Below are 144,179 nucleotides of genomic sequence, written 5' to 3' on the forward strand. Positions count from 1 at the left end.
GTTGAGCCATTGGGATCTGTGTTGGTACTTGTAGTTGATTAATTCGTCGCAACAGATCAAATGGTAACAAAGTTCCTCCTTCGGGGAATAATTGCCTTCTCGGTCATAGTACTTGACTGAAAGCCAATGCCCCAACAAATCGATGTAAAGGTGCTAAATCAGAGACCTCCTCTAGAATTTCATCAAGGTCCTTGGTGCCTCCTGATGGTGTACGAACCAGGTTGTCAGGGGTGGGTATTTCCTCTTCCTCCTGATCTTCACCTGTGTCTTCTTCTTCAGCGGCTTCCCTGACCTGAGTATTTTGTCTTCGCGAACGTGTCCAATACGAATATTCTGGGGGTGTTGGACTGCTTTCTTTACTAGTCATCCATCAATTGCTTCTTAACACTTTTTCAGTCGCCTGATAACAATCTTATCCCGAATCTCATGATATTCTTTCACCAACTGTGGGTCTAAATAACTCCAGCGTAATGGAATTCTGCAGCCTCCAAAAGGTACCAGAAACTCAAGATAACGCTGAACTTTCAAACGAATAACCTGCTGCAATTCTGTCGGCAGTTTCCTGTAATATTCCTGCAGGAAGACATTGTTGTACTCCTCCTGTTCCTCCTCTGACGTCCGCCAATTTCGAAACTGATGCAGCAAGTCGCCCTGTTCGCTCTCTGACATGCCTCAGTGTCCCATTTGCGCACCACGAACAAGGTTTAACCGGCGCTTCTTGCATAAACATTGTTTGGGTACAATGCTTCAATGCAAGGTTTTGCAGGATCGCCAAGTGTTATAGGGGTTATCTAAAAGCATTGCAATTACATTCTTCACCCACAACATCCATGAAACATGAAGATAACCTCCATAACAATGTTCAAAACGCTTTCAAACTCATTCAGAATGTAAACAGAATTACAGGTAACACACATGAAACATTCAGGGCATTAACCAACATCCTGCTTCATCTTCATCATCATTCCCGTGTTACAGAACAACATTTCGCCCCAACAAGGCGTCCAAAAATGAGGGTAGTTACAAGCCAAAAGTCGCATCCCTTAAAACATGCCTTTTAAAGTTTCAGACATCAATCAGAACTCTGATTAGTCCATCAGTTCCCTGAATGCATCCTGATCACTACCTGATAGTTTATTGATTGCCCATTACATAAATATCCTTCTTTACTAACTTAACTAGGTAACTTGTGGTCAAGGTCCCCCCTTTTACAAACTTGATAGCCTCTATTGTGTCATTTATCTTGGGGTAAGATGCATTGTTCTCTATAAGATGAACTCCATTGATAATGCTTTCCCAATCCCCAATACATTGGGGGTGCCCTAGAGACAAAGATAAAGACTATTGTCTTCTTTTCTTACAAGAAACATTTCATCTTTCAATCTTCACCACTTTTTCAAATCAAGCGATTGACTACATGTCATCTTTTTCAATCTTCACCACTTTTTCAAATCTAATGACTCTTTTTATCAAGTTGTATGTATCTCTATTGAAGTAGAAATATGCACGTGATACATGCAAAAATTGATTAACAATAGCTCTTTGACCATTTGAACTACCATCATAGCTATGAGCACTTTGAAAATCACTTACAAGGTGTTTATCATTACTTAAATCGTCACTTGAATCCTTGCTAGAATAGGACATGGACATATCCCTTGTATCCTCTCCAAATAAACAATCCATTTCTTCGATAATCTTAGTAGAAGAGAGTTTAGTGTGACCTCAAGAGAATATCAAAACCAAGACCTCCATTGTTGTGATGGTCATTACTGCCATGGAGGATAATGAATGTGAACGGAAAAAGAAGAGAACTTGCTTTTTGGTTGTAAAAAGTAATCTCAAGATCTCGAGACGAGCCTCGTTTAGTGAGCTTAAATGAAAATTGGAAGCCATTTACTCCATGGCAACAGTTCCATTCCTCAACTTTGGTCCAAGAAATCTCCACCTTTTCTTGTCTCCACCTAGGCTTCGAACGATACAGCTAAAAATGCCAAAAAAAATCACATGATGCCCTCATGCCGGCAACTGTCGCCAATTTCAAGCTTCAATACCTTGCCAGTCCGAGCTCCAATTGACGAGCTGTAAATTCCTATGGCCTTCACACATCACATACTTCACATGCAAACCCTAGCAAGGATGTAAAAACATCAGTTGGCACATCAACCAAGGCGCCGATGAAAATTAAATTGGCAGTATCTTGGCAACCAGAACTCCGATTGCCAACCTGAAAAGATCGACACGCTCCACAAGACGAATACTTTAGGTTCATGCACTTAATTCCTCCCTTGTCCTTCATTTTCAATTGCCCAATCGAGTAAAGATTTGCAAACTGCTAAAACTTCAAACTGTCATAACTTCCTCTCCGTAGCTCCAATCGACGAGCCGTAAAACGTGCCTGTAGAGCACTTTGAGTACTATAATTCTAGTCTAAAAACTCCCATCTATTATCAAGTCAAGCATACTATCTTTTAGCATTAATCAAGACAACTTTTGGCCCTTTAAAGCTGCATGTGTCATACATTTAGCATAAAATTAGCTTGTTCTCAAGCCATGACCACTGGTCAACAATCATGTAGACTTCAATCAAGCACAATGTGTATCCTTTTGATCTTTTTCCCATCATGGAAGCTGTGCTGCATGAAATCCACCCCTTTCAACCTGCACAGCCTCCCGTCTATGCCAACTACACTAATCAGCATTATCAAAAGCATCATCAGACACATCATCCAATGCATACATATCATTGTCCTCTAGAGCTTGATCTAAATTGAGATCTTCAAGAACAATCTCACCTTCTCGCTTCTCGAACAACTTGATCCTTTTCCCTGCAATAGGCACCTTGAGCATAGTGCCATCAATCTCACATAACTTATATGTCGCATTATCATAAGCATGAAGCACCACATATGGTCCAAACCATTGTTTAACCATCTTTCACATAGCAGTATATTGGTTCTACAGGCTACTGTCATAAACAAGTACCTAGTCGCCGTCTTTGATAGCATGACGTTGTAGTCTGTGCTTTCCATTGAATGCTACTTTATTCTTCAACCTTGCCTCCTTGAGCTTTACTTTAGCTTTCTCAATATCTTCTTGACGCCTCTCAAGTTGGCGAATGCGTAAAGCAAGCAAATCTTCTATAGTCATTCCTTCTTCCCATGGAATTATAGTCCAAGACATAACCGCCTCCTCTGTAGGCATAATGGGTGTTGGAATTAGGGTTGCAGAGAAACACACACAGAGAGTGTATTACTTAGTGTGCAATGGAAAGATTGTATTACTTAATAGAGAGTGTATTACTTAGTGTGCAATGGAAAGATTGATAGCCCTAGAGTGATGGGCGTATATACAATGCACGGGGGAAAAAACCTCCTAAAGAGGGAAAAAATGCCCCGGTGGTCCTAGTGTGTTCACACACATCACTACCACATGTATATGGTAACAAATCCCCCCTGGAGTGATGCGGTGAACGAGAGCTGGCACATGAGTAACGGGAAGTGCCATGCCCTGAGGACAGGATCAGTCCACAAAGGGGAGTAAGCCCAAAGCTTTGCGGAAAGCTTCAAGCTTCTCACGAGACAATGCCTTTGTGAAAAGATCTGCAAGGTTGTCCTGTGTTGGCACATAAGCCAAGCTGATCTCTCCTGCTGAGAGCCTCTCCCTGACATAGTGGTAATGCACCTCAATGTGCTTTTTGCGAGCATAAAAAACTGGGTTCCTCGCAACTGCCAATGCGCTCTGACTGTCAGTGTAGATAGTGTTGGCAGTGTCCTGTCCAACACCCAAATCAGCCATAAAACGTCTGAGCCATACACACTCAACCGTAGCTGTGAAGACTGCCCTGTACTCAGCCTCACAACTCGAAGTGGCAACAGTAGGTTGCTTCTTGCTCAACCATGATATACATGAACTGCAAAGCATGAAACAAAAACCACTTTTGGACACTCTCATGTCAAAACAACCAGCCCAATCTGAGTCCGAAAAAGCATGTAAGTCTGGCGGCAATGATGTCCCCTTGGGATAAAACAAGCCAAGATGTAAAGTGCCACTAAGGTGGCGGATAATCCTCTTGACAGCCTGCCAATGCTTAGACCCTGGGCTATGCATAAATCTGTTGACCTGTGAGACTGCAAACTGAATATCCGGCCTCATGTTGCATACATAAATGAGGCAGCCAACAGCAGTTTGGTAAAGAGTGACATCAGCAGGATCGCCAGCATCATGTAGACTCAACTTCAAACCTGTTTCCATGGGAGTGGCAATAGGTTTACACTCCTCAAGTCCAAACTTACATAGCAATGTCTCTATGTAACTTTTCTGACACAAGGAAATACCACCATCACACTGCTTAAACTGTATACCCAAGTAATGATGCAACAGCCCCAAATCTTTCATCTTGAAAGTAGCATTCAAATCAGCCTTAAATTCAGCAATATGTCTCTCATTTGGTCCAGTGATCAGTAAATCATCAACATAAAGAACCACAATGAGAAGTACATCACCCTCACGCTTTACATACAATGTGCGTTCTGTTGGACTGTTACGAAAGCCTCGTTTAACCAAATGAGTGTTTGTTTTCTCATACCAAGCACAAGGAGATTGCTTCAACCCATACAAAGCCTTGTTACATCTGCATACTTTGTCCTCTTGTCCTTTTATGACAAAACCGCGAGGCTGCGTTACATAAACTTCCTCAAATATGTCACCATTCAAGAAAGCAGTAACAATGTCTGATTGATGTACATCCCAACCAAAGTGAGCCAATGCACATAGAAAACGCACAGTAGTCATACGACAAGTGGGAGCAAAAGTCTCTTCATAATCAATGCCTTTTTGCTGTGCATAACCCTTTGCAACAAGTCGAGCCTTATGGCGATCGATCTCACCATCCGGCTTGCGTTTCAACTTGTACACCCACTTTGTACCAATGGCCTTTTTGCCAGGAGGCAAATCACATAAAGTCCATGTGTCATTTTCTATAAGTGCATCATATTCTGATTGCATTGCAGCCATCCAATTTTCTGAATTTTGTGCTTCATCAAAAGACAGAGGCTCCTCAACATCATGTAAACTAGACACAGCCAAAGCATAATAATCTGATGCATAAGATGCATGGCGAGAGCCTGAACGAGTACGACTAGACAAAGGTGCATCCAATTTACTGTCACGCAAAGTGTGCACCAGCCATTTTGGCATACCTCTAGCCTGCTCATTTTCAGCCCTTTCCTCATCAAGTACATCATGTACATCTGCATCAGTAATAGGGTGATCTAAAACATTTTCAGAAACCCCCATAGGCTGTACATTTGCCCCATTGGAACTTACATTCGTATTTCCACCACTGAAAAGAGGCAACAAAGTGTCATAAATGTCCTGTGAGCTTACATTACTATCTCTAGTGCATGACAGCAAGGGCTGAACAGAATCTTCCACAAACACTACATCCCAAGAAACCAGAATACGTTTTGTTTGCGGATGATACAACCTGTAACCTTTGCTTTCAGCACTATAACCAACAAAAATACATTTGACAGCCTTATCATCCAATTTTCTGCCCTGCACTTGTGGCACCAAAGCATATGCCAAACAGCCAAAAACACGCATGTGCTCAATAGAAGGCTTTTTATCATGCCATGCTTCATATGGAGTAATAGACTGCAAAGCTTTCGTAGGACACCTGTTAAGTACATAAGTGGCACACATGATGGCCTCAAGCCAAAAAGAATGCGGTAAAGCTTGACTTTTGACCATACATCGTGCCATTTCCGTCAGTGACCTGTTTTTCCTCTCAGCAACACCATTTTGTTGAGGCGTATAAGGCACTGTACATTGGTGTTTTATCCCACGACTAGCAAAAAATGCATTAAAGTCATGAGACATATACTCCCCCCCTCGATCGGAACGGAGGGTGTCCATAGTACATTTCGAGACATTTTCAGCCATAGCCAGAAATTGTTTGAAGCACATAAAAACTTCGGACTTCGCTTTAAACGGAAATACCCATGCATGCCTGGAGTAATCATCAATGAAAGTCACGAAGTATAGGTAATTGCCCAAGGACGGAGTTTGCATGGGCCCACAAACATCACTATGCACAAGCTGCAACCTGCATGTGGCCCGAACTGAACCATCCTTTGGAAATTTAGAACGCTGCATCTTACCCAAAATACAGCCTTCACAAACATGTTTGACAGGTGCTTCAAGAGGTGGCAAAGAAGCAACCATGTCAGATTTCTGCAAACGCAACAAACTGGCAAAATTCAAATGACCAAAACGTGCATGCCAAAGTTTTGCACCTGAAATAGCCCTTGAATCTGCAACAGCATTTGCAGAATTTTGTCCACACTTGTCATACAAAGTGAGCTTATACATCTCACAGCACAAAAGTCCAGATGCAACAATTTCATCACCAAAACTGAGATCATGAACTGTACATTTGTCATCCACAAATTTGACTACAAGTCCAAGTCTAGCAAGTGCGGATACAGACAAGAGATTCTTCTTGATCCCAGGTACATAAAGTGCATCAACAAGTGTGAAGGAACAATCTTTCCAACTCCCTGAACTGGATAAGAGGCGTTGTTGGCACAAGTGACTGAATTCCCATGAGGGACAGATTCGAGAGAGGTAAACAATTCACGATGTGAGGTAATGTGCTTTGTAGCACCACTGTCGAAATACCACACATGTGAATCTGCAGCAACAATTGACAAGCATGCATCATGGACAGCAGGATTGTAAGTGCACTCTGTGCTAAAAGCCCATTCTGCATCAACATCAGCAACACAGTCTCCTTTCACAAAAGACTCAACAATGGCTGCATTTGTAGTGGAACCAGCATTTGCAGTGGAACCACCCTCTTTCTTCTTAGCCTATTTGGCCTTCAACTTAGGACACGACTTGATCAAGTGATCATTGGCTTTACAATAATGGCAACGCATCTTCTTTTTGCCCTTATCACCAGAATTTCCAGACGAATTACTGCCAATAGAAGCATTAGGAACAGAATTTTTGCCACTCACAGCAAAACCATAAGAAGTGGCTGCATTGCTGTTACCACCCTTTCTTTGAGAAGCAATAAAAGCCTGTTCAACTGCACGCTGTCTAGTCCTGTTTTTTCAGGAAAGTGACTCTTGCAACAGCAATGTGCATAATGCATCAAACTTGACAACTTCTGGATTTCCTTGGGTCGTAAGTCTCCAAGCACTAGCAAAAGTCTGGTAAGAATATGGTAAGGCATCAAGAACAGTCTGCATAAGGGAACTGTCTGAAATAACTTCACCTGCAGAAATAAGTTGCTCATTGATATCCTTGACACTAGCAAGGAAAGTGTCCATATCATCTTCCTCATGCATAATCTTCGACTCCAGCTCTTTACGCAGCAAAGCAATTTTAGCCTCATTGCTGCTTGCATAAAGACCTGCTAGAATATCCCAAGCCTGTTTTGCAGATTTTGCTGAACGGATGTGAGGAACAATGGTGCGCTTCACAGACAACGCAATCAATGCATGAGCCTGCGCATCCTTAACATCCCAACGAGCTTGTTCTGCCGTAGGCAAAACAACTCTAACAGCTACAATCCTTGCAGCAAGACCTGCAACATCCTCAACATCGCCTACATCCTCAGAACCAGGACGTACATCAATGCCCTCCACAATGTTCCAGACACCCTGTGACACAAGAACATGTTGCATTATATAAGCCCACATAGGGTAGTTATCCCCATCCAACCTGTCCTCAACAGCAAACATCTTGAACACATCTGTGTTGTTGTTGTCAGCCATGGTAAATGCTGCACCTGATGTGAAAACTGCCCGAAAATAGGAGAAACAAAGCGGGAACAACCTATGCTATATAGCACAAACCGTAGAAGACTATAAGGCACCTGTTATGCAGAAAATGGCACTAATAGAAATTCTGCACAAAATGACGAAATAGCCTGTGCAGTACTGCCTGTAGTGGAAACGGAGTCCGAAATGAGCCCAAATCAAAATTCTGAGCAAACCGAGCTCTTCAAGCCTACCCAAAATATTTTTCAACCTACGAACGCTTGCCAAAGCACACTGAAATCAGAGAAAGTGAGTAGGCGTGTGTTGGATCAGCTGGCGACTAAGCCCGGGAGGACGTGACCTGCTCTGATACCAATTGTTGGAATTAGGGTTGCAGAGAAACACACACAGCTTGGAGAAGACGAAGGAAGCTCAAGGCACACAATAGAGAGTGTATTACTTAGTGTGCAATGGAAAGATAGATAGCCCTAGAGTGATGGGCGTATATACAATGCACGGGGGGAAAAACCTCCTAAAGAGGGAAAAAATGCACCGGTGGTCCTAGTGTGTTCACACACATCACTACCACATGTATATGGTAACAGTGGGTTTTTGCCCATACATCAACTCAAACGGCATAAAACCTATAACAGAATTGTGTGTAGTACAATCAACCCACAAAGCAAATGGTAAGAGTTTAGGCCAATCACCAATATATCATTGACATGCCTTTGCTAAAGCTTTAACAATAGGCGGATGCCCTCTTTCACTTTTTTCATTCTCCTCTAGATTGTATGTTGTAATAAGAGCCAATTTAATGTCAAACGAGCAAAGAAATATGAGCTTCATCTGAATCCAGCTCTCCTCTATCAGCAGTAATTTTGGCAACACATCCATACCTAGAAATAACATCTTCAAGCAAGAACTTGCATATTGAATTGGTAGCTTTGGTACGCAAAGCTCTTCCTTCAACCTGATTAGTAAGATCTTCTCTGGCAAGAACAATGTATCTCGTTTGCCAAACACCTACTAGCATTGTAATCAGGTCCACCACCCACTTGTAGTGCATAGCCAGTGGATAGGTGGGATGCAATCCATCTCGATGTCGCACATTAGAATATTGTTGGAATACTAAGCAGGTCTCCACAATTTGAGCCACATCTTTATACATACCTTTCCACCAATATCGGTACTTGATCTTGACAAAGGTTGCACACACTCCTCTGTGTCCAGTCCATAAGCTCTCATGAAACTCTTTTATGACCTGTTGTTGAGTCACTTTGTCACAAACAACCCACTGCGGTACCCCTCCTAAATGCTTTGGCTGCTTCCATAGATGACCATCCTTTAGGACATAGCCGTAGGCTTTCTTCCTTATCCTTTTATAATCTTGGTCAGTCCATCCTTCTTGCCTGGTTAGAGTGCTTAGGTAGCGGCCAATCAAAAGCCACTCTCCCTCATAGAATTCTTCAAAAAATACTTTAAAAACGTGAGCAATCTTACCATAATTTGCATGTAGATAAGAAGATGTATAGAACTTCAAGCCAACATCATCACTCGTGGTAAGCATCTCTTATTCATCTTCAAACCTACCCCTTGATAACATATCTGCAACAGGATTATCTCTACCTACAATATGACAAAATTTAGGGTTAAGAGACTTAGTATAGGCTATCCATTGTAGCATGGCAATGTCCGGAGTAGAGCAGTTTGCAATTGTCCCTATCAGTGGCAAGCAATCTGTTTCTATCATGACTGAAGCTCCAATAAAATATTTTTTATCAGACCTTAGAGCAGTAGCAACACCCCAAAGTTCTCTTTTAACCTGTGGGTAACCTCGTTGACGAGTATTGAGCACCTTTGCTCCAATTCAAACTACATACATGTGTCCTTCTGCATCATCTTGACCTATAGCCCACCACCCAATACCTGTCGTGCTAGTGTCAATTGTTAAGATTATTGGCCTTTCGCATTTGTAATCAACCTTCCTGAAGGTAGGAGCCTCGAGAAGCATCTGCTTTAGCTTCTTGATAGCCTTCGTGTGAACTTCTTTCCAAACAAACCTCTTTTCTTTCCTTATTAGCAATTGATAAAGCACCTCTGCAACATGAGCAAAATGTGGCAACTAAATAAGGTAGAATACACACACACCCAGAAACCGACGAACTTCAGTAACTGAAGAGCATGTTTTCTTCATCTTTTGGATAGCTTCAACTTCAGCTGGACTTGGCCTTCTTCCCTACTGGACTACACATATGCCCCACAATTAACCTCTTTAGCACCAAAAGTTGATTTTTTCCATGAAAGCATTAACTTCTTCAAGACTGCTGGATAAAATAACATCACAATTAGCAATATGTTGAGCAACAAATTGTCGACACCCCCTCCGATCTTTTACCTCATCTTTGGACCCTTCTTCACATCCTTTAATTTGTAGATCATCAATGAAAGGCATAGTCATGTGAGGGATAAAGTCCCTTAATACCTTATTCATGCCGTTCATCATATGAGCTATTGAATTAATTGCACCCTGTGGCAGAGCGCACATCCTTACCAAATCGAGAGGAGTGCGCATCGTAGTAAGATCCCTACTCTCCAAAGCTAACTGAAATTGATCGTATCAGCCAGAGTAAAGATCACCCATGGAGTAAATAGATCTACCTACAAAGGCCTCAACAAATTCATCCAGAATTGGACCAGTACCCACATTGCGTATTGTTACCTTGTTAACCGACTGCATGTCCTAAATGAACCTTAAAGTACCATTTTTCTTCAGAACAGTGAACCATCGATTGGAGTATGGCGAACATGATGGCTCCAAAATTCCCATTTGTATCTTTGCATTAAACAAATCGATAAGCTTTGGCAAGTGAACTTTAGGAATTGGAATGGGATGTAAGCTCCATGGCATGTGAGGAATAGTGAATATAACCATAGGTGAAATAACACTTGGATCCACACACCCCATCTCACCTGGCTCAAAAGCAAAAGCTTTACCGTGTTTTTTGAGCATACCTTGAAAGTATTTGATCTCCTCTTCATTGAGGAAACCATCTTCTCCAATCTTCAGCTACTGCAATGTCTCCTTAGTGAATTTATGCCCAATGTTCTTTGGATTCTTGAGCATAGGCTATCGAGAAGCTTCTTTGATCACCCATCACTTCCTTCTGGTAGGTGTGTAGCCACTGGTCTCACTTTTTTTGCAATAGTTTTGTACTTCGTCTCTACCTGCACTTCAACTGTTTTACCCAAGTCATCCTCAATATGCATAAGTGCCTAGTATATGTCCAACTCTTCATACATGTCCATTGAGTGCACTTCAACAACTTCAGTTCCACTTTGTAACCTCTATTGCCTGATATCCTCAAGCTGTAACATAGTGTCAACATAAGAAATCTCTTCGAAGATCCCTGACATCACATCATCTGGTTCAAGCACATCACATCCCTGTAATTCAGTTTGAATACTTGAAACATATTGTTTCTCCCACTTAGGTAAATCATTAAATTTTATGTAAGATACTAAACCCTCAGATGTCAATCCAAAAATCCTGAAGAGTAGGCTTCTCTTTGCAAGAACTTCTCCTCACTTGTACCACTATAGTCCTGCTTTATAGTGGCACCCTGAGAAAATCCTCTACAAACCTGTGTTCTTTAAACTCTTTGTGTATCTTTGGCATTGGACGATCACGTAAATTGTCCTTGTTCCGGGCATGGTCAACACATACATTCAAAAGTTGAACCGCTTTCTTACCATCTTGGCTCCAAATCCTGGCATAGACTGAGCCATCATCTAGCACCTTGGTCTCCATTCGCATAGCCGTAATGTAGGGCTATCCCAAAATCAGTGGGTAGGAGGAATGCTCCTGTATAAAGAAGTTTTTCTAATCTTCGACATCTCCAATAGTTACCTTGACATTTGCACATGCACCATAAAGATCTCCTGGAAGCATTTTTGCAGCTCGTATCCGCCAACCGTGGTCCACATCAATATGCCACTTCCCCTTCTGGTGCAAGATTTTTGCCATAAGATTGAAGTATGAACCATGGTCTATAACTACTAAGACCGGCTCCTCAATGTCGCCAAGATTTACCACAGTTTCAGTTGTCGCCCTTGCCCAATGAGTCCTTGAAAAATGACTCCTCGGTATAATTTCACTATCTCCCTCATCATTGAAATGCACATTTCTTACCTCAGGTACAATCGGGTTTAAAACCACCACAGACCTTGCCTCTTCATCTTCAAGCTCTTCAAATTTCTTAACAATCATCTAGAATTGCTTGAATATGTCAAATCATCTGGCTCTTAACTGATTCTGGCTCCTACTCACTTGGTATCTACCGCTTCAACTTGATAATATTGATGATCTCCTCATGAAACTTGCTCTTGGAAATTCCTTGAATATCACCCAATGTCAGCTCCACTTTAAATGCATATACTAAGAGGGAATCCACTGGATCAATCCACCTTGTGGTTTCCGAATAGAACTACCTACTTGCCGTTAGTTTCCCATAAGTTACCTTGCCTGCTTCTGCTGTCTTCAAAGCATAAGGCCACAGTTCGCCCTTTGCACTTGCACCATCATCATCTCCCTTTTAGTAACCTGCAAGCCATATGTAGTGCTTCCACAAATACAACATTATGTTGTATTTATTCTACTAGCATTTTCATGCCACCCCTACCAAAGTTCAAGCGGAGCATCTCACTTGTTGTCTTGAGGTGAATATTCTTGTCCTTTCAAAAAACCACATTTCTTTTGTAAGCTTCATCAAACTCATCACACTCCTTAACATATCTATGGTCTTCACTACCGCACCACATGCATTGATCTCAACCTTTGCATGGAGGTTGCTGCATAGGCTCAGAAGTAGACCCATTTGCAGCGAACCCTTCAAATTTTACAGTTTTGAAATTCAAATTTAACTCTTGAATACCTTTCATCAGCTCGTCGAGAACCGTCTCCTCCACTTTGGGTATTGTTGAGGATAATTTCTCCTTAGTTTCCTCTTCCACAACATCCATGACATTGGCCACAATCAGCTTGCCAGCCCTCATCTACCGTTTCACGATCATATTCACCGCTTCAGTGACTATCTTCCAATCAGACATTAAGCCCAATTCACCTATTGAATCTTCCAGCAATTGTACCAAACTCTTTTGAATCCGCGAATCAGCAACTTAAATGAACAATTTATCTGATCCTTCATTGAACGCTGCTCTGCCGAGGATAACTTGTCAAATTTCTTCTCAAATTCCCATATCAGCTCTCGTGCGGACAAGTTTTTGTTCTTCTTCTGCACCCACTTCATGAAGCTTTGTCTGGTTACCCTCAGAAGCTTTGAGAAAATATTCCTCTTGCAGTACCTTCTTGAACTCTTGCCAATCCGGTACATGGGCCGCTTGAATGTCTTTAATCTGAGCCCCAATTCAAGCACTGCAATAATCTGAAACCCTTCAACTGCATTTCGATTGCCGATCCCATTATTCTCCATTTCCTGCTCATAGATTTGCAAAATTTGCTAATATCCTGGCCTTCAAACCGTTGTAGTTTATTTGTGATTGTCTATTGAGCTTTGTGAACCTGCTTTTGCAGATTATGTTGTTGTTGGGCAGCCTATTGTTGTTGCATGGCTGCCTCTTGCGGTGTAGACATCTTCCTCAACAGAAATTTTGCACAAGGCTCGATTTTGTGTCGGGTTCACCAAGTTGTCGGGGGATATTGGGTTTGAAAGGCGAGCCGGGAAGGCATAGGGCCTCTGGCTGTAAGAAAAAGGTGAGAGAGAAGATGCACAACACTACACGATAGACTGGAACCTCTTTGCAATGAAAATGAAGCACGAAACGATTGAAATTGGAACCACGTACAAAAATCGACACTTGTTTACCCAAGCGATGCAGTTAACGACACCAAAAATTGGATTGATGTCTGATTAAGGATTTTATGCTCCTTTACAAAGGGTTTAAATCCAATTAGAGTAATAATCATTGATTAAGTGTGTCCGCTAATGGAATTGAATTCCCGATGCTGGTGATGAAGCTCCTCTCCTCTTCTGTCATAAAGGAGAGCCTCCTCTTCTCCAATTGCCAAAACACAAGAGCTCTCTCCACTTTCTCTTCTCTGTCGTCATTCTTCTTACTTCAAATCATGACAAGAGCTCTCCCCCCAAAGCTCTCTCTATGTTGGTTCTTCCCCCCAAAAAAGAATTTGAACTGCCTTACTTTCCAAAAAATTTGCCCTACTGGACATGTGTTTTTTCCCCTCCTCCTTGCATGCGAGCACCCTTTCTATTTTTGGCTTGCTTTTTTTTTTTTGTGTGACACCTGGCTTTCTATGTTTGGCTTTCTTGGGCGTCCACGGAATCACGAGAGACCCCCCCCCCCCCTTTGCTAAGCAAGCAGTAGCGTCAGTGCTACTGGTGGGACCCCCCCCCCCCTTCCCCCCCTTTCTTTGGCTTCAAAAGAATGGGCGTGCGGGAACAACCCCGTAGGCAACTGCCACGTGAGCAGACGGCCACCACAGTACACGGCATCACCCACCGACCTCCAAGAAACTCCACGCAGCACCCACGCGAGGACGTCAACAGAACCGCCCATAGCTCAACAAGCTCCAAGCCTCTCACTTGATGCTCTTAATGAATGCACGCCTAACATAGAGACCGCAAGGTGCGTGCCAGAAACCCTATGTGGGTTAATTCCCCCCCCCCCCCCCCCCCCCCCCCCCCCCCCCCCCCCCCCTTCTGCCATGTGGCAGCCCCAGCTCATGCTTCCCTTTTTGGGCTTCCAACTTCCTCAAAAATTTCACAATTATAACAAAAAATTTCCCCTGCTTTAGTATGCTATAACTTAATGCTCGGTGATCCTCCACTTTGGTCTGGGCAATCTGCACTGTTTCTTGTCTTCGCCTAGGCTTCAAACGATACATCTAAAAATGCCAAAAAAAATCACATGATGCCCTCATGCCAGCAACTGTCACCAATTTCAAGCTTCAATACCTTGTCGGTCCGAGCTCCAATTGACAAGCCATAAATTCATATGGCCTGCACACATCACATACTTCGCATGCAAACCCTGGCAAGGTTGCAAAACATTCAGTTGGCACAGTAACTGAGGCGACCAATCTGGTATAGAAATGGCCCCCGATGAAAATTGAATTGGCAGTAACTTGGCAACCAAAACTCCGATTGCCAATCTGAAAAGACCAATGCGCTCTGTAAGACGAGTACTTCAAGTCCATGCACTTACTTCCTCCATGATCCTTCATCTGCAGCTACCCAATCCGGTATAGATCTGCAAACTGCTCAAACTTCAAACTGTCATAACTTCCTCTCCGTAGCTCCAATCAACGAGCCGTAAAGACAAGCCTGCAAAGCACTTAGAGTACTGTAATTCTAGTATGAAAACTCCCATTTGTGATCACGGTCAAGCATACTCTCTTTTAGAAATAATCAAGAAAACTTTTGGCCCTTTAAATTTGCATCTGGCATACATTTAGCATAAAATTAGCTTGTTATCAAGCCACGACCACTGATCAACAATCATGTAGACTTCAATCAAGCACAATGTGCATCCTTTTGATCTTTTTCCCATCATGGAAGCGGAGCTACACGACAACGGCTCTATGCCTTGATTCTACTCAGGAATGGTGACTAAATGGAGGGCCCATATTGCCAGTCCCTTGACGCCAGACCTTGACGAATATGTCTCCCAGTCGAGTTGTAATTGTTGTCGCCGAACGTACCGTATTGTTATGTTAATAATTATACCCCCACATACTTACATCTTTTCCCTGTGGCTTTTGTCCACCCTTGTTTGTAGTGATCAGTGCTGCCATACATTCTATTTAAAAATTCCTCCAATGCATTGTTGCAATTCCCACTTCTTGCGCCTATTAATACCAGGTTCCCCGTTCGCTTCCACCCTCAGTTTAACTCTGCTAAGGATGAGTTCGAGCAATGGGGCATCTTCCTCTTCAACCCAGATTTGGAGCAGATCTTGCAACAACAACTGCATGGTGTCCTACATAACCAATGTTTCACCTTCAATGGTTATATCATCACCCTGAGCAATAACATAAACGGTTGGCCAACATGGTACATAAGCTAATGTGATTGCAAATCAAATTGAGTGTCAGAGGACAAAGTTCGAGTGAGTCGATGGAGGGATGCTGTAGTCACCACCTTGGCGTTGAAGAGCTTCATCACATACATCAGCTGGAAGAGCTGACATCCCTAGTCCCTTAGTCCCCCTCTCATCCCTAGCCCCTAGTCTCTGGGCTCACTGCTCGGTTGGTTGAGCATTCGAGCGCCATGACCTAGGTCATGGGTTCGATTATTGCTGAGTGATGCCCAAAGGCCACCTTTGTATCTGATCGGGTGGGAATAATGGAACTGCTTAAAACAAGGTGAGGAGGCATGAAGGCCTGCTAAGTAAAGGGGAGGATGAGATTTATGGAAGTAAGTTTAACTAAGTGCCTACAATGACATGGAATTTTTATTCTATTTTAATATAAAATTATATTCTCTATTATACATATATAATCACAAATGGTTTATATATTAGAAAAGGCTCCACTTAAATAATAAGGTGAAAGGTACACATTGCCAATTAACATTTGAAAACAAAATAAAATAAAAGCATAAATTATATTATTCATTATACATACATAATCACAAATGGTGTATATATTAGGAAAGGCTTCACTTAAATAATAAGGTGAAAGGTGCACATTACACGTTATTATTTGAAAACAAAACAAAACAAAATAAAAATAATAAAATATAAAGATACATTGTAAAACTAAAACAAAAGCAGGGGGGCAATCATCATTGTTGGGAAACAGATGAACTCTGTTGAGTGGAGCAGGGCCTTGGGCGTCCAAATGGTGGACTTGCTTGGATAAAGGGTGGGCTCTTCCCTGTTTTAGTGGTGGCTTCCCTAACAATCGTTGTATTTAGACCTTTTATAGCTATCATGGCTCATCACAAGCATGACAAAAAACTGTAATTTTTTTGGTTATGTTAATATGATCCACTCACAATTCAGACTTTTGCAAAAAAAGATAGGCATAATTTTAATGATTTCATAAAAAGATAAATTCAATAAACATAGAAAATAATGATGATGATTGAATGCCTCCTCTTTGATTTGTAATTCATCCCTACTATTTGGTCCCGAAGTCAACAAAACTTGCAACTCCTCAAGCTCTCTACCTTGTGGATCCCTCTAGAATGTGTTTTGTTGGTGTCAATCTTCGAGCTTTCACTAAGGAACTTGATAAGTCATCACTCATAGTTTCCCTTCCTAGAATTTACATACAAGTCACCCGCTTTGCGTGCTAGCACAACTAGGTTTTTTTCTGCTTACTAAATGGCCTAAATGATGTCAACATTGTCTTGCACCTGAAGGTATGTTAGTATTATCCAATGCTAACATTTAAGAAGTTGACATGAATGAAAGAATTCATGATGAAATTCATATCAAGGGCTCTTGGAGAAGCCCAAAGAACACATTATGGTTGAAAACGCTTTACTCAACATGTACACTAAGTGTGATCATGAACTGAAAAACGCACAACAAGCTCTCAATGATATTAATGTTTGTAGTTTAGGATGCCGCATATGTCTGGAAGGAGAAGGGTGAGGGTAAGGAAGCTGTGAGTAGTTTTCACATGAGGCAAAGTGAGGGCACGTGTCCGGATACGATTTTGTATCCTTATATCTCAAAGGCATGTGGCATCATATAAGTATTTGGCATAAGCAAACTAAAATGGCTATTGAGGGGCTTTTTATAAAAACCATTCTACTTCAAAATGTTTTGGCCAACATGTACACCATATTTAAATGTAGCCTTTTGGAATGCACTTTATGTGGCCCTTGGCACCCCCATTCTTAGGGGTTCTTACTCTTTAGGTTCACTTTCAAGGAGGCAAATTTACTATATTTACATTAAACGTAGATTTTTCTTCGAGAACTCAGGTACACAATGTTTTTTTTCAAAAAATTGAAAAACCTACCAATGAAAATTTTAGAGGCAAATTCATTGTATTTGATGGTTTTTACACTAAATTTGTCTAAACTTTGTAGGAGTTCTTACCTTCAAATCTAGAATTTAGAGGTAAATCTCAAAATTTGTAGGCTAGATCACAATAAACATAGGTTTTTTTCGAGCATTCAGATACATAATACTTTCTCCCAAAAACTTGGAAAACCTACGTATGAGAAATTTTAGAGGTAGGTTTTATTTTGCAGGTGGGATCACACTAAAGCTAGATTTTTTCTTTAGCACTCATATACACAATATTTTTTCCCAAAAAACTTAGAAAATCTACATATGATTACAGTAAGCGTACACTCAAATACGTTTCTAGGTGTGATTGCACTAAACGTAGCGCTTTTTCCAGCATTGGAATACACAAAATCAATGTTACAAGAGACAAAAACTTTGAGACTTTTAGTAGGGAGGGAAAGGTGTCGAAGTGCCTTACACATATTTTTTGAAGATGCCATTGATCCAACATCTATAATGATGATGGTGAAGAGGCAAATTCTCCCTCATCTAGACCTTGCATGATGGCTAACACATTAATGGTTTCTAGAACTATTGGTTTTCTTGAATGTGGAATGGGTATGGAGATGATCCTTTGAAGGCTAGCGGCCCAAAAACATGCTTCAATGTTTATAAACTATTCTTCATCTCTTCCTACATCAAGTTAGGGGTCAATCGCATGGACTCAATAATGTCGAGTCTGATGTATAAGTCATCCAATGAGCAAACATGAGCTATGCTTCTTTTCACCTCTTCTAAAGGCTTGGAATCATCCATTTTTAGCATACGAGCTCGATGAGAGCAACCAAGTGGCGATGGTACTCCTCACAAGATGGCTCATTGAGTGGCAATGACACTACACATCTTCTGCACTCCATGGCCAATTGCATCTCTCAGGTGTGGTACACATAGGCATGATTGTCTTCCATGTTGGCCAAAGATGTGCAAGAGCTCCTTGGAGAAGCTATTTAAGGTTAAATTTTCGTTCATCATGGAGTTGGAAGGCCCTATGAAGCTCTCTTTTTTCTCATATAATTAAATTGTGTGTGTCTGTGTGTGTGTGCGTGAAATGTGCAACAAACACCATAAACATTGGAGACTTCATGACTTGGGAGCAAAGCTTGAGAAAAAAGTGTAATGTCACCTACAAATTTTGAAACATTACCTCTAAATTATGAATTAGAGGGTAAGAAAACCCACAAAATATGAAGGTATTTAGTATTTAAAGTTTTTTTTTGGGCGTTCCTACGTAACATGTGAAAACCTACTAAGCTTGGTATTAAAAGAATTTTTTCTACCTCTTGCATGTATAAATTGTTTTGAGAATCCATAGAGAGATGTTACATGAATCAATTTTTTGAAACGCAAAAGAGCGTATACATGTAGAAAAATAAAATCTATATAATTTTCCACATTTGTAGTTGTAAGAATAGAAGACGTGCATTTTCTAGCCGCGGCAATGCGCGGGTCACATACTAGTATATACAGAATTTACTAGAATTATGCACGGTGAAGCTTCACTTTAGCATTCTAAAACAATAGAATGCAAGAAAATTCAAGGCATGTCAGGATGTGAAATGAAAGGTGAACTAAAAAAACTATTAAATATTTTAAAATCAAAATAACATTTAAGGTAAGTCTCAATCATCACTGAAAACGTTGAAAGCATGCCTAACTCAACTCTCCTCTAAGGCCGGTTTTAGAAAGCCAAAAAATTAACTAGTGCATCTATAGGAATTTGATTCCCTGAATCTTTGACTCAATGAAATTTCTTTTAATATTTTTATTTGTGAAAGAGTGCTTTCATTTAAGGACCTCATAAAGATCTATTGCATTAAATTATTTTATTACTTTCTATTCTTGTAGACCTACCTTTTCTTATGTACTTAATTAAATGTTCTTTTGTTTTAGTTTATTAATGGGTCCTTTTATTTTGTTGTTTTTATTTGATTTCCTTTTCATTATATTTTGTTTAATTACAATGCCAATGTGCATATTTCTTGTTGTTTAAGTGGGACCCTTTCTAACATATAAGAAATTTGTGATTATGTGCATAAAATGGACAATATGATTTTGTATGAAAACACAACAAAGATGACATGTGACTGTATGCATTGATTTTAATATAGTCTCCATAAATCTCTTCTCCTCTTAACTTCAGCAGCCTTAGTGACTCTTGTCACCTTGTTATTTCACCCTTCATTTCACAACTTGATATGGCATGACCTTTCTTGCACTCCATTATTTTAGAATGCCAAAGTGAAGCTTCACCTTGCTTTTCTCAATTTGCTACAATGCTTCCAAGTGGTTTTTAAGACATTATTTTTTTATGTTTTTACAATATATTATAGTCTAAATAATTTATTGCTATACTTTTTATAAGTAACATAATATTTTATTATGATAACAAATGTTTTAAAAAATAAGTGTCACTTTCTTGTGTTATCTCACAAAAAAACCTTTTCTTGGCTGTCTAAAAGAAGCCTTAATGAAGAGTTGGGTTAGACATACTTTCAATGTTTTCAACGATGATTGAGACTTACCTTAAATGTTATTTCAATTTTAAAATAGTAAATGGATCTTTTTATTTCACTTTCATTTCACATTTGACATGTCTTTACTTTTCTTGCATTCTATTGTTTTAGAATGTTAAAGTGAAGCTTCATATGTGTGTGTATCCATAGAATTTACTTATTTATTTATATTTACACACACACATATATATAGTAATGAGTTCTTTTTATTTCACATTTCATTCAGAGCCTCACATGGCTTTACTTTTCTTGCATTCTATAACTTATATCTAGTCAATATTAAAAAAAGTCTCTTTTATTAAGCGGCCTTGGCTGAATTTTCTCCCCACAAAGAAGCAATCCGGAAATACTAGCATAAATGTAAAATTTGCAGGATTTTTGAACTATTTTCTCACATATTTAACAAGTTTTTCTTCCCTTTACCACCAACTACTCTCGATTTTCAACCGGCTCAAGGCTAAATTGAGGCAATCCTTTCTGAAACACTTTCTAATTGTTTTAGAAAGTCAGGGTGACTCTTTCACTTGTTATTAAATTCTTCTCATAGCCTTATGTAGGCCAGTGTGAGCTTTCACCTTGTCTATACTTCAGCAAGAGTAATTGAGAGATTGTTACTAAATAGGGAGCCCAATAAGAGCATTAGCCAAGAAGTACCGTCACTAAGGAAGTAGTCTTGCTTGGTGGGCCTTGCTATATAACATCTATAGAATACACTAGGACATATGCAAATTGACATTAAGTATCTAGCATTGAAGGAAACAAGAGCATGACTAATTTGGCAAGGGCAACACTGCATGAAAGGGATATACATTTGAAATAATGTTTATGGGAGTAGACACGGTTAAGTGCATCAATTATTCGAGATTATAAGAATAATTACAGTTGATATTATATCCAAGTGAGGTTGTCTACTGATGAATGTTCTTTTCTAGTATACGTGCCACATGTAAATTCTTGCAAACGGAAAGTATTTCAAAAAGAAAATTTTCATCGAATGGTTGGTAGCATAGAAGGTGGATGTTGACTGTGTTTTGCCTTTCTTCTTTTGTAGTTATTATGAGTACAATGAATGAGGACAGCGATACATGTAACCTCACCTTCTTTGTTTTGTGCTATGGCATCGACAACGCATGCTGCACCGTTTGCCACACTGATTGTCAAGTCAGTGTTTTTAGTGATCATGCAACACATGCCAATTGAGATCAAATCTAGCTCGTTGAACTTAGGCTCTAGGAGCCACTATTGAAGGACATTTATGTTACCCCCCTTCGTCTTTATTTCACTTTTTGTAATGTCATTTTGATTTGTACAACTTATTCAAGGCCCGATTTTGATGGTATTGGAAGTCTCGTCCGTGAGTACAAATTATCGGAGTAGAGTTGTTGATGTAGTCATCCATATGTGCTTCATCTATAATACATGTACCCAAGGTACAATTGATCTCATCTATAGTTGGTTTTCTTTCACGAATAATGGTCAAGAACTGAAGCAATTCAAGGTTTGTTGCATGTCTTACAGAGCATGACATCCTATAGAGAGTTGCATGTAGAAAGTGGACCAAGCTTGTGATATGGAATGTGTTACAAAGCTCCCGTGCGTGACTACAAACTGGGGGTAGTTGGGCAAGATCACCGAGAAAGAGAACACATTTGTTGCTAAAGGGATCTGCCAATGTATTCCTATTACATTATCATTTTGTCTTACGGTAAGGTAAAATGTTGTTTGGATTAACATGGATAGCTCCTCTATAATTATAATATACGTCTTTTTTCAATGCAAAAAATTCTAAAACAAGCAAATAGATAAAGCATAAATGACCTGCAACAATAAATGAGGTGCTTTACTAACCTGCAATGTTGTACTGCTGCTTTTTGATTGTCCAATCTACAAGCCGATTTTTGAGTCGAGCTACAAAAAAGCAATGTGAATAGTTAAACATATCATCTTGCAATGAAATGTCATAGATTGAAAGCGCAAAGTATATAGTGCACGACATACAAAGGTGCCATACAAAAGTATGGTGGAGAGTTGGCACTGTGGTCTCTCTAAAAAATTATAAGAAACGAAAGCCATGCCCTGCCCTGTAGCATTTATGTGTTGTGCCAAGCAAATGCATGTGCGTGGAAAATTGGATGTAGATAACGAACCTTGTAGTGTTGTCAAGCTGGAGTCGCGCTTGTTATGTGTGGTTTCTACCTCAATCGCCTGTTGCACAAAAGACCTTTGAGAAGATGTGAATAGAATATCACTGCCCCAAGGAAAAATGAGGGTTTGTGTTGCTACAATACCAAACTGATGTCTGTCATCTGCAACCATCTGAACTTGATCCGATAGCTGTTGCGTACATGGACCTTTGCTCATAGAATCCGCCACCGAATCATGGTTATTAGCAAGGGAAGCTCTTTACATGCTGCAATATTGGCCATATTGTCTATAGAGTTTCTACTATCCCACCGAGTTGTTGAATGGACAGCAGTGAGCTGCTCCTAGAGGCTAATAGGTACTGACATATTGGTATGCTTGTCTCTAAAAATGCAATTACTCCGCAATCCATGCTCGTCAACTTCTCCAACATCAAATCTCTTTGTAAGGAAAAAACTATTAACTTCTGCTTCTGCTCTTTGACTATTCTTTTGATCCTGATCATCAACGTAGGCACCTTCATGATTTACTACTTGACTTCCACTGCAATGTTGTTGCATCTCCTTGGAGCTACACATTAACCAACTCCCGCGGACACCATATTCTGCGTTGAATTGGTCATGAGAGATGTTTCTGTTTGTCTGTAGATTGTTCCAAAATGCTTGCCTCATCAAAGTTTCAGATAGGCTATCAACAGAGTTGGATGAGGAGTGCGACTGAAGCCAACGGCTCATCACACCATGACTTGCACTAGTGGAAATATTCCCCAATTCCTTTCCCTCGACACTGAGTTGTCTGCCACTAATCCCCTCACACAGTCTGCTAAAAGCGCAAGCAGCTAGCACTGAAGCCACTCGCTTATAATTACTTGAGGATAACCATCAGAAGCTTTGGTGTGATCGATCCTGCTATGCGTTTCTGATCTCATGTCCACTTTGACGTTTACCCGTTCCATTTCTTCTGCCTTTGCTGTCTGCATCATCAACAACCTGATAGCATCAGCAAAAAAATGTGATGAACGGGCTTGGGAAGGAAATAAGTGTTGGTGATTCGACTCCAGATTAGGCCAACTGATCATTTATTAATAATCTGATATCTTCTGTTTCAATAGCACTAGAACAGAGACTTGTGCCATGCGGCGCCTTAGCCAGGGGCTACATATTGAGGCGCATGGGCGGCTCCTACAGTGTTGGGCGCCTCCTTCTTGTGGCCGCCCATATGCAGCTTGTCGCCGATCTTCTCCATCATGTTGGCCATGCTTCTCCCCCTAAGAGCTGCTAATCTGTAGACTTGTCGTTGGGAGTACTCATCACGTTGGCAAGCATCCGACGTACCCTTCAGCTTGATGATCTGCGTGACTGCAACGCATCTACAATGCATAGTGCGCTTTTTATTTTATTCACATGGTAGCTTTTCATGGCAGCGATGTTTTTTTTTAAAATTTAAATCTAATGCCACATGGTGGCTGCTGCACGTTCATATATCGGAAAAAGAGCCTTGGGCTCACCAAGTAAATACTGCACACTGGCGACTGCTGTTGCTGCGATTCTCTAAGCTTCCACACCACAATGCTGTCGCTGTGATTTATTCGCAACCAAGGAGCGTTTCCCTCCTCTGACTATTCTTTTGGTGCGTTCTCTCTCTCTCTCTCGCAAAGAAAGTCCATGCGTCTCTTCTGTTTTGTTGCTATTGGTGATTCTTTTAGCATCCTACTCTTTGCTTGTGTTACTATAAAGAGAGCCCAACAAGAGCATCAGTCACGAAGTACCACCACTAAGGCACACTGGCGATTGCTGTTGCTGCGATTCTCTAAGCTTCCACACCACAATGCTGTCGCTGTGATTTGTTCGCAACCAAGGAGCGTTTCCCTCCTCCGGCTATCCTTTTGGTGCGTGCTCTCTCTCTCTCTCTCTATCTCTCTCTCTCTCTCTCTCTTGCAAAGAAAGAAAGTCCATGCGTCTCTTCTGTTCTACTGCTATTGGTGATTCTTTTAGCATCCTACTCTTTGATTGTGTTACTATATAGGGAGCCCAACAAGAGCATCAGTCAGGAAGTACCGCCACTAAGGCACACTGGCGACTCTAAGCTTCCACACCACAATGCTGTCACTGTGATTTGTTCGCAACCAAGCAGCGTTTCCCTCCTCCGGCTATCCTTTTGGTGTGTGCTCTCTCTCTCTCTCTCTCTCTCTCTCTCTCTCTCTCTTTCGCAAAGAAAGTTCATGCGTCTCTTCTGTTCTGCTACTATTGGTGATTCTTTTAGCATCCTACCCTTTGCTTGTGTTACTATATAGGGAGCCCAACAAGAGCATCAGTCAAGAAGTACCGCCACTAAGGTACACTGGCGACTGCTGTTGCTGTGATTCTCCAAGCTTCCACACCACAATGCTATCGCTGTGATTTGTTCGCAACCAAAGAGCATTTCCCTCCTTCGACTATCCTCTTGGTGCTCTCTCTCTCTCTCTCTCTCTCAAAGAAAGTCCATGCGTCTCTTTTGTTCTGCTGCTATTGCTGATTCTTTTAGCATCCTACTCTTCGCTTGTGTTACTATATAGGGAGCCCAACAAGAGGGAAGTACTCATATAGTAAGCCCAACAAGAGCATCAGTCAGGAAGTACCGCCACTAAGGCACACCGGCGACTGCTGTTCTAAGCTTCCACATCACAAGGCTGTCGCTGTGATTTGTTCGCAACCAAGGAGCGTTTCCCTGCTCCGGCTATCCTTTTGGTGCTCTCTCTCTCTCTCTCTCTCTCTCTCAAAGAAAGTTCATGCGTCTCTTTTGTTCTGCTGCTATTGGTGATTTTTTTAGCATCCTACTCTTTGCTTGTGTTAGGTGAAACTGCTGAGGGCAGCTAAGATCCACCAAGGACAAGAACAAGAGAACAGAGGTGCAAGCTTTCCAGGAGAGTGCAGGTAATCTCTCTCCCTCTCTTTATCTTTATGACTCAGCAATTTGACCTGTTCTTTGTCTCTGCGGTTTGTCTGACTTTCAATACATGAAATTCTTGCAACTTTGATCAAGCGTCTCAAGGGTCTTTATTGATGCGGACTTACTCTACCATTGATAGATAGCTATGTGAAAGGATGGGGGGAGAGAATTTCGGTGCATAAAGACTCTCGTAGGTCCTGGAACTAGCAAGGAGTGCTTCGAAGGGCTAGAAAATTCAAAGCATTCTATGACGTATTGAGCTAGATGGGAGGAATGTTGAGCGGTTGGGCAAAGAGAGAGGGAGAGAGGGAAATGGAAATAGAAATAGAAATATTGTATTAACGTGTGCGATAGGTCATGTTGGCCTATAAAATAATCGAGTACATGTGATGGTTACAATCCACTTTGGATATGTTGCCGTAAGAGACATATAGAAATGAGAGAGAGAGAGAGAGAGAGAGAGAGAGAGAGAGAGAGAGAGAGAGAGAGAGAGGTCCCTCTGACAGTGGAGACCTATCACTCTCATGTCTTCCATGTAAAAGATCTTTGCTCGCATGATCAGTATGTGCTTGAAACTCTTTATGCTTTATCTCATCCATGCTTCATATAGAGATTTGTGCAAGATTGATGTATATTAGATAACATCTTCACTTTCTATGAGGCAATCGAGTATGAGGCAATCTAGTGGGCTTGTAAGATAGACCAACATATCGCATTCATGCTTCTTGATTTTGAGAAGGCTTATGATAGAGTAGATTGAGGTTTCTTTGAGGGCACTATTCAGAGGATGGGTTTCCGAATAAAGAATTAATAATGCTAGTGAAGCATTAATAATAAAGAAATACAGAATGCTAGTCTTTGGGGCCAATCTTTCTGTGCGCAAAAATTCATTGTGTCGAGTTGTCCCTCTCTCAGTTTTGTTCAGTTCTTTTAGTTTTCATTGTGGTCGATTCTTGCCTTGGGGTGTCCCAGTCTATTACAGTGGTATTAGAGCTCAGCTGATTCTTCTCCTACGAAAGATCCTATCCCTTTACTCACAACATGCATGGATTTAGTCGACGAATCCTGTCAAGAGGAAACTGTGACGCCCGACCAACTCGGCCCGAGCGAGAACAATGAAGATTTGAATGGACATCGTCCATCTTTTGAAGATTCAAAGCAATACGGGCCATCTCCTACTGAGTGGATGCAGCAGCAACAACAGGTTGACGCTTGTGCCCAACAGATGATTCGGTAGTCCCAAGGGTCCACAATATGCGAAATTTTTGGCCAAGTACCTGCTTGATGAGATGCATTCCCTATGGCGTTCCATCATCAAATCACCTCCGAAGTCGGCAATGAAGAAATCGACTACACCTAGGTCACCTGCCCAGAAGGTGTATCTAGAGGATGAGTTTGAAGAAGCAGTAAAACGACGAGTCAGCAAACTCTTAAGACCAAGAAGTTGCCCAGAAGGCAAAGTCAAGCAACAGACCATCCAGGCTACTTGGGTCGGAAATCTACTTTTTGAAAATGCCAAGAAGGCAAAGAAACGAGTTCGATTTAACAATGATTTCAATACGTCCCCATCTTCTTCTGATAGCTCTGACAGTTTTTCGACCTCCAAGTCCAGTGACGAGGGAAGAAAGGGCAAGAAGAGGAGAAAGATCCAGAGACACAGCAAAGGGAAGAAGAAGGCAAAGAAGATTCGATCTTATAGAAGGTCTCGAAAGTATTTTGACGGTTCAGACGAGGATTCCACTTCCTCGGACAGTTCAGAGTCTGATGAGCTGACGTTTGCAAGAGGAAGATATTTTACAAAGCCAACCAATATGATTTTCTCGAGGATAGGAAGAAGAAACCCAAAGATTTTAAGGAGGGTGGGCATACAATAAAGTTTGACACTTTTTCTGGCTTCAAGGATACCCATCAAGCCCTCGCTTTCATTCAACAACTTGACATTGCTTGCTTTGGAGGATGCTATTCAGTGCACTCCAAAGTCCGGAGAGCGGCATCCTACCTCAAGGGGAACGCACAGACGTGGTGGTCTACCTTGTTTCTACGGAGGGAGGCACCAACAAAGCAGTGTAACAGGGAACAAACAAATGTGGCCTAACCGTTTCGAAACAATGTTTCGGATAGGTCCGACTCCCAATATGGGGCCGGGAACGGAACGTCGTTCCGGAACGGGGTGTAACCGGAACGGTGAGGACCGGGGCGGAACGTGATATGGAACGACAGAACGGGCAAATGGGAATGTTTGGGGCTGTTTGAGGGCAGGTTTCCGGGCAGATTTGGAGACCGTTTTGGGGTTGTTTGGGAGCAGATTTGGGGTTGAGCTGAAGGGAGGCAATTCAAGTGTTTCTTTAGTATGCCGTTCCGGCCCCGTTCTCCCCTCCTCCCTCCCTCCTCTTCCCTCGGTCCCGTCCCTTCCCTGATCCTCCTGTGCCCGTTCCGGGTAACATTGCAACAAAGTGGCTTGAGTTCAAAAGAATATTCACTTCCTCATGGCTTACTCAAGAATATGAATGTGATGTGATTATTGCTTGGAATCATCTGAGGATGACCAAGGAAGATACCTTGGATACTTATTGTCAGGGATTTTGGGACACTTCTCTTCTTTCAAGAAAATTACGTTCAAGCAATAGATAGAGCGGTTTTGCTGTACAGTAACAGAAGGTAGGGAAAACAATAGAAGAAGAGATCTTCAGGCCCTCGATTATAGGCAGAACGACCAGCCGAATACTTCAAGGAGGGTAAATGTTACGGTTGTGGCGAACAAGGATAGACCTTAAGAGTAGGTACTATCAGATTTGTATCACGCCAGAGGATGTGCACAAGAATGCGCTAGGGCGACATTTGGTCTGTATGAGTTTTAACTTTTTAGTGATGCCGTTCGGTCTTACAAATGCTCTTGCTACGTTCAATAGGATGATGGATCGGATTTTCCGCCCACATCAAAAGTTGGTCGGCACATTCTTTGACGACATGATAGTCTACTCAAAGAATGAAGAGAAGCATAGGCGTCACTTGACCATTGTTTTAGAAGAGCTACGCAGTCACAGGTTGCTTGTTAATCCTAAGAAAAGGGAGTTTTTCTTGGAAGAGATTCAGTTTCTTGGCCACATAGTGTCAAAAGGATGGTGTCCTAATGGATCTTGCCAAGGTCGAAGCAATAGGAGCCAGATTTGAAGACTGTGCACAATGTCCGTAGCTTCTTGGGCTAATGCTCTTACTACAAAAGGTTATTAGAAACTTTACCGAGATTGCTTCACCCCTACATACTTTGCAAAAGGAAGAGGTCAGGTTCAAGTGGACACAAAAAGAGATTTCAGCTTTTAATCTCTTAAAGGAAAAGGTGATTTCAGATCCAGTAATTGTTTTACCAGATCTCAGGAAGTCATTTGTGGTCGAGTATGATGCGTGTGGTAATAGTATTGGGGCAGTGTTAATGCAAGATGGTCGGGTAGTAGCTTACGAGAGCAGAATCTTACAAGGGCTAGAAAAGACGATGCAAATCTCTATGAGAGAGAACTACTGGCCGTGATTCATGTGCTTTCTAGTTGGAAGCACTACTTGTTAGGTGCTGATTTTGTTGTCCAGACAGAGCATCAGATCTTGCGATACTTCTTGACGCAGTCGAAGTTATTTGAAAAGCACATGCGATGGGCAAACATTCTCTCTATGTTCCACTTTCAGATTTTGCACGTGGAAGGAAAGAAGAATGTTGTGGCTGATGCGTTATCTAGAAAGCCACAAATTTCAGTTGTGTTAGTTCAGCATGATGAGCTTGATGACATGAAGGAACAATATGCTGTTGATGAAGATTTTGCAAGGATCTTTGAACATTTGCAAGATGGGCAATGCCACGAGCACTACATCCTCAAGGATGGTTTTATGATGATGCATGGCAGCTTATGTGTCACTAGGCCATTGCGACATAAGGTTATGGTAGAAAGCCATGTCCCACTGCATGCAGGGCATCGTGGTATACATGCGATAGTAAAAGCGATTGAGACATTTTTTTATTGGCTTACTTTCAGGAGAGATGTGGATGCCTATGTGCAAGCATGCATCATTTGCCAAAAGGTCAAGTTTGACAGGCAAAAGGCACAGTCACTGCCTATTCCAGATAAGTTATGGGAAAGCATTGCTATGGATTTTATCTTTGCTTCACCCCTACATACTTTGCAAAAGGAAGAGGTCAGGTTCAAGTGGACACAAAAAGAGATTTCAGCTTTTAATCTCTTAAAGGAAAAGGTGATTTCAGATCCAGTAATTGTTTTACCAGATCTCAGGAAGTCATTTGTGGTCGAGTATGATGCGTGTGGTAATAGTATTGGGGCAGTGTTAATGCAAGATGGTCGGGTAGTAGCTTACGAGAGCAGAATCTTACAAGGGCTAGAAAAGACGATGCAAATCTCTATGAGAGAGAACTACTGGCCGTGATTCATGTGCTTTCTAGTTGGAAGCACTACTTGTTAGGTGCTGATTTTGTTGTCCAGACAGAGCATCAGATCTTGCGATACTTCTTGACGCAGTCGAAGTTATTTGAAAAGCACATGCGATGGGCAAACATTCTCTCTATGTTCCACTTTCAGATTTTGCACGTGGAAGGAAAGAAGAATGTTGTGGCTGATGCGTTATCTAGAAAGCCACAAATTTCAGTTGTGTTAGTTCAGCATGATGAGCTTGATGACATGAAGGAACAATATGCTGTTGATGAAGATTTTGCAAGGATCTTTGAACATTTGCAAGATGGGCAATGCCACGAGCACTACATCCTCAAGGATGGTTTTATGATGATGCATGGCAGCTTATGTGTCACTAGGCCATTGCGACATAAGGTTATGGTAGAAAGCCATGTCCCACTGCATGCAGGGCATCGTGGTATACATGCGATAGTAAAAGCGATTGAGACATTTTTTTATTGGCTTACTTTCAGGAGAGATGTGGATGCCTATGTGCAAGCATGCATCATTTGCCAAAAGGTCAAGTTTGACAGGCAAAAGGAACAGTCACTGCCTATTCCAGATAAGTTATGGGAAAGCATTGCTATGGATTTTATCTTTGATCTTCCAAGAACGCCGACAGGGAATAATGGCATATGGACCATTATTTGCAGGTGCAGCAAGCATGCCCATTTTATTCTTGTCAGGAAGAAGATAAAATCTGACCAGATGGCACGGTTGTTTGTTTATGTACAATGTTTTCAAGTACCATGGTATGCCACAGTCTATTGTCAGCGATCGTGATCCTCGTATGACGAGCCTGTTTTGGAGAGGCTTGTTTGAAAACATGGGCACCACGCTCAAGTTTTCATCCTCATTTCATCCACAAACTGATGGGCAGTTAGAAGAGGTTAATTTTACTGTCTTAGTTCTGTTGAAATGCTAGATGTCAGATAATAATGGCAAGTGTGAACAATGTCTACCCATGCTTGAGTATGCGTACAACAATACGGTGCGTCAACAAGCAAGGCACCTTTTGAGATTGTTGAGGGTGGCAAAAAGGTTCCTCCCATTTTGCACACAAAGGACAAATTTTTCGAGGCAGATTCGATATGTGAAAAACATGGATGAAATGTATAAGAAGATCAAGCTTGCCTTGGAGAAGACTTAGGCAAAGCAAAAAAGGGCTACTGATCGTCACCGTCGTGAGTTGTTGTTTTCACCCGGTGATTGGATACTTTTACGGTTTGAAAAGCAAGGTTACAGAAAATGAAGGGCAAGGAAAGGTTGTTTCCGAAGCTCAACATGCGTTATTATGGGCCTTTAGAAGTACTTGATAAGATCAGCGATGTTGCGTATAGGTTGAAATTGCCTGACATTTGGAAGATTCATAATGTGTTTTAGGTGCTTTTCATCTGTATGTACAATTGTGTGGGTTCATGTGCGATTGCCGAGGCAAGAGCCTCTTGCACAGGTACTAGATTAACTAACTGCGAATCCCCCGCAAGTACATGCGAATTCGGAGAGATTTGACACGAGAAATCTCGTCCGATCCAAAGGACAAGTAGCCCTACAGGTGCGGGAGCTCAAGCTCTTGCTATGGGAGCTTCGGGGCAGCTAGGGAATCACCGAACAAGTGTTTTGTTGCCAATTGGAGGCCAAAAACAGAGATTTCAGCGTGCTGTAATTTCTTGCCAGGTTTTGTAAAGTGCTTGAAAGTACGTGGAAAGTCACTGTTTACTTGGGATTTTGTCCGTGGAGACTTCTACTGTGGTTATGTTACTGAGATTGGGCAAGAGTAGGGGAATTTCAGCCCGATAAAAGTGGGACAGCTTGTAGAAAGTTATAGGTTTTTCTCAAGTGTAATAAGAGTAAAAAGATACCGAAATGGGTGCCAGTCTTTGGGGCCAACAGGGTGTCGTTGTCTGCTTGGAAGTGCTTGTTAGGATTTAAACCTACTTCCATCGTATGCCTATGTGAACTATTCCTAAAGGTGCTACTCTCACGCATGCTAGTGGGAAGCAACTCTACACTTTGCATGACTACCAATGTGCCACACTACCTCTTATCTAAGAGTGCCACATTCTATGCCATTTATTAGAACATGTGGCCCAACATGTGGCTTTATGCTACACTCCTGAGTGCTATATAAGAACACAACTCATTGTACGAATTAACATACGCATATTATCAATCTAGCTATTTTGTATTTTGATTGCTTACGTCAATTTTAGATTAGCGCATTAACGTATTGTCCTAATTATGAATGCGAGTAATTATTTTCCGCCCTAATCGAGCCTTACAACGCTCTAGCTGCCAAGCCGTGTTTTGTTTGAAGTGTAATTTCTAGTCACAAGTTTATTCGTGAAGTTCCTTTGTGTCATAAAGTTAAAAGTAATGATCGGGTGAAAGCTAAAGTCTACTGCCCGATGGTCCGGTTTCAGACAATTTGTAGTTCACTGTCTGCTTGGAAGGACTCTAGCTGCCAAGCCATGGTTTGTTTGAAGTGTTAAATTCTAGTCACAGGCTTATTTGTGAAGTTCCTTTGTGTCGTAAAGTTTAATAGTTTAAAGATCGTGTGAAAGTTAAAGTCTACCGCCTTACGGGCCGTTTTCATGGTTGCGTTGCTGGGATAGAATTACTTTTTCCTCAAGAAGAAGTGAGCCTTGGTTGGTTTTTGCCGAAGACACAAAGCACATGAACTTGGGAATTACACTATGGCTGACAGGACGAATGACACCAAGGAAGAGGGTTCCTCTTCGCAGTACAGACAGGTTGTGCCTCCAATATTCGAGGTTGGCGAGGGTTCATGGCCACTATTGTCTGTACCTTTGGTTGATTTGAATTCTCCACAAGTTCAAGGGTTTATGGCTGGGCAACTAGACGGGATGCGTTCAGGACACAATTGGTTGTTGTTGTGAATGTGTTTTCTCGGTTGAAGCAGAATGCTAGGTTTTATGGAATTTCTGCAACCACCACCAGTGTCATAGTAGGCAAGGCAACTTTCTCATGCAGAAGAGCCCATTGAGGCTCAGGCCCAGGTTCCTAATGCGTCTCAGTAGGGAAGGAGCACTTGCATGTTGCGCAGTCAGTTGGGGCTCCAAGATAAATTCCTTTTGTCCACGAACATGTGGTTAGGATGCCGATTCCACAGGCTTTACTAGTTCAGCCAACCACCTTTTTGAGTCCAAATGTTGCATTAAATGTTTAGGGAACCAACAGGCTATGCATAGGGTTTTTGAAACCGGCCTGTTCAATCCAAAAAGGGCGGTAGACTTTACTTCAAACCTTGATTTAGCTTTCACCCATTATTAGTCGTCTATTTTACCTGTACTTTCAAGACACAACAAAGGGGAGAGGGATACAGGCTGCTAGATTGCACCTGTATGAGTAGACGGACACCAGATTGGCCCCTAACTTAGGCGCCCCTTTCGGTATTTCTTTATTGTTCAAAAGAGGGAATAAACGCTGTGGTTCCCTACAAGCTGCCCCGCACAAACTCGGCTGAATTTCCACTGTTCCAACCCGATTTCGGCAGCATAACTGTACTAGAACCCTTCACAGTCAGTATTCCCACGCATTGAATGACTTTCCCGACGCATACGGGCACTTTGCAAAACCTGGCGAGAATCTGCAGCACGCTGAATTCTCTGTTTTCAGCCCTGAAAATGCGCCAGATCACCTGTACAGCGGTCCCCTTGCGTCCCCGAACCTCCTGGGGGTATTAGGGTCCGTTTAGGGCCAAAACCCTCAACCTGCAAAAATACACAGCAGGCTGTAATTCACTGTTTCGGGCTCCGTTTCGCGTGCCGGTCGCATCCGTAGCAAGTCCTCGAGCTCCCGCACCTGTAGGGCTACTTGCCCTTTGAATCGGACGAGATTTCTGGCGTGAAACCTCTCCGAATTCACCTGTACTTGCGGGGGGATTAGCAGCTAGCTAATCTAGTACTTGTGCAAGAGGCTCTTGCCTCGGCAATCGCGCATGAACCCACACAACTGTACATTGGTCAAATGAAGAGCCCACTAGAGGGGCATAACATACTGCCAAAGGGGAGAGAGAGGGCAGTGCGTAGCGTGCAGGGCATCACTCCTGGCACCGCACTGTGCATAAGAGGGAAAGCAAGCACTCCATAGCTCTTAACCTGTGACAGAGACTTGCAAAATGAGCCTCCCAGCTATAAATCACGTTTTTGCCTTCTCTATAAGTAGTAAACTGGCCTCAGAGTGCCAAGTGTCACTCATTTGTGCATTTTGCCGCTTTAGACCCTCGGGTCTAAAAATATCTCACCTGCAGCCTCTGTTGACTTGGCCACAGAGTAACAAAATGATCCCCATGTCAAACTGCACGTAATGACGCGAAGACATTTTCAGGTCCCAAAATAGCAGTTCCCTAAATTTTAGGAGATGCTGCCATTGTATCTTTCTAGGTCATCCGACCCTCTTTGTACACTGCGGCCACATCCAGAACTGAAATGTAGCCTCTGTAGCAAAGGATTCCACTTTGGCTAGTCAATGACCCCACTTTGGCTAACCATAGTCTTTGTCCAACCTTAGTGCTCTCTTGCCCTCAGGCCTGGACTCCCTCTGGACAGTTCCACACTAGCTATGCAATGTAGGGCAGTTAGATTTCCCGAGGGGTGTTTCCAAAAAGTGAAAGTAAATAGATAATAAGAAAGAAATCAACAAAAAGGATAGATAGTAGTCACATGTTGGTGACAGTTTTTCCCATAGTCACATGGGGACGGGGACGGGTCTCGGGGACGTGGCGGGTCCCGAGGATGGGGACGTGGCAAAATAGGGGACGGGGGACGCAACAGGGGACGCACTTTAAAAAACACTAATTCTTTGCAAATTTAATACTGAGACAATAGTGAACACTTAGAGCACAAGATTGCAAAGAAAAAGTGGTTTTTGCATTCATATTACATAACCAAAATATAACAAAGGGCGTGCGGCGTACGCGACACAGTACACCATTGGTGTGGTGATCACCTGCAGCCTCTGTTGACTTGGCCACAGAGTAACAAAATGATCCCCATGTCAAACTGCACGTAATGACGCGAAGACATTTTCAGGTCCCAAAATAGCAGTTCCCTAAATTTTAGGAGATGTTGCCATTGTATCTTTCTAGGTCATCCGACCCTCTTTGTACACTGCGGCCACATCCAGAACTGAAATGTAGCCTCTGTAGCAAAGGATTCCACTTTGGTAGTCAATGACCCCACTTTGGCTAACCATAGTCTTTGTCCAACCTTAGTGCTCTCTTGCCCTCAGGCCTGGACTCCCTCTGGACAGTTCCACACTAGCTATGCAATGTAGGGCAGTTAGATTTCCCGAGGGGTGTTTCCAAAAAGTGAAAGTAAATAGATAATAAGAAAGAAATCAACAAAAAGGATAGATAGTAGTCACACGCTGGTGACATACCCCCCTCTTGAAATCTCAAACGTCCTCGTTTGCATCTATGTCGTACATGCTTACTGTCAACACTGATGTATTCAACACCTGTCGACACATATACGACACATACATGCTCATTGTCAACCCTAGTGTATTCAACACCTCGTCGACTCATGTATTGCCTGCGTGTGAACCCTGTCCCAATGACATAGTGGTAGCTTCGCACTCTGCCATTGCTTTGAGTCAGTAACTTTCCAATGACAAAATGGTAGCTGCACATTTTGCCACTGTCTTATAGTACACGTTGGATCCCGTAACACTTTCGAGCATACCCAAACCGACAGTTTAAGAATGCAGTTACACATGTACTCTTGAATAGAAGCAATCATTGTATCCTTGACAAACTGACAAGAAATACTCACTTCTATAGCACTAACCAAACTTTTGGACCTTCCATAAGAGCAATTGCCAAACTGACAATCTGTAGAGCTCTAACATTCATGTAACAGGTATTTCATTTGAGCTCACTTTAAATACCATGTACATCATTTGTTTCAGAAGCTATTGTCACACTGACAATCCATGTAGCTTTGAAACTCAAGGGGTCAAGGTAGGTTGCAAATCGAAGGCTTCCAGGTAAAGTGATAACACAGTTGGTGACTCTGCAAGTTCACCTTCTTCCATCCACTTCGCATCCATTGGTGGATAGTTTCTGAACTTTACCAAGTAACGCCTAGCAACCTTGCCTTTCACTTTCCTTTCTTGGTTGCCAAAATTTGTTCAGGGACCAAGATCTCGTCAAGTTCCTCGACTTTCGGCTGATCTTCAGCTGGCATATCTTCTGGCACATCACCCACATAGGGTCTGAGAAGACTCACATGAAACGCATTGTGAATCTTCCAACTGTCAGGCAATTTCAGCCTATATGCAACATCACTGATTATGTCGCATACTTGAAAAGGCCCATAGTAACGCATGCTGAGCTTTGGAAACAGTCTTTCCTTGCCCTTCATCTTCTTTAACCTTGCCTTTTCAAAGCGTAAAAGCACCCAATCACCAAGTGAATATACCACTTCACGACGGTGACGATCAGCTGCTTTCTTTTGCTTTGCCTGAGTCCTTTCTAAGGCCACTTTGACCTTCTTGTACATTTCATCCATGTCCTGAACATACTTATCTGCTTCAAATATCTTGTCCTTTGTATGCAGTATGGGAGGAACTTTCTTGCCACCTTCAACTATCTCAAAGGGTGCCTTGCCAGTTGATGAATGCACTGTATTATTGTATGCATACTCCACCAATGGCAAATACTGCTCCCACTTTCCTTTATGCTCTGACACATAACACTTCATCAGATCTAGGACAGTAGAATTTGCCTCTTCTGATTGCCCATCTGTTTGAGGATGAAATGAAGAAGAGAATTTGAGCGTGGTGCCCATATTCTCAAACAAGCCTCTCCAGAACAAACTTGTCATGCGTGGATCACGGTCGCTAACAATCGACTGTGGCATGCCATGATACTTGAAAATATTGCTCATAAACAAGCGTGCCATCTGATCTGGCTTTATCTTCTTCCTGACAGGAATAAAATGAGCCTGTTTGCTGAATCTGCAAATAATGGTCCAAATACCATCGTTTCCTGTCTGCGTTCTCGGAAGATCAAAGATAAAATCCATAGCAATACTTTCCCATGGTTTATGTGGAATAGGTAGTGGTTGCAATAGCCCTGGTGCCTTTTGCCTGTCAAACTTGACCTTTTGGCATATTAGGCATTCTCGCACAAAGGCATCCACATCCCTTCTCAATGTAGGCTAGTAGAAGAATGTCTCAACCGCTTTAACTGGAGCATCGATACCACGATGCCCTGCATACGGTGGGACATGACTCTCTTCCATAACTTTGCGTCGCAATGGCTTTGTCACACACAATCTGCCATGCATCATCATGAACCCGTCTCTAAGAAGATAGTGCTCATGACGTTGTCCTTGCATTAGTTGCTCGAAGACCCTTGCAAAATCTTCATCATTTGCATACTGTTCTCTCATATCATCAAGTTCATGATGATAAGGAATTGACACAGCTGAAATTTGTGGCTTCCTTGACAAGGCATCAGCCACAACGTTCTTCTTGCCTTCCACATGCACAATCTGAAAATGGAACATGGACAAGATATTTGCCCATCGCATATGCTTCTCAGATAACTTTGTCTGTGTCAAGAAGTATCGCAAGGTCTGATGGTCTGTTTGGACAACAAAGTCTGCACCTAGCAGGTAGTGTTTCCAACTTAAGAGCGCATGAATCACAGCCAGTAACTCTTTCTCATAGACCTGCATGGTCATCTCTGGCCCTTGCAAAATTCTGCTCTCATAGGCTACTACCTTGCCATCTTGCATTAGCACTGCACCAATGCTACTACCGCAGGCATCACACTGGACCACAAATGACTTCCTAAGATCTGGCAACACAATGACTTGATCTGAAGTCACCTTTTCCTTTAAGAGATTAAAAGCTGAAATCTCTTTCTGTGTCCATCTGAAGGTGGCTGCCTTCTTTTGAAGAGCATGTAAAGGTGAAGCAATCTCAACGAAATTTCAGATAAACCTTCTGTAATAGGAGCATAGTCCCAAAAAGCTTCGGACATCATGCACCGTCTTCAAATTTGGCCATGACTTGATCGCTTCAACTTTTGCAAGATCCATTCTGACACCATCCTTTGAGACAATGTGTCCCAGAAAGTGAATCTCTTCCAGAAAAAACTCACTTTTCTTTGCATTGATGAGCAACCTATGACTGCGTAGCTCTTTGAACACAATGGCCTAGTGATGCCTATGCTCCTCTTCATTCTTTGAGTAGACTATCATGTCATCAAAGAATGTACCAACAAACTGCTCGTGTGGACGGAAAATTCTGTCCATCATCCTATTGAACGTAACAGGAGCATTTGTGAGACCAAAGGGCATCACTAAAAATTCGTAAAGGCCAAACGTTGTTCTAAAAGCAGTCTTGTGCACATCCTCTGATCTAATGCGGATCTGATGGTACCCACTCTTTAGATCTATCCTGCTAAACATAGCTGCTCCTTCTAATTTGTCCATAATATCATCAATTCTAGGTATAGGGAACCTATTCTTGATGGTATTCTTGTTCAGTGCACGGTAGTCGATGCACATACGCCATGAGCCATCCTTTTTCTGCACCAACAACACTGGAGAACAGAATGGAGATGAACTGGGCTGAATCAGCCCCTTTTCAAACAGCTCCTGAACTTGGCCCATTATCTCTTTCTGCTGAGCCGCACTAACCCTGTACGGAGGCTTATTTGGTGGGCTACTGCCTGGCACCAAATCTATCGCATGGTCCTCGGGTCTCTCTGGCGGTAATTGAGACGGTAATGAATCGGAAAAACAGTCACTATATTGTTGTAAAAACATTGACCTTTCTTTATCTAGCACAGATAAATTTGATTCATCACAATCTGACACTTCACGTGCAAAAACCAAGTACGCAGAAAGATGCTTTTTCATTACAGAAGTAATAGCAGAAGCTGATACAGTAGGAATAGACTCTCCTTTAAGCTTTACATCCAGAATGTGAGTCTTTCCCCTGCTCTGTACAATGATCTTTTTGTTGTAGGCATCCATGATTCCCTGTACACGAAATAACCAAGGAATACCTAACAACACATCACATCCGTCCAGTGGCATGATGTAGAATTCTTCAGCATCTACATAGGACTGGATATGTAGACGCAACTTTCCAATGATGGGTGTCACAGCCTCTGTATGGCCAGGACATGCCAAACCTGCCTCTACTGTATACCCCATCTCTTCAGGTCTGATTCCCAACTTCGAAGCCAATTCTGGGGAAATAAAGTTGGCTTTGGCACATGGATCAAAGAAGATAAGCACTGTTTGATCCCTGACCTTTCCCCATGCTTTGCAAAGCTCACTTGCATCTGAATTTGGCTTGTCGTCCACCATATCTGGCACTAGACCAGCCATGGGCTTCTTTCCTTTCCTTTCTTCCTTGTCATCAGAATCAGCTGGCCTTTTCTTTGTAGGACAATTGTAAGCAATGTGGCCAGGCTGCTCACATATAAAGCATTTGTTCTCTGTCCTAAGGACCTTCTTTTGCTCTTCTGACTTGCGAGGAAAACGTCTTTTCCATTTCTTTGCTGGTCCCTTTTCTGATTCAGCCGTAGCTTTGTCTTTCCCTGCGTTGGCTGACTCCTGAGTCCCTTTAGGAGCCTCATTGGGAACGTGCTTCTTGGCTGAATTTTTCTTGCCTGATCCTGCCTTGACGCCAGTGTTAAATTCACAATCTTCTCCCTTGAGCAAACCATTGCCAGTGTTTGCTACCTCGATGAGCTGCGTCAAAGTAGTGACTTTTGTCTTCGTGCAGTATTTTCTCAATCCTTTGGGTAGGCCACAACAGTATTTTTCAATCTGTTCTGTCAATGGCACAAACCTATAGGAAGTTACTGGAAGTAGAGCTTTCCAAAACTTCCGATTGTAATCATCCAGATTTCTGCAAGTGGCAGCATTTAGTTGGTGCCATTCTGTCATGACATCTGCTTCAAAGTCATCAGATAACCATGCTGCTGCAAAAATCTGCTTGAAGTAAATCCATGTGGACGGAGCTTGCCCTTGAAGCAATAAAGTTGTCCACCATTGTCCCACATTCCCTGTCAAGAAAGTGGCTGCCTTGCGGACCTTTGAAGCCTCTGTAAAGTTTCCCCCTGCATAGGCCTTGTCAAACTGCTGGAGGAATGAGAGAGCCTTCTTCCTGTCATCAAACCCTGTAAAGGTTGTGAAAGACACACCTTTGCCACCTTCTTTGTACGGAGTTGGCCTCTCCAGCGGCGTTAAATTGTCATATGGAAGTGACTGAAACATGGGAACACTATTAGGGTTCAGCTGTGTTCCTTGGCCGCTATTAACTTGACCTGGAAATGCCATATTTGGCTGCTGATTTGTAATTCCAGCCATACCAAAATTTGCCTGTGGCATCCCAAATTGGCCCTGAGTGCTCTGAAACCTTGGTTGCATACCCATGACACTGTACATGGGGTTAGGCATCATCGTTTGAGCACCCCCGAACACTGTTCCTGGCGTATAAAACTGATTTCCAGGTGCATGACCAGCCATGCTCTGGAATACCGATCCACCTCCAAAATAGCTAGGGTGTACTGAAGGTGGTGGGAAGACCTGTTGCATAGCTTGTAAGTTGCTTCCCTGCCCATTAGAACCAGCTACAGGCTGCTGAAAGGTGGCGGGCTGAACTGGTACAGCTTGAAAGACTGGCATCTCAGCCACCTGTTCTTGCACCTTAGGCATAGGTTGTGGAGACTGCATGTTCTCCGTCAAGTGTACAGGTGTTTCCATTGACTGTGCGGTATGAATCACCTGTGCTCGAGCCTTAACAGGCTTTTGAATATGATCCAGTGACCCAACTTGCTGAGACGGAACAGGAGGTTGCAGAAAGGCTAAAAACCTCGGGTTCTGCATTACTTGTGTGAACATAGCCACAGCAGTAGCCAACTGGGTCCTGAATATATCGTCATCTGTCTGTGGTGGTCTTGAGGACTCACCCACTTCATGTGTCTGTTGACCCTGTGAAGAGGAAACCTCTTCAGTCACATCATCTGGTCTGTCAGCCATAATTGCAATTCCTTGTGTCTGGTCTATGATCCCCTGTGTCTTCAAGCCCAAAAATGACCAAGGCTCACTTCTATGGGAAAAAGTGATTTAATCCCGTCGATGGAACCATGAAACCGGCCTGCTCAATCCAAAAAGGGCGGTAGACTTTACTTCAAACCTTGATTTAGCTTTCACCCATTATTAGTCGTCTATTTTACCTGTACTTTCAAGACACAACAAAGGGGAGAGGGATACAGGCTGCTAGATTGCACCTGTATGAGTAGACGGACACCAGATTGGCCCCTAACTTAGGCGCCCCTTTCGGTATTTCTTTATTGTTCAAAAGAGGGAATAAACGCTGTGGTTCCCTACAAGCTGCCCCGCACAAACTCGGCTGAATTTCCACTGTTCCAGCCCGATTTCGGCAGCATAACTGTACTAGAACCCTTCACAGTCAGTATTCCCACGCATTGAATGACTTTCCCGACGCATACGGGCACTTTGCAAAACCTGGCGAGAATCTGCAGCACGCTGAATTCTCTGTTTTCAGCCTTGAAAATGCGCCAGATCACCTGTACAGCGGTCCCCTTGCGTCCCCGAACCTCCTGGGGGTATTAGGGTCCGTTTAGGGCCAAAACCCTCAACCTGCAAAAATACACAGCAGGCTGTAATTCACTGTTTCGGGCTCCGTTTCACGTGCCGGTCGCATCCGTAGCAAGTCCTCGAGCTCCCGCACCTGTAGAGCTACTTGCCCTTTGAATCGGACGAGATTTCTGGCGTGAAACCTCTCCGAATTCACCTGTACCTGCGGGGGGATTAGCCGCTAGCTAATCTAGTACTTGTGCAAGAGGCTCTTGCCTCGGCAATCGCGCATGAACCCACACAACTGTACATTGGTCAAATGAAGAGCCCACTAGAGGGGCATAACATACTGCCAAAGGGGAGAGAGAGGGCAGTGCGTAGCGTGCAGGGCATCACTCCTGGCACCGCACTGTGCATAAGAGGGAAAGCAAGCACTCCATAGCTCTTAACCTGTGACAGAGACTTGCAAAATGAGCCTCCCAGCTATAAATCACGTTTTTGCCTTCTCTATAAGTAGTAAACTGGCCTCAGAGTGCCAAGTGTCACTCATTTGTGCATTTTGCCGCTTTAGACCCTCGGGTCTAAAAATATCTCACCTGCAGCCTCTGTTGACTTGGCCACAGAGTAACAAAATGATCCCCATGTCAAACTGCACGTAATGACGCGAAGACATTTTCAGGTCCCAAAATAGCAGTTCCCTAAATTTTAGGAGATGCTGCCATTGTATCTTTCTAGGTCATCCGACCCTCTTTGTACACTGCGGCCACATCCAGAACTGAAATGTAGCCTCTGTAGCAAAGGATTCCACTTTGGCTAGTCAATGACCCCACTTTGGCTAACCATAGTCTTTGTCCAACCTTAGTGCTCTCTTGCCCTCAGTCCTGGACTCCCTCTGGACAGTTCCACACTAGCTATGCAATGTAGGGCAGTTAGATTTCCCGAGGGGTGTTTCCAAAAAGTGAAAGTAAATAGATAATAAGAAAGAAATCAACAAAAAGGATAGATAGTAGTCACACGTTGGTGACAGTTTTTCCCATAGTCACATGGGGACGGGGACGGGTCTCGGGGACGTGGCGGGTCCCGAGGATGGGGACGTGGCAAAATAGGGGACGGGGGACGCGACAGGGGACGCACTTTAAAAAACACTAATTCTTTGCAAATTTAATACTGAGACAATAGTGAACACTTAGAGCACAAGATTGCAAAGAAAAAGTGGTTTTTGCATTCATATTACATAACCAAAATATAACAAAGGGCGTGCGGCGTACGCGACACAGTACACCATTGGTGTGGTGATCAAGCATCAATCATCCTCGCCAAGGGGCAAAACATAATGATATACAAGTGAAGAGTGGATAAGTACAGTTTAGCATACAGAGGAGGGCTTAGAGACGCTTGGGATCCATCTTGAGATGCCATTGATGATAGATATTAGAGAAGGGTTGAAGAGAAGGAAAGAGGAGTAGGAGAAAGCTTGATGAGAGAGAGAGAGAGAGAGAGAGAGAGAGAGAGAGGAACTTCAATGGGAACTTCAAGTCTTCAAGGAAGTGGCCTTGAGCCTTGAGGCTTGGGTATGATAGTAGATACTATGAGGCTATGAGCCTTGAGGCTTGGAAGTGGGTGCTCTTAAGTAGAAAGAGCTCCCTCCAAAATGGGGGTTTGAACTTTGAATTTGAAATTTGAAAGGCCCCCCAAAAGTGGGATTTTGAAATTTGAAATTCCCCCCAAAAGGGTGCTTTTCAATTTGAACCCCCCCTCCTCAAAAAGTGGGCACTTCAAAACTTTTTTGAAATTTGAATGGCTGCAGCCCGGTCCCCTGTCCGCATCCCATCCGAGTTGGTCACCGGGGACCCGCGTCCCGGGACTCGTCCCGTGCCCCGTCCCCTGTGAGGGACGTCCCCGCGTCCCAAAAACGGGTCCTCGTCTGCGTCCCGGCGTCCCCCGTCCCGTCCCCGCATAAAAGGGCCGCGTCCCCCCGTCCCCTGTTTCTATGGTTTTTCCACCGCCCACGGTACATTTTAGGTATTTTGGGAGTGGATCTGTGTTTCAAAGCATGGCTGGTTATGTGCTTGGAAACCAGAAGTACAATCTAGGAATAGTCTTTGGGGGTATGAGGGCATGATCCCAAACCCCATGTATGGTAACATTGGCCTCCAGCAAGGGTTTCAGTGCAATCAAGGCCAGTTTGGGCTGCAATTTTGGCATGGTTGGTTTTTTCGACGTGCAAGCAAATATGGCACCCGTGACTCAAAATGTCAATGGCCAAGGGGCACCGATGATCCCTATCACAGTGCCCATGTTGCAGACACTTCCCTATGATAATTTGGGATCATTGAAAAAGCCAAAACCATACGAGGAAGGTGGTGCAGGTGTGAAGTTTGATACCTTCAGTGGATTTGAGGACAAGACGAAGGCTCTTACTTTCCTCCAACAATTTGATATTGCTTATGCAGGGGTGAATTTTGATAGGCACCCGCCACGTGAGCATACTTCAAGCAAATGTTTGCATCTGCGTGGCCGTCGAACGAATTTGAAGCCAATGTCATGACGGATTGGCACCAACTCACTGCGGCTACTTGCAAGAGCCTAGAGGAGTATAATCGGAGGTTCTGTAAAGTGTTGCTCTCGATAACCTCCTACAGGTTTGTGCCACTGACAGAGCAATTTGAGAAGTATTGTTATGGGATGCCTAGAGGGCTTCGAGACTACTGTACAAAGAACAAAGTGGCTACCCTTACTCAGCTTATGGAAGTTGCCAACATTGGTCATGCCTTGTTGAAGGGAGAAGACCGTGGGTTTCAGGGCAACGTGAAAGGGGGCAAGACCAGCAAAGAGGTCCTTTGCAAAAGCAGCTCTTGAAGCTTCCCAGGAGTCAAAAAGAGCAGAGAAAGCTGAAGACTCAGCCGAGTCTTCTTGAGGACATGCCAACAGAAAGAAAGGTTAAAGGAAAAGCTGCACGATGGTATGTGGTGAAGCTCAAGAACTATGCACCTATGGATGCGAAGCGGATGGAAGAAAGTGAACCGGTAGAGTCACCAAATGTATTGCAGTTTTACCTTGAAGCTTTTGGTGTAATTTTCCAACTCAGATCACTTTAGTAGAGCAAGGGTCAAAGGGCTTGACACGTGCTCAAAAGAGGGGTGATGGTGGAGCTAGCACTTCATATGTACACAAGGATCTAGTGCAATAGAGGTGTACATTGTTTGACAAAAGTATGAAGGTTTGATTAAGTCATTTGTACACATGTTTGACAGTCTTTGTTGCGGATACATGCGATGATAAAAGGGAGCTTACTACACTAAATCATCTATGGCATGCAATCGAGGGCGTTTGCGATTTTAAGAGGGGGGTATGTCACGAGATCGTGTCAACCACTCTATATATTTGTTGGTTTCTTTCGCTTGATTTTTATTTAATTTTTGGGACCCTCTTGTTAAAATCACAAATGCATGGACATTGCATGGCCAGTGTGAAACGGCCGTTGGTCGAGAGTTTCAACCGCAGGGATGCGAGGCAGTGCACGAGATGGTTGGGCCGATCGATACCGGGAATCCGATTAGTAAAGAAGTAGCTAGGCTTAGTTAAAGTCATTTAGGCCCCTCGGTAGGACTTTATAGGTTGGTGGGTTGTAAGGTGCAATGGAAATGAGTGTTGTTCTTTCACAAGATGAGTGATCCGATCGTGCTCAAGGTTCCTTTTACTTACGGAATGGAGAGCCTTCCGTTCCTTTAATGAGAGAGAGCAAGTGATCACAAACAAGGTGAATAGACACTGTGCGTGAAGGTGATGAGACTGAGAGATAAAGAGAGAAGAATACGACACCAACAAGTTGTCAAACCCTCCTCCGAAGGCCTTTCTCTCGGTGGCGAGAGAAGTCTATGCTATTGATTGCACAAAAACTGGTACAAGATGCTGATGCAAGGTATGTCTAGGTTGGAGTCGACGACGAGAATGGCGATGACGACGGATCTGCTGAAAAACACTGGTTTTGCTGTTGTTTTACTGCTGAAGAAAACGCTGGTTTGCTGTTGGTTTTACTGCTGAAGAAAACACTGTTCTGCTGCCTTGTAAAACGCTGAGTTGCTGGTCTTCTTAGGCCAAAAAAAACGCTGAAGTCTGTGGCTGGGAATCGCTGATCTTAGGCTGAAAAACGCTGGAGTGTGGGCTGAAAAACGTTGGGCTTTAGGTGCTGAAAAACGCCAGGTTGAAAGGGGGGGGGGGGGGGGGTGGTTCTTGCTTGAGAGGGGGAGAGAGAAGCCTGCTGCAAGTGAATTGCCTGGTGCACTTTCTCCTCTACTGCCAGATTGTGCTAGCGCTAGGTTGCTTATATATTATCTTTGCAAAATTGCCCTATCTAGTTCCCAACAAAAGTCACTTAAAATAATAAGTGAAAAATGTCAAAAATAGGAAAAATAGGTTCTGTTCATTGGAAAATGCCCCTGATGGATTCTGATGGTAATGCTGATGATGATACTGTGTGCAACCAGAGGATATGCATCTACTCTGTGCTTAGGCATGCACGGTCTGCGAACAGACTCACAAAAGTGTCAGAACACTTCCTAAGCTAGACTGACTGGACTGACTGAACCCTTGTCATGAAGTAGCTTGTCCACGTACACATAGGGTTGGATGTGTCACATGACATCCCCTTCTTTTTAAAGTGAGGTACTGGTACCGATCTGCATGGCTTCCTTGTAGGTGGCCAACATCTTGGGATAGTCGTTGAAAAACTCTTCATCTACCCACATTGCTTCGTGGGTTCCTCGATCTTTGAACTTCAAAAAGTATTGTCGTACTAGTTTCTTTGAACCATGGCAAAACCGATGCAACAACACTTTGCTTTGGCTCCATGACTTCAGCTTCATCGATGATCTCCGGTTCTTCTTCTTTTGAAATGTCCTTTGGAGATGTTCCCTGAAACACTTTCAACCAAGAAACATGGAAAACGTTGTGCATTGACTATGAGTTAGGCAATTGCAATTTCATTGAAACCTCATTTATCTTTTCAATGACAGGAAATGGACCATACATTCGAAAAGACAACTTTGGACACTTGTTTCCAACTTGCTTAAGACGTTGCTTCATGATTCTTAAATACACCCAATTCCCTCCTTGATCGAAACATCCTGACGATGCTTATTAGCCTGCCGTGAATAAGATTCCTGAGCCTTGCTTAGCCGAAGTTTCATACTCTCATAAATCTCATCCAATGACCGACTTTCAACATTGGCATCAGGCATTTGATTGACCGAGCGAGTCAAAAGTGACTGGAACGGACGGCCAAAAGCTGCCTCATATGGAGTTCGACCAATGGCAGAGGAAAAAGAGTCATTCAAAATAGCCTGAACCAATGGGAGATAGAGCTCCCAGTGAGATTGCTGATCATGCACATATGACCTTAACGCTAGGGTTGTGTGAGCGCGACCCACTTTGGTGGCTATAAGCAACTTTTTTGTAAATTCTTGTTCTCATGGACCTCATCAAACCCTTTCAAGGATTTGTTCTCAAGACATGTGGGGAGTTGAAAAAAATAGAAAAAAATATTTTTATATGAAATTATTATTTTTAAGAGCCATCTTTTAGGTACAATAAAAAAAAAATCACTAAAAAGTTTTGATACCCCATGTAGACCCCATAAAAACCTTCAAAGCACATTGAAACTTTTCTAAAAAATACATGGATATGTATAGAATGAGAATATATGCATACACTATTACTAAGAAAAACATTTCCGACTTGATTTAGGCCACAAATATGTGTATGCTGTTAAATTTAAAAGCCAGTTTTGTGGCTTCTTACTATTTTTAGAAAATTAAAAATTTTAATTTTATATTTTTTGATGTATGACTATTGCGGATTCTTTGCAGCAGGCCATTGTGGGCAGAGGGATTATTGTGCCAGGCAGGGCTCAATGGATTACTATGTAGGTTCAGGGTTGCTTAGTGGGCTTCCTGAACATCTATGCGCCCAATGTGGCGAGTGCTCGAGCAGAGTTTTGGTCACAGATAGTTGAGTCTCTGCCGCAGGCAGAACACTCGTGCACAGGAGGGGACTTCAACATGTTGGAGGACCCTTCTGACAGGATTGGTGGTAGCCATGCTACTGTGCATGGAGTTGAGCTGGCAGCTTGGGAGAGGTTTTGTATGACTCTGAGGGTCTCGGATGTTTGGCAGGACTCTAGTTTTGTGAGGCCCCCAGACAACCTTGCCTTCTCGCGTTCGGACCGTAGAGTGGGAGGAGTGAATCTATCGCGGATAGATCGCTTCTACGCTAGTGACCATTTTAGTGACTTGGGAGGGACAATTCGCATTTTTCTGGCAGGGACCTCCTTCTCGGACATGCAGAGGAGAGGGAGCACGATGCTTCGCATCCCAGAGAGGGTCTTGTTGGACTCTGCGCTCAGAGAGCGAGTAGAGGCTCTCTGGACAGAGAGCTTGGACAGGCAGGATTCTCCTGTTGAGAGAGTGGCCTCAGGACTAGCTCAGATTAGCCGTTTCTTTCTCGAGGAGTCTTTGGCTCGCCGGGCTGCAGCAAGAGAGGAGGAGCAGCGTCTCAGACGGGGCATTGCTTCGTTACAGAGGATGCAGGAGCAGCATCCAGACAGTCCTTGGTTGGAGGAGCAGCTACAGCAGGCTCGACAGGAGCTTGTTAGCACAGAGGAGAGGCGACATGAGTTTGCTTTCCACCGACAGGCATCTCAGTGGACACAGGTGGGCGATAGAGTGACTGGTGCTTTCTTTGAGGCAGTGGGACCTCGGCATTCGCATGCCAAGGTCAGTCAGTTTAGGAGGCCCGACGGGTCAGTTGCTTTTGAGCCCGAGGATATGCGTGCAGTTGCTACTGACTTTTACCGTGAGCTACTGTGTGCAAAGCCCCAGTCAGAGCGTCAAGATGCATGCAGGGAGTAGGTTTGGGCACAAATGCCTTGTCTTGTGACTGAGGAGATGCGTAAGAGGCTTGAGTTGCCACTTCAGCTTGAGGAGCTGCACACGGCTCTTAGGGCCCTCTCCCGTGGTAGCTGTCAAGGTGAGGATGGGCTGACTCCCAGTTTTTTCTTGGAGTACTAGGACTTGCTTGGCCCAGATCTTTGCAGTGCTTTTCAATACATTTTGCACACAGGAGTGATGCCTGACAGCATGAGTGAGAGCTTGATCTACCTCATTCCCAAGGAGGGTGGCTCCTTGGATGAGATTCGTCAGTGGCGCCCCATCACCATCCTCTACAAAATTCTTGCCAAGGTTCTGAGTTTGATGATTCAACCACTTCTAGAGAGTCTTATACATGGGACTCAGAAAGGTTTTGTCAAGGAACGCAGTATCCTTGACAACATCTTTACCTTTTGGGAGGCTTCTGTCCTAGCACGGCTCCATGGTGAGGACCTAGTGATTCTTCTTCTCGATTTTGAGAAGGCATACTACAGAGTTGACTGGGACTTTCTAGAGGGCACTCTACGCAGGATGGGCTTCTCAGATGCTTGGATCAGAGGGGTGTCAGCTTTGTACAAACAGGCTCACAGTCAGGTACTTTTGACAGGAGGTAGAGGTGATCGCTTCATGCTCACACGTTCGGTCAGACACGGCTGTCCTCTTGCCCCCTTCCTCTTTCTGTTAAATGCGGAGGCGATGAGCAGGTTTTTGGTGTCGCAGCAGGTTGATCTACGAGGCTTAGCACTCCCTATTTGGGGAGATGAGCTACTGGACGCTGAGTTTGCCGACTCCTCAGCCTTGTACTTAGATGGCCAGGAGGCCAACCTTCACAGGTGTGAGCAGGCTCTGGAGACCTTCTGTTGTGCATCGGGCGCACTGATCAACTGGAGAAAGACAATGGCTTTCTCGGTTGGTAGTGCTCTTGTGCCCGATTGGATACCAGGAGAGGATTTTAGGTGGATTCCCCAAGGGACTGCAGTTCGGTACTTGGGATGTCAGGTTGGTTTGGACTTGTCTCTCGAGCAGCAAATTGCTCCCCTCCTCTTGTCTATAGGAGGAAGTTGTTACATTGGAGCTCAGCATGACTTTCTTTGGCTGGTAGAGTAGTAGTGGCCAACCAGGTGGTGTTGGCGACTATGTGGTACATCACTTCTTGCCGGATCTTCTCGAGTTCTTGTATCAGCCAGGTAGAGAGGCTGATCAGGAACTTCCTTTGGTCAGGACGTGACACTCTGATAGCCCGAGCCAAAGTGGCTTGGCAGGTCATCACTCTTCCTTGTTTACAGGGAGGGCTAGGGATCATTGACCCAGCACAGCAGAGCAGAGCCCTTCTTGGAAAGTTCATAGTCAGAGGACTTCTTCCAGGTGAGGAGTCCTGGAAGGAGTTCTTGCTACAGTGGCTTCGTGCTAGGGTGTCTCAGGCTGGAGGCCTTTGGCGACCTTCGAGCAGCTGGATCTTCACAGAGATGCGCAGAGTTGGTTTGAGCAGGAGACTGGAGGATCGCTTCGTTGTGAGCTTGCTTCGATCTTGGGAGCTCTTGCGGCGAGGCTTGGAGCAGAGACGGCCTACTTGCACGAAGGAGCGCCTACGGCAGCCCCTTGTGTGGAACCCCATGGTTAGCACTCAGATGGTTGGTAGTTGGCCTCATGTTTCCTGGGGTCCCATGGCAGCGGGTCCAGCGCGCTCTTTAGGTGACTGGTTAGAGTTCACAAGCTTGTCAGAGGAGGTGCAGAGTTTCCAGCTACAGGACATGAGAGGGGTGCAGAGCATGTGCAAGGACATCTCAGAGGCAGTTCCAGTTGAGTGGCTCATGCCTCTCGAGCCAGTAGTACCTAGGTGGATGGGAGCCTTCACACGACTGGAGGTTCTCATCTCAGTCAGGGCCTGCTCAGAGACTGTTCCATCCCTTTTCTTCGAGCTTCAGGGTGGGGGACGCTTACAGCGAGTTGCAGTAGAGGCCCCGCATGTGGCAGAGTGTTGTTTTCAGAGGATCCGAGTAGTGGGCATCTGTGGGAGGACTTGTGTCATCGATCTTGACCCAGCAGCTCTTGAGACTGGACACTGGAGGCTGTGGGCTTGGGAGTGCTGTCCACTGGCACGAGTACAGTGGGATCTTGGTGAGTGGCTCTGGAGGGACCCTTTCTCTTCTGTAGACCACCCAGGTGTCCCGTTCTTTCAGTACACTGTTCGACTGGGACGTCATATACTAGCAACACAGAGAGAGGCCCGCTCCGCTGCAGCACCTCATTTGCAGGAGGAGGGTCTATGTCACGTGACACATCCCAACCCTATGTGTCCGTGGACAAGCTACACCACAACAGGGTTCAGTCAGTCCAATCAAGTCTAGACTAGCAGTGATCTGGCACTTTTGTGAGTCTATTCGTAGACTGTGCATGCCCAGTCACTGAGTGTAGATGCATATCCTCCGGTTGCACACAGCATGATCATCAGTATTCCCTTAAGAATCCATAAGATTCAGTCAAGGGAATTTTCCAGTGCATTTAGGCAATTTTTCCTATTTTTGGTTATTTTCACTTATTATGTTTAAGTGACTTTCCAACAAAAGCAGGTAGGGCAATTTTGCTAAGTTAATATATAAGCAAACCCAAGTTAGCACTTTCTGGCAGAAGAGGCAGCAGGAGCTTCCCGCTCAACAAGCAACTTCTCAGCAGTACCCCCCCCTCATGACCCCCTAGCGCCAACCATCTCCCCATCCTTGGAGTGTTTCCCCACGACCAACTCACCTCAGCCTTAGCGTTTTTGACCATCAGCAGCAGCCCCAGTATTTGCGTTTTGGGATCACAGAAAACCTCAGCAGATCAGCGTTTTTGACATCAGCCTATTAGCGTTTTTGTTCCCAGCAAGACAGCGTTAGTGCTTTTGTAGCCCAACCGCATCAGAATGCACAGCGTTTTCAGCCTATGACATAGAAGCAGATCAGCCCCAGATCGGTTGCAGATGTTCCCCCATTTTCAGCCATAAAAACGCAGCCGAAACAGTCATTTTTAGCCACCGAAACAGTCCCGAAAATCAGCGATTAGAAGATCACAGATTTCAGCCGTCAAGTCATCGTCGTCAGCACCGTTGTCGTCATCGGCATAGTCCCATTGCATCAGTCCATTGCATTCGCATTGTACACCTTTGTGCAATCAAAGTAGACCACTCTCGCCGATGAGAGTGGGGCCTTCGGAGGAGGGTTTTACAACCTCTCGGGTGTCGTATCTCTTCTCTCTCCTTCTCTCAGTCTCATTCACTTGGACGCACAATATCCACTCACTTTGTTCGTGATCATAGCACTCTACAAGACGGAAGGCTCTCTCCTTCCCTAAGAACTAAAAGGAACCTTGAGCAATAAAGATCACTAATCTTGAGAAAATACAACATTCATTGCGCTGCACCTAACATTGGTATGAGAGCTTTGGCAGTGTTCTGTATCACTCAAGGAAAGAACCACAAGAATCACAAGAATTTTTTTTGCTTGTTGCGGTTGCATGAACCCAAGTTCGCTTGGGCATGTCGATTCCTAATCGTGTTTTTGAAGAGTGACAGGAATCCCAGGAAAGAAGGGCTTGTCCAGCCTCCCCTTGTGCCTCTTTGCACTCATTGAGAGCAGACCGTGCACTTAGCGGCCGGCCAATCAACGTGAGGTGGGAAAAAGCAACCTTGGTGTGAGCGCAAGGCTGCTAGGGGGTGCGCCCGCAGAAAGAAGTAGAACTCGGGTGAAGAGAAGATCCTTCTCAAACACGGTTTGCAAGCGAAAGAAAACCTCAAGAACCCAAGAACCCAAGACCCTCAAGAACCCAAGTTCCTCGTGAACTTAAGAACTCAAGACCCGCAAGAATCCAAGTTCCTCGTGGACTTAAGAACCCAAGACCCCAAGAACCCACAAGAACCCACGATTGCAGAATGGTCATCACTCGAAGCGGAATGGATACTTCGCTTGGAGGTGATGAGCATGAGAGAGGCGAAGAAGAATTTTCCCCACCAGGAGGTTTTTCCAACCCTCACCCTTCCCCATCTACGACAAAGATTGTACTAACTCCTATGGAGGAGTTGAAGCAGTTCTTTAAGGAAAGACAGTTAGAACGCGAAGCAGAAAGAAAGGCCTACGAAGAACGAAGGGCAGCCATAGATCGTGAATACGAAGAAGAAATGGCAGCCGTAGAGCGTCAGTACGACTTGGAAGAAAAAGAAAGTCAAGCCAAATTTGATCGTGAGAACAAAGCAAGACAAGCAGAATTTGATCGCGAGAACAAAGCTCTCAAAGAAAAGAGCGACCAACACATGAAAGAGTTCTTGCGACTTTTCTCTCAAGTGCAGGCACCGATGCAAGAGATTCGGGAAAAGGAGACACTCTCAGTCTCTTCCTTTCCAAAGCATGATACACACGATTTGCATGATTGTGAGCAGCATGATGATTTGATTGACAATGATGAGCATGATGATTTGGATGATAAAGACAAGCATGATGATTTGCATGATCAAGATGTGATTTCTCACAAGCATGATGATTTGTATGATCAAGATGTGATTTCTCACAAGTATGATGAGTTGCATGAAGATGATGTGATTGTTCACAAGGATGATGTGTTAGTGGATGCTTTTTCTAGCGAAGCTAACCTCGTTGCAGATTCGATCAATCACGAAGGATCGATCTTGGCTCTCGAGCCTTGGTCCAAAGAACCCTCACAGGAAGTATTATGTGTTCGCATGATTGATACGCACGCATTGTTCGAGTGCATGTTCATCTACATTGCATACACAGTCTTTAGAGAAGACAAGATTTTTTTCCTTAACTTTACACGGAATAGGTATGTTCATGGTTTTGTGTTGGAGATTGTTTTAGGAATTTTCAGCCATAAAGATTCTTGAAGACGAAAGAAGTAGATCTCTAGACGCAGTTGACGCAAGAAAGGAGATTCAAAAGACTTTGTCTCGCTTTCGGCGCGGCCCAAAGAAGCAGGCATTGCAGACCTTTATGAAGTTCAAGTACCGCCCGACCCACACATCAGAGTGGGCCGACGAAGAGTCCCTTCCAGGATTCCGGATGCTGTTGGCGATCTCCCTCGACGCCATACAGTTCGGTACCAGTATCTCACTTTGAAAAGGTGGGGATGTCACGTGACACATCCCAACCCTATGTGTCCGTGGACAAGCTACACCACAGCAGGGTTCAGTCAGTCTAGTCAAGTCTAGATTAGTAGTGATTTGGCACTTTTGTGAGTCTATTCGTAGACTGTGCATGCTCAGTCACTAAGTGTAGATGCATATCCTCCTGTTGCACACAGCATGATCATCAGTATTCCCTTCAGAATCCATCAGATTCAGTCAGGGGAATTTTCCAGTGCATTTAACCTATTTTTGGTTATTTTCACTTATTATTTTTAAGTGACTTTCCAACAAAAGTAGGTAGGGCAATTTTGCTAAGTTAATATATAAGTAAACCCAAGTTAGCACTTTCTGGCAGAAGAGGCAGCAGGAGCTTCCCGCTCAACAGGCAACTTCTCAGCAGTACCCCCCTCCCCATGACCCCCTAGCTCCAACCATCTCCCCATCCTTGGCGTGTTTCCCCGCGACCAACTCACCTCAGCCTTAGCGTTTTTGACCATCAGCAGCAGCCCCAGTATTTGCGTTTTGGGATCACAGAAAACCTCAGGAGATCAGCGTTTTTGACATCAGCCTATTAGCGTTTTTGTTCCCAGCAGCCAGCGTTTTGGCAAGGATCAGAGGCAGCCAGCGTTAGTGCTTTTGCAGCCCAACCGCGTCAGAATGCACAGCGTTTTCAGCCTATGACATAGAAGCAGATCAGCCCCAGATCGGTTGCAGATGTTCCCCCATTTTCAGCCATAAAAACGCAGCCAAAACAGTCATTTTCAGCCACCGAAACAGTCCCGAAAATCAGCAATTAGAAGATCACAGATTTCAGCCATCAAGTCGTCGTCGTCATCACCGTCGTCGTCATCGGCATAGTCCCATTGCATCAGTCCATTGCATTTGCATTGTACACCTTTGTGCAGTCAAAGTAGACCACTCTCGCCGACGAGAGTGGGGCCTTCGGAGGAGGGTTTTACAACCTCTCGGGTGTCGTATCTCTTCTCTCTCCTTCTCTCAGTCTCATTCACTTGCACGCACAATATCCACTCACTTTGTTCGTGATCATAGCACTCTACAAGACGGAAGGCTCTCTCCTTCCCTAAGAACTAAAAGGAACCTTGAGCAATAAAGATCACTAATCTTGAGAAAATACAACATTCATTCCGCTGCACCTTACAGTCTCATAGCTGAGTTCTTGGCAGCCTTCTGGGAGAGGTTGTGGGACTCCTGACAGCCGAGGCGAGTCACCTTGTTTCAGTGGCTAGTCGCACATAGAGCTACAGCAGTTGGGAGCTGGCTAGTGCATATTGGTCTCTCGGCCGCATGTACAGCTTGTGACCATCTTGTGGAGAGTCAGCGTCACTGTCTTTGGGACTGTCCTTCGGCCCAGCAGGTGTGGCTTTGACTTCTTCGGCTGATGCCTGCTCTCTCCACGGCTCCACAATACACTTGGGGAGCAACGGCTTGGTCCACCCTCACGGGCCCGACACTTCAGTTTGAGCTATATTCCACCAGCGGAGGATAGTGATGGGGCGACCTACACTCCAGCCTCCTACAGAGCTTACTCCACAGGAGTGGGTGCAGTTAGAGAGAGGAGTTTTGGGAGCTCATCAGTGGCCTGACACTCTTGTTCATCTGGGGGGCCCGTTGCTTCCGCATCTTTGAGGCTCGCCCTGTGCCACCAGTAGAGACTGTTTGCGATTTTTGGCTAGATCTGATCCACACTCTCAGAGGACAGCTGGAGGGACTACTGGGCAGCTCCGACCGCATGCAGGAGCGCAGAGAGGCTTTCCTTCGACTCTGGCGTCATGGGCCTTTCTACACCATGGTCCAGGGTATTCTCCGATGGCACAACTGACCACCTGTGTGGCTTTTTCCTCCCCCCATTTCTTGATTTACCCCCATTGTACATATGCTGGTTTTTTCATTGGGAGAGTCTCCCACCATGGTTGTTGTAGCCCTCTCTTGAAGAGGTGGTTGTAGCCCTATGGGCAATTTGAGTAACTAATAGAAGGATCTTTTTATCGAAATTTTTCTTTTATAAATATTTTTTGGGGATAAATGGCATACTAGAATTTTCCTCTATGTCATAGGATCTCATTGGTATCCTATAATCATGGTTTCTTGAAAAATAGACAGCCCTAGGGCCAATTTTATAGAATGAGGTGCCAAGCCACTTTAAAAAGCCAACTGATTGTAAATCTCTGTCTGACCATCTGATTGTGGATTAAAAGCCGATGAAAAATTCAACTTAGTGCCAAAATTTTCAAAGAGTGCGCGCCAAAAATTGGACGTGAACTTAACGTCCCTATCTGAAGCAATGGATTTTGGCAAAGCACAGAGGGGGTACCAATGCTTAATGAACAACCGTGCTACATCTTGTGCGGTGACTGTGGCTTTACAAGGAATCAACATGCAAAACTTGCTGAAACGATCAACAATTGTCAAACATTGAGTGTTCCTTGAATGCAAACTTGGTGGAAGGTTAGTCACAAAATCCATTGAGATATCCTGAAAAGGCCCATCGGGAATAGGCAGCGGAAGCAAGAGGCCTTGCTCCTTACCCTGAGGAGCTTTTACCTTTTGACATATAGTGCACTTTGTGACATAACGAAACACGTGAGAGAGTCATGTGCATCATACAATATGGTTGGCCTAAGAGAGGGCAACACATATAAACATTGACGAAAATACAACAAACCATCACGAATGAGATAGTTGCTTGGTCCTTGGAAAGCAAGAGCCTGCAACCACTGCTTACCAAACTCGGAATCCGCATACTGATTCTTCATGCTGTCGAAAGACACCCCCTGAAGAGAAACTGTGGACCCTGACTCAAGAGCCAAGATCTGTCCCTTGTGACTTAACGCATCTGCAACAGGGTTAGCTTTTCCAGGCACATACTCAATCAAACCTCCAAATTGCTCAAAAAATTGTGACCACCGTGCTTGGTGATCACTCCAATGTGTACTAGGCATAGACTGGAGCCACTTGAGGGCTTGGTGATCTGTGCGAACTGTGAACTCTCTACCATAAAGAAAATGCTTCCAATGCTTAAGAGAGTGAATGACTGACCAAAGTTCTTTATCATAAACTGAATAGTTCTTTTCTGCACTATTTAGCTTCCGGCTAAGGAAAGCTATTGGACAACCATGCTGCTGAAGCACAACGCCGATGGCGACATTGCTTGCATCCGTCCATACCTCAAAGGGGTAATCCTAAGAGGCAAGGTAAGGCATGGTGCTTCTGTCACCGCAACCTTGAGAGCTTTGAAAGCCTCAATGGCCGCCTCGGGCAAGTTTACGCACTGACGGTGAGTCTGTACTCCTTTCAAAACATCAGTCATAGGTGTGGCAATGCGTGCAAAATTCTCTACGTGCGAACTATATGCTTGACATAAACCAAGAAAAGAAGGTACATCATATGCAGTTTTGGGCAAATCCCAATTACGTCACTGTAACAGGGAACGTGGGAAACACAGCCCAAACGTTCCGAAACGGCGTTCCGGACGAGTCCCGTTCCCGAAACGGAGATGGGAACGGAACGCCGTTCCGGAACGGGGTGTAACCGGAACGGTGTTCCGGAATGGGCGGAACATGAGGTGGAACGGCGAAACGAGGGGCGGAACGGGCAAAAGTAGGCATTTGGGGGGAAAAAAGTGGGCTTTTGGGGGCAGATTTAGGGCTGTTCGGAGAACATATTTGGTGCAGTCTGAGGGCAGGTTAGGGGGCAGATTTGGGGACAGTTTTAAGGTTGTTTAGGAGTTTATTTGAGACTAAGCTGAATGGAGGTAATTCAATCCTTACTTTAGGTGGACCGTTCCAGCCCTGTTCCCGTTCCGGCCCCCCCTTCTCCTCCCCATTCCCGTCCCGTTCCCGTTCCCCGTTCCCGTTACGGGTAACTATGAATTATTACGTACCTGTTCCACCTTCGTGGGGTCTAGCTTGACGCCTCCTGCAGAAATGATATAACCCAGATACGTAACTTAAATAAGAAAAAATTCAGACTTCTTAGCTGCAATGTATAGCTAACACTCATCCAAACGGGTCAATACCCTTTCGACATCCCTTTCATGTTGTTCCCACGATGCGGAAAAAATAAGAATATCATCAAGAAAGATGAACACACATACACCAACCATATCGCCAAATATGCCTACCATGAGACGGTTAAATGTACCCACGGCACCTGTCAATCCAAAAGGCATAACCACATACTCCCATTGCCCTCGCTCTGTGCGAAAAGCGGTCTTGAAGATGTCGCTTTTGAATACCCGTACCTGATGATATCCACTCTTGAGATCGACCTTGTTGAAGACCTTTGCCCCATTGAGCCTATCCAGGATATACTTAATGCAAGGCATCGGAAACTTGTTCTTGACGGTCATCTTGTTCAATGCCCTATAATCAAACACATAACCGAGACGAACCATCTTTCTTGCGGACAAACAAAATAGGAGCAGCAAAAGGACTTACACTAGGACATATGAATCCTCTAGCCACCAACTCCGTGAGTTGCCGCTCTAGCTCTTCTTCTCATGTCTTGTTCAAATGGTAGGGAGCCTTGCTGACTGGATGTGCCCCCTTCCTAAGCTCGATGGATGGTCCTCCGGCCGCTCGGGTGGGAGACGGGGTGGAAGATCATCCTACAAAAAGAGATGCTTAAACTTTGTAAACAAAGCTGAATACCTGTCTCGAGCCTGAATGCTGTGGGTAACTGGAGCAGCATAGATGAATGCCGCTTGAGCTCCTCGTCGTAATTTGTCACAAGACGGGAGCGTACACGAGCACTTAGAAATCTGAAAAATAAAATACTTTGCAAAAGGGAGAGAAGGGAGAAGATCGACACAGTATTGGGGACCGGAAGATGGGCTGGTCCCCCTCGTTAAGAGTATTCTTTTATTCAGGGAGAATTCTTATACAAGCACGAGAACCCGAGGAAACCCCTCTGTTCTGTAATTCTTAGACCCGAGGGTCGTGCTTTCCCGTAAAGGGGCTTGGGCACAAGGCTGTCCTTCTCGTAAGGGACTTACGCGCGAAGCCGTACTTTCCCGTAAGGGACTTAGGCGTGAAGCCGTACTTCTCGTGAAGGGCCTTCCCGTAAGACGGGAGATTCCTGCAAAACAAACCAGATGAAGCAACAATTCTCAATGCGTATCAACACCTTATACCTGTTGCTCCTTGCTCGGAGGATCGACCTCCGTACTCAGTCGTCACGCGAACACTTGCAATTTCCGTCGCCAGACTCTGCTCCAGAATCCTAGTGCTGGTGTTTTTCTGCTTCTTCCAGCGCATGAAAACTGGAATGCTTGCTGCCCTTTTATAGGCTCTGGCACCTGGCGGGAATAGCGGCTCAAAAAACAGAGCCAGCGCTCCTAGAGAGAGGAGAGAGAAAGATCGCAAATTCAGCCCCCCCCCCTGCGTAGCTTTTCTAGCGCTGCCTTTTTTTTTGAAGTACTTGCTTTATTTTATTAATAAAGGCCCGGTCACTTAAAAGTGACTGGCCACTTTAATAAAATAAAGTGTGAACCTGTTCAAACTTTAAAACCTCACTTAGTCAATGAAAACAATGCTACACGGACACATTCCAGGCGTCCCCAGGTGCAGGACACGACACAGATGCAATGCAGACACAGACTCCTCGCGGGAAAACATCTGTCCTCCCGCGACCGTTCCTGCTTTTCGTAAAAAGCGTCATTGAACCCATCTTTATTCTTGTGCTTGCGTTCTTACGCGTACTTTCTTACTCAGTTCGGATTTCCTCCTTAGCCTACGGGATGCCCCCTTACTGATGCACCCGTCACCCATCATGTGACGCATCAGAGGCACTCGTAACCCGGCCCTTTCCACCGAACTTACGGAAACTCCTTCGCGATGTTTACTGTCACCCATCAAATGACACATCAGAGTTTGTCCGTTCTTGATGGCAGTTCCTGTAGCTACAATCTTTTAACAGTTCTTAGTACACATAATAAAATATCCTAAAAAAGAGATTAATCATTAAAAATAAGAAAATAGTCCACTTAGCAACATCCCTCTGGCTTCTAAACAGTTGACCTCAACTGTAGTGCTTGGACATATACCTCCAGTATCTCGGGATAAGCTGCTAATTCCTCTTGCGTCATCCACTGAGCATCTAGATTCGAATAGTTCTTAAACTTAACCAAATACTTCCGTGTTATCTTTCCGGATTTGAGAGACCGCTCTTGATGACTTACTATTTGCTCCGGTTGGAGTATTTCTTGTGTTTCCTCAACCTCAGGAGGTTCCTCAGCACTAGGCTGACTTGGAGGCGGTCCCACATACGGCTGGAGTAAACTGACATCGAAAGCATTATGGATCTTCCAATTAGGCGGTAGCTCTAATCGGAAAGCGACATCATTCACTCACTCAGTGATCTTAAACGGCCCATAATAACGGGTAGAAAGTTTTACCACTTTCCCCTTATGGGACGCTTGTTTCTTAAGTCTTGCCTTCTCAAACTTGAGTAAGACTAATTGTCCGACTGTTAAGTCTAGATTCCTTCTGTGCTTGTCTGCAGCTTTCTTATGCTTTTCCTGAGAGCGGAGAATAGCTCTCCTAATTTGCCCGTAGGCTGTGTCCAAATCCCGGACAAATTCATCTGCTGCAAAGATCTTATCCTTAGTTAAAAGGATGGGTGGAAGCAAAGGCTTACCATAGAGAATCTCAAAAGGTGCTTTCCCCCTCGATGAGTATATGGTATTGTTATACGCATACTCGACAAGAGGCAAATATTTCTCCTAGTCAGATTGCCGGTCTGACACATAAGCTTTTAACATATCCAATACTGTGGAATTGGCTATCTCACTTTGCCCGCCGTTTGGATGGTAGGCAAATGAAAAATTCAGCTTCGTACTAAGATTATCCATCAAGGCATGCCAAAAATTTCCTATCATGCGAGGATCTCGATCACTCACAATTGACTTAGGCATTCCATGATGCTTAAAGATCTGTGCCAGGAAGACCCTAGCCATATGATCTGCTTTGATCGTTTTCTTGACTGGTATAAAGTGTGCTTGCTTGCTAAACCTGTCCACAATGGTCCAGATCGCTTCATTTCCAGTCTGAGTTCTAGGGAGGTCCATGATGAAGTCCATGGCAATACTTTCCCAAGGTTCAGTAGGCACAGGCAAAGGTTGTAGCAACCCAGGCGTCTTATGCCGATCATACTTCACTTTTTGGCAAACCAAACATTCCTTGACATACTTATCAATGTTTGCTTTAAGGCTAGGCCAAAAGAAATATATTTCCATTGCTAAGGTTGTAGGGAGAATACCCCGATGACCCGCATAAGGCGAAGCGTGTGCTTCATCCATGATCTTCTTTCTTAATGGTTCCGCCACACATATGGCCTGATGGTGGTAGAGATAACCATCCCGAATGGAATAGGGAAACTCATTCTCTCCACGATGTAGCTTTCCCCAAATGGTGGAGAAGTCTGGATCATTCGGATACAAATCCGGTAGTGCTTCTAATTCTTGGTGATACACCGAAGTGATAGCGTTCACCCTTGGCCGCCTAGACAATGCGTTTGCGACCACATTCTTGCTCCCAGCCGTGTGAAGGATCTGGAAGTGAAACATAGACAAAAAGTTTGCCCATCTCATCTGCTTCAGTTTCCTTTGCGTAAGAAAATACCGCAAACTCTGGTGATCAGTCTTGATCACAAAATCCGCTTCTAGAAGATAGTGCTTCCAGTTGGATAAGGCGTGAATCACAGCCGTGAGTTCCTTTTCGTAGATTGATGCATGCAACTCTGTATCCTTAAGCCGTCTGCTTTCATAAGCCACTGCATGGCCTTCTTGGTTTAACACTGCTCCGATGCAATCACCTGAAGCATCGCGGTGAACCTCAAATGGTTTCCTTAAGTCAGGCACTATCAAAATAGGTCCATGGCTTAGCAAGTACTTAAGCCGATCAAAAGCTCCTTGTTGTCTCGATCCCCATCTGAAAGGAATCTTCTTCTTTGTCAAATCATGAAGTGGTCCTGCTACATGAGCAAATCCTCGGACAAACCTTCGACAATATGAACATACTCCCAGAAAGCTACGTACATCATGTACCGTAGTGGGAATAGGCCAATCTTCTACCACTCGGATCTTGGCAGGATCCATACTCACTTTATTGTGGGAGACTATATGGCCGAGATAGTGTATCTCAGAGAGAAAGAACTCGCTCTTCTTTGCATTCACATGCAACTCATGCTTTCACAATTCTTGAAACACTAAGTCCAAGTGCTTCCGATGTTCCTCTTCTGACTTAGAGAAGATGAGTATGTCGTCAAAGAATACTCCCGTAAAAGCTCGATACGGGCTGAAAATGCGGTCCATCATGCGATTGAACGTCGCAGGAGCATTGGTCAAGCCGAAAGGCATTACCAAGAATTCATATAGTCCAAAGGTTGTGCGGAAAGCAGTCTTATGGACATCCTCAGGGGCGATCCGTATCTGATGATACCCACTCTTTAAGTCTATGCGACAAAGACACGCACCCTGCAACTTATCAAGTATATCATCAATCCGAGGGATCGGAAAGCGATTCTTGATTGTGATCTTGTTTAAAGACCGATAGTCTATGCACATTCGAAACGTGCCATCTTTCTTCTGCACCAGTAGAACTGGAGAGCAGTAGGGTGAAGCACTTGGCCGTACTAACCCTTTCTCTAGAAGCTCGTTGACTTGCTTCAAAATTTCCTCTTGCTGAGCAAGACTTACCCGATAAGGGGGTTGATTGGGAGGCGAGCTACCCGGTATGAGATCTATGCGGTGATCTTCCGGGCGTACTGGAGGGAGTTCATCAGGAAGTGTTTCCGTGAAACAATCCTTGTACTTTTCAATAAATTGAAGACGCTTAATTTCCAGACTAGAGAGAGAGTCCCTACTAGTTTTATCCTTTGCAAAAATCAAGTAAGCAGAAACACACTTCTTCATTTCTTTCTTAATGGAGATATGGCTTACAATTGGGAACTGCCAATCTCCTGCATCAGCATGAATCTTTATTTTCTTACCCCCATGATCAAAAGTGAGGGTCTTTTCCACATAATCGGGAATAGGTGTCATGTGGAAGTGCCATGGCATACCCAAGATGATATCACATCCCTCGATGGGTGCCATCAAAAATGATTCGCGGTCCTTGTACTCGCCAATCCGAAGATTGAGCTGTCCTTGCACGGGAGTTGCATTGGTTGTCAACCCCTCGAATGCCTATCCGGATGTAACCGGTGTGCCAAGCTGAGCCGGTGTGAGGCACAATCGTTCCGAAGTATCCAGGGAGATGAAGTTATCCGTGGATCCTGGATCATAAAGAATCAGTACTCGCTGGTTGTTCAAAGACCCCCAGCCCTTCAGAAGTTGACACTTCCCTTTCTCCGTTTCTGTGTTTCCTTGAACATCTGGAATTGAGTTTGAGCTTGGCGGTGCGGGTTCCTTTCTTGCTTTCTCTTGCCTCGTAGAGGCTTGTTCTTGCCGTTGCTGCTTTAGCGGGCAATCCGGTTTCATATGTCCTTTCTCGCCACAGTAGAAGCATCTTCCTTCCTCTATGAAAGTTTGAAGTTGAGTAGGAGAAAGATACTTAGTTCGCTTGCCATTGCCCTCTGGCTTCTTAGAATGATCATCGTCCCTCGATGGAGGACGTTTTCTTCCTTGGCCCCCTTGGTCATTGTAGACCCCTCTTTGTCTTGCACGGTAAGTGCTATGTTCCATCTTTCTGGGCGTCCCGGTTGAGTGCAAATCCTCAGCAATGATTGCTGACTCCATCATCCTCTGAAGAGTATCATGCGGATACACCTTCATACTCTTTCGAAGCTGCGGTTGGAGACCCGCTTCGAACTTTCTTTTCTTCTCCTCATCGGCAATCTTCATGAAGGGAGTGACCTTCAAAAGAACCGACCAATACTTGTCCACATAAGTCGTTACTCTTTCATGTTCCTTCTAGGCAAGCCAGTCCCATTCCTTCCGTATGTCCTGCTCGAAGTCAGGTGGAAGAAATTGTTCATAAAATTCAGATTTGAAGCTCTCCCAAGTTCTGGCTTGAGAACCTTCCAGAATCTTGGCTAACCACCAATTACTTGCCGTTTCCTTGAGGTGCATCCCCACATGGCGCAATTTGGATCTTTCTGTGAAGTGCCCATTGGTAAAGGCAACTTCAAACTGTCTGATGAAGGACAGTGCTTTGGAGATGTCTCTCCGTCCGTTGTAGGTTTCGAACTTGATGTCCTTGTCGCCCGATTTGAAGACTCTCATGCGATGTTGAGACTTGCGACCATGCTTCTTGAATCGAGGCTTATCTTTAAGTTTATGTAGGGTAGTAGCAGTAGTAGCGGCTTCCTTCTTCTGACGAGATGATCGAGAAGTAGAAGTATAATCTGGAGAGTAAGATGGAGATGAGATAGAGATGTCCTTGCTCTCGTCTAGCAGAGAGAGCGCTTTTTCTTGGCCTTTCCTTGAAATAGGCCGTTCATTCCGATCCGAAGATCCTTTGTGCACCTCGGCACGTTCTTCTTCTCTTGCCTCCTGTGGTCTCACGCCAACAGTGTTGTCTGGATGCTTGGTTGCATCAGTTCCATTCGTTTTCTTCATTCCGCCCAAAAGCTTTTGGACGTCTGGCAACAGTAAGATTTGTTGCAAATCCGCAAGCTGAGCTTGCACTTGTTGAAGCTCCTGTTCAACGCTTCTCCCTTGGCTCGACATGGTTCTTCCTGTTCTTCCCGGGATCGTCCTTCTTTGCAGAGAAAGAGAGGAGTCCGAGCTCTGATACCACTGTCACAAGACGGGAGCGTACACGAGCACTTAGAAATCTGAAAAATAAAATACTTTGCAAAAGGGAGAGAAGGGAGAAGACCGACACAGTATTGGGGACCAGAAGATGGGCTGGTCCCCCCCCGTTAAGAGTATTCTTTTATTCAGGGAGAATTCTTATACAAGCACGAGAACCCGAGGAAACCCCTCCGTTCTGTAATTCTTAGACCCGAGGGTCGTGCTTTCCCGTAAAGGGGCTTGGGCACAAGGCTGTCCTTCCCGTAAGGGACTTAGGCGCGAAGCCATACTTTCCCGTGAAGCCGTACTTCTCGTGAAGGGCCTTCCCGTAAGACGGGAGATTCCTGCAAAACAAACCACATGAAGCAACAATTCTCAATGCGTATCAACACCTTATACCTGTCGCTCCTTGCTCGGAGGATCGACCTCCGTACTCAGTCGTCACGCGAACACTTGCAATTTCCGTCGCCAGACTCTGCTCCAGAATCCTAGCGCTGGTGTTTTTCTGCTTCTTCCAGCGCATGAAAACTGGAATGCTTGCTGCCCTTTTATAGGCTCTGGTACCTGGCGGGAATAGCGGCTCAAAAAACAGAGCCAGCGTTCCTAGAGAGAGGAGAGAGAAAGATCGCAAATTCAGTCCCCCCCCTGCGTAGCTTTTCTAGCGCTGCCTTTTTTTTTTGAAGTACTTGCTTTATTTTATTAATAAAGGCCCGGTCACTTAAAAGTGACCGGCCACTTTAATAAAATAAAGTGTGAACCTGTTCAAACTTTAAAACCTCACTTAGTCAATGAAAACAATGCTACACGGACACATTCCAGGCGTCCCCAGGTGCAGGACACGACACAGATGCAATGCAGACACAGACTCCTCGCGGGAAAACATCTGTCCTCCCGCGACCGTTCCTGCTTTTCGTAAAAAGCGTCATTGAACCCATCTTTATTCTTGTGCTTGCGTTCTTACGCGTACTTTCTTACTCAGTTCGGATTTCCTCCTTAGCCTACGGGATGCCCCCTTACTGATGCACCCGTCACCCATTATGTGACGCATCAGAGGCACTCGTAACCCGGCCCTTTCCACCGAACTTACGGAAACTCCTTCGCGATGTTTACCGTCACCCATCAAATGACACATCAGAGTTTGTCCGTTCTTGATGGCAGTTCCTGTAGCTACAATCTTTTAACAGTTCTTAGTACACATAATAAAATATCCTAAAAAAGAGATTAATCATTAAAAATAAGAAAATAGTCCACTTAGCAATATAATTCACGCTTTACCTGCACATGAGAGATGAGAGGCAAAGAACGCAGATCCTCCTCAGCACGAATGATCATAGGAGAGTCTCTCTTGGCATTCAATGTGAGAGTATTGGCCTCCCAATCAATGAGAGGGTTATACTCCTGAAAGCATGTAATGCCCAAAATCATATCACATCTTGAGAGAGGAGACACGAGAAATTTCCTACGGAAAGCAGCTTGTTGAACTGTAAACAACACATCAAGGCACTCTTGCGTAATGAGAGAGTCCATCCCAAGAGCGAAGCCAACCACCTCGAGAGAGATGTCTGACTAACCTCTAGGCGGGCCCTCTCTACAAGAGAGGCACCAATCACATCATGCATACTGACCATCTCATGGAAGCTTTAGTACTTCATTGGAGAAGCCCAAGTAGTTATTTGAGGAGGGGAAACCCTAATTGGAGGCCTAACAGCCTCAACCATGTTGTGGAAGCAACACAGCTTGAGCAATAACGCTAGCGTCGTTGATGTGGCATTTTGGGCTATTTTGAGCATTTTTAAGGCAATTTTTGATCATTTTTAGCCATTTTTAGCCCAAAAATGTCACTTTTTTGTCCGTAAAAAGCCTAAACGAGCTGGGAAAAATCCCTAAAATTGTGGAAAAATCCCATTGGGCTCAAAATTCATGTTGAACCTCATTTTCCCACTTGGTAAGCACTTTGGACACGTCTCACACGCCAGCGTCGCACGAAACTTGTTATTTTTGGCCGAGATTGCCCGCATTGAACTTTCTAGGCAAAACGAGCGTGCCACTTCGAAACACTTGACATTTGTACATTCCCAAAGCAAATTAGGCATATATTTATGTGAAAAAGCATTCCATGGTGCCACGTGCAGGGCCTCGTCCGCCCGACAAGGTATGTACACGGCTGCAACCATGGCATTCATTTTCGCATATATCACACTATGTACATTATAGCATTTGGTCCCACACATCATAAACATTAAGAGTGAGGTAGATATTTTAATTTCACATTATGAACGTGCCATGGCATGACATCCACCCCCTCTAAACGTGCACATCCTCCGGCATGTGCCACAAGTATCTTTTGTAGGTTTAGTCTTTATTTAAGTCAACATACATGTCGATGTCATCATCGCTTGCAACAAAATCTAACGCATCATCCTCTTGTTCTTCATCCACATCCATACCATTTTCATCAGAGCCTTCATTTTGACCTTCCTGTGAATCAAAGGGATCTGTATCACCTCTTCTTTTGAATAACTTGATTCTTTTCCCTGCAATGGGAATCTTCATTGTTGTCCCATCTAATTCATGCAAGGTATAAGTTGCATTCCCATGTACATGCTGAACCACGTAAGGACCAAACCATCTCTTTGAAAGCTTTCTTATTGTTGAATGTTGGTTGTCAAGACTGCTGTCATACACCAACACCCAATCACCTTCCTCAATAGCTTTAGGTCTGAGCCTATGCCTCTTGTCGAATTTGTCCTTATTCTTTAACCTTGCATCTTTTAATCGTGCTACTGCAATCTCAATATCTTGGGGCCTTCTTTCTAACTGTTGTATGCGCAAAGCAGAAGGTCTTCCCTCCTCATTCCATCTTCCCAAGGTAATATATTCCATGTGGGAATTACATCCTCAATTGGCATTATAGGTTTCTGACCATACATAAACTCAAACGGCATATATCCAGTAACTGAGCTGAGTTGTACGATCAGCCCATAAAGCATAAGGCAATAACCTAGGCCACTCTCCCATTTTACCTTTGTAGGCCTTAGCCAAAGCTTTAATGATAGGAGGATGCCCACGCTCTGATTTTCCATTTCCCTCAGGATTATATGCAGTAGTGAGAGCAAGTTTAATGCCCAACCTAGAGAAAAACTCCCTTGCTTTGTCAGCATCCAAATCACCCCTGTCCGCTGTTATTTTCCCAACACAGCCATAACGGCTAATTACATCATCCAAGAGGAACTTACATATCCCTTCTGTGCTTTTTGTTCTTAGAGCACGACCTTCAACTTGGTTGGTTAAGTCTTCTCGTGCAAGCACTATGTATCTCATTTGCCATAGCCCAATGGCATCGTAACCAGATCTACTACCCACTTGTAATGCATGGCCAATGGGTAAGTAGGGTGCAACCCATCATGATGACGTACATTTGAATACATTTGACAGGTTTCACAGGACTCCACAAAGTGAGATACATCTTTATACATACCTTTTCACCAATACCTCTCTTTCATTTTAGTAAAGGTGGCCCATACACCTCTATGTCCAGCATAAAGACTCTCATGAAACTTTTTCATAAGCTCATTTTGAGCGTCCTTATCATTCACGACTCTCATTGGCATTCCATTTCTTTGTTTTGGACGCTTCCATAAGTACCCATCTTTCAAAAAGTATCCATAGGCCTTTCTCCGTATTCTTGCCTTGTCAAAGTGCTCAGATAGCGTCCAATGAGCACCCAGTCATCTTGATATAGGTCCTCTGTAAATGACTCAAGTGCATTTGACAGGCAAACATGATCACTCTTGGCATGAGAGATACTATAGAACTGTGTACCTACATCATCGCCCTCGACAACCATGTCTTCTTCTTTTTCATACCTTGCTCTTGAAAGCATATCTGCAACTGGATTATCTTTCCGTGCAATATGCTTAAATTCTGGGTTCAAGGACTTCATGTAGGCAATCCATCTCAACATAGCAATGTCGGGAGTTGAGCAACTTGTTATCATTCCAAGAAGGGGTAGACAATCAGTCTCCACTATTACATTTGCTCCTATCAAATACTCTTTGTCACATTTCAAAGCTGTGACTACTCCCCATAACTCTCTTTTTACCTGTGGATAGTTGCGTTGACGAGCACTTAGGACTTTTGCTCCAAACCTCACCACATATCGCTTGCCATCATCATCATCTTGCCCAATCGCCCATCCAATTCCTGTAGGGCTAGTATCCACTGTCACAATTACATATCTTCCACATTCATAGTTTGCTTTCCTCAAAGTTGGAGACATAAGCAGCAACTTCTTTAATTTCCTCATAGCATGGGTATGCATTTCTTCCCATTGAAACTTTTTGTTCTTTCTCAAAAGCTGATATAAAGGTTCTGCTACATGTGCATAATGCGGAATCCAGATAACATAAAACACACATGCACCTAAGAACCTTCGAACCTTAGTGACATTTATACATTTCTCTTTCATTCTCTGGATTACATCAATCTTTGCAGGACAAGGCCTTCTACCATATGGCCCGCACATATGTCCCACAATATGAACTTCATTCACACCAAACACTGACTTTTGGCCAGACAAGGTAAGGTTCACCTCTTCCAACCTTGACAAGATATTATCACAATCATTGATATGGGTTGCCACATACTTTCGGCACCCCCTCGAGTCTAGAGCCACATCTTTATCACTTACATCACATCCTTTGATTGGCACATCATCAAGGAAAGGCATTGTAGTTTGCGGTATGAAGTCATGTAGGACTTTGTTCATACCATTCATCATATGTGCACCTGAATTAGTTGCCCCCTGAGGTAAGGTGCACATCCTTACTAAACCCAAGGGTGTCCTCATGGTAGTCAGGTCCCTGCTTTCCATTGCTAGTTGGAACTGATCATACCCTGAGTACAAATCTCCCATAGAATATATTGCCCTTCCTGCAAATGCCTCTGCAAACTCATCGACAATTGGCCCTATACCCACATTTCTCATTGTCACCTTATTTACAGGTTGCATATCCTGAATAAAGCGTAAAGAACCATTTTTCTTCAGAACAGTGAACCACCTGTTTGAATATGGAGCACAAGAAGGCTCCAAGATACCCATCTTGATCTTTTCATTAAGCAACTCAATGAGTTTTGGCAAATGAGCCTTTGGAACAGGGATAGGCCTCAAGTTCCAAGGTACATGAGGGATAGTGAAGATCACCATAGGAGCACCAATGGATGGATCAACACACCCTATCTCATAAGGCTCAAATGCAAAAGCTTTTCCGTGTTTGGCAAGCATGTCTTCAAAGCATATCTTTTCAGCTTTTGTCAAACTTTCCTCGCAACCAACCTGTAATTCCTTCAAAGAATCCTGTGTGAACTTGTGTCCAATCTTGCTTGGGTTACGAAGGCTAGGTTGCAAAGCAGCTTGCTCCATCTTATTTGTGCAATCTTTAGGTAGAGGGAATGCCACTGGTTTCACTTTCTTTACCACGGACTTATACTTAATCTCCACTTGTACATCAACACCTTGAGCATTTTTGAAATCCTCAATGACCTTGTACATTTCTATTGAGCATACTTTCACAACCTCACTTCCCATATGCAAATTGCAATCCATTAAAGACTCCAAATCTTGCATAGTATCCACAAAAGAACACTCATCAAACACACCTGCAATGCATTCTTCATCTTCTAGCAAACCATTCATCTTCAAACGTCTTTGTACACTATTTACATGTTGTCGTTCACCCCGCTTTAAGTCCTCACACTCTGTAAAAGCAATAGATCCATAGTGTGATAATCCTACAAAACCTGTAGAAAATGTATCCTTTGCATATACATCATGCGAGAACCTTTCTCTTCTTGTACCACTGCAATCCCGCTCTACAATGGTACATGGCCAAAACCCCTCATATCCCTGTAGTCCTTGAATTCTTTGTTCGTCTTTGGCAAGGGTTGATCTCTAAGACTTTCACGGTTCCTTTCATGGTCCACACAAACAGTAAAGAACTGTACCATGCTTCCCATCCCTGCTCCTTATTCTTGCATAAGCTGACCCATCATCCATCACCTTGGTTTCCATGCGAGTAGCAATGATGTATGGCTGCCCAAGGATAAGAGGGTATGTAGACATCTCCTGTACAAAGAAATTTTGTTTATCTTTCACATCCCCTATAGTCATCTTAACATTTGGACAAGCTCCGTATAGCTCCCCTGATGAGTTGTTTGCTGCACGAATCATCCATCCATGATTTATATCAATTGGCCATTTTCCTTTTTGGTAAAGACTCTTTGACATGAGGTTAATTTTCGACCCATGATCTATCAACGCAATGTATGGCTCTTCTAAGTCTCCCCTTTTTACCAGGGTCTCAGTAGTTGCTCTTGCCCAGTGACTCTTCAAGTAGTAGCTCTTGTGAGTGGTCTCCACATCATCTTCATCATCCAAGAAGCGAACGTGTTTTACTCCTCCCCTAGACTTGTAACATCCAACAATAGTTTCTTCACCTTGCTCTCCATAGACCTGTACACCCTGTGCATTTAAAGTTTCTTCTTCACCTTGTACATGTATAGATTGAGTAAGAGACTGCCGCTTCCTCTTTATGATATCAATTATTTCTTCGTGGAATTTCCGCTTTGCTATACCAAGGACCTCACCCAAGGTAAATTCCACCTTACTGTTTAGAATCCTCTCTTCCAAAACCTTTTTGAGATCCGTTGCTGCCCCTATATCGGATTGGAGTTTGTAGGCCGGACCCTTTGCTTTGGATTTTGTTGCATCCTTCTTCTTGTCTTTAGAGGCTTCTTGCATAGGCACTTCGGGGACAAGCATTTGTTGCGGGGAAGGTGATCTAGGAGGCATTGTGTCATTTCTACCTCCACTCCTCGTTGCCCGCTTTGAAGGCCCTTCAAAGCCTTCCCCATTCTTGCGCCTACGTTTCTCTTCAACAATGGCCTCATTTGCTTGACATTTGGCAATATATGCATGTACTGACAAAGAGTCCACAGGGTCATTCCAACTTGTTTCAAGCCGAATGCAATCTCCAGCTTCATGTAAAACCTCTGTAGTCATTTTACCCTTCATAGTAGACTCTATAGCGCATGGCCATAGCTCTCCAATACCATTAGATTCCTCTTCTCCAACCTTGGTTGATCCTTTTCTTTTAATAGGATCCACCTTCAACCCATAGGCGGCTGCCTCAACCATTGAGATGGCATGGCTAGTAGCCATGTCCTCAACTAGTTTCTTCATCCCGCCTTTGCCAAAGTTTGTTCCCAAGATCTTACCTGTTTCACTTAAGTGAATTTTTCCATCTTTAAAGAAAACAAGCTCCTTTGTCAAAGCGTCTTTAAAACTTTCACAATCCCTCCTTCCATGGTCAGTACTATCGCACCATATGCATCTATTTACAAAGCCTTCTCTGTTTTGAGGCCTTTGCCCTGTAGATTGTCCTGATGGCTGCCCCTTTTCTTCTAGCCTTGTAAGCTTTAACTTGAGCTCTTGCATTCCCTTGACAATATCATCTAGAACGAACTTGTCACTCTTTGGAACCACAATAACAGGCTTTATAGGACTCTCGGGAACACTTGGGACTTGAGAAGGGTTAACTATCATCTTGTCTCTTCGTTGTTGTCGCTTCGTTAGCAGCGAAATGGCGTCTTCAACTTCATTCCAATTGGTCTTCAAGCATTGTTCCACATCCTTATCCTCAAGTAATAGCTCTAACTTCTCTTGAATCTCTTTACCTGCTGCCTGCAAAAAGAGCTTTGTCTTCTCTAAGTTTAGTGTAGCCTTTTCAGTCCTTGACAATTGATCATAACGGTGTTCAAATTCCCTTAGGAGTTCGGTAGGCGAGAGCCCCTCTTTTGGCCGAACTACCCACTCTAAGAAAGTCCTCTTTGTTACCCTTTCGGAGTCCTCCATGAAATACTCTTCCTTCAAGGCTAATTTGAATACTTCCCAAGTTGCCCCATGCTCATTTCTAATTCCCCTTACATGCTCTTTGATCTCGAGAACCACAGTAAGTTCAAAACTTTGCACCATCTCTACTTCGGGCACTCGATGAAGCTCCATCTCCTTTATATATCCACAAAGATACTTTGTTACATCTTTGCCTTTAAATTGGTCCAATTTCTTCACCACAGATTGAAGCGCTTTGGTTGAGGAGAGCTCCCTCCTTTCTGTAGCTTACTGCTGCTGCATAAACACTGCAAAAGCTTGAAACATTTGCATTGTGATTGGATTAAACCGAACCCCCTGTTGCTCTCGTTGCTCCATAGCTTTAAACCTTTCTTTTGAGACCGTCAATGAAGCTTTTGAACCCTCACCCTAGCCTACTTCGCGTCGGGTTCACCAAAAATGTGTTAAGAAGTGCGCAGTGCGACTAGGAAAGTGCCGGGCCTCTGACTGTGAGGATTCGTAGCAAAATCAAGCGACGCGTAGACAATTTGAAGCCAAAAACACACTAAAAAAGAACAAAACTCCAGCCATGAAAGCTCCACTTTGAAAAAGAACCAATACTAACTCAAAACTCTTGTGTGTGTGAAGATTAGGTGTAGCCTCGCTCCCAATTGCACAGATGCAGTGCTCATTCGACCTGTTAAAAACCCTAAATTTACGCTTCGATTCTTCGTCGTGACCATTTCATGGAAGCTTCAGTACTTCATTGGAGAAGCCCAAGTAGTTATTTGAGGAGGGGAAACCCTAATTGGAGGCCTAACAGCCTCAACCATGTAGTGGAAGCAGGACTGCACTAGCACCTTGTAAAGGAATGGTTGTATCTCCTTGCTCATGTGCCCAAATGAGCTCATTCTTGGCCCTAAAGTTTCCCACACAGCTTGAGCAATAATGCCAGTGTCGTCGATGTGGCATTTTGGGCTACTTTGAGCATTTTTAAGGCAATTTTTGACCATTTTTAGCCCGAAAATGTCACTTTTTGTTCGTAAAAAGCCCAAACGAGCTGGGAAAAATCCCTAAAATTGTGGAAAAATCCCATTGGGCTCAAAATTCATGTTGAACCTCATTTTCCCACTTGGTAAGCACTTTGGACACGTCTTTCACGCCAGCGCACGAAACCTGCTATTTTTGGCCGAGATTGCCTGCATTGAACTTTCTAGGCAAAACGAGCGTGCCACTTCGAAACACTTGACATTTGTAAATTCCCAAAGCAAATTAGGCATATATTTATGTGAAAAAGCATTCCATGGTGCCACGTACAGGGCCTTGTCCGCCCGACAAGGTATGTACACGGCTGCAACCGTGGCATTCATTTTTGCATATATCACACTATGTACATTATAGCATTTGGTCCCACACATCATAAACATTAAGAGTGAGGTAGATATTTTAATTTCACATTATGAACGTGCCATGGCACGACACCGCCTTGTTGAGATCCGCGGGGTCGAAGACTTCTACATCAAACTTGATATATTCGTCCAATCCAAAAAGGAAAGCCTCTTTGTGCTCATCATCCGATTGCATAATTGAGTGCCGAGTTGCAAAACACGGTTAGAAAAAGACATGATTGGCATACCATTTTGCTTGAGATTGCGCCAATCTTCTGTCAATCGTGCTAGGTACTGAGGGGGCATAAACTGCGCCTTGAGCTTGTCTTGGAAGTCGGCCCAATTGAAGGAAAGGGGCGCGAATTCGTCGGCTTCCTCTGGGTGTGCGGCCAAGTGTGCCTCTTGCCATGCGTGGTACCAATTGATGGCATCACCGGCAAGGTACATAGCTGCCGTCAAAACCTTGCTATTCCCTGTCTTCTTAGTTGTCGCAAAATAAGCATTAAATTGATGCAACCAAGAATGAATAACACTAGCATCCATCTTACCATCATACTTACTGAATGTGACCTTCTCTGTGACTAGGTTGTTGGAGTCCGAATCTCGGCTTGCGCCGCTTGATGAACTACCAACATCTTTGGCTGGCTCGGATTTCGAGGTGAGAACCTGTCGGACCAACTCTTGCATGCGTAGTTCTCTCTGTGTCTCACGCTCGACCTCCGAGGCCGCTCGTCTTTCTTCAGTCGCCTCCTTTCTTTGTGCTTTTCTTTCTTTTCGCTCCTCGGCCGCCAAGCGCGCTTCGCGGTCCAAGGTTTCCTGTCTGGTTTGGCGTTCATGCTCCTTGGTGATGCGATTTGCTTCTTGTTGGGCTATCGCAACGCGATTCGCGTCTTGTTGTTGTGCCATCATGTCTATCATCGACCCGACCAAAGCCTCCATAGGATTTGGTACAGTCCGTGGCGTAGAAGGGGAAGGAGGAGGGTCAGAAAAACCTCCTTGGTGGTGAGATTCTTCTTTGCTACTATCATGCCCATCACCTCCATGCGAAGTATCCATTCCGCTTCGGGTGAGGACCATACACTGTGATCTTCGGTTCTTAAGTTCACGAAGAACTTGGGTTCTTGCGGGTCTTGGGTTCTTGGTTCTTGAGGTTCTTGAGGGTCTTGAGGTTCTTCTTTCGCTTGCAATCTGTGTTAGAGAAGGATCTTCTCTTCACTCGAGTTCTGCTCTTTTCCGCGGGCGCACCCCTTGGCGGCCTTGCGCTCACACCAAGGTTGCTTTTTTCAACCTCACGTCAACTGGCTGGCCGCTAAGTGCACGGTTCGCTCTCAATGAGGGAAAAGAGGCACAAGGGGAGGCTGGACAAGCCCTTCTTTCTTGGGTTTCCTGTCACTCTTCAAAAACACGATTAGGAATCGACACGCCCAAGAGATCTTGGGTTAGCAAAAAAATTATTGTGGTTCTTTCCTTGAGTGATACAGAACACTGCCAAAGCTCTGATACCAATGTAAGGTGTAGCGGAAATGAGTGTTGTTCTTTCACAAGATGATTGATCCGATTGTGCTCAAGAGTCCTTTAACTTACGGAAGGGAGAGCCTTCCGTTCCTTTAATGAGAGAGAGCAAGTGATCACAAACAAGGTGAATAGACACTGTGCGTGAAGGTGCTGAGACTAAGAGATAGAGAGAGAAGAATACGACACCAACAAGTTGTCACCCTTCTCTCAGTGGCGAGAGAAATCTATGCTATTGATTGCACAAAAACTGGTACAAGATGCTGATGCAAGGTATGTCTAGGTTGGAGTCGATGACGAGAACGGTGATGACGACGGATCTGCTGAAAAACGCTGGTTTTGCTGTTGTTTTACTGCTGAAGAAAACGTTGTTCTGCTGCCTTGTAAAACGCTGAGTTGCTGGTCTTCTTAGATAAAAAAAACACTGAAGTTTGTGGCTGGGAATCGCTGATCTTAGGCTGAAAAACGCTGGAGTGTGGGCTGAAAAACGCTGGGCTTTAGGTGCTGAAAAACGCCAGGTCAAAGGGGGGGTGGTTCTTGCTTGAGAGGGGGGGAGAGAAGCGTGCTGCTGTTGCAAGTGAATTGCCTGGTGCACTCTCTCCTCTTCTGCCAGATTGTGCTAGCGCTAGGTTGCTTATATATTATCTTTGCAAAATTGCCCTACCTAGTTCCCAACAAAAGTCACTTAAAAATAATAAGTGAAAAATGTCAAAAATAGGAAAAATAGGTTCTGTGCACTAAAAAATGCCCCTGATGGATTTTGATGGATTCTGATGGTAATGCTGTATGATCATGCTGCGTGCAACCAGAGGATATGCATCTACTCTTAAGTGCATTGGCATGGATGGTCTGCGAATAGACTCACAAAAGTGCCAGAACACTTCCTAATCTAGACTGACTGGACTGACTGAACCCTTGTCATGAAGTAGCTTGTCCACGTACACATAGGGTTGGATGTGTCACGTGGCATGGGTACTAGGAAATGAAACCAAAGGGAGTTAAATGGATACATGGCAGTAGGGGAGCAACATGCAGACCAACACACACCTTCCAGAAGCCTCATCCAAGAGGGGGCGCCCAAATTTGAGAAGGGGCTGAATTTTCACTCATTGGGTTACATTATGTGTGTGAGTAGTGGGTGCAGGTGATCACAGCTTTAATAGAAAGCTTGCCTTCTCCCTTGTCTTTTGTAGCGCGATGATTTACTCTCGCGCATCTCTCTTTCCCCTTTGCACATATGAATTACTCCTCTAGTTGGGCTTCTCAATCGACCATGTCCAGTCATGAGGGTTTTATGCGCATTTGCCAAGGCAAGAACCTTCTGAACTGGTACCGGATTAGCTAATTGCTAATACCCCACGTGTATGCACAATTCCATCGCGAAGAATTGCAAAAACGGAAAGTTTTCTTGCGTGAAAACTCGTCCAATTTACAAGGGAACTGTCCCATTGCGTGCAAGAGCTTCTAAGACACGCGTAGACATGTTTGCTCCGCTCAAAATGATGCGAAACGGGAAATTACAGCCTGCTGTGTTTTTCTACAGGTTTAGGGTTTCGCACCTAAACTGCAAGGTAATGCAAGGGGAGCCTTGGGAAAGCCTTGGGTGCTTGTAAAGGAAAATTGAGAGAGATTTCCCACAAGGAATCTCGTCTAATTCAAAGGGCAAGCGACCCTATAGGTGCTAAAGCTCGAGGGCTACCCATAGAAGTGATTGGCATGCGAATCGGAGCGCAAAAACAGAGAATTACAGCTTGCTGTAATTTTTTGCAGGTTTAGGGTTTTGGCGAGTTTTGATGCCTACAGGTCCCAGGAGCTTCGGGGAAGCTAGGGAATCACTGAACAAGCGTTTTGGTGCCAATTGGAGGCCAAAAACAGAGATTTCAGCGTGCTGTAATTTCTCGCCAGGTTTTATAAAGTGCTCTAAAGTACGTGGAAAGTCACTGTTTACTGGGATTTTGTCCGTGGAGACTTCTACTGTGGTTGTGCTAGCGAAATTGTAATAGAGTAGGAAATTTCAGCAGCCAAAGTGGGACAGCTTGCAGAAGTTTACAGGTTTTTCTCAAGTATAATAAGAATAAAGAAATACTGAAAGGGGCGCTAGTCTTTGGAGCCAACAGGGTGTCACTGTCTGCTTGGAAGCACTCTAGCTGCCAAGTCGTGGTTTGTTTGAAGTGTTAAGTTCCAGTCACAAGCTTATTTGTTATGTTCCTTTGTGTCGTAAAGTTTAACATTTTAAAGATCGGGTGAAAGTTAAAGTCTATCGCCCTACAGGCCAGTTTTAGTCAAGTGATCAATGTGCTTTCTGTTGCGCACACTGCCACGTTAGCACTTTTTCATAAATCACGTTGCAATCTGCGTCACAAATCACGGGGAGCCGCAACCAGACTTTGGTCCTTTTCTTGGGGATTCCAGTTTCCAGCCTAATATGTCTAACCCTTTGAGGCTCCTTGGCATTGGTTTGTGATAGTCTTTGTTGGTGACAAATCGGTGCTACCTATTCAGAGCGGGCACTATGGAGTTGATCTTAGATGATAGAGGGGGAATCCATTCCCTCAAGGTTCTTGAGGTTCCAAAGTTGGGCTTCCACTTATGTTGGTGTATGAGGTGTGCAAGTTAGGCATGGAGGTGGTCTTCTCGGAGCTTTCGGTTGCCATTCGCAATCCCCACTCCGGCAAGGAGATCAGAGAGGGCACTTCTTTACAAGCTCTGAGCTCTTTCCTTGGGTACATGCTTTCCTATAGGTGATTTGTGGCATTGTCGGTTTGGCCACTTGAATATTGATGCTCTCGGTTGTGCTTTTCGTGAACAGATGATACAAGGGTTATCAGATGCTGGGAGTAAATAAGGACGCCATGTGTAATTGGTGCAAAGATCTTGTTAGAGTCAACTGTTAGTTGTCGAGAAATCCCTTGGCCACAGGATGACACCTTGTGGTTGTCCATTGAACCATCTGATCTATTCTTGGTGTTGTTGACCAATTTGACACCAATAACCTTTCCTCGGAACCAACTCTCATAGATAGTTTCCGAGCTTATGGAAAGATTCGATGCACTAGAGCCATTTAGAATTTCATTTCCCTAGTTTTAAAAAAAAAAGCATGGACATTGATTATGGGGGAAAACTTGCATGGAGTTGTTGGCGTAGAGGTGTTCTTGTGGCAGGGTCGGAGAGACAGTGGGTGGTTTTTCCCTCTTAGAGACGCGTTTCTCCTAGCATTGGCTTTTTGCGGCAACGTTTTTCTTCTAGCATTGGCCTCTGGAGAGCGACGTTTTATTTATCCAATTCTACCGCGCGAGAGTATAGAGGACTATGTGTTTTTTTTTTTAACGTTGGCTCTTGGTGTTTAATAAGCCAAAGAAGGGTGAGTTGTTCATGCACCTATGAAGGAAACAGACTTTGCAAGTTGCTAGCGAAGTGTGGTCAAAGCTCAGAGATATGTGTTTTATCGAGACTCTATGATGCGAGCGGTCACCTTCTTGGACAATTACTTCCCATCAAGTTTGAAGCCCACTTCCATGCAATCGTTTTTGATGAAGGCAAAGGTCATCCATGATCAACTTTCGACTATGGAAAGTGCAGTGACTAGTACTCAGCTAGTTGCATTGGTACTTACGAAGTGCGTGAGGAGTATGACACGGTGGTAAAGGCATTACCCTTGTAGACTACGAAGGAAAAGCTTGATTTTGATGATCTCAATTCTTTTCTCATTGAGGAGGAAGCCCTCTTAGTCTCCCAAGGCAAAATTCAAGTGTTGAAAAGTCATTGGAAATTAAAAGGAAGTCTTGGAGTCGTCGTTGCAACTGTGGAAAGCTCGGTCATTTGTCTTGGGATGGTAGATCCAAAGGCAAAGGAAAAAGCTCTCAAAAGGATAAAGGTAAAGCTTGATGAGGACAACAATGACAATAATTTTACCAAGGACTCATGTGAGTCTGCTGATATGGTACAGACTACACTGACAATAGCTCTAGCTTTCTAACTCATTGGTTGGTGTTGCAACATGCTTCAACTAAAGGGAGGCACGTGAGCGGCAGAGAGGGGCAAGTGGTGCTCCCAATACTGGACCCGGCTTGGACCTGTGTACCAAAGTCGAAAGTTCAAAGCACATTGCATCTAGCTAGAAACCAACGTGACGTATACAAAACACTATGGATGTGATGCGGACAATTCATTGTTGTTGGCGGAATTATTGACAGGGTGTGTTTCAAAGTTCATTGTCTTGAAAATCTTGGATGTGATGTATTCACAGCTCACAAATGGAAATGCTTGGACGTAGTATGGTCTATAATTCAAATTTCTATGAGGCCACCAATGCTCAAGATGGAATTTTTTTGGTGACAAAGTTGTTGGTTCCAAGTAAGAGGTCTACCCAGTAGAAGGCTTCCGCTGGGGTGTCCATGGTAGCTTCTTTATTGACTTGGGTCTTCCTACGTATGTCCACTATGAGTTGCAGATCGGGTGTTAAAGTTATGCATCTCAAGGCAATGCTTCCAATGTGGTCCTATTTATTTATTTTGTCATTTTTAGTTATTTTTTACTTATTTGACATGAGACTGGGCTAGGCAATTCATGTGAGGAGTATATAAGAACCCTTAGAGGAGTATATATGAATGCTCTGTCTCCATTGTAATATCATTTAATTCATTACCTTGTTGGTTGGTTTAAGCAATCTCTCTCTCTCTCTCTTTCTCTATCTCGTGTATTCTCTCTCTATCTCTGCTCCTCCTCATGGTCAATTTTGACAGCACTATGGTAGATTATTTATTTGAAGAGCTAAACGCGGTTGACTTTGTGGTCTTTTGGAAGGACTAAAAGAAATAATTGTTTTGCTTATAAAAGCAAGGCCAAGAATTTGTCAAATCAGGCCTTGGGGGAGTAGTTTCACACACTCAATTTTGGAGAGGTGGCTCTCCTCGACAGTTGTACCTTATGAAGATTCAATCATAGGCGCCTGGAGAGGGACTAGTGATTCTAGGAGTGGAACTCGGCCACTTTGTGTCTTGACTCGAGTGTATCAATATCTTTGCAATTTGAGTGTTTTAAGTGTTGAGGTTGTTTCCATTGTTCTTTTTGTTGGCACGTGGTGACTTGGTGGTTACATCATGCAAAAACATCATTTTGTGATCGGACATGGGCAAGTGTTGGGTAGGGATTGTACAAAAAAATTTCATGTTTTGAATCACTCAGGTCAAGTGTGGTCTTTTCACTGCGACGCGAAAGGTACTTGAAAGTTGTGCAGGACATTGCTTTGGTCACTGTATATGGCAAGTGTAACGTATTCACAAAAGCTGTCACAAACTGATAACGTGGTAGCCTGTACGGACAACAGGCCACGTGACATCAACCACCTTGGCAAAAGCCGTATCCAAATCTCGTGAATATTCATCCGCTTCAAATATCTAATCTTTCGTGCTCAGGAAGGATGGAACCTTCGCAGCACTTTCAACAATCTCAAATGGCGTCTTCCCCGTCGAAGAGTGTATCTTGTTATTGTAGGCAAATTCCACCAAAGGTAAGTTCTTTTCCCATTGAGTCTTTTGATCCGAGATACAAGACTTCAATAAATCTAAAACCACTGAATTGGCAATCTCAGATTGCCCGTCAGTCTGCAAGTGGAACGATGACGAGAACTGCAACCGCGTGCCAATGTTCTCTCAAATTGCCTTCCAAAACAAACTCATAAATCTGGGGTCTCTGTCGGAGAGAATCGTCTTAGATGTGCCATGTAATCGGAAAATCATCCTGATCATTCTGTGTTCTCGGGAGATAAAAAATGAAATCCATTTCAATATTTTCCCAGGGGCGGGTGGGTATGGGTAAAGGCTGTAACAATTCCTGTGCCTTATGCTTGTCAAACTTGACCTTCTGGCATACTGTGCACAGACTCTTCCACATCCTTTTTGAGTCTCGACCAAAAGAAGTATCTCTCTACCCCTTCATGGTGGTAGCAATGCCGCGGTGACCCGTAAAAGGTGGACAGTGGCATTTAATCATAACCTTTTCCCGCAACGGTTGTGTAAAGCACAACATAGTCTTTCTCATCAAGTAGCCTTCCCGAAGGGAGTATCCAGCTACTGTCTCCCCATCCCGTATTTGTGTGAAAATATCTGCAAAATTTGTATCTGTGGCATATTGATCGACCATATCCTCGAAGCTCCTATGATGTATCGCGGAAATAGCCAGAAACAACGGCTTCCGAGACAAAGCATCTGCCACCACATTCTTCTGTCCCTGCACATGGACAATCTGGAAGTGAAACTGTGACAAGATGTTCGCCCACCGCATCTGCTTTTCCAAAAGCTGCTTTTGTGGTAAGAAGTAGTGCAAACTCTGATGTCTGTAAAGACAGTAAAATCCTCTCTGAGAAGGTAATGCCGCCACTGAGTAAGAGCATGGATAAGCACCAAAAGCTCTTTCTCATAAATCTGTGCCGTCATCTCCGGCCTAGAGAACAATTGGCTCTCGTAAGCAATGACATGGCCTTCTTGCATCAAGACCGCACCCAGACTACGACCATAAGCATCACAAAATACTTCAAATGACTTCTGCAAGTCCGACAAAGTCAAATCTGGTCCTGTAGTCAATTTCTCTTTCAATGTCTGAAAGGCAGTCACCTCTGTGGATCCCCACAAGAAAGGGACTCCTTTCTGTATCAAGATATGCAAGGGGGAAGCAACCTCTGCAAACTTTCGAATGAACCGTCTGTAGTAGGAACACAGTCCCAAGAAGCTTTCAACTTCATGGACATTCTTCAAATCGGGCCAATCACGTATAGTCTCTATCTTGGCTGAATCCACTTGCACTCCTGCTGCTGAGACAAAGTGTCCCAAAAAGTCTCCGAAGAAGATGATCGCTGTGTTCTGCCTCATTCTTGGAGAAACAATGATGTCGTCAAAGAAAGTGCCAACAAATAGTCTGTACTCTCGAAAAATCCTGTCCATCATCCGGTTAAATGTCGCAGGAGCATTGGTTAAGCCAAAAGGCATCACCAAAAACTCAAATAACCCAAAAGTCGTCCGAAAGGCTGTCTTGTAGACGTCTCCCGGCGCAATTCGGATATGATGATATCCACTCTTCAGGTCAAGCCTACTAAAACACGAGGATCACTGTAACCTGTCGAGTATATCATCGATCCTAGGAATCGGAAATCTGTTCTTGATGGTGATTTTGTTGAGAGCTCTATAATCGATGCACATTCTCCAAGATCCGTCTTTCTTAAAATCCAACAACAGTGGAGAGCAATACGGTGAAGTACTAGTCTGGACAAGACCCTTTTCCAAGAGGTCTTTCACTTGGTTGTCATAATCTTTTCATTCTGTACTCGGCTCACACGGTAAGGTGGCCGGTTCGGTGGCGTGCTTCCAGGTATCAGGTCAATGGTCTGATCTTCAGGCCCTCTGAAAAGCAATCGGCATGAGTGTGGAGAAAAAAAATATTGGCATTCTTTTGATCAGGTCAAAACATATTCAATCTTTATCCATCGTTCAGTTCTCTCCCAGAAGAATGAGTAAAGAAACCGAAGTTCATCAAGTACAATCTCTGAGCCCTTCATTTATCAAAGTCGCTTTCTCGGCCCGGTAGTCAACCACGGCCCGGTACCAAGGGATCCTGAGTAGAACGTCACTCGCGTGCCCTGAACACCCCTGTCATTGCAAACGAAGTTTTCCAATGCTCGGTGTAATGGCAACATCCCATCCGGGTGCCAGTCGAACTACCTCCGCCTGTGGCGTCAGTCTGTTGGGCGTAATTCCAAATCGAGCCGCCAATTCCAAGTGAAAAGAAGTTGGCCTTGGCTCCTTAAAAAGAGCTTCCTGATCTTTCACTTTGCCCCAAAAGTGGCAAAGTTTGTACTTTCATTCATTAGATTCGGTGCAGGTCCCACGTCATGTGGTACCAGTTCTGCTTTTCTATCTGCCTTTTCTGCCACGTTCCTCAGCTGCCTCAGGCGTGTCGTCGTCTTTATCATTCTGTTCTTTCTGTGCCTTTTTAGGGCACTTCGCAGAGATATGTCCTTGTTCCCCGCATCCAAAGCACTTCCCCTCTTTGATGAATCGAGCTCGCTCCTGAGGAGTAAGCTTGGGTCGTGCATCCTTTTTCTCTGGGTTGCCCTTTTTCTTTCTACTTTCATTCCTAGAAGTCTGTTCGGCTTGTTGTGTCATGGCCTCATCTGTGGGGTAGGTCAGACTGCCAGAGTGAATGGCAAAGCCCCGCTTCGCATGACTCATCAACTCTTGAATAGAAGCTGACTTCTGTTCCAAGCAGTGATCTCAGATCTCTGTAGGTAGACCCAAGGTAAACCGCTCAATCTGTTCTCTGAACGTGATCTTCTTGAATGAAGAGGCGGGTAGAAAAGAGCTCCAGAATCTTTCACAATAAGCATTGATTGTATCTTTCTTGGTCATCTGAAGATGGTTCCAAGCAGCTTGTATATCTCGTTCATATTCTTGCATCAACCAAGAAGATATAAAAAGCTTTTTAAATTTCAGCCATTTAACTGGCACAGTCTTGTTTAAAAGAAGCGTGGACCACCAAGTACGAGCATTCCCCTTTAGGTAAGAGGCAGCTCTCCGAATCTTGGAGTGCTTTGAATAGCGTCCTCTCGCGAAAGCAATGTCAAACTGCTGTATAAACGACAAAGCCTTCAAAGCATCTGAGTATCCTGAAAAGGTATCAAACTTGATCGAGTGGCCACCTTCCTTAAACTCTCGGACTTTCTTGCTTTTATCTTCGAGAAAGTCATACTGGTTGGCTTTGTAAAAATTCTTCTTGTTCGCATAGAAGTTTCCATCATCAGAATCTGAGCTGTTTGTAGACGAGTCCTCAGTAGAACTGTCAGGCTCTGGGCGAGATTTAGCTTTCTTTGCCTTTTTCTTTCCCTTTCCGAAGCTTTGTTTCTTGCTTCGCTTTTTACTTTTTCCGTCTTCTTCGCTCGAATCTAAAGAGCTAGAAGAACTGTCAGAAGAAGAAGAAGGAGAACTGGGTACTCCTTCAAATCGAACACGCTTCCTCTGTTTCTTTGCCTTATCAAAAGTTGACTGACGACCCAAATATCCCTTGGAAGTCAGTGCTTTTCTTCTGCTTTTTGCCGTGCTTTTTGGCTTTCTTTTGCGCGTCAAAAAGCTGAGCAATCCGTGCATCAACCACCTCTTGTAATTCCTTCTCTGAATATTTCTTGTGAGCAGAAGGTTTCTTGAGAGTGGGTGTAGTGGTTTTTTGCCACTGCTCATGCACTTCCTGAAAGAAGTCTCGCTCATATATTTTGCAAATTTTGGGTCCTTCGCAAAATTGAGCATCATCTTTGTTGCATCGCCGATCAACTAGCGACGCTCCATCTCTCGCCGCTCCGCCTGAGTAGGCCGAGGCAGGCCATACTCTCCGTCGGAATCTTCGTTGTGATCCCTGCCCGCATCTCCAGATGCAGAGGGAGTCGACTGATCCTTGCGTGAAGCCATAGGTGCTGCGGAAAAAAAATTGGGGATCCGATTTCCCATAGAAGAGAAATCGGCCGTGCTCTGATACCACTGTAACAGACTTGGACACTCCAAGTCAAGAATCAACCGCCACAGCACCAAATAACCACTTCAAAACAATTCACAGATCACAATAGATTTGCACTGGCCCGACGGAGTTCCGTGCCTAGAGATATTGGCCCCAAAGACTGGCGCCCCTTTCGGTATTTCTTTTTATATTAATCAGTTCAAAGTACAAGAGAGTGGGTCGGGATTCACTCTCAGACTCTGCGTCCAGATGCTCTGAGAAGTGAGGCCCTCACCACTAATTTAAAGGTTACAAGGGATGCCCAAAAGCAGAGCCCCAAAAGCTTGAAAGCAAAAGCAAATTCTCTCTCTCTCAATGAGAGTTAAAATAAAGCAATTCAACTCGTTCTCTCATCTAAAATCCTTGCGTAGCAAAAAGCTAGGATTTGCGTCGCTCATCATCAAAACATATATATATATATATATATATATATATTGCCTCCGCGATTTCCGGAAATTAGGGTTTTTGGCAGAAATTAGGGTTTCTGCTGTCCGCCACGTCATCACTTTGTGACATCCCGCAAGTTGGTAAAACTTAATTTGCTGCTTCTTCTAGGGTTTAGGATCCTCTGTCGAGATCTACAGGTTGGCTCCGTTCTTAAGTGGCTTGATATGTCAGTAGTTTGTGACAAGGACATACAAGATCCATAGCAAAAGGTAACAACTTTACAAGTAGAGAGTGCCTACTTCTGGTCCAGCTACTACTCAGATTTACTATGATGCACAACTAGCCCACCAGGTTTTGTTGGCAGCTATGCTGAGGGGTCTTGGTGACCTATCTCAAGGTCTCTCCCCTCTTACTGAGTAGGTGGGGATGACGGGCTGACAGAGGGGCGGATAGATGGGCTGCTAAATTAAGGGGGAGACAAGTTGATGGATGAGAAAAGGGGGCAGTTGTGTTGTGTGAGGGATGAAGCACTCAAAGAAGATCTGTCAAGAATTTCTTTCACTTTTTCTTTTATTTTTGGATGCTGAAAAGAGAGCTTTCAGGACTAGATTAAAGGAAGCTAGAGAAGGAAAAACAGAACAAGAAAGGAGGCACGAGTACTTAATGCTGTTTGCTTGCTAGTTCCTGTTTTCACAAAGGTGAGCTAGACCAGGGTTTTCTAATGTGGTGGGGTGACTTCTATGCGGTGAATTGAGTGGCTGATAAGGGGAGGAGATCGTGGGTGGGCTGTTGAGCGATGATAGAGTTGACACATTGTGCATACATGCTTATAGGCACTTGTGTATGTATGGTATATGTGTACATATGTACATATCAAGGGGATTCGATTGTGTGACATTGTCTGTGCTGCATGTTTAGAGTCACGTGGGAGAGACTTAGGTAGCTTGCAATATGTTTGTTTCAAATTCTTGCAAATTGTCTTTGTTTTAGTATAAAGTATCCTAGTTTCGAGTTTAATAGTATTGTCAAGTAAGGATGAGTTTGTTAAGTAGTAACCATATTTGAGTTTTGATATAACAAGATTATTGTGGAACTTGCAGATTATATTTTAGAGAGCTTATCCAAATTGTGAAGGTGCTCCTTGTGAAGCAGCTCTCAAGGTGAGCAAGAGAAGTTTTTCACACGAATATCAATCTGTTCTTTTTGTGTATGTACTATTTGCTTACTCTCATTAGTAGTATGCTAATTCTTTTGCAACCTGGTTGTGTATCAGCATGCCACAGACACGCTCCATGTCGATTGTTGCTTGTAACGACTATGAGAGTGTGATGGATCTGTGAACATTGCTTTTCATGAATGACGAAGTGGATCAGCTCAAAGCTATCCAAAAGCTTTGCAAACATGCTGAAGATTATCCACCAGTAATATTTGGTTGGAAGAAGGTAAAGGAGTTTGTGGCTCAGATACCAAAGTTACCTGCTAGTGTTGGCCGACCACCCTTTCCTTTGCTGATGCCCCTTAGCACTAGAAAGTTCAAGGAAGCTTTGTTGGATTTTATCGAGGGTGCAGACAATCCCTCCCTCCCTATTGGTATGATAGCCATTCCATGCTCACGGGCTCAGAGCATAATGTGCGTTGGTCGAGCTGTAGCACTTGCTTCCCATCCTTGGTTTTGCGCTGTTGCAAATATGGGTGGCTGCACACCAATAGCTCGATTGTATGTTCCTAGGCCGAGAACCAACACTTTAGATGAGGGCATGCCACAATTGCGACCTCCTCATTGTCCCTTGTGGCAATGAGAGATACTATCCATGGCCACCATAGATATTTACGCTTATTTTCTTTCTTGTCAATTTTTTGTAAGCGAAATGGTGGATTACATGTTCCTTACAGTTTTGAAGTAATATGCCTATGTTTCATTTACATGATGGTTATATTTCTGTGTGACAATGATTTTACATTTGTTAAAGTGTATGTATTAGCAGCACAGAAGAGAGGTGGAACACCGTTCAAATGCTCAAGTGGGGCTGTAAACTTATCATAGGGAGTCTTATTGCTTATTAAAAAACTTGGTTGAAAAATTAGTATAGTTTATAAATGTTAGTACTACAGATCAGGTGTCCTGTCGAAAAGTAAGGGTTTTATTTTAGTAGTACAAAAGTGGAAGCTTCGACAAGTTGTACGCACGGCTTTGAGCATTGCCCGACCTAGCTTTATTATCCCACATATAAGACAACTTGCCCCTAGGGTATTGCCGTGCGTACAACTTGTCGAAGCTTCCACTTTTGTACTACTAAAATAAAACCCTTACTTTTTGACAGGACACCTGATCTGTAGTACTAACATTTATAAACTATACTAATTTTTCAACCAAGTTTTTAAATAAGCAATAAGACTCCCTATGATAAGTTTACTGCCCCACTTGAGCATTTGAACGGTGTTCCACCTCTCTTCTGTGCTGCTAATACATACACTTTAACACATGTAAAATGATTGTCACACAGAAATATAACCATCATGTAAATGAAACATAGGCATATTACTTCAAAACTGTAAGGACCTATTTTAAGTTGCATTGCCCGACCTAGCTTAATTATCCCACATATAAGTGACCCTAGGGGTCATTTTTCAACCGTAAGTCAGTACACACAGTACCTCAACCCCTCTCTGGCGTTTTTGCACAAGATCAGCCCATCGGTACCAGCGTTTTCAGTTTTCAGCCATGCCACACTATTGCCGACCGAGCCATCAACACTAGCGTTTTCCGTTTCCATTTTCAGATTCAGTCTTCAGATCAGCCAGTGTTTTTCAGATTTCAGCCCATTGCCGACATCATTGATAGCTGATCAGCCCATAGCCTCATCTCAATTGCAGATCCCAGCCAGAATCCTTAGCGTTTTGCATTTTCAGCCCTTAGGCTCACAGAAAGATCCCATTAGCATCTAGGACCATTGTATCAACATTTGTGCAATGTAAAGCAAATACCTCTCTAGCGATAGAGAGGGGAGTCCTTGGAGGTGGGTTTGGGACCCTATCTTGTGTCACTCTCTCTCTCTCTCTCTCTCTCAGAACCTTCATTCACAATATCACTCTCTTCTTTCTCTAGTCTTTTTTTTTTGGCAAGAAAACGATCCTTGCATTAGTTAATAAAACTGCCCAAAGGCTACAAAACCACCTCTGCAAGAGAGCTACATCAGAAACATGGGGAGACTCTCCTAGCGCGAAAACAAAGTATGTATAATGAGGGATAGATCAATTGATGGGAGGAGGAAAAAGCGACACTGGTGGCCGGTAAGTGCCATCTAGGCATGCCGTGCCTCTCGGTGCTCCTGCTGAAGTCTCTCAAACTGACCCCAGAGTGTATGAATTAGCTGTAGCCAAATGCCACGAACAGTCTCTGTGGGTTGGACAAGGCGAGCCTCAAAGATGCGAAAGCAGCAGGTCCGCCAAATGGACCAGAGTGTCAGGCCGCATACGAGCTTCCAACACCGTTGCACCACTCCTGGGGGATGAGCTTTGTGGCAAGCTGAAGTGTAGGGCGACGCCCCTGAATCACTATCTTCCTGCTCGTGGAGGCCAACTCAAAATGGAGCGTAGGCCCGTGAGAGTGGACCAGGCTACAACACCCCAAGTGTACTGTCGGGCTGTGGAGAGGGTTGGCATTGGCTGAAGAACCCGAAGCCAAACCTATTGTGCCATGGGGCACACTCACAAACGATGACGCTAACTCTCCAAAAGATGGCCACAAGCTGTACATGCTATCGAGAAGCCGTTGTGTACCAACAACCAACTCCCAACTCCTCTAGCCTTGTGCGCAACTAACCACCAAAGCATGGTAACTCGCCTTGATTGCCTAATGTCCCACAACCGCTCCCAGAAGCTTGATAAGAACTCGATTGTGACAGCCTCTTCCTGCCAGTGAAGTGCTGCAACTGGGCGAGCCTCGCTCTGTCTTGCCAATATGTGTCGCCCCAAGCGAGCTGTGTTCTAGAAAAAAGGAGTCTCTCGGTGATCGACGGAAGAGAAAGGATCCCGCCAAAACCACCCCCCCCTATTCCATTGCACTGGTACCAGAGGGCGGCTCCCTCAAGCCCAAAGCCGCGAGTGTCGTGACTCAAGATCTGCTTGGTCAGGATCTATGACACAAGCCCTTCCACAGATGTCCACAACTCGGATCCTCTGAAAACAACACTTTGCAAACTGTGGTGCCTCTATGAGACTCTGTGAAGACGACCCTCTCCTTGAACCTCAAAAAACATGTGGGGTATTGACTCCAAGCAAGCCTTAACTGCAACGAGGACCTCCAGACGCATGAAGGCCCCCATCTATCTGGAGCTGCTGGCTCAAGAGTGGTATGCCACTCAACTGGTATAGCCTCTGTAATATCTTGACACATACTTTGCACCCCCCTCATGCCTCGTAATTGGATGCTCTGAATCTCCTCAAGAAGGCTTGATAGACAATCGCAAAGAGTGCGGGCTGGATCCTCTGCCATGGGACCCTAAGAAACTTAAGGCCTGCTACCAACCGAGTGGCCTCTATGTGTGCTAACCATGGAATTCCAAATAAGTGGCTGCCTCAAGCGCTCCTCCATGCAAGTGGGTTGGTGCTGCTCTAGGCCACTCCTCAGTTGCTCCTAGGACCTAAGCAAGCTTGCAACAACACTCTGCAACCTGTGGTGCAGAGCTATACTGAGACTGTGTGAAGATGACCCTCTCCCTGAACCTTGAAAACATGTGGTGTACTGACTCCGAGCATGCCCTAACTGCAATGAGGACCTCCAGACGCATGAATGTCCCCATCCATCTGGGAGCTTCTGCCTCAAGAGGGTTATGCCACTAAGCTGGTATAGTCTCTGCAATATCTTGACAGTTGACACATGCTTTTCACCCTCCTCATGCCTCATAACTGGATGCTCGGAATCTCCTTGGAAAGGGCTGAAAACTGTAGCTAATCGTTAAAAGTGCGGGCAAGACCCTTTTCCATGGGACCCTAAGAAACGTGAGGCCTACTACCAACCAAGTGGCCTCTTTGCTGCTAACCATGGGGCTCCAAACAAGAGGCTACCTCAAGCGCTCCTCCATACAAGTGGGTTGGTGTTGCTCCTAAGCAGGCTCGTAGCAAAGCGGTCCTCCTAGCTCGTGCTCAGGCCAACTCTGCACATCTCTGTAGAAATCCATATGATGGACGGGCTCCAAGGGCCACTTGTTTGGGGAACTCGAGCACAAATCGGGTGTAGCGACAACTCCTTCTAGGGCTCCTCCCTTGGAAGAAGTCCTCTGACCACAAGCTTCCCAAGGAGGGCTTTGCTCCTGTGCGGGGTTGATGATCCCCAGCCCTCCCTAAGAACAAGGTAAGGTGATGACCTGCCACGACATTTTGGCCCGGGCTGACTAGATGTCACACCTTGACCACAAAGAATTCTTGAACAGCCTCTCCAGCAGGCTGATGCAGGAGCTGGAAAAGATCCAGCAATACGTGATGTACCACATAGTAGCCGAAAGCACCTGGTTAGCCACTACAACTCTGTAAGCCAAAGAGAGCCGTGCCAAACTCCAATGAAGCAGTTTCCTCCCAATGGAGAGGAGGGGAGCAGTCTGCTACTTAATAGAAAAATCCAAGCCAACCTGACAGCCCAAATAACGTACAGAAGCTCCGAGAAGTCTCTAGGGAGACCCACCTGAAGCCCTTTTTTGGCGACCAATCAAGCATAGGAGCACTACCAACCTTGAAAGCCACAGTCTTCCTCTAGTTGATCAGTGCCCCTGATGCACAACAAAACATCCCAAGTGTACTGTCGGGCTGTGGAGAGGGCTTGCATCGGCCGAAGAACCCGAAGCCAGACCTGCTGTGCCATGGGGCAGTCTCGCACACAGTGACGCTGACTCTCCAAAGGATGGCCATAGACTGCACATGCTACCGAGAAGCCACTGTGTACCAATCAACTGTTGTAGCCTTAGCCACTGAAACATGGTAACTCGCCTCGACTGCCTGCTGTCCACAACCGCTCCCAAAAGCCTGATAAGAACTCCGCTATGACACTTTCCTCTTGCCAGTGAAGTGCTGCAACTAGGCGAGCCTCGCTCCGTCCTGCCAATGTGTGTGGCCCCAAGTGAGCTGTGTACTAGAAAAATTGACTCTCTCAGTGATTAGTGGAAGAGAAAGAATCCCGCTATAACCACCCTCCTGGATCCCACTGCACTGGTACCAAAGGGCGGCTCCCTCAAGCCCAAAGCTGTGATGTCCTAACTCAAGATCTGCTTGGTCAGGATCTATGACACAAGTCCTTCCACAAATGCCCACAACTTGGATCCTGTGAAAACAACACTCTGCAACCTGTGGTGCCTTTACTGAAACTCTGTGAAGACGACCCTCTCCCTGAACCTCGAAAAACAAGTGGAGTACTGATTTCGAGCAAAGCCTTAACTACAATGAGGACCTCCAAATGCATGAAGGCCCCCATCCATCTGGGAGCAGCTGCCTCAAGAGGGGTATGTCACTCAGTTGGTATAGCCTCTGTAATATCCTGACACATACTCTGCACCCCCCTCATGCCTCGTAACTGGATGCTCTGAATCTTCTCAAGAAGGCCTAATAGCCAATCGCCAAGAGTGCGGGCTAGACCCTCTGCCATGGGACCCTAAGAAACGTAAGGCCTGCTACCAACCAAGTGGCCTTTCTCACGAGACTATGACAACCACTATATATATTTGCTGGTTTCTTTCCCTTGATTTTTATTTAATTTTTGGGACCCTCACGTTAAAATCACAAATGCTTGGACATTGCATGGCTAGTGTGAAACGGCCGTTGGTCGAGAGTTTCACCCGATAACTTTATAGGTTTTTCTCAAATGTAATAAGAATAAAGAAATACCGAAAGGGGCACCAGTCTTTGGGGCCAACAGGGTGTCGCTGTCTGCTTGGAAGCGCTCTTGCTGCCAAGCCGTGTTTTGTTTGAAGTGTAATTTCCAGTCACAAGTTTATTCGTGAAGTTCCTTTGTGTCATATAAGTTAAAGTAATGATCGGGTGAAAGCTAAAGTCTACCGCCGTACGGGCCGGTTTCAGCCTCTATGTGTGCTAACCATGGGATTCCAAACAAGAGGTTGCCTCAAGCGCTCCTCCATGCAAGTGGGTTGGTGTTGCTCTAGGCCACTTCTCCGCTGCTCCCAAGACTTAAGCAGGCTTGTAGCAACACTCTGCAACCTGTGGCGCCTCTACTAAGACTATGTGAAGAGGACCCTCTCCTTGAACCGCGAAAAACATGTGGGGTATTGACTCCTAGCATGCCCTAACTGCAATGAGGACCTCCAAACGAATGCAGGTCCCCATCCATCTGGGAGCTTTTGTCTCAAGAGGGTTATGCCACTCATCTGGTATAGCCTCTGTAATATCCTGACACATGCTCTGCACCCTCCTCATGCCTCGTAACTGGATGCTCTGAATCTCCTTGGGAAGGGCTGAAAACTGTAGCCAATCGCAAAGAGTGCGGGCTGGACCCTCTGTCATGGGACCCTAAGAAATGTGAGGCCTGCTACCAACCAAGTGGCCTCTTTGTGTGCTAACCAAGAGGCTACCTCAAGCGCTCCTCCATGCAAGTGGGCTGGTGCTGCTCCTGGCCACTCCTCAGCTGCTCCCAGGATCTAAGAAGGCTCGCAGCAAAACAATCCTCCCAGCTCTTGCTCAGGCCAACTCGGTGCATCTCTGTAAAAACCCATCTGATGGACGGGCTCCAAGGGCCACCTGTATGGGGAACTCGAGCACGAATCCGGTGTAGCAACAACTCCTTCTAGGGCTCCTCGCTTGGAAGTTCTCTGACCACAAGCTTCCCAAGGAGGGCGCTGGTCTGCCGTGCTGGGTCCATGACATGACACGAGCCCAAACTCACACCTAGACACGTGTAGTGAGCGGACATCAAGCTCACCTCCGAGCCATAGGGCCAATACAGGCTCACCCCCGAGTTTGGGAGCCTGCAGCCAAGCGGGCTAGCCTCTGCCACAAGGGCCGGTGTCCCATACCACCGAGCCCACACCAATACGGGTGTGTGGGTAGAGTTGCCAAGGGCCAAGAGTCAAAGTGTGCTGATCACACAAGATGTCTCACAAATGAGACTCAAGTCCTATTTATAGGACTTCATAACCAAAGAGCCATGTTCACACTGGCCGGACATAAAAGCAGGCACCCATCTTGATGTCTGGGGACGTAACACTTCCCCCCTTATTTTTAATTGCTTTTCTCAGCAATATCCTCGTTTATAAAAACGGGGAAGCGATTCCTTAACGATCTAATTGACTCCCAAGTAGCTTGAGACTAAGGACGATGCTTCCACTTGATCAAATATTCGGGGTACGAGGACCTACGAGACTTGCGGACCCTTTGATCGAGAACCGATTCGGGTTAAAGTGGAATACAACGAGTGGTATCTTCTAAGTTTGGGACTTGCTTTGGAGGATTTACCAAGTCGTCCTGCCCCGACTGTTCTTTTAGACGGCTCACGTGGAACATGGGATGAATAGCAATGCCTGAAGGCAGTTCCAACTTGTAAGAAACCCCACTTATCTTCTTTGTGATCTGAAACGGACCACAATAACGAGAAGACAATTTCGAGCATTGGCCAGTTCGGATCGTTTCGGAATCCCTCGGTACCCCAAGGTACACCCACATGCCCTCCTGGAGTTCGCGGTTGTCACGTGCGCACTTAACTTGCACCACGTGGACATGCTTCTGCCATAGTCTAGCATCAGTCTTAGCGTAGGACGTATCCTGGCACTTTGTGAGCCTCTAGCAGGACGTGCATGCCCAGGCCGTTCATAGTTGCATACCCTCTCTTGCACAGTACAGTCATTTCAGCATGAGCATTTTCTAGAGCATAGAACCCTTTTTACCGAAGTACACATTTTTCACTTATTATTTAATAAGCGACTTTTGTTGGAAAAGTAGGTAGGGCAAATTGCTAAGAATCTATAAAAGAAACCCATTGGGAACTCAGTAGAGGCTGAAGACAGGAGGGCTCAAGTGCACAAGAAGCGTGCAGCAGAGCAGCCCCTCTTAGCGTTTTCTCAGCATGATGACTAGCGTTTTTGGAGGCCAGCTTCAGCGATTTGCAGCCCCTTCATCAGCGTTTTCAGTTCAGCATTAGCCTCGCGTTCCTGCACACCCTTGTGGTAGCAGATCCTTGCCGGTTCTGCCCGGTCGCAGTAGATGCACTAACGCTCAGTTTTCAGCCAAAAGTCAGCTAGCGTTTTCAGCACTTTCCTCACCAGCGTTTTCAGCCAGCAAGGTCAGAAATCTCAGCCCGAAGATCAGCGTTTTCAGCCCTTGATCGCATCAGATTCAGCAGCCACAGTCAGCGTTTTTGCATCAGCCAGTAGACTCAGCCCCTAGCCTCGTCGTGGTTGCAGACCCAGAACCATCGACCGCGCTAACAGTTCGGCATTTTGCCTTAGCACCGTCGTCGACATCATCGTCATCGACATAGTACCCCTCCAGTACCCAGCATCAATAGCATCAGTACCCATTAGTATCAACATCATTGTAGTAGCAATTTTGCAAGAATAAAGAAAGTACTTGCTCTGGCAACAGAGCAAGGGGGCCCTTGAGGGTTGGGACCCGCCGACATTCATGTGTCGTCTGTTTTCTCTCTCTTTTTTTCAGTTCAGTTCAGTTCTTTCAGACGAAGTAAAGTGTCCCTTGTGTTTGTGTGCGGAGTACTGGATCCGAGAAAATCCTTATTCACTTCCGCTGCACCTGACAGCGGGGTTGCCGATGTTGATAAAAGTAGCACGACCCTGTGCCGTCTTTATGCTTTCTTTCGCGATCTGAAGCATTTCTTGCATATACTATGCATGATGGAGCTGATGGTTATATTGTCTTGTGGGTGACTACCACGGGTCTATATCTTGCACTTTCCTTCAAGGGTGAATCTGGGCTTATCCTGGATTCATCTAGGTATATCTTGATTCCTTTGAATCGAGTGGCAATTGGTAATTTCGGCTCGTAATTGTACATAAGCATAAACGAGCTATAGCCAGTAGCCGAGTGCTTTGTATTGTGATAAGCAAAGTCAATCAGTGGGAGATAGCGTTCCGAATCAGATTGACGCCGGGAGACATATGCTCGCAGCATGTCCTTAGTTTGATTCGTGCGTTCGGTTTGTCCATCAGTTTCAGGATGATCTGAGGACGATATGCACATACGGGTCTCCAATTTCTGGAAGATCGTTTGCTAGAAATTGCCTGTGAATTTTGAATCACGGTCACTGACAATTGCATTGGGCAAACCATATAAACTTAGTTCTGCTCCTCTGCTCTCTATTGGTGCCCAAGGGATTCATTTATAGGTCTTTTAGCCATTTTTCCTACCTAACTTTTAATAAATGTCATGCCAAAGCCACTTATTAATAAATGATTTAAGTGACTTTTCATATGCCTATATGCTTAAGTGACTTAACTGTGCAAGTGAGGGTATGCAACTGTGACCGGACTGGACATGCACATCCTGCTAGAGGCTCAAAAGTGAGGGTATGCAACTATGACCGGCCTCGACATGCACATCCTGCTAGAGGCTCAAAAGTGAGGGTATGCAACTATGACCGGCCTCGACATGCACATCCTACTAGAGGCTCACAAGGGTGCCATGCTAGATCCTAAGCTAAGACTGACACTAGACTGTAGCAGAAGCTTGTCCACGTGGTGCAAGTGAAGTGCGCACTTGACATTGGGTCTCGAGTTTTATGAGACTTAGGCTTCAATTCTGGTGAGTGTTCCACAAAAAGCTGAGCCAACCTGTGGCTCTTTACGGTGGAACGTGTGGGAATAAATCGCGCCATTTTAGTGAGTCGATCAACGACGACCCAAATGGCATCATGCCCATGGTTAGTTTGCGGTAATCCCACTACAAAATCCATAGAAATGCTTGACCATTTACTATCGGGAATTTGCAAAGGATGTAATAACCTAGCGCGTTTATGATGTTTCAGCTTTGTAGAGCTGACATTGCGCGCATTCCCGCACATACTTTTCAACAGAAGCTTTCATGTACGGCCAATAAAAATACTCGGCCAACCAAGGCCAAAGTACGGTGTATGCTAGGGTGTTCTGCATTAGGTGCATCGTGACACTCAAAATTTTCTTGCGGATATCCTCATCAATGGGCACACACACGTTGCCTTGCTTGAAAGTAATCCATTACGAATGGAATACTTCTCTACTACCTCTCTCTCCGTAGCCAGAGCTTAGAGGCGTCCGGACTGCCATAGCTTTATAGGCTACGCATTCCATCTTGGACTCGTTGCTAGATTGCACCAAAGGGACGATCACTTTGACAACGCCCTTTGAGAGAAAGATAGAAGTCGGTTGAAATTTCAGCAAAAGAAAGAGTATCGACCTCCGAAATTCTACTAAGGGCGTCTGTCACCATATTGGTAGCACCCTTACAATAGCGAATCTCGAAGTCGAACTCTTGCATGAGTTCGGCCCACCTTGCCTTCCAACGGCGAAGGTCGGGCTGATCACAGAGATATCTCGAAGAATGGTGGTTTGTCCATACCACGAAGCGGACACCAAAGAGGTAATGGCGCCAAACCTTCAAGTCATGAATAACCGCCAGCAGTTCCTTCTCCTATGTAGAATAACGTGTTTGCACGTCAGTGAGCTTGCGACTTTCAAATGCAATAGGGCGCTCATCCTAGTATAGGCCAATAGCATAATCATTGGCATCTGTCTCTACCACAAAGGGTTTATTTGGATCCATAATTTGCAACATCGGTGTAGTGGTAACAAGTCGCTTCAATGTTTGAAAGCATTGATCGAGCTCATCGGTCCATCGAACGGACGGACTAGCACTACGCTTTTTGCTCGACGCCCTTTAACAAACGAGAGGGGCTCGGTAGTACGAGCGTAGTGTTTAGTAAATTTTGGAAAAAAGCCAATAAAACCCAAAAAAGATTTTACTTGCCTAATCGTGCGAAGAACGGGCCAATCCAGCAGAGCACATATCTTCTCGGGGTCAATGCGAATGCCATCAATCAAGATGACATGACCCATATACATCAATTTGGTGCGAAAAAACTCGCACTTGCTTTGCTTCGCATACAAATTTTCTCGCCTTAAAACACGCAGTGTTGTGCTGTAAATTAGGATATTGTCCAGAAACACAACAACCCACTTTCCCAATTACGGACAGAAGATATCATTCATTATTTGTTGAAAAGTGGTAGGAGCGTTGGTTAACCCAAAGGGTAAAACCAAAAACTGGGAATGTCCATACCATGTATGAAACGCAGTTTTCGGGACATCACGCGGACATATCTGTATCTGATGGTTCCCGAAACGTGAATCGATCTTGGTGAAATAACGAGAACCTGAGAGTCGATCCATAAGACGGTGACCTTATTGAGACCTTTGTAATCTACGCAGAAACGCATTGGTCCTTTTTAGCGAGAAGAACCGGAGCGCTCCATGAGACTTACTAGGTTCAATAAAACCTTGGCAAGATAGGCTTGAAGCTGCCTAGCTATCTCGTCTTCCTCTTTCGGGTTGAACCTATAAGGTTGCTGAGAGACGACGGGATGGCTATCGGGCAGAAGCTCTATCTTATGATCGAGATCAGGCCCACGAGACGGTGGAAGCCCATCTAGTAAATCCGGCGGAAAGACGTCCGCAAATTCAGCCAAAACGGAATCCAAATAACGCTTAACAATTAGATCATGATCAAACAAAGACTCCGGAACTTCCAACGTAGTAACATCATTTTTAAAAAAAAGAGTGACATTGAGACGGGAAATTAACAACAGAATCTTTAACCCAACAAATTGCAAGTTGCACACTAATAACGCTTAACACTTAGATCATGATCAAACAAAGACTCCGGAACTTCCAACGGAGTAACATCACTATTTGAAAAAAGAGAATGACATTGAGACGGGAAATTAACTTTAACCCAACAAAATGCAACTTGCACACTGGAATCATGAGACAACGCATTGAATTCAGTAGCTGAAAGCAGATTTACATCTTATTCGTTTGTCAGGAAAGAAGGAAATCCCTTGACCACATAGTACACACCATCAAGTTCAAAGAAATTTGTATGCGATGCATAAATGATAGACAGAGAAGTTGTCTTATCGTAAAACCATGGCATGTCTAAAATAACATCTACATGTTTGATACGGAAGTCCAAGACTTCATGGTAATGTTGGATTCGGAGATTGAGTCACGACACAACCTCAGTCCATTGATTGCTTCGATGTAATGCGTAACGGACCACATACGGATGGTCTGCGGGTGACGTGTTGAGCTTAAATGCCTGTACCACACGAGAAGAAATAAAATTATGAGTAGAGCTCTTGTCGAATAAGACCGTCACTGCATGGCCATTGATCTCTCCTTTAACGTGGAGAAGATCATTCCGGCCAAATACATCCTTATTAACGCGACAACCTGGGCAGCTACGTGCATCAACGTGAAAAATCTCTGAATTAGTAAAAGACAAAGGTACTTGGACTATCGACGACGTTTACCGAAGTAGTCGCCGGTGCAGAAATAGACGGCTTTCTCTTTTGCTTAGGACACGCCTTGTCGCCGCGGAAGTGGCTGGTCTGGTGGCAGTCGAAACAACGGTTCTTCTTTTGATCCTTCATGCGAGTTGCCGTGGATTTGCCATCATGCTTCGGTTTCTTCTGCAAAAGGTCCTATGATTGACTCGCGATTGTAGAAGAGTTTGAATGCTTGTACTTTGACGTGGACGGACCACAGCGAGAAGTTTCCCCATTCGTCGGGCCACCTCCAGAAGCTGCGAAGGCGTTGTCATAGTTCTTGGCGAACTTGTAGATGTCCTCGAGCGAAGTGACGGGATTCCGCAATACCTCGTTCTGGTAAGCCGGCGGTAATCCAAACAGATAAAGCATCTGTAGTATAACCTGCGGATTTTCCAAGGCTTACGTCTTGTGGGCGAAGTCCTTGAATTCTTGTGAGTAAGCGTCCAGGGTTTTCTTACCCATCTCCAACTTGAAGAGCTTCTTGAAGTACTCGATCTTATCGACTTGCACAAAGCAAGCGCAAAAGACCGTTTGGAAGTCTGCCCAAGTGGTTGGCTTAGGTTGTAACCTAGCCTACCACGCATATGCCTTGCCCTGGAGCGTGATTTGTATCTGACTAATGCGTTGGGCATCAGTAGAACGATACAAATCAAAGTGGGCTGTCCATTTCACTAGCTATGAGTCGATGGCGGTCTCCTCACGTTCCTTCTTTTTCGTTTTGAAGGGATCGGGATGGAACTGAAGAGGCAAAGTGCTCATGGCTGCGGGCGAAAACGGGACCTGCGTGGCATGTAATTCTTCAAGTTGCCTTTGCATCTTTGATAACTGTTGTTGCAGTATAGCGACGAGAGATGCGTCGGAGGCGGAAGATGGGGGAGAACCCTCGGGACGAAGCCCGTGTGTGTGTGTGGAATCGGGAGGAGAAAGAGGCGCCTCCTCCTTGGGTTGATGCGTGCTAGCAGCGCCATTCTCATGCGGAGAAGCATCGTGTGACGCCATGGCGCTAAGGTAAAGAGAGTGTGCCGGAGTATGTAGGAGGAGGTCGCTTGGGAAAAGCGCCCAAGGTGTAAAATAAGACTAGTAGTAGTAGTAGACAACAGGGGATAGAAAGAGCGTAAGAGATAAATTATGCACGCATGAGATAGAGCTTTTAGTGACGTGGACGTCGCACTCTTCTCGTTGGCGTGTTTTATATAGAAGGATCAGGGGGGTGAAAAGAAGAGCTAACCGCCCTAGGAGTTTGGAGTCGCCCATGTGGCCGCCTCTTTTGCATGTTCGCCATGCTGGCGTGCGGCCTGCGCAGCGCTGTGTGCCACTGGCTGCAACAGACCAATTCCGTGCTGCTCCACAACACATTGAGCAGCTGTACCCCGCTGCTCTGGCCTTGCTTACATAATTCAACCCGCTGCAGACAAGCAGCGAGCAATACAAGGAAGACAACCACTGCCGACAAGATGTAAAAGAAATTCACGCACAAAACATAGAGGGGTGCTGCCAATGTCCTCAGAGTGCCAGCTCCCAAGGACACCCCCCCCCCCCCCCCCCCCCCCCCCCCCCCCCCCCCCCCGGCCCCCTTGGGGCCATCAACATTCCACACACGAGAATATGGAAGAAACAAACAAAAAAGCACTCACAAAATTCCGACCACCGGCTGGCATGTGCCCCCCTTGTCCTCCTCTCTCGCTAGTAGCGTCTCATACCACCCTATACGAGAGTTGGGAGAGCCTGTCAAGCTAGGCCATCACGGGCCCCATGAGCTCTGGTGGTTTTGTGTACGTTGCCATGCCTTGCATACGAGTAGGAAGAAGGCTCTGATACCAATGTTAGTCCCTCGCCGGGTCCAGCCTGCACACATGACATGACACAAGCCCAAACTCACACCTAGACACGCGTAGTGAGCGGACATCAGGCTCACCTCCCAGCCATAGAGCCAATACAGGCTCACCCCCGAGCCTGCAGCCAAGCGGGCTAGCCTCTGCCACAAGGGCCAGTGTTCCATACCACCGAGCCCAGCCTTGCCTCACGGCCCCATGAGCTCTGGTGGTTTTGTGCACGTTGCCATGCCTTGCATACAAGTAGGAAGAAGGCACTGATACCAATGTTAGTCCCTCGCCAGGTCGAGCCTGCACACATGACATGACACAAGCCCAAACTCACACATTGACACGCGCAGTGAGCGGACATCAGGCTCACCTCCCAGCCATAGAGCCAATACGGGCTCACCCGGAGCCTGGAAGCGTGCAGCCAAGCAGGCTAGCCTTTGCCACAAGGGCCAGTGTCCCATACCATTGAGCCCACACCAATACGGGTGTGCGGGCAGAGCTGCCAAGGGCCAAGAGTCCCAAGTGTGGTGATCACACATGTCTCACAAATGAGTCTCAAGTCTTATTTATAGGACTTCATAACCAAAGGGCCATGTTCACACTGGCCCGACATAACTGCAGGCGCCCATCCTGATGTCTGGGGACGTAACACCCCTGGCTGATGTAGGAGCTGGAAAAGATCCAGCAAGACGTGATGTACCACATAGTGGCCAAAGCACCTGGTTGGCCACTACAACTCTGTAAGTCAAATAGAGCCTTGCCAAACTCCAATGAAGCAATTTCCTTCTAATGGAGAGGAGGGGAGTAGTCTGCTGCTTAGGAGACAAATCCAAGCCAATTTGACATCCCAAATAACGTACAGAAGTCCCTAGTAGTCCCTCGGGAGACCCACCTGAAGCCCTCTCCCGATGACCAATCAGGCGTAGGAGCACTGCCAATCTAGAAAGCCACAGTCTTCCACCAGTTGATCAGTGCCGTTGATGCACAACAAAACACCTCAAGAGCGTGCTCACACCTGTGCAGATTGGCCTCATGGCCCTTCAAGTACATGCTTGAGTCGTGAGCAAACTTAGCGTCAAGCAGCTCGTCTCCCCTAATAGGGAGCTCTAAACCACGCAAACCAACCTCCTATGAAGTCAAAAATCTACTCATCGCCTCATCATAGAAGAGAAAGAGGAAGGGGGCAAGAGGGCAACCCTTTCTAACCGAGCACATGACCATCAAGCGTTCCCCTCTTCCTCTGCCAAGAGCACATGAGTGTGCGCACATCTGTAGAGAGCTGATACTCCTCTGATCCAAGCATCTGAAAACCCCATCCTGCGCGCAGTGTCTTCCAGGAAATCCCAATCAGCGTTGTCGTAAGCCTTCTCAAAATCAAGGAGTACCACGAGATCCTAGCCTCGGAGACGTGCGAGGGGAGACGCCTCTTAAAAGGCAAAGATGCTGTCAAGGATACTGCGCTCCTTGACAAATCCTGTCTGGGTCTGATATATAATACTCTCAATTAGCGGTTGAATCCTCAAACTCAGAGCCTTTGCGAAGATTTTGTAGGCTAAGTTGAGAATGGTGATGGGCAGACTATGCCGAATCTCATCCAAGGAGCTCCTTGCTTGGGGATAAGGTAAATTAGACGCTCGCTCACGCTGCTAGGCATCTCACGAGTGTGCAAAATGTGCTGGTAGGCGCTACAAAGATCCGAACCAAGCAACTCCCAGTACTCCAAGAAAAAGTTGGGAGTCAAACCATCCTCCCCTGGGTAGCTCTCTCGGAGGAGTGCCTTGAGAGCCTTGTCGAGCTCCTCCAGCTAGAGAGGCATCTCTAGTCTCTCTAGTCTCTGACGCATCTCCTTAGTCACTAGGCAAGGCATCTGTGCCCAAACCTGCTCTCTGCATGCATCCGAGTGTGGCTCAGCTGAAAGCAGCTCACGGTAGAAGTCAGTAGCGAATGCATGCATATCCTCAGGCTCTAACCCATTAGGCCTCCTCAACTGACTAACACTGGTGCGCGCATGGCAGAGTCCCACAGTCTCAAAGAACTCATCATAACTCTTATCGCCCACTTGGGTCCACTGAGATGCCTGCCGATGAAAGGCAAACTCATGACAACGCTCCTCAATGGTGGTCAGCTCCTGTCGAGCTTGCTGCATCTGTTCCTCTAACCAAGGACTGTCCGGGTGGCGCTCCTGCATCCGCTATAAGGAAACAATGCCCAGTCTGAGCCGCTTCTCCTCCTCCTTGGCTGCAGCCAAGCAAGCTGCAGACTCCTGGAGGAAGAAGCGACTAAGCTCAGCAAGTCCAGTGGCCACTCTACTAGCAGGGGTGCCTTGAGTGCCCAAACTCTCTGTCCAAAGTGCCACCACCTGATCTGTGGGCTTTGTATCTAGCAAAGTCCTCTCTGGGATGCGCAACATCGCACTTCCACTCCTCTGTTTGTCTGTCACAATAAGAATCACTGGCGTATGATTTGAAATTGTAGTCCCTGCCAGAATGCTAGCAGATCCTCCCACGTCACAGATGTTGTCGTTGGTGTAGAAGCCCTCTGCGGTCAAAGCGTGAGAAAGATAAGCTTTCTGGGGGCCGCACGAAGCCTGCATGATGCCAAACATCTGAAATCCTCGAGGTCATACCTAAGCGCTCCCAAGCTGCCAACTCAGCCCGGTGCACAGTAGCATGGCTACCTCCAATCATAATCTGAGGGGTCCTGCAACATGTTGAAGTCTCCCCTGACACACCACTGCTCTGCATGGGGCAGAGACTTTATAATATGTGCTGGTAGGCGCTACAAAGATCCGAACCAAGCAACTCCCAGTACACCAGCCATCAGCTGGCTGGTCGCTGGTCTCTGTCGAAGTGCTAGCGTGTGTGTCTTGGGTACCTGTATGCTAAGCCCTAGGGGGTTATGAGATCTCCTACAAGGACAGGCTTTTGCTAAGTGGCCCATCTGCCTGCAAATGAAGCACTGGTTCGGAAATTCCGAATACTCCACCCTCTGGTGGTAGCCACCCACCACTCATCCTAAGTAGAAGGACACCTTCGGGAGGGTATGAGTGTCTCGAACCAAAACCCGTACTGTAGGAATACCTGCAGCCTTGGCAGCAGCCGTGCGCGGGGCCTCCAAGACTGTCCCGATCTGGGAACCAATCGTGGACAGAAGCGGGAGCTACTCTCCTCAGGCAGGGAAAGCAGACCAAAATGGGCAGATCGGCCTCCTCGGCAAGAATATCAGAAGCTGGGTTGAAACCATGGCGCCACTGTCGGAAATAAGCCCTGACCGCTCGGGTGGTTGCCAACTATCGATTGCTGGCAATGCTGAGAACAACCCACAAGCAGTTTGGGGGGGGGGCGGGGGGGGATGGGGAGAGGGTGCACAGGTGCAAACGGGAGCAGCAGCGAGCGATCTTCTCTCTTCTACTCTCCCAGATTCTCTCTCTAGTCTTTGCACATCTCTCACGAAGTAAAAGGACTCATCTTGAGCATTCACCATCAATCACTTCCGCTGCACATTACAGAAGTACACTCGTTTAATTGGTACCCCAATCGGGAGTTTGGCAGCTCGGATATTGGACCCAATAAAGTCACTCCAGAGCTTCCTGAAGACTATCATGAGTATCCAGCATTCAAGTGCGGGGTTTGTCTTGAGTCGCATCTAGGCATGTACATGTCCCATCGTTATCTAGCATATAGGCACTATATGCTCACATGCCACTGTGCTATGCCATTGTCTGAGGACTAGGCCGTAGAGGAGAGGGACAGCTCTTACAGCCTTCACATGCCTGCACGTTTCCTGCCCAACAAGATGGCAAGAGCCCTCTCTATGGTTCTTCTGCATCAGATTTGCCACCTCTTTGCACTCTAGTGCATTAGGGGGCCATGCGCAAAAACTATACTCACAACATTGTTGTTAGGAATGTTGTGCGTGCTTGTGGGCCAGCTCATAAAGGTCTCCCTATTGCCGTGGTTGCATGCCTCGGTAGGGAAGAAGGGGGATGAAGATTCACAACATCTGTAAGGGTGAGGGAGATTAGGCCGCCTTAGCTCCACCCATATCATACTCACCATCTTCTTCTGGCTCTGCCTCCTCTTCCTGAAAGAAATCGTTGCAGCTCAGAATACAGTAGATTACGTATTATGAGCAGAAAACCTGGGCTTTACATTCCTCACCGTGGAGGGTACATGTTTGCTATATTCATGCTTGTGGGCCAGCTCATAAAGATCTCCCTATTGCCGTGGTTGCATGCCTCGGTAGGGAAGAAGGGGGACGAAGATTCACAACATCTGTAAGGGTGAGGGAGATTAGGCCGTTTTAGCTCCACGCACATCATACTCACCATCTTCTTCTGCACTCTGCACTCTGCCTCCTCTTCCTGAAAGAAGACGTTGCAGCCCAGAATACGGTAGATTACATATTATGCTGACTTCGCTTTTGGACAGTTAAGAGACTTTTTGGTCCCTGAAGATTAAGTTTTGTTTGTGACTGGGCATGCGTGTCATGTGTGTGTTGCGGCATCGGGTTATTCGAGCACGTTTAAAGACCAAAACATAGTCGCTTGATGTACTGTTGGACAACATAAAGGAACTAACTGGTGTTCTTGTGTATTCCATGCCAATGCCCACCATCAGATTGTTTCAGCGTGAAAGGCAGAGTTTTATTTTAGGTACTCAATGAGGTGAGTGAAGAGGAGTGACCAAGTGCAGTGATGCATGGCAAAAGGTCTTTGAGCCTGCTCTGTTATTGATTGGTTTAATTATGTATGTGGCCAGATTTTCATGTGGTGTGGAAGTTATGGAAGAATATATCATCTGTAGTGTAGTGGTTGAAACTGCCAGAAGGTGTAGTGCTCTAGTGCCTTGGTTTTTTCGTGCATGCGCAAAGTGAGAATGATGGCAAAATCTGTTAAGAGAGCATGCAATGTAACGGTCCCTAAGTCTTTGCAATGGCGAGTTTCTCAATGGGAACCTTCTATGTGTGGCAGCTTCAAAACCAATTCTCATGTTAGTAATGTTCATGTGATGTTACAATGCAATTTGGTATGTGTGAAATTTTCTAATTGCTATTTGTCTTCCCACGACGTGTGTAGAAGAGAGCTTCGTGTTTCTTACATGGAGCTTGCAAGTTGCAGACCTCCCCTCATTCAACCATGCTCAAGTAGTAGTGGGAGCCGAGCCCCACTAAGTACCAATAAAATTAGTGGTATTTTATTTGATATTCTTCCCTCCGAGTCACAATGTGGGAATCATATTTTATTGGAATGAAGCACAGGTTTACAGATTTCGTGCACCTTGTTTTAGTAATCTTTCAAATACTTAGCATTTTGTGAGTATTCCTGAACGAGCTAAGTTTCATGCACAGATTGTACATGAATTACATTATGAGAAGGCTAGCTCAATTCTACTCACAAATCCATGATGCATGCCTGAAATGTGCGTCGAGCTTGGGATGACACCCTCTTGTAGAAGAACAACTTTTGTGCAATTTAAAACAAAAGTTGTTGGCATATTCACTTGTAGCATCAGCAGCAGCTACTGGCAATGATGTGGTCCTCATCATGTGGGGTGGGTGCCTTGCAAGTCGTATTCTACCTTGGTAGGTGAGGAAAATGAAGCTGTGGGCCGTTTGGTGTGAGATATCTTTTACCAAAAATCCTTGGAAAGGTCACAGACCACATACTGTTTGTGTTAACTCCATATACATAGTGTTTTTAGTATTTTTTGCCAGAAATCCTTGGGAAGGTCAGAGTCCCCAAAGTTGAAATTTGTTAAGTTCAAAATCAAAAAGCCATTTTGATCACTAAAAATGTGTTGAGCAAAATGGAAACCCAAGCTCTCTCTCCATCTTAGAGCGAGAAAATCTGTGGATCTGACTTGAAATGGGCTATGGCGTGAGTGGGAATGGAAAGAACAATCACAAGGCACCAAGATTTGGTTTAGGGGTGTCGAGGGTTTGTAAAAAAAAGACTTGAAAATGACAATGAGACGCCAATTATGAGAAGAAGCTTAGGACAATGGGCATGTGGGACGCCTCTATTTAAGAACACCTCTTAACTTTTGTGCTTGCTTCCCATGCAATTATAGGAAGTTGATGTGAGGGGTTTTGATGCATCTCTATCATGTATTCCACAACCCATTCCATACCCGTCCTAACCTCAATTGGAAGAGATCTTGAGTCAATAACAACATATATGGTGTTTGTGAGAAAGTTTGAAAGAAAACGCATTTGGACATTCTCAAGCTCTTTCCAAGTAGTCTTTCAGATGCTCCCGTCCCACATTTCAACTCGATAATGAACAATCGATGTCACCAATGTGTCAAAAGGGTACTTTTTGAGAACCCAATAGTTGACATACCTTGCATTACACATGTTCTCCAATGCATGGTACACTCTTTCCAACTTCCAAACAATGCATAGCACATTCATCGAACTTCCTAAAAAATATTGATCCCTCTCAGGTTAACCCCAAAATCTTGAAGAAAAAGTCTCTCGGCCACCAAAGGGTGGGCGATAGCTTTTCTTGATGGGTACCACCGTAGTCTCGGTTTACAATGGTATCCCTATAAAATCAGGTATAGCCTTGGATTCTCTAAAATCATTGTTCATCCACTTTAGATTTATTATTTACAAGTTATACTCTAGTTACATTGTATTGTAACTTTTGATATTCCTCTCTTGTTGAAGAGAGGGTGGTTCAAGGGAAGAGCATGAAACATTGAGCTTGTTAATTAACCAAGATAAGGGGGGCATGCATGGATTATTCTGTCGAGCTAGTAGAAGCATAAAAGAATTTGTTGATTTAAAGTAGGCATTGACATCACTTGTGTCTTTATTTTGATTGTTGATAGAACTTAAATGGCTGGTATAGGTGTGACAAGAACTCTTCTTAACTCGCAAGAGGAATTTATGATGTAAGATGTTCGAGAAATTGACACAAACTTGCTTGGAATAAATTTTGATGCATTAGGAAAAGTTTGACACAAGCTCGCTAGGAATAAATTTTGATGCATTAGGAAAAATTTGGACTCAAATTTGGGCCTTGTAAGAAATGTATAGTCATCAAACTATTTAAAAAAGGTGGATTGCTCTTTGTGTTGCTTAGAACTATACTATGTAACATATCGTTGCAAATATCTCAATAAGAGGATTCAAACGGGCCAAAGCCCGACAAATTTGGAGTTTATATGCAAAAGTTTTGGGCTTCCTACTAAACATTAATCTTAAAAGGCGCTTAGGAAAGTCTTGCTCCTATTGGTCTATATGAAATATTCCATAGAATATTTAGAGGCTTAAAAGGCCCAAATTTGAGTTTGAATTTTTCCTAATGATGATGATGTTTCTACACAACAATACATGCAATTAGACACTTTGCACAATGATTGCAAGAAGTGAAAAATAATCCCAACTTGTGAGTAGTAAAATAGACACAACTAGAGGCTAATAATTTACTTCTCTTTCGCACGATGAAGGCAAGATATGGATACTCATGTAAATTAAGAGAATGCAGTCCTTGGTTCACCGAGTATTAGAAGAGAGAGAATCCTCCGAATCGAATAGGAGATGAAGTATGTCACCTCATACACGAAGTCCTGTTGTACGAAGTCATTTTGTACAAAGAGGAGTATATCATCTCATAAACGAAGTCCTTCTGTACGAAGAGGAGTCCTTGAATCACTAGCAATGAGAAAATTAACTCCTAGGAAAAAATCTCCTACACGGAAGAGAGAGAACCATCATGCAACCCACTTTGAGAGGAGTGAGACTGAGAGTATTGATTTCTTAGATGATGAGATAGCTCCTCGATAATTTGACGGGAAAATCTAGTTGAGGACTCGAGTATCAAATACACTTACAAATCTATGTAATAGGCTTGAGAAGCTGTCTACAATACTTGCCATGTAGCTCAACATTCATGAGAAAACATCTTTGAAAAGCTTTAATAACCATCCAATGGCTTAGGGGTAGCGGCATAAACCTAGAATTGATATCTATGCTACGTATTAATCCATTCGACTCTTGGCAAGCCCTCGGAAAATGGACCAGATCTGATCATTAAGAGAACATGTAAGACTCCCTCTAATGTGTAGCAGTCACTTGGTCCTCTTCAAGGTGTAGCTGTTTGAAAGGGGTTCCGAAATTCCATGCAAATCCAAATGTATCCACAACCTTGTCACATTGCATATCCCATAGCTAATATGTGATTAGCTCTCTCTCTTGTGCAACATCCACATCATTTGTAACCACATGAAGAATGGTTGCTCATCCCTTAAGCTAGCTTCGAGACTTGACATTGGGGCTCGTCGCACATCATGACCCCCACCTATGTAACTAGCACATAAGGGCTGTGACCTTCATCTATAGGCTTCTCGAAGGACCTCTTGTGCTTGTTGGCCTATTAGTTTGGTAGCTTTGAGCATGAGCAGAAATGGCAAGGATGTTGCCGCCTTGAAGGGTAGCTTGAGTGTTTGTGCCGGAAGAGATGCAAAAGGGAAGCTTGCCAAAAGCGTGTTTGTCAAAGCAGTTGGGGCTTCGGCTACGGTAATTAGGTACTACGCCAATGGCCTCAAAATGCATCTGACAGTCCCACAAACGCCCCTTTAGCTCTCCAATTTGCCATGTTGCTTGCATGCCAACTCCTCCTCAGCTCCAAAGGCCAGCTTGAAAAGGCGTCGGTTGCACAGGGACAAGAAGTTTTGGACAAATTCTCACAATAATTTTCACATTGTGACTTACCTCAACATCATTAGCTTCTGGGAGGGAGGCACTGCATACCTAGGTAGGTACGATTGAAGCATGGGATCGCCGGCCCGGTGGGGGGGCCGATCGTACCTAGCTAGGTATGCGGTGCCTCTCGAGCAGAAGCTAATGATGTTATGTATTGTATGAAAAACAATGAAAAAGACTCAATTTTCCTACATGAGAAAATGTTTAAATCTTCGTGTGGATGCAAGAGCCCCACTTGCTATTTGCAGCTTGTTGCTCCCCCATGGGTACAAAGAGAGAAGAAATGGAGGAGGGGATAAGACATAGAAGGATTGGTTGGTGGCAAATTACCATGATAGAGAGAAACTCTCTCTCTCTCTCTCTCTCTCTCTCTCTCTCTCTCTCTCTCTCTCCAAATAGAAGGGCCCCCTCTATAATAGCCTTTGAAGCCCTCTTCGCCTTCTCCACTATACTGGCTAGCTGCGTGATCCCATGATGTGCCCATCATCTTCGTCCTCATTAGGTGCACATTTCAAATAATGATGTAAATCTTCAACCATGATAAAATTTCCATCATACCTTATACACGTTTCTCTCTCTAATGAGTGATTGCTACCTCTTTCAACCAATAAAATTTTCTCTCAAAAAAGCATTTTTCTAAGAAGACATCTCTATGGCATTTTCCCTTTGGGTATGCCACAAAGGGTGCAAGCAATGAGGCCCCTGTTATTCCTCGACCATACCAGGAACCTCACACATTCTTTCGTTATCCTCCTTAACACTTCAACCTTGGTGGCACATGCACAAACATACACATACACACATATAGAAAGTGGTTCCTAGTGGAAGATATGTTTATTTGATGAATGAGAGAGAGAGAGAGAGAGAGAGAGAGAGAGAGAGAAGTACGAAAGAAGCTCCCATAACATTGTCTCATCAGCTAAATCTCGTGAGCACTCCTTTTATCATCCAAGTGTGCAAGTTCTTATCTCATTTTTGTCTCAAATAACGAGTCTTAATCTCAAGACTCTTGATAAGGATCTTTGCAATTTTGGAGATTTTTTGGGGTTTAAATTTGGCACAAATTGGTTCTAATAAAATACCCTCAAATTCTAGTGTAAAGATTCTAGTGTCGTGCACTTTGGGGGCTAATATTAAGGTCTATATTGTGCAGTTTCCCTCCTCTCCTCTTTACTCTATGTGTTTATTCTATTGATCTTGTTTACATCAATCTAATATTCTTAATCTAGTATTCTATCATAGTTAATTGATTGTGTGCGTATAAGTTTGTTTCTAACACGACTACATCTCATTTGGAATGCATGAAAGGGAAGCTTGATTATGTGTACAACTCCATGATCTAGTCTAGTGACGATTCTCTAATCCAATTCGATGGGTAAGTGGTATCAACGAGTGAGCCGAAGCAATCAACAATGGGAGATTTCAAGCTCTTGAAGATGAAGCTTAATTATGAGATCAAATTCGTAAAATCGAATTTCATTTAACACTTGTCAGATTTACAATTTAATCATTGTACAATTTTGATTGTTGACAATCAAAATCGGCATCGCATTCTTCAATGTCGAGATTCACTAAGTTTCTTTTTAGCTTGTGAAGAAGAAGCGGAGATTGAATAGAGGATGCAGAAGATTTGAAATTCTAAAACTTGGCAAGCCTTGAAGTTTCTTTTGAGGTGGTTCGAGAATAACGAGTTGAGAAGAAGCAAGACAAAATTAAAGTGAAAGAGAACTTCGGTTTTTTGCCGTGGGAGTACACAATTGGTTTGAAAAGTTGACTTTCAAGTTGGAAGCTAATTCTCAGAATTTTTTTTGCATATGCCATAATTGTATTTCTTGCTCATTTGATGATCGATTTTATTACTGGACCAACTATCATGCTTACGTCGAGCATTGGAGATCATTTAGAAAGAAAAAAATCCACTGATGTCATGAACTCAAAACACATTTCAACATTGAAATTAACAGCAACTTTCTTTTGCTATTGACATGCTATGACACCGACATAAATTTTATAGAGAAGTAACTTTCTATTTTCATTTTTAAAATTTTTATTCTTTCCATGATTCTCTACATTATGGCGAACTGTCCCTTGCTCACTATTCTTGAGCAATTATTGCATTTGTGGCAAAATTTGTCATATGAGTGCACTTAGCGCATTGAATTGGAAAACCTCTCACGCATATACATAAGACAAAACCCAAGCATAAAAACAAGAAAAACCCTAAATTAGCCATACAACCTTTCCTTTTATAAAGATGGACGGTACCAAAGAAGGTGACACCATACTTTCATGGATTGGCCAATTAGATGATTATTTTCACCACCAACATTTTTCTTAGCATGATATAGTTAAATGTGATGCTAATCACCTCACTAGTAGTGTTGTTTTATGTTGGAATGCCATGAAACATCACACAAGTCCTTACTAGTAGTGTTGTTTTATGTTGAAATGCCATGAAACATCACACACGTCCTTGCATGTGGCATGCACTTCAGAAGCTATTCAAACGTCAATTTCTACCTACACGTTATAAATATAAAATATGCAGGTGATTAGATGGGCTTGACATAAAATGTACAAGCATATGTGAATCATTTTTGGAATTTCCTACTTGAACTGTAGGCAATTGAACAACTAAAATATGTAGGCAATTAGATGGGCTCAAAATAACATGTATAAAAGCATAAGTGAATTGTTTTTGGAATTTTCTACTTGAGCTGTAGGCAATTGAACATTTTAGCAGGAGAAAGCTCTAAAAGAAATTTGTATATCTCTTAGCTGTATGGCTAGGGTACATGTGGACATGTTTAATCCTCCTACTCTTGTAGAAGTAATTTCTTTGACACCTAATGCTGAAAGAAAAATGGTAGGACATCAATCACCCAATGCTTTTCAAGCTAATCAAGCAAGCAAGCCCCAAATAACAATTTTTAACACCATGAAGAGCAAGGCCTCTAGATGAAAAAATACCTTGGATGTAGAAGCTAACTTTGAAAAAACATTGGATTCTATTTACAACCAATAATCAAAATCAATAGAACCATCTCCTTCTGTTTCATATCATGCATTGCTAAAGGTCAAATGCGAAGTGCAAGGTTTTGTATAGAGACCCTATTTTACTTGATGATAAGAGCGGTCATGATTTTATTTCTTCACGTCTAGCATATCAACTCTCACTTTTTCAAATCAAATCCAGACATAGAATGAAAACTGTGTTCAATAATCAAAACCACAATTGCAATCACAAAGTGGATAATTTAATTGTTAACATGAAAAATTTCAATCGACATAGAAAAGATTCTTATGCACCTTTGCATGGGATTGGCATGATTCTTGGTATGCCTTTTCATCATGTGTTTAATTCTAATGCTGATTATTTTGCACATTTTCTCTCATTTACATATAACAATTAATTAATTCACTTGGAAGCAACCATTGCATTAGAAAAAATTTCACTTTATCCCATATCGAGCCAATAGGGTAATGAAAAGACATACTTAGTTCTTGTCAATGATCTACATATGTTGAATAATGCAAGCCATTTCTCACACACTTTCAAGATTGTTTTATGAATGCATTGTCACCTGGTTTACCACCCCCACATTAAAAGGCCATAAATCATTAATGGAAGTGAATCATCATGTTGTGCACCGTATCAAGTAAATCTACTTGCACACAAATAGATAAAAATCTGAGTTCAAGAATTGCTATGTAGGGGACTTGTCAAGCTTAATAGTTCACCATATGGATCACATATTCTTCTTGTCAAAAAGAAGAGTGGAACTTTCAGTATGTGTATAGGTTATAGATTCGTGAATAAGATCATAAGTAAAAATAGATTCCCTATCTCTCAAATAGATGGTGTTAGATAAATAGAAAGGAGCTACTTTCTATAGAAAAATTGATCTCAAATGGTGATATCACCAAGTAAAAATGGTATAGGAAGACATTTTCAAAACTGCCTTTAAAACTCAAACATGACACACTGAATTTCTTGTTCTTTAATTCGAGTTAACTAATACACCTACTACTTTCACATGTATAATGAATCGTATTTTCATTGATCATCAGCATGTTGTAATTATATTCTTTTATGATATACTTGCTTTTAGGAAATATATGGATGAACACAAAGAGCATCTTACACATATGTATTAATTTTTTGCAAAAGAATGAATTGTACTTGATTTTTAAGAAGAGCTCTTTAGTTTACTCTAACATTGAGTATCGCAGACATATAGTCTCTAAGGATGGTATTTATGTAGACCCTAAGAAAATTGAGGCTATCATATCATGGCCAATTTTTATAAACCTACAAGAGTTAAAATCATTTCTTGGCTTATGTAGTTATTATGAGAAATTCGTCAGGAATTTTCCATACAAAGTGCATTATCTCACATTGTTTTGAAGAAAATCACACCTTATGTTTGAAAAAACTTGCATAATTGATCTTTTCAAGCCTTGAGAGTCATTGACCAAAGCACGTGTTTTGACATTGTCTAATTTTTCTTTTTTGTCATTGTAATGGACACTAATGAAAAATATATAGGTGGTGCACTTATGCAAAATAATTACTCAATTTCTTTTGAAAGTTGAAACTTTAAACCATTTGATTATAAGTGTAATACAACACCTATGACAAGGAACTAAGTTGTGGTACATGCACGTATGGGTTCTCGTTTGTCATTAAAGTAGATCAACAAAGCATCAAATATCTACTCTCTCAACCTCCTAAGTCCAAATTTGAGTGGAAAGCATGGCAATGGACCAAGAACAAGCACTTTCTGAAACTGCAAACCAAGGACATTTACTACATCCTAATGGCCTCAAAATATTGGTTTTCTCCTTTAAACAAACGGTGGGGTAATCATTGATTGGAATGAAGGGGGGTGTCAATGACAAAGAATGTTTGGGTGCCCACAATGCCACATTGGATGAAGGTTTTTTTAATGGAAGGTACTATGTGAAGCCTTGCTGATTGCTGTGAATATTCTATCCAGAGGTATTGGTCCAGATAGATGCTTGCAATGCAGAATGACTAGTGAGGACCTCCCTCACCTATTCATGTAGTGCCTGACGATTGGCAAGGAAGATTTGCAAATGGATTCAAAAGACCAGGAAGACAGGATTCTTCAAGAACGATCTTTTGCTAAGAGGGAAGGTGTTGAAAAGCCAAGTGCCGCTTATTTGTATGGAAATTGTTGGATTCTGCTACTTTAAACACGTATGGAAGAACAAGAACTGTCGGGTCTTTGAGAATGACCTAGTAATGGCTAGGTACACAAAGATTGTACAAGAAAGCAGGGTAGCGATTGTTGCCACTAGGAAACGAAAGAACTCTGAAGAGTTGAATTGGGCAATTGGCATTGCAATGATTGACTTGAATGGTTGAGTGTATTGGTTCTGACTCATGTGGAGGGTTTCTACTTGTTCAACCAGTCTTGGCTTGGGTGTCCCTTTGATTGTCATGGGGTGGCTCGCTCTCAACCGATGTATCACCAATGCCTCTATTGAATCTAGGAGTTGCCATGGCTCGATATGAGCATGGCTTGAATTGTAATCTCTTTGGTTATGCTAATATAATATACTCACCATTGTGAGTTTTCTTGCAAAGAAAAAGGGTTTATGGTTTGTTGAATTAGCAAAAAATTTGACTGTTATGCTTATAATGTTTATGTTTATGGTGATTATTGTTTAAATTTTCATTTTAAACTTAAATTATTGTTATTCAAGATTAAATTTGTACTTAATTATGTTTACAATAGAGTTTTGATTTAAAATTACTTTATGATTAGTTTTTACGGTTTCTCATAGGGATAGTTTAGGGTTATTTATAGGATTACTTTTAGGGCTAGTTCAAGTTAAGTTTAGACTTCCTTTGGCATTAGTTTATTATTAATTTTAGGTGATTTTGAGTTTGAGTAGTTTAGAACGACTTTTGATGTTAATTTTAAGGTTTCTTTTATGGTTAGTTTAGAGTTGTTTGTAAGTTCTCCCTCTAGGTAATTTCAAATGTATTCCCAAACACTTTATCTAATCCAAAATGTATTTGCAAACAAACCTGGTTGCTTTAATGCAATATAAGGGTTTGTGTTTTAGGTTAATATTATGGTTTAGTTTGGCGAGAGCACTTTAGATTTTCTTTGTGTTTCAAGTTTAAGCTTTTCATTTAAAGTTATTGAAACACATTCATTCTACCGAGCACTCTAAACAAGCATGCTGTTGTAGCTTACTATATCTAATTGTGAGAATTTTACACACATTATCTCATGGAATCTCATTTCTCTTTTCATATAATCTTTCTATCCCAAGAATTTGAGCCAAAGTGGTGGTATGCCATTGAGGTAACCCTACAAGGATGTCTCTTTAAGAGGAGAGCTCTTCTTTGATATAGGGATTTACACTCAGTTTTGTCAAGATGAGAGGTGGCTATGCAAAGTGCCAATACATTGTATTCTTGCGTGTTTTCTCCTAGTGCAACTAGCTAGACGTGTTTGATTGTAATGAAAGCATATATTTCTCATTATTCACAACTTTTATCTTGAGTAATAAGTTTAAAAGGTTAATGCAACTAAAGGTTGCGATTGTTTTTGGTGTAAAGTTGTTTAATTAAATTTTACGTGTTGATTATGCAGGTTAGGCCCACTTTCTTACACCTTTTGTTTCTTTACTTTCTTCTTTATAAACACACATACATGGCAAAAAATGATAGCTATGATCACCCATCCCGAGACAAGGGCATATGCTCTAAGTTCCATCACCCATCCCGAGACAAGGGCTTATGCTCTAAGTTGCATTATACAAAAATGCTTAAAGTATTATACATGTTCATGGCTGTATAATACGTTTAGCCCAAAAACAGGATCGTATAATATGGTGACACGTCACTGAAATTGGCCTCCCGTATTATTTCTCTGCATTTTGATTGAAGTTTTTTCAATCAAAGAAAAATAAGATCGAAGTTTTCTTTGATCAAAGAAAACTTTGATCGAAGGATTCTTAGTATATAAAGCGTCATCGCATGCTCTCCCAGCACCATTTGACACAAACAAATATTATTTTATTTTGAAAGAGTGATCCTCTCTCTCTTTCCATCAGAAACTTGAAAAAAGTCAAATAATTAAAAAAATGAAGATTTAGGTTAATTATAAATTTAGTTATAGTTTTATTTACTCAAATTTAGACTTTAGGATTGTACGATCGATTGTACGTCTTATTTGATATTATTCGAGAATACAATGTATAATATCGTATAATACATATAATTTTCATTATACGACCATATAAATGCAACCTAGCATATGCTCGTCACAGTGCCCATCGCCTTCATGCTCCACATCCTTCGAGTGATATGAGTCATCGACTACTTCAAGTGAGTCCTTGTGGTGGCCACAATGCTCTAGCGATAGTGGGGGAGAATGATGTGGAGGAGGCGGCATCAATGGTTCCACCTCCCCTTGCGATCATCATCTTTATCCCACTATTTCTTGCTGCTTTCTTAACTTCACCATTCACTCTAACTTTTGTCCAACAGTCATACACTCCTTGTCTCACACAATAAGACACCCCTCACTTCACATTGTATGATACCTTGCTTGTCACTCCTTGCGTCATAGCACAAGATATCCCTAGATTCACATCGTAAGAGACCCCTGTGGTTATCCCTTTCTTTCATCATAATCAATAGCAAGGGTACTTTTACACCATAGACTAGTCCACTGGATAGATACACTTGGATGAGAAAAGAAAACAAGTCATTTTGATCATGCACCAGCTTTTCACATAAGTTTATCACCATCACATCACGAAGAACTGGAAGGAGATTGATGGTGAGCTAAAGGATTGTGCCATTGAACTCCTTCACAATCAGTTCCTCATGCCTGAAGTGAAGGACCGTTTTGGATGCACTTGAGGATGCACGAGTATTGTAAGCACAAGTGCTTGGATGCTCAAGAAGCACTCGAGAATGGATGGGGTAAGCCTTCTTGGCTCAACAAAGAAAATCAGGAAGGAATATCGTGATTTCCCTAACTAGTGGAGCTAGCAAAGAGAGGCCGACAGGGTGCAAGTGGCAGAAGTTCACTTGGTAGAGGCGGTTGGGAAATTTGAGGAGGATTTTGTAAAATTTTTTGCATTGTTTTTATAGTTAAAGGGTTGTCAATTTCAATTGTTTATTCTAATCTTTTTGTTGTGTCTATTGCTTCTAACAGTGGACCATCACTAGAAGGAATCCACCTCGCTTGAGTGTAGTTATGGTGCAAAGAAAGGTCTCCATTCAATGATCCAGAAGTTGAAATGTCAAGCCAAATTGATAAGCTATACAAACTTTGAACACTACTTACATTGATGTTACTTTGTGTTTTTACATTTAGTTTTGTTTTGTAAACCTTTTTGTTCTCTCTGCAAATCACCATTCAAGATGTACGTACAATGAGAGGAGCTATCATCACTAGTGTAGTGCACGAGGGTGCTTTCATATATTTTTTGTATATCTATGCATATATGTACTTATTGCGGATGAAATGCACATACCATTTTGTAATCACCATTCGAGGTGTACCTACAACGGGAGGAGCTATCATTGTGCTAGAGTAATGCACGAGGGTGCTTTCATATATATTTTTTGTATATCATGCATATATGTACTTATTGGGGATGAGATGCACATTCCATTTTGTAATTGAACATTCAAATTTATTTCAATATGGCATTATACTTTTCCATTGGCACGCTCAAATGTATTATATAACATGAAAGCAATGAAACACAATCTTTGTCCAAAATAATTCTTTGTCTCTACGTTTTGAAGTTATGTGGATATTTTTAATGGAAAATTTTGAGGGAAAGCCTCACTCCAGAAAATTTCACCTGTAAGCATTGATACATGCATTACTTTGTATGGATATGTGGTGTCGATATGCACATCAATATCATAGTCTAATAATAAAGGCTACGACAACGATGCACATGCTGAGGCTAGTACAGACAAGCATATCAATGGTTTTGTATTGGCATTTTTATAGAGGTTTATACTGACTTTATGAGAATTACAAACCTACTTTAGCGATGTTGGTGGTGCAACCAAAGTTGGTCGACCATAGAAGATGGCACATGTAGGTATGTGTATGCTAGCAGGTGCATGGCAGAGGGTTGAAGCAGATGGGAGGATCCTGGGCAGACAGATAGTAGTTAATGTGTATGGTTGATGCAATCTTATAGACCAGAAGGGCTTTATAATGGGCTAAATGGTATGGTAGGGAAAGATGTTCATAGTGCCAGTTTTCTACTTGGAGATGAAGAGCTTGAAGTGCTAAGAGAGCTAGTCTAGATGGCTCATCAAACGGAGCAACGGTGTGGAAGATATTGAAGTTTAAAGATGGAGGTGGTTGTTGCAGATCCAAGAATGACAGGGCAGGTGGTGACAAGTGTTTAGAGCTGGTTTCAGTGGATGTGAAGATCTTGTAATATGGAGCGTGTTGGTCCTTTCGGATCGACAATCCGGGTGTTGGATGTCAAGATATGACCAGATGAAGTTTTGCCAGGGGTCATTTGATTGCATTGGGAAATGTGCCATCAAGGTTTTTTCGAAGCTCGACAAGGCTTTCAAGGGTAGTGGACACTATATGGAGTTGGCAAAAAGTGACAATACATCAATTGCAGTCGCAAGTGCAAAGTTATTGCAGGTTGAAGTTGAGGGCTGGTGGTGGTGATCGCAGGGGATTTGATGATTTTTTATAGTTTTTCGTGCTCGTCATTTGAGGCCATACGGAGGTGGAACACCATATTAAAGAGTTTGAGTTTAGGGCCAATTTGGTAATCACCATTGTCTTGAATATTTGGCCATATGGACAAATCTCAAACTCTCTTTTAAGACCAAATCCTTCCACAAGGTAGTACTTGGAAAGGTCTTCTGACCCATGCTCTCAAAAATTTGGCTAAGATTTGACCATGTGTCAAATCTTAAGCTCTTGTTGAAAGTGGGAATTAGAAAATTCCCAAACGCACTAATATGGTTTTGTGGGAATGTGGAGAGAACAGGTGAGGTCAAAGTCCAATATGCCAGGTTTGAGGTTGTTTTGGATTGGCTCGATGATTGGATGCCTGAGGAGTGGATGGAAATTGCTTGAAGTTGGGACAAGAAAAAAGAAATTTTTGGAGTTCATGTGGAATTTTTGGGGGCCTAGAAGGCCAAGGCATGGAGGAATTCCATGTGGCAGTAGTCATATCCCACATGAGTAGTACAAGGCAAAATAAAAGGGGTATATAAGCTAAAGCGTGGGCCTACCATCACAAGGGAGTGAAGCCCTTGAAGTTTTTTAAGAGCTCGGCTATTGCGGATTTCTTTGGCGACGTTGTGGTGTTACCTGCGTGAGGTAGACGGTGGTCTTGCTTTGCATGGCAGCTGCTCGGGCGGTGGTGCTGTCTCTCTGCCGACCGTCGATGACATCGTGATAAGGTTGCTGATATGGCAGCCAATCAAGGGGCCGGTTCCACGTGCCAATGTTTTTTGAGGGGAGCATTTGGGAGCACCGACGGCACCGTCGGTGCCCCACTTAAGAAGTTTCTCATGTGCAAGCTTGGGCCTAAAAAAAATCTGGATCTAGAGATGGGGTGGCTTCACATGGAGAGAGAGAGAGAGAGAGAGAGAGAGAGAGAGAGAGAGAGAGAGAGAGAGAGAGAGAGAGAGAGAGAGAGAGAGAGAGAGAGAGAGAGAGAGAGAGAGAGAGAGAGAATGATCCCAAAAAGTGGTTCACACCTGCAGTTGAATAGGAAAGCTCATCAAGGTGCCCTACACATGCAAAGGATACTAAATGGGGTAAGACATGTGTATACAATGCAAAAAAATGCTAAATGGAGCCCAAGTGGACTGCAGGAGCTAGCTTAAAACAAAATCTTTTCTTTCTTCGGGTTTTTAGCCTACCCTATAAGAGGGAGTTCTCACAAATGTAAGGGGTTTTTTTCATTTTTGCCTTTGTGGAGGAATATTTTTTCCATTTGGGGAGATTGGCCATTGTTTTGACCGAGGGCTATGGTAATTGAAGGTTACTAAGCCGTGAGGTGGATGCGGAGCCAGGAGAGCTACCAATCTGTGTATTGAGCTCGCCGAGGCGTGTGCCGGCTTGGAGCATCTCTGTAAATGGTTGATTTGTGAAGAGAGGCCATCAATTGCCGTGTGTTGGTGTCAATTCCCCTTCCCCCTTCTCTTCTCTGCTTGTGTGCGTGTGGTTTTGGGCGTGTGTTGGCAGGTGTGGCCCTCTGAGGTCTGTTGTGCAAAGAGGGAAAGAGAGAGGTTGTGTGCATGCGAAAGATTGCTGATTATACTTTGCAGATTGATTGGTCTTGTTTGGTGTATTGCATCAAGTGTGTGCGTATGGTTGTATGCAAATGTGCGTGTGGTTGTATGAAAATGATGGTTTTCCTATGAGTTGTGTGAGTTTTGAGGGTGAACCCTAGTGGATTGGGATTCTGTGTATATCCTGGGCTATAGAGAGGCATGTTGATTGTGTTCCATGTGTGTTCCCCTTTCCTCCTTTCCATCTTCTGGTGCCCCAAGGAGGAGCTCACTCATGCTCTGGTTGAAGATTGATGGTGGTTTTTGATGTTGACAAGCGGTTGGTGGATGGTCGAGATATGTTCGTTGGTCGATTTTAAAGATAGAAAAGATGGTGGGGCCAAGTTTTGGCCCCATATTTACAGGTGTTGAAGAGCATGAAGACTGGGTAATTTTGAGTGATGGATGCTGTTATTGCCGGTACAGAGTGATGAAGAAAATCTATAGATGGTTCTGCTGCTGATAACACAGACGTGCAAAGGTATGGCTTGATGGTTTGAAGAGTGTGGATTGAGGTCCATGGCAAGAGCTACACAGTTAGTTTCTAAAGCGATTTTGAAGGGTGGTTTCTTCGCTAGAAGCTGGTGCAAAGCTGAAGGCAGTACGTCAAGATGTGAGTTAAGATTTTGAAGTTTTCTTTGAGCATCTTGAATCCTGTTGTAGACAGTTAGAGGTTGCTATGGGGGTTAAAGGCAATCAATACCTAAAGTTGTCGAAGTTTCTTGAGTGCTTGCATCCAAAGATCAGAGAAAAGGTTGAGTTCGATTTGGATAAATATGATGACATTGTGTACTTGGCCAAAGTGATCAGTGAGAAGGTGAAGAGGAAGCTGGAGTTGGACTTGTTGAAGCTTGCAAATTATATGCAAGTTGCGGTGGTAGCAGAGTGTTCTATGGTTCAACTTAAAGTGGTGCCAGTTGGACAAAGTGCAAAGCCTATTGAGGTAAGACCAATGATTGATTATGTTCCTTGGAGTTTTCGAGTTTGTGAAGTTTCTATGCTAGTGGTGGATGAGCTTGTCAACAAGGATGAGCCCTTTGTCGAAGAGAACCAGTGTTCTAAAGAGTTAGCCGATGTCAAGTTCCAAGAGCAACTTGAAGAGGTAAAGCTTGTTTTTTTGAAGCCAGTGCATGAAGAGGAAATAGAGTGCAATCAAGTTGCAGATGCCAAGAGCTTGGAACTAGATGAAGGAACTGTGCAAACCCGAGATGGTGGTCAAGATTTGGTGGAGCAATAAGTGGATGAGGATGTAAATATATTGTTGGCATGTGATGCTGATGACGATGGAGATAGAAGCTCGAGTTTTTGGGAGATAAGCGAGGGGGCCTATGATGAGGAGACAGATCTAATGATCTGGTGCAAGTAAGGATAAAGCTACCTTGCTATGTGTTTGATAATGTGGTGGAAGCCACTATTAAAGAAGAGTAGGTTGATGAAGGAAGATATACAATCAAAGGTGCTATGTGGCACACTGCACCATGTTGATGACAATGCTCATCATGAAGGTAGTGATGGAAAGTGTTGTGGCGGTACAATTGATTTAAAGTTGTCCGAAGAAGGATGAAGTCTAGTCTATGGATAGACATATGGGCCTACAAAGTCAACAAAAGGGTAATGTTGAAGTGAAAAACAAGGGGGTTGGGCTTTTTTTTAATGCTCATGATGTACTGGATGCTGACTAAAGGGAGGAGCAACTGTTGTTGGCTATGGAATTTGTGGATGATGTCATGGATACAGGCTATTTGGACAATCTATGCACTGAGGATGAGTCTGATTGGGAATTTGATGATGCTATGGTTTCTATGGATGAAGAGATGTAGGTACTTTTTGATAGAGCGTTGGCCAGGACACAGGAGATGCGAGGGTTAGCCCCTCCAAAAGAGGTGCTATTAGTGGTAATGCCGGTAGAGGCCTATGTAGAGGAGTGTTTGTATTAACCACAAGTTTTTTTGGAGAAAGTTTCTTGCATGGAGAGCCTCAATTTATATGGTTGGGTGGAAGGATCAGGTATGTTCAATGTGAATGACAGGCTAGGTATGTCAAGTGTGTTTGTTGAGCAGGGTGATGAGCATGAATGTGCTTTATTTGAAGATGCTTGGATGTTTGGAGTGATGGACATAGACTATGGGTGGCCTATATGCATGATGTTCTATGTGTTGGGGTGCAACACTATGGGATGCAGTTACAGAAGGATGAAAGAGAACAGTGCCAGGTTTTTGATCCAGGTGGAAATACGTGATGCAGGGGGTGTGGAAATCCACTTGAGGTTTGGAAGGGCAGGAAAAAAAGTATGTATATATGATTCTGATTTTCTCATAGTGTTTGCCAAAATGTGAAGTTTGTAGACGAATAAAGTTGTTGTGTGGTTGAACATTAATGTTCAAGAAGGGGGTTGGGAAATTATGGTGCGACCAAATTTGGTTGACCAGAGAAGATGCCACAGATAGGTATGTGTATGATAGCAGGTGCATGGAAGAGGGTTGAAGCAGATGTGAGGTTCTCGGGGGCATAGAAGCAGTAGTTGATGTGTATGGTTGATGCGGTTTTATAGACCATAAGGGCTTGAGAATGGGATAAATGGGATGGCAAGGAAAGATGTTTAGAGTGCCCCTTTTTTTTTATTGGAGAAGAAGATCTTAAAGTGTTGAGAGAGATGGTCCAGACGGCTCATCAAATGGAGCCATGATGCGGAAGATATTGAAGTTTAAAGCTAGAGATGGCTGCAGATCCAGCATGGATAGGGTACGTGATGATAGCTATTCAGAGTTGTTTCCAGTAGATAGAGGTGAAGAGCTTGTAATATGGAGTGTGTCGGTCCTTCTAGGAGTTGTGAGTGAGATACAAAAGCATTTCATTCTGGATTTTTTTTAATGCTTTGAAAGTATTGTTCCATCATCTATTTTTCTTTCAGTTTTGTACCGTTTGTTTATTCTCGTTCATAGGATTTTTTTTAGTACTTAGGAGTAGGTTAGGGAGCATCTAAAACCATCAAATTTGTCAAAACCATATTTTTGGTGGGAAAGACCATAAAGTCCTAAATTTGGGGAATTTGATGGTCAAAACTTAAAAGCTCATACAAACCCAAAAATAAGTGCAAAAGGGGGCTAAACAAATCAAGAAGATCCAATCTGGAAAGTTTCATGCCAATTGGTGCATGAACATGGATCACGATTCATGACCCCCTGTGACATTTTGAGCATAAACTGATACCAGAGGGTCCAGTTAGGTTTCAGATCACTGAATATACACTCTTGGTGAAGAATTGATACAAAAAACTCATCCAAATCAAGAAATTGGGCAAAAGACACAAAAACCTTGGAAATTGACCAAAATTTGGGGCTTTTCAACTTTTTGATATCCAAATTAAAAAATAAATGAAAATTTGACATCTAGATGGTGCAAGCATACAGTTGACCAAATTTCAAGTTTAAATGTGATCAAACATGGATCACGATCCATGACTCCCTTGATCATCTGGAGCTGAGAGTTCAGCAGTGAGTAGCTGGCTTCATTTGGAACAACTTTTGCAAAGGGCACCATAGCAAAAAACAACAAAAAGTTGACCAAATCATCAAAAGACCAGTTGCAAGTAAAAAACGTACAAGGTAGACACAAAAGTTGGATTTCTGATCAAGAAGTTTTCCAAATCCAAAAATAAGTGGTGGGGTAGACTCCTTAGACTATAACAATCACAAAGCCAAATGTGGGGTCTAGATCTGATGGAACAAGGATCACAATCCATGTCCCGCTCATTTTTTGGACAGAGACTATATAGACTTTTAGCAGAGACCAATACAAACAAAATATCCAAAAGCAAGGGTATCAAAAAACTTAAGAAGTGGGTCAGAATAAGGCAAAAGTCATTCAAGGCCAAAAATCGCCAAACATACCTAGGGTTTGACTTTTGGGTGACCGAAAGTGATCCAAAACACATAAAAACCACATAGTAGGGATCAAGGAACTGTGAGGGACCTGTGTGTCAAGTTTTAAAGCATTCTGGCACAAGGGTACATGGATCACGATCCATGTTGCCCTATCACATGTTGAGCCCAGATTTATATCACAGCTAGCACTAGTCCCTAGAAGGCTAGTGGTCTTTTCAAAATTCAATTTAGATGTGATTTGTGAAAATTGCAAGCAAAATAAGATTTTTTTCGCTAAAAGTGCAATAAAATTTTGATTCAAGAAAATTTTGACTAAGGAGCGGTTGTAAACTCATAGCCACCAAGTGATTTTTGTACAGGTTGTGTGAAAATCAGAATTTGTATCTCAAATTTCTATTGATTGGAAGGTTGGATGCACCATAAAAGGTAACATGTCAGGTTTTGCAAGCATAAATTTCTTGATGTATTTGCTCTCTCTCTCTCTCTCTCTCTCTCTCTCTCTCTCTCTCTCTCTCTCTCTCTCTCTCTCTCTCCCCCCCCCCCCCCCTCTTCTACGATTGGCTTGTCCTTGATTTGCAAGCATGGAAACTCGTTCCTCACATGCAGGAGAGGAGACTTGTGGGCTGGCATGGCCGATAGCTGCTATCGTGGACGACTCGGGCTTGAGGGGTTGGCATGGCCATTAGATGCTACTGTGGATTCCTTGGGCTTGAGGGGATGGTAAGACATCCATAGTAGCTTGCACATTTGCAGCCACATGGAGTATGAGTGCCGCCTTTTTTATATATATATATATATATATATATATATATATATAGAGAGAGAGAGAGAGAGAGAGAGAGAGAGAGAGAGAGAGAGAGAGGGAGATTGTGGTAATGTTCTTTAAAATGTTGTGTAAGGTGTATACCATGCTGATAAGTTTGCTAGCTCTTGTTGCAATGTGCTCGGTGGTAGGAATAGATCCTTGTGGCACTACGTGAGCCACCTAGGACCATCCATTCTTTGAGTTTTTTACATAAAGTTCTCAAAGCATGGTTGTGTGGAGCTACTCAAGTGCAAGGTGTTGAGTGCCATCCTTAGAAAACATTCCCTCACTCTTAACACTAGAATGGTAACCTAACAGGACATAAAAGTGTCCTTTCAGGGTTTTGGGAAAAAATTCCAAAACCATAGTAGATCCATTCATTTTGAAAAATCCTTTCATGGGCTTATAGTTCGATAACTAATACATATGGAAAAATGAGAAACTTGTAATTTTTCTCATCCCTTGGTCACTACAAGCCTCCAAAGTTGATGGACCACTGCATTTTGCCCAAAACAGCAATTTCTTACGGTTGATTGCATATAAATAAGAGTGGGGATTTTTGTAGGACATGAGATAAAATGCCCCGTTAACTTCAATGGGTTGGTGACCAAAACATATGGTTGCTTTTACCTCACTAATTTTTTTTTGGGCAAAAAAAATAGGTACAAAAAAGTTGCATTTTTGCCATTCTGCGGACCTATCATCAAAGTTTCTATAGTCACGCTCAATACATATACTATATACATGTTTTCTTAGTTCCCTTTGGGCCTTTGGATTCAAAAGGAGCCATGGAGCATGTCAAAAGGATACTGGATCTCTTACAATTGGAACCTTGGGGGCAATGATAAAGTGCTATAAATACAACAAACATGAAAAAACTGGGTTTAGCATTATGACCTCTAGAAACCCATAGAAACTACTCAATATCTAACCAAGTTTGTAGTCTATGATTAGAAATGGTTATTACCTGCAAAATACACACAATTGGCCTAAGAAACTAGCAATATTGAGAAAGTTATACTTGCTACTCTAAAATGTATCGTATTCTTTAACAATCAAAAAACTCAACCATCATCATATACTATGCTATATAGCATATTAGGTCCCCCAAAACTCAAGAAAGATTAGCTTTATGTTATACATTACACTTACACAATCAAAATTGAATATGAATATCAAGAAAGCCACCAAAAAAATCATAAAAGTGCTAATTTTGGCCAAAAAATAGGATTCGTGTAAATTGGTCATAACTTTCAATTTTAACACTTAGCTCTCCCTACAAGCATCAAAACATGTTGAGAACTATGAAGATCTAACCTCTAGCCATATAAACCTCACAAACATGAAGTTTAGAGTGGTATAGTTGCCAAAAATTGAAAAAAAGCCAAAAACAGGACCCGTTTTTTCACACAGTTTAGGTTCAAAAATGTTGTGCAAGAGTAAGGTTAATGATGAGATTGATACTCCAAAAAAAATGCAAAGTTTTTTTCAGCTCATAAGGCAACTTTGTGGATATATAGCACCTAGAAATTCATGTTCATACTCTTCAAATAATTCAAGCAAAATGGTCACTTAACAGGACACAAAAGTGTCCAAGGACATAAAAGTGTCCTGTTACCATTCTAGTGTTAATGCAAATGAATGTATACTAATGGATTATTGGGACACCATGTATGCCTTTGCATGCAATCACCGTCAATTAATTATACCTCACTCAGTCCTAAGACTATATCATGGGGTGAAAAAGCCTAAAGATGTTGTAAAAACCCTTGGCATGAGGCCCGCCATTCATTCCATACCAATTGTAGAAAGAAAAACACTTCTTAATGTAATATCAAATACAATAGAAATGAAATTGGTCTTTTACATTGCCTTTTTATTGTATATTTTTTAATTTTCTCATTGTGTATGTACAAAATCGATTAAAGCAATGCATGTTTGGAATGACTTCCACAAAAACCTTTAACTGTAGAGTCACAAATTGGGCTCCAAAGGGTGATTGTCAATCGTCGAAATAGGGCCACAAGGGGGCCGAGAGGAGGGTGGAGGGGAATAATAGAATGCCATGATAGCTTGTACCTCTTGCTGCCCCCTCATGTCTCTATTTTGATAATCAATGGCTCGTCAAGTTTGCTGGGGCATGCCATTGGCTCCCCGCATAGTCTGCGTGGCTCCCCTCATGGCCCCGTTTCTTACCCAAATTGCAACCTTGTAGTTGGGGATTTAAAATATGCACGTTCAAAAATAACTCATTCCACACTTCATCACTAAAATTAAACAACTTGAGATGCACAATTAAAAAATTAACAATATTAAATTAATTGCAACAAATGGGAGAAGTAGAGTCATTGATATTATAGTAAAAGATTACAATTGTCAAAAGAGAGTTTACATGGGGAGATTCTAATTTTTGTGGAGGCAATCCTCACTTTGTACGTTGATGGCAAGGGGTAAATCAATGTTCTTTAGAGTGATCTTCTTTTCGTGCACCATACAGAAAAAGCCATGTTGGAATAGCCACATTAGTATATCCTTTGATCCATCATGTAATGCCATTAGGGCAATGCATTGTATCCTTGTTACTAAATCACTATACTTCTCCATTATTACCCTGAAAATTTGAGAGAAGGCTGCTTTAGGGATGATGGGCTCATTAATGTTTCGATATTATTCAATCTCCCTCAGGGTCATGATTCTTAGTCTCCATCTCTGTTTTTTTAGGGTTGTTGGTGGTGGTGGTGGTGGTGGAGTTGGCTATCGAGCCAATTGAGGAGGGTCATTTTTGTAATTGTCCTCCTCTCCTCTTATGCTTGTTGCTCTTTAGGCATCAACTTTCCTTTTTTCTCTTTGCATATTTCTTTGCACATTGTGAAAATTTTAAGGGGTTTAAACTTCCAGTTGCACCTTGCTGGGTGGTTTGAGCTCTTTCTTTTACTACCTTATTCTCAGCCTCTACCCTTGATTTTAAATTGCAAGGTGAGATTTTGACCTTTGTCCTTGCCAACTCCTCTTGCTCCTTTGTCTTCTCTCCTACTCCTACTTCTTCAATGTATCTTTATTTGCTTCTCTTTCCTCTGTCTCTCCTCTTGATTGGCTTGGCCTCTTGTGCTTCTAAGTTAGGGTCACATGGTGTAACCTTCCAAACCTTTTGTTATATGCATGGGTTAAACTTGCATGGTCTATCTTGGGTGGTAGCATGAGCTGAAGGCTATGGGATGGGTAGCAGTATGTCTGCATTAAGAAGAGATCCCTGAAACTCTGCCTTGGTGGTCCTTATTTCTTTCTCCACTCTTCCTTCCATTTGTTTACTAGAATGGGAGGGGGAAGGGGGATCCAAAAAAGGAGTGTGGGTGGCATGATTTAATGGTGGTAGATCACTAAAAGTCTATGCATGGTTGGTTGATCCTCCATATTTGATGGTTGCAGGGCTTCAAGGGCGGGTTGTGGTGCTTGGTCCACTACTAGTGGAGGTTGCGGGATCTCCATGGTGGTGATGGACTCCACATGGGGTCAGGGTTGTATATTTGATGCGGTGGATTCCACATGAATTGACGATTGTGGATTTACGATGGTATGAGTGGCAGTGATGCCATCGGTGTGTGCATAGTGATTTTGTGCTATGTGCCATCCATGGCATGTGTGATATGAGTGTGTGCTTGAGAGGATCTCTTAGAACATGTGAATGAGAAATGAACATCAAGTTATGAGTTTTGACATATACATTACTAATTTTTAAATATAAAAAATTAGTAAAAAACTTAATTAAAGAAATTAAAAACTTATAGAAACTGATAATTTTTTTAAAAGCTCAACAAAGACAAAAGTTTGTACACGAAACCACCCATTGTGCCACAAAAAAATACTTGGCATACTATATATGCTTACGATAGATATGGTACATTTGATGAAAATTTGTAAATTTTCTACCCGACACTTGCCGTTTTGTTGCTTAGTTTCTAACTCTTGCCGGAGATGATCTCTTGTACTTGACATGTAGTGGAGACCTGCAACTATTGCTCTAATTCTCTGACTATTGATTTGGGTAGCCATTTACTTATTGCCAATGTACAAGGAATATATACAAGAGGATGATGATAAGTGTTTCTAGATTAGGGTCTAAGATCTGGATGACTAAAGGGAAAAAACCCGGTGGAAAAAAAAGTGCCTTTGGTGTACGCGCTTATTGTAGTTGAGTAGCTAGACTTGAAGTACATGTTCATGCAAGATGAGTGCTTGGGAGAAACAAAGGAACACTACCTAATGCAAGTGCCCATTATGGGACACCCTATATGCATACAAGAAATTTGTCAAAAAAAAAGCATGCAGTGTGAAAGATGGAGTTGATGGGTGCTTCAAGGAACAAATGTAGGACATGTGAAATGAAAGGACATTGCAATAGCTAAAGAGAGGATAGAAGGAAGAGGAGGGAGAAGAAGGTGGTGGAATGAGGAGAGATGTGGGAATAGGAGGGAAAAGAAGGCCGTGAGAAGATTAAAAAACACTATTAAGTTAGTGAAAGATACCTTTTTGAAGACTATGTAATAAAAAGTTAACTTAGACTTTCTTTCCAAAATGAATCATTTTAGAAACTTAAAAGAAAATTTAAAATGAGGGTTTTGTGACAGAAACCCTCCTCTCATTGACCTAGAGCACACTCTCTTTCTAAATGTTAAAAGGCAAAAAAATGAGAGTTGAGGTTTTGAGCGAGCTTTTTTTTGGGTATTGCTAGACTCAACAATTCTAGTAAAAAAGCTTGCTCCAAACAAGTATATAAGAAAATCTCTCTCAAACATCTCGCTTCGTAGTCTTGTCTCCCTTCCTCTGTCTATTTTTTGCTATCTCTCTCTTTAAACTTTTCTTTCTTTTTCCTAATCTTTTTTTCTCTCTATCTATCTTTATCTCTCTTCCTCTTACATTTGTCTCTCTAGTTGAACGCACCTCCTATACAAATGTCACACTATCTTCCAAATAAACATCTCTATCTTGCTCTTTCTCTCTAGAAGTCCAGACTAGGTTCAAACAACTTTATTATTTATTGGAAATCTCTCTTCTCGCCCTGCCTCTCCCTCTCCCTCTCTCTATTGCACACTTTCTCATAAAATTGAGCATATACATCTCTATCTCACTCCCCCTCTCTCCTCTCTCTCTCTCTCTCTCTCTCTCACACACACACACACACACACACACACACACACACACACACACATTCTCACACTTTGCAAAATTACATTTGAAGACAAGAAATCTAAACAATTTGAAGCATTGAGAATCTTACAAAAATATATTTCCATGCAATCACAATAAAGATGGGGCCGCCTACATCGACTTACAAACAATTAATAGATTCAATCTAGGTGGGCTCATGTAGAAATTCCTATTCTAAAACATGGGGTGGCGGTTCTAACTCTATGATACTTGGCTTTAGGCCACCAATGATCCTTCCCCTTTTGCATGATCCAACGCAATCACTTGCCTCTCTCCACACACTTGCATCTCTTTGAGATGTATGACTTGCCGATCCAAGATGGGATGAATTTTGTTGGCAGACTCGTTTTTGTCTTCAAAAATTGTAACCATTGACCAATTTGGCTCCCTAATAATGCCAGTGCCCTAGATTCTCCTTCACACTGCACCACAACATCATGTTTATTTGTGTACTGAGAATAAAAATTGCCAAACAAGGCCATGCTTGCATTCCATACCTCCTGCAAAATCAAATATGCTTAGATAAAATAAGATACTACACTTCTTGCTGATTCAAAATGTCACATTGTACCTCGCAATGGCATGCCATATTCTTGTTTTGTCTAGTTGCCCTCTTCTAGTGGATCGAACTAGGTGTCCTCTTGTGGCAACTCAATGGCTTTTGTTAGCAATGGTTTCCTATAGAGAAAAGCAATTTGAGACAATTCTTTCTTGCAAATTGGTGTCTTACCTACCACTACTTTCACGTGGTCCTCTTGCCATCTAATAACACTTGAGTTTTTTGAAACCATGGCATGAGAATCAACATTATACACTTCTTTGTCAAATGCCATTGCATGCGTGAGCCAAGATAGCCATTGGAATTTGCATACATTTATATCGTTCCATTGTGGGATCTCAGTTTCTAAACGTCCATGCTTAAGAGTATTGGTAGGCAAAAATAGAATTGATGCATGCATCATAGAACCAACTAGCATTTTTTCACGATACAGACATAGGCCTTTATTGACTATATGTGGCTTGACAAGGCTCAGTATGGCATTCTTCGTGTCTATCTTTGTCTTATCTGGGCCAAAATGTGCAATCTAAATATGACTGCCATTACTATTTGAAAATTTTCAAAGATCACACTTTGTTAACCTTTTGGTACTTCTCAAAACTCAATATCAAAATCAACCATGCAATTCAAGCTCCACTTTGTGTCATTCAGATGTCTACAACTTTGATTTTGGGAAGACTTACCAGATGATATGTCACTATTGGCAGATCGACAGATCCATTATTTCTATTGCAAAACTTGTTGTGAAGTCAATCATGTCCTTGGTAGTCAATCCAAAAAATTTCCTGACATAAAATTTTTAAAAAGCAATGATACATCCTTGTCATGTCATGTCTTATTTCCTATGAACATTCTTTAAAAAATCAGGCACCATAACCTATTGTTTTTCTTTGTATGAGAATGTAATTGCGTGCCCCTAGCTCTTCTAGTTTGCTCTAGCTGCATAGCCAAAGTTGTTGCATCGTTAGGCCGAATCTTCACTATCGCTGATTGGAAATCAAGTTTTTGATATGGTAGTCATCAATTAGACACCTGAGATGTAGTAGTAGTCTCCTTACTTTGTGACACTTGCACACTCGACTCAGTAGTTGTCGACATCAAAGGGGCTTGTTGAGACACATTATAATTTCAGGTGGTTGAGGGAGGTATATGTTGTGTTGCTTGTCAATCAGGATCCTTGTTTGGTAGATGCAGTTGACGAATTCCCTTCTAGTTGACCACATCTTCTTAGAGCCCACAATTTTGAAGTCATTATATTATCTTTCCTGAAAAGCCTTGTAAAAGGATAGTGATTTTTGAGCTGCATTTTGTATATTTAGAGATATATTCTTTTATCTTGAGCCCAAAATCCTTGTAAGCCAGCCAGTCTCCATATAAGTCGCCCTCAGTATAAATCTTAAATCCCTTAATTTGAACAAACAATGTAACATTATCCAGGATTTGAAGAGCTTTTGTATGTATGATTGATGTGGCTACTCAACAACACTTTGTAACTGATTTTTCTCTTAATCTAATAATCATAACTCTGTTTCAAGAATTGCATTGTGTTCTTTGTCTCATGCTCTTTCATTTAATTATAATCATTCTTAGTTTTATTGTGGTTTGTGACTACTTTGTGAGTTAAATCGACAAATTTGAGTGCTAAAATGGTTGTTTTTTGACTTTTGACCATAAATAAGTGTTCCTAGACCCTAGGGTGACCTATGTGGACTGTTTTGTTGCAATTTTCAGGACTTGGACCATGATGGATTGGAAATTTGGTACCTTTTCGGATGACTTCTAGACTTTGTTGATAAGAAGCCTTAAGTCTAAAACATATACCCCTAAAGTTTTGTTGCATTCCAAGTTCATTTTGTCAACAAAATTGCATGATGACCTAGAGCGATGAGATAGAACATAGGCAAATTTCCCAAATTAGATAATGATGGTTTTATGGTTGTGTTGATAGCTTAGTTCACTAGGTTCACATCTTGAGATTGACAACCTCAAAGAGTCTCCATGCCCCCTCTGAGTCACTTCCCTTAGTGTTGACATCATGTTAGTACTACATGGCTATGCTACAAATTGGATATTGTGATAACCCATTGACATCGTTGTTGGGGATATGATCCTTAGGTGGTGAGTGACCTAGTCATATTCATAGCCTTCTTTTCTAGAGATTTTGTTACCCATTAAGTTTACACCTTAGCAGTGAAGTAGTTAGACTTGAGGTTTTGTGCTTGATAGATGCTAAAAATTGAGGACTTGTTATATCTACTCTCGAGAGGCAAAGAAAGTTGTGAAAAAGATACAAAAAAGATTTTTATTCTTCAATTTTATTAATGCTTTGAAAGTACTATTCCATAATCTGTTTCACTTCAAATTGCACAGTTTTCTCTATTTTCGTTCATAGATTCATTTTAGTACCTAGGTGGTAGGGTAAGTAGCATAAAAGATGGTCAAAACCCAAAAATTTGGTGCCAAGGGGTACCACCAAACTAACAAGAAGAAAACTAGGGATTTTCATCCAGTTTTTTGGAGGAACATGGATCGTGATCCATGTATCTTTGAGGTTGTTTGACAAAAAATCAAAACCAATTGATAGAGGGTGCTTTCAAGCAATAGAAACCACAAAGTAGGGTTAAATTGACACTAAGGACACACTCAAAACAAAGAAATTGGACAAAACCTACAAAAGCTTGGAAAATTAACCAAATTTGGTGTTTTCCAAAGGTTGAGAATTAACATCTACACGGCATAGACAACCAACTGACAAAGATTCATCCCAAAATATTGTCAAACATGGATCATGATCCATGTACTTTTTATGATTTTAGATGAGAATTGAGCAACAGATAGCTGAGACCATTTGAAACATCTTTCCCAAAAAACATATTAGCAAAAAGTTGGTCAAAAGAGCAAAGCATCAGAAGCTAGTCAACAACCACGAAGGAGACACAAAATTGCACTTTTGGTTAGCAAAAAGTGATCGAAATCCAAAAAGTGTTTGCGAGTAGACTACAGGAAACATTATTAACTAGCTGGCCAAATCTCGCAATCAGATTTGATGGAACATGGATTGCAATCCACGTACCTTATCTAAGTTTTTGGATGGAAACTATGCCAAGTTGTTGCAAAGATCAATGTGATCAATACTTCCCAAAGCTAAGTAGCCAAAAGAGTTCAAAAAGAGGGTCAAAAGGGGCAAAAACACCTCAAGACCAAAAACTGCCAAGATAGACCTAGGGTTTGACTTTTGAATGACCTAAACTAGTCCAAATTGCACAAAATTCATATTGTAGAGTCAAGGTACCAAGGGCAAGCTGTGTGTCAAGTTTCATCACATTCTGCCACCACAAGGGTACATGGATCGCAATCCATGTCCCTTTGACTCCTACTGAGACCATACTTGCACCATAGCTAAAGCTAGTCACAAGGCCTAGTAGTTTTTTCAAAATTGAATTTTGACTTGATCTGTAGATTTTGTAAGCACAAATGGATTTGCGGACTTGCGGATTTTTCAAAATTGAATTTGGACTTGATTTGCGGATTTTGTAAGCACAATTGGATTTCTTACCAAAAGCATAATAAGCTTTTATTGACTGTAGATTTTGACTAACATAGAGAGACTGTAAACTCATAGCCACAAGTGTTTTTTGTACGAATTGCAAGGGCTAGGGTGTGCGGCTCAAAGTGCTTTCTATTCAAGGACTTGTAAGAAAACAAAGAGGTATCAAGTCAGGGTTTTGTAATAGTGTTTCTCTTGATGTATTTGCGATCAGGAAGATTATCAGACTAGAAATCCTATTGTAGGAAACCAAGTTAGTAACATTTCTATAGAAGAGAGTGTGAATCAGGGACAATTTCCTACCTTAGAGAAAATTCTTGAGAAAAATATGTCTGCCACTTCTTTCAAGAGATCTTACACCTACATGGCTGGACCATCCCAACTTGGACCAACCATGAAAATATTGCACTTGAAATATCAATTTGAAACTGAGTAGAGTGCAAAGATTGACAAAGATGGTATGGATCGCTACTACGGAAAGTTAGAGAAAAAACCTAGTGCGTTCAAGGACATAGTACTCGTGGACTATAGTGGTGATTGGTACTTTGATGAATCATGACAAAGGCAATGTATTTTATTTGTGCAAAATCCCTATATTGTGGATAAATGGGAATTGACCGGCACCTAAAACAAAGTTGATGTGGATCCTGAAGACAAGCCGCCAAAACTGGACATCCCTAGTGCAAAGTTTAAGCGAGTGAACGAGACGACTAGAGTCAACATGGATAACACTCATGTGGGGTTGTATAAGGATGACAACAGAGAGGAGACTCTCTACTTTAGTGCTATGAACCCTACATTGGAGAGTTGTCAGAGCAAAACTGCTAGTATGTTTTTACATACATATAAGATAGAGATATCCATGTGATCATGCTTGATAAGTATGGATGAAGATACTTTATGATGTACAACTAGATGAGAGAGATATAGAGAGAACTCCGACTAGAGTCCTTAATGGTAGATATGAAGCTAGAGATATTATTTTAGGAGAACCTAGAGTGATGAGAATGGTAGCTGAAATGCAACAAATGTGAGCATCTCAAGTGGCAAAGTGTGTTGCAAAGAAGTACCATGAGTCGTGGGATCCATATGCACATGTTTCACTCTTTAAGCAAGCCTTGAAAGCTAAACAAGTAGAAAATCTCCACCACAACAACCACCACAAGCAGCTAATGTACTGATAGCCTTGAAGTGGTGTGCAATCGGGAAGAAATACAATAACCATGAGATAGACGAGTGTTTTAGAAAAAAATTTATGAGAGGGAGAGGCTATATGGACCTCCCCAATCTTTGCCACCATATGGACCTCCAAGGGTGGAACCTTTGCTGCCACCACCAAATGTACCAAACACGCCCAAATAATGTAGCATAAAGGGGGATAAGCCCCAATCTTTGTTGGGTCAACAAAATCCTTTACCTCAAGAAACAACGCAATTGTTTGTTATACGCAACTAGTAGAAGCACTGATGAGTCATCAAATGTTTCCGTAAACTTTGTATTATTAAGAGCCATTGGAAACCTACAGTAGAGAGCCAGAAGGAATTGCATATGCCAACAAGGGTTATCCTTCCTGGGTAAGCTCAGATAAGGCTATAGAACCTTCATACATTGCTCAGCCAATGAAGAACCATTACAAAATGGACGAGAATATGCTCATGTTAATAGAGAACCGGAACTACAAACCAAGAGGATACCCTCCTAGGACAGGACAACCAATGGGGACATGACAAGCCACTCAATCAGAAGGTCCCTGCTATGAATGTGGAGGTAATCATGTACTTCCAAACTGCTTGAAGAATCTTGAACGCTACAATAAATGTCATCGAAGTTTTGCCTTGTTTGAGTGGATAAAAAATAGAACCAACAATTTCTATTAATGTGCTAAATAGAGCTCAAGCTCAACAAGGTGTACTGATCAAGGAGGCGCCAAAACTGCCAAATCAAATTGAATTTGAGAGTTTAATGGTTAGGACTCAAAGAAAACCATGGAAAGCAAAAAGAGACAAAATGAAAGCTAAAAGGCTAAAGGAAAAGACTACCTTGGAGACAGACCTACAACAAACTATAGGTCCTAATTAAAACCAAACTTCATGATAATATATGCATTCCAAAAACTTAGCAATCATAACTAACATCCACTAACATCTCCCAGGGTGTGGTGAACAATGTCCAAAGCGTGTTTTCTCATTCTTATTGAGAGACCATCCATTTTAAATAAAAAAAATTTGTACTTGGCCTCGAACTTTGACAAGACCATTGACTCCTTTTTTGCCATAATCTTCTTTAGGGCTAGAGCACATTTTTCCTACATAACAAACACCAATGTTTCTTTTAATCACCATCACTAGATGTTTCACATGATTTTGAGGTCTCTTACAAACAAAGAATGATGTCACTTATTGGATGTAATAGCTGTGACATTACAACCACGAGAACATTGTATCATGCCTTTTTTCCAACTCTTTTTTCTATGTTGGCTTGCATCCAACTATAGGCAATGCACAATAGCTTAGCCATAACAGTTTCTTTAGAAGCTAGTCCCATTGTGCACACCATCCACAACATGTTTGTGTAAGACATGACCACAAAACTTGTGTTGTTCAATCTACAATAACATGGAAATCAAAGAAAAAGCTATATATTAATTTCTTAACTACAAACAATGCCTCAACAAACAAAGTGTCGCATACTTGTCTATACGCATCACTATGCTTAGCATATCTGCCTCAATCAAGGAGTCCACAGTCACTAGCTTGAACCAAGGTGCAGATTGATGTCTCTCGTGTAAGTGACACCTAAAACAAAAAAACAGACTAAGCATACGAGGAATGCATATACCTCTCTTTCTACTCACAATATCTCACAATGTAAATATACCTACTATCTTTCAAGAACCCCATCCTCGCAACCAATCTGTGGTTTCCATCCCACATGTATAGCATTTTCTCAAATAAGTGTTAGGGTTTTAAATCTACTTCCATACTATGCCTATGTGAACAACTCCTAATGATGCTACTCTGACACACTCTAGTGGGAAAGGGCTCTTACACCTTGCATGCCACAAAGGTTGCCACTTCTCATCACCTATGAATGCCACATAGCATGCCACCTGCTAGGTTGTGTGGCTCATCCCTATCACTTATTGTACTCTTATATCAAGAGATCATTTACACATTTTTATCTCTCTTGATCAATGCAAGCTATTATATTTCTCTACATTGTGTATTAATCTTGATTAGCAAGTGGATTAGTATTTGTGTACTTAATTAGTTATTGAAATTATGTTTAATTAATTATGAATGTTACGTTGGTGTATCCACCATAGCCTTGCAAGTGGTATCAAAGAATGATATATATGGATTAGCATTTCCTAATTTACCTAGATCTTAGTAAGCATGCCCACTTTCTAAATCATTGCTTAGTTTGGCTATCATTAAGTTAGTTAACCACACTTAGTATCTATAGGTGTGTCCTTCTATGGGTGAGTGTTGAAAGAGTCTTTGTGTGTGGAGGAAGTTCAAAGTTGGTAAACTTAAGGGAGAAACTTGAAAGCAATGTGGAGGCTCAATATCCACTCGTGCTATTGCAAGTAGACATTCAACCTCACAAGTGCAAATGGGTCCTACCTTAATAGGCTGCCCCAACCTCGCTTAATCCCACCCCCTCTTCACGCTACCTTGTTCTTATGTTTGACGATAGCATATATGCACTTTCTATATATTGTGTGATACAACGTTATGAAATAATAATGCATTCAATTTGCATCCATTAACTCTAATGGGAGAGCAGGTGAAGATAAAGGCTACTGAACTTGCTAGTGGTGAACAAATCTTCCTTCTCAATCATGGTCAATGTCAATTCTAGAAGGTTCGCATTGCATTGAAAGCACACAAGGCATTGGAATGAAGGACACACTAGTAATAGTCTGATGGTCCCTCTAGAGTAGTTGGTATACTACATGCAATGCCTTCACAAAGCAGCCTACACATGGCACTAAAGCAAGCAAAAGATATCATTCAAGTTCAAGAGCTACCAATGCATTATGATGGACATGTGGCATTTGAGTTACCATCTTTTGATCTATTTGTGACACCCACACTATTCTCTGGTTTTCCTACATGCACACTACACTACCATGCACACACGCACATGTAGATGCATACACAAGACACATTCTCTCACACCTATTGTCCTTGCACGCATTCAGTGTTGGGAGTAAAAGCCTAGAAGTCACTCTAGATTTCCTCTGGACCGCTTCCACTTTGTGGCTCTGATCAAGTGGCTCTGATCAAGAGCTTCACTATATATATTTTATATATTTTTTGCCCACCATTTTGGGCATGTATAGGCATTATACTCTATTTTTTAGCCTTTGGGTTACTTGGACTATTTTTAAAGTGTTCACATTGGCCAAGTGCCCAAATGGCCCATTTTAATAAAAGGTCATAAAACCTTAGCTTAAACAATCTTGAGACTTTTGATGAATCGTGTTCCTCTCCTCTCTCTGCTGCTCACGCATCTTCTTCATTCCCTCTCTCTCTCTCTGTGCTGCTCACGCATATTCTTTATGCCCCTCTCTCTCTCTCTCTCTCTCTCTCTCTCTCTCTCTCTCTCTCCTCTCTCTGCTTGTGCCCAGCCGCAAAGGCACACTTCCCCACACACACACACACACACACACACACACACACACACACACACATATATATATATCATTGCGAAGCTTCTGCCGCCCTCTTTCAATTGGTATCAGAGCAAAGCTCAGATTCTTTGTGAGATTGTTGGAGAGAACATCTGAATATCTCAGCCATAAAGCTTTGGGAAGTGTCCTCTCTCATTTTGAGAGGTTTTCATTGCGAGAAGTCTCCTTGGGAAGTGCATCTTGTGTAAAATTACTCTTGCTGTAGATTTTACAGGTGCATTCAGCGCCAACAGTAGGTTATACATTGTTAATGCTCTCTTTTCAAGTGGGATTATGCTCATTAATGTATGAAATTTGAGGGTTTGCTGAAAATTTGTAAACAACAACGGTCTTTGGTCTATTTTGAGCCAAATTTCAGAGTTTACAGGTCTATTTTAGCAGTGAAATTTGGGCATTTTGATGCATAAAGCTGCCCCACATATCAATTTGTGGTTTGCATCTTGAAATTGTGAAAAGCCCCAAATTTTGAGCATAAAATTGAAAATTCCAGCCTGTTATATTTTTTTGCAAAAAACTACAACAATTTCTTAATATCTAAAAAAAATTTAGAATTGGAAAAAATTCCAAGGAGAGCTTTGGGATATATTGTATTACACATGTGCGCACTTTTGTTTGTAAAATTTTGCAAAAACCCTTGAAATGTAAACAATTATTAATTTCTAAAATCATTTCACTTCTAGTTTTTTGTGCATAAGTTATACAATGGCTTCCTCCTCTTTTGATGTAAAGAATCTCTTCAAAATTAAGAGATTCGAGGGCACTGGATTTGATTTGTGGAAAGATCGGATGCAAGGCATCCTCTTCTTAAAGGATTGTGATGGTGCATCGGAAGCTACTAAGCCTGAAGCTATGGCAGATGATGCATGGGCCAATTTAAACAAGAAGGCCATTGCATACATAAAAATGGAGTCTTTGATGACATTTTGGTGGACCTCAAGGGGCTCAACACTACTTATGTTGTGTGGGAAAAGGTCAAGGCTTACTATGAAAATAGAATGCCTGTGAACCAGGTGCATTTTGATGCGCAAGTTGGTTAACATGCAGCTAGATGATGGTAAGTCTATAGCTAAGCACATAAGTGCTTTCACAGGTGTTTTGTCATAGTTGCAGGATTTTGGCTTACACGCATGTCATAAAATCTAATATCTAATATCTAACCAACCCAAATGATTTTCTCATATTAAATTGATCACCTAATGTGGGAGAATAAACAGGAACAAGTGTTAAGATATAGACATGTGCTTATAGATCTATCTCAACACGGGGCCAACGGTAAAGGGGCCCAAATGAGAGATGGTCTATCAAAGAGCAAGGCTAACAAATGGAGCATAAGACCTTAGGGTTAGCTTCATTGAAGACCTCCAATAATGTGTGTAAAAGGACTTTGACCTTAGGTAAGCTAGGGCTGAGCTTGAGGCGCGGGAACCCGACCGAGCTCGAGGTGCTTGTCCTGCTTGTCATGCTTGAGACTAAGGTGCTTGAGCTGCTTGATGATTGAGGTGCTTGAGGTGCTTAATTATTGAGATGCTTGAGGTGCTTGAAATGCTTGAGATGCTAGGGTTGCACTTGAGGTGAGAACCCAGCCCAAGCTTAAAGTGCTTATGAGCCAAGCTTGTGGTGGGAACTGGGCCTATCCATGAGGGGCTTCAGGTGTCAAAAATTCAAAGATTCAATCCCTACAAGGAGGAGGCGAGCCCTACATGAGGGGGGATGAGAGAGAACACCCACACACTCACACAAGGCATGCATGGTACAAAGAAAGCAAAAGGAACACTTGTCAAGTTCCTCCTCATGTTGCCCTCATGGTGTGCCTGAAGCCTATTGGTTGGCCACCCAAGCGGTCCAATAATAATTTAGGATATTTAATTAATTGATTTAGCATTTATCTAGCCCTCTCTCTCAAAAGGGAAAGGGGGACACTTGTCTCAAGGCTACCCTTGCTGCTTGTAATGCCTCCTGCTTGTGATTGGCTAGGCCTGGAGGGGTCCAATGAGCTTCAAGCATGAGCTACAAGGGGGGGTCGACCCAAGCAAGATACGGGGTTGCTTAGGGGGTATACTCACCCACACACACTCACAAACACTCTCATTGTGTGCTATGCAAAGTGCAAGATCTCCCTCTCCTTCTCCAAGCGAGTAGAGGTTGAAAGCCTACACCAACACTCTTGGATATGGAGTGCAAATCCAACCAAGAGCCATGCTTCAATGCTTAAGCTTTCCATCTCCTTCTTCTTCATTACTATGCTATTATGTATGCTAGCAACAAGAGTTATGATAAGTGAGGAACTAATTCTTTCTCCTACGAAATGTTTCTTCTTCCTCTTCCCTACCCTCATTCCCTGCTAGCTCTCTCCACCTTCGAAGGTGTTTGAGGTCTTGGGACTGAGGCTTGCGATAGTTAAAGCTTTCTTCAAGTTTATGTTATGTTTGTGATTCATGAAGCTTTCCATCTTCATTGCATCACCTAGGTCACAAGGAACACAAAGATTGTATTGTAACAAGTCTCTCTTAATGGGAGAAATCATAATACAAATGCCTATTGGAGGGGAGACCGGCTCCCCATAAATCCGGTCCTCAACTGTTGTCATGTTCTCTAAATTCTCTCTCTTGCAAAAGTATTGTTCATGCCAAGTTAACTAATTGCTATGATTATGTTGCTATCTTCAATTATGTTCACCCGCTATGCTCACAAAGTCATTTCTCAAAAGTACTCTCATTAATTTCCGCTACTCTCAAATTAAATAGGCCAATGCCATTACATTGGTATCAAAGCATTTGGTTTCTCTTTTCTTGATTAAGAAGAGAGGTCCTTAAGTAGCCTATAAATGGTTGATGTTGTTAATTATATTAGGGTAAGTGGAACTGGGATCTATTATCAGTTTTGTTGAGCCCACTATGTGGGGGATGGTGCACACCTCGGGAGATTTGGACTTAATAATGGAGTCTTTTTAGACTTGCCTACGGCTTTACCATTATTGATCCATAAGACTTCCGAAAGGAGCTAGCCCTTGGCAACTCCGCTATGTTAGACCTACTCCTCTACTCTCTATAATTAACCACTTCGAGCCGTGGGTGTAGATACTTAAGAGCATATTTTCAAAGGCTAAGAGGAGTGGAAACTAAGGTTTTGAATTGCCAAAGCATACACTAAGTATATACATAAATTTTGTTAACATGGCTGACAATAATCAAGAGAGTAGAATGAACATTGATAGCTTTGATTTTGCACATGAAGGTGCTAATGATGATGCTCCCATGTTTGTGAATTATCTCGTCACTAGGTTGCAGCAAGCTATGGGCAACCCTGCTTTGCAAGCCGAAGTTACTCAACAACTTCGTGCTTATGGAATTTCCCTTCCTCTCCAAGAGGAGAGAGAGCTTAGGAGGCCTCTTGAAGAGACCCCCAAAAGAAGACTCTATCCCATTCGAGAGGAGGAATCCAAAGAGCAAGAAAGCAATGAAAGTTTAAGTTCCTCTGAAAATGTGGCTCCACGAAGACGACAGTCTAGACGATCGGCCACTCCTCCCAAGAGGAAAAGATCAACACATAGTCCTTCTCCTCATCACTCTGAAAGGCAAGAGAGGAAACAAAGGAAGAAAAGGGCTAGGAAGAGGTCACCCTCTTCTCCTTCTTCTTCACCTTCCTCCTCTTCCGACGAAAGTTATGGCTATTCTCCTAGAGAATACAAGAGGGGAGGACATCGCAAATCGTTTCCTGCATGGTGAAGGTCACAAGAGCTAAAGAAGTTCAAGGAGGGAGGAAAGAGTATCTCTTTTCTCACCTATGATGGCACCTTTGGTGCTACCGACAAAGTGTTGGCCTTCATCCAACAATTTGATGCGGCCTTTGGAGACGAGGGCTTCACAGAGTCCTCCAAGCTACGCCATGTAGCTATGCACTTCCAAAAATCAGCTCGTCAATGGTGGGCTAGCCTTTGTGGCAATGGTGAAGCCCCAAAGACATGGAAAACTCTACGAGTTTCCATCATGAAGAAATTCCTTGCAAGCGATGCAAAGGACAAAGTGCTTACCGAATGGCGCAGCTTGAAGCTCCTCTCCCATGAGTCTTTCCACAAATATGTAGAAAAGTTTTGGGATTTACATCTCAAGGCTACTGTTTTTCAAAAGATAGACTTTGCCGAGCAAAGGCAGCAATTCTGTGCGGGATTATCTGAAGAGATGGCCGAATACATCAATTCTCAATGGCCTGGTACTATTAGCGAAGTACTCCATCACACCATGGTTGCTTCACGCATCAATTTCCATCAAGGGGCTAGACGTAATGTCAAGCCCATGGAAAACAAAGACAAAAATGATGCAAAGGGGAAAACCAATGTTCAAAATACTTCCCAAGTCAATTCCAACAACAACAACAATCGGTCCAAGGAGAAGGGAGTTTACAAAGGTAAAAACAAACTCTCTCCTGAAGAGCTTGAAGATTTTCGCAAGGACCATAAGTATTTCAAGTGTGGGGAGCAAGGACATGGCTATCGTTCTTGCCCCAAAAAGAATACTCGCAATGAGACTCCTAGGGCTTCCACCATCAAAGCTCCAAAAGAAGATGCTCATTGCAAAGGATCATCACTTTCCTATGCTTGGGGAAAGGTAAGAGAGCATGATGCCTTCATCTTGTTTGACCCTGGCACTACTCTTAACTTTATATCAATGGAGTTGGCCACCAAGTTGGGCATTCAAGGTTTTGAGATGGGAGATATAGTAGTGGTGATTGATGTAGCTTTCAAGGGACAACAAGCCCCTTGATTGGGAAGTTGAGGCTTCATGTCCAAAGCTATGTCGACAAGGAAGACTTCCCTTCCTGGAAACTCACCACCTAACAAGCCTCCTTATATCGAGTCTCACAAGCTCAACAAGAGGAAATCATGAGGCAAGTACAAGAGCTGGTAGACAAAGGGATGGTGAGGCCTCGTTCCTCTCCCTTTTGTTCTCCAGTCCTTTTAGTGCAAAAGAAAGATGGTACATACCGTATGTGTGTGGACTATCGAGCACTAAACCATATCACTATCAAAAACAGATTTCTCGTACCTCGGGTAGAAGATCTGTTTGATAAGCTACAAGGCTCTACCTACTTCAGTAGGATTGACCTTAAG

At 43.3% G+C, this 144,179-nt stretch overlaps 2 protein-coding genes and 1 pseudogene across 2 annotated transcripts; 1 reads left to right on the top strand and 2 right to left on the bottom strand.

Moving 5' to 3' along the window:
- Positions 1–381: 381 nt before the first annotated feature.
- LOC147421241 (uncharacterized) lies at positions 382–669 on the bottom strand. The gene has a single exon (XM_086503985.1). It carries the CDS (start codon positions 667–669, stop codon positions 382–384), a length of 288 nt encoding a protein of 95 aa, XP_086360111.1.
- Positions 670–24,974: 24,305 nt separating this feature from the next.
- Positions 24,975–106,126, top strand: LOC147421242 (uncharacterized). The gene is made up of 5 exons (XM_086504621.1): positions 24,975–25,032; positions 25,145–25,218; positions 25,325–25,404; positions 86,073–86,132; positions 105,407–106,126. Exons 1-5 carry the CDS (start codon positions 24,975–24,977, stop codon positions 105,579–105,581), a joined length of 447 nt encoding a protein of 148 aa, XP_086360747.1. The 3' UTR covers positions 105,582–106,126.
- Positions 86,422–100,026, bottom strand: LOC147421243 (uncharacterized; annotated as a pseudogene).
- Positions 106,127–144,179: the final 38,053 nt, after the last annotated feature.

Source organism: Adiantum capillus-veneris, chromosome 28 (genome assembly GCF_014529385.1).
Source record: "Adiantum capillus-veneris isolate H3 chromosome 28, ASM1452938v2, whole genome shotgun sequence".
NCBI classification, from domain to species: domain Eukaryota; kingdom Viridiplantae; phylum Streptophyta; class Polypodiopsida; order Polypodiales; family Pteridaceae; genus Adiantum; species Adiantum capillus-veneris.

Excerpts from the sequence above, each read along its gene's own strand:
- LOC147421242 (XM_086504621.1), top strand. The coding sequence starts at position 24,975 with ATGCGTCTCTTTTGTTCTGCTGCTATTGCTGATTCTTTTAGCATCCTA. Across the intron at positions 25,033-25,144 it reads TAGCATCCTACTCTTCGCTT|CTTCCACATCACAAGGCTGT; the intron begins GTGTTACTATAT and ends TGCTGTTCTAAG. Across the intron at positions 25,405-86,072 it reads AGCTTTCCAGGAGAGTGCAG|ATTATATTTTAGAGAGCTTA; the intron begins GTAATCTCTCTC and ends TGGAACTTGCAG.
- LOC147421241 (XM_086503985.1), bottom strand. The coding sequence starts at position 669 with ATGTCAGAGAGCGAACAGGGCGACTTGCTGCATCAGTTTCGAAATTGG.